At 41.1% G+C, this 144179-nt stretch overlaps 2 protein-coding genes, 1 non-coding gene and 1 pseudogene across 4 annotated transcripts; 2 read left to right on the forward strand and 2 right to left on the reverse strand.

Moving 5' to 3' along the window:
- The first annotated feature begins 10139 nt into the window (after window positions 1-10139).
- Window positions 10140-85895, forward strand: ptprb (protein tyrosine phosphatase receptor type b). 2 transcript variants are annotated; one of them, XM_089127114.1, is made up of 30 exons: window positions 10140-10627; window positions 10738-11026; window positions 16849-17112; window positions 19552-19815; window positions 30657-30926; window positions 31226-31498; window positions 33917-34183; window positions 40527-40787; window positions 42569-42832; window positions 43016-43279; window positions 51107-51370; window positions 51476-51745; window positions 53184-53447; window positions 54538-54786; window positions 55232-55501; window positions 60663-60941; window positions 62050-62199; window positions 62313-62574; window positions 65060-65166; window positions 65377-65482; window positions 65564-65644; window positions 65736-65817; window positions 68854-68944; window positions 69528-69604; window positions 73742-73876; window positions 76575-76697; window positions 77271-77434; window positions 77533-77668; window positions 79969-80078; window positions 81966-85603. In XM_089127114.1, the coding sequence occupies exons 1-29, from the start codon at window positions 10574-10576 to the stop codon at window positions 80074-80076; spliced, it is 5688 nt and encodes a 1895-aa protein (XP_088983240.1). In that variant the 5' UTR covers window positions 10140-10573; the 3' UTR covers window positions 80077-80078; window positions 81966-85603. The 2 variants fall into 2 exon arrangements, with proteins under 2 accessions (XP_088983240.1, XP_088983239.1); XM_089127113.1 differs by having other exon boundaries at window positions 10141-10627; window positions 85569-85895.
- Window positions 85896-99343: 13448 nt separating this feature from the next.
- LOC120492172 (stonustoxin subunit beta-like) lies at window positions 99344-100634 on the reverse strand. Its single transcript, XM_089126765.1, has 3 exons — window positions 100468-100634; window positions 100336-100382; window positions 99344-100250 (listed from the first exon to the last, which is right to left on the reverse strand). Exons 1-3 carry the CDS (start codon window positions 100623-100625, stop codon window positions 99709-99711), a joined length of 747 nt encoding a protein of 248 aa, XP_088982891.1. The 5' UTR covers window positions 100626-100634; the 3' UTR covers window positions 99344-99708.
- Window positions 100635-136237: 35603 nt separating this feature from the next.
- On the forward strand, window positions 136238-138488 carry LOC120492173 (uncharacterized). The gene is made up of 3 exons (XR_016150086.1): window positions 136238-136653; window positions 137138-137223; window positions 138387-138488. It is a non-coding gene; the product is annotated as an uncharacterized LOC120492173 (transcript).
- Window positions 138489-140163: 1675 nt separating this feature from the next.
- The window catches only part of LOC148965229 (uncharacterized), a 4482-nt pseudogene continuing 466 nt past the window's right edge, over window positions 140164-144179 (reverse strand).

Below are 144179 nucleotides of genomic sequence, written 5' to 3' on the forward strand. Positions count from 1 at the left end.
AACAGGGGGAAACAAAGAGTCAAACAGTTACAGTATGCCCCCTCCCAAAAAGGCGTGACATCGCGCCATATAACATCAATGGGGTGGGGGGGTGGGCGCCCTGGAGGCTGTGGAGGGGCGTGGTCTGGAGGAGGAAGCCTCCAGGGCAGAGCAGGACTTGGACGTGACCAGGGCGGAGCAGGCTGAGGGTGTGGCCAGGGCTGAGCAGGACGTGGCGGAGCAGGCTGAGGGTGTGGCCAGGGCGGAGCAGGATGTGGATGTGGCCAGGGCTGAGCAGGACGTGGCGGAGCAGGCTGAGGGTGTGGTCAGGGCGGAGCAAGATGTGGACGTGGCCAGGGCGGAGCAGTACGTGGCGGAACAGGCTGAAGGCGTGGCCAGGGCGGAGCAGGCTGAGGGCGTGGCCAGGATGGAGCAGACGAACCCTCGGGCATCCAGGGCGGAGCTGTTGGACCCTCGGGCGTCCAGGGCAGAGCAGACGAACCCTCGGGCGTCCAGGATGGAGCTGTTGGACCCTCGGGCGTCCAAGGCGGAGCAGGCTGTTCGGGCGGCCATGGCGGAGCGGACCCTTCGGGCAGCCATGGCGGTGAAGACCCTTCAGGTAGCCACGGCGGTGAAGACCCATCAGGCGGCCACGGTGGTGAAGACCCTTCAGGTGGCCAAGGCTGGGACATTGGGCCCCCCCAAAAAAAATATTTGGGGTGAAACCCCGGATTAGGAGCAGACGGGGCACGAACAGTCCAGAAAAATCACTTTGGGAGAGCACTATACTGGAGTCAGACGACTCACTGTCACTTTCAGTTTCCTGATCCTCACTACCCTGTACATCACTTTTCTTGCACGCTTTTTCACCCTGCAATAGACCAGACTTTTTCCTTTTTTGGGGCACTTTGAACATAGTTTGTTCCATCTCTGTGACACAATCTTCCTCTCCTACCCCCCTCAACAACGGCAAAGTCTCTGTCCTGTAAGGACCACCCATTGGCCCAAGGACGGAATCCAATGGCTGGGCGAAGGGATAATGCGTGTATGTCTTTTCAGCGCTCCAGTGAAGTTCACTTAATTTATTAGAATTTAGTTTCAATATTGCTTTAGCGCTACGCTTAATCTGACTCCAATTTTTACTGATGATCAAGTTTAGATTGTGTTTCTTATTAGAAAATAACCATAACTATTGAATATAATTTAATTTAGATCTTTGATATGTCTGTGTTTCTTACACTTTCAATTATTCGTTCATTACGGACCCGATGCCGCACAGAGATCACGGGGGCCAGATCGTGTTTCTCACGGACACAAACCTTGTCAGTTCTGTATTTAGTCAGAGGGTGCAGGGTTAACTAATACTTCTTAAGTCGGTTGCCTACTGCTCACACGTACAAAGAATGTAGTTTATTTTAGCCACTTCCATACAACTTGCTAAATCAGTGATAGACAGAAATCAAAAGGTCTTCAGAAGGACGTGCCTGCTGCTCCATTCACATCTGCGCCTTTAGTTTGACCTATCCTGCAAGATTTGCGGTAGCACCAGCCTCCTATAATTTACTAAAATAATGACGTTAGAATACTCCAGAGTAAATCAAGATGTAACATTTATTTGTCAGGAAAAAAATGTATCATGCCAATTACCCAAGCAATTAACAGCCAATTCAGAAATAGTAAATACATGACATCAATTACTCAAAGATGATTCTAAAAGTAAGCAATGCATTCCTGACAGAGACACACAGTAGTGTGTGAGTGCTTTCCACCGGGAAAACACTGACACAGCACTGTATGGGGGTTTTCCTGGTTACAGGTTCCCGAAGACTGCTCTGTTACCTAGCCTTAAATACCCAGACCAGAACAAAAGGGTTGTACCAATAGCTTTCATAGTTTGTTTTGGGTCCACTCCTATACCCCAGGGGGTAACACCTGGTCTCGGGGGAGAGGGGAGATATCTTGAAAAGACATCACCCTTGGAGGAGAACTGAATTCTCCTAAGTTCTCAATCTTTCTCCTATTTCCAATAACTGTAATGAAATTAAGACCATTTTACCAATCGCACTGAGACACTTAAAATGATACCAAACATGAAAAGGGAAAACCTTAGATTCACAAGCAAAGAACAATAAACACCTATCACCCAAATCTTTATTGATTTCAGAAGAACAGGCGTTGTTTTCTTGTTCTGCCTGTTCTGCTGCTGCAGGAATGAAACAATTTTACCATTCGCGCCAGAAGTATTTATTTTTCCCTTGCATAACACAGCTGGAGGCAGGAGGTTTGTGAGATTTGCATAACTGAATGAGCCCTGGAGGAGAGAAGATATTGTGCAGAGTCAAGAACCACAACATGGGGGGAAGATATCGGGTTGGGCCAGTTGTGTGGTGCCCTCTGTCCCTTTGATCTCTTTTAAAGATTAGTGAGTTTTTATTGTTTTACTGCAGTTTCGAATTCCTAAATTCAGTCTTAGGAAAGTCCTTCCTTACAGTCCCACCACATGATAGTTTCTCTTCTGTGTTCCCAGAAAACTGTACCCAATTCGCTTTTCCATCATTACTAGTATTTGTCACATCGCAAAACATACCTGTTTGTTCTTGATTCGTCGAGGATGAACCAGCCTCAGCGAAGCCAGCAGCGTCCAGCAGCCCCTCACCAGGGGGATCTTTCCCTGTGACCACCGACTCCGGTTCAGCCCGGCTCACCCCCGGCGCCTCACAGTTCAATAAAACAGCCTCGGGTGTTTCACTCGTACTGGGAACAACATCAACATTGTTTTCGTTGTTAACTTATCCTTTAATTTATCCGGACAATTCCGAATTAAATGGCCTGATTTGCCGCAACCGAAACACTTTGATTTCGCGGTTGTAACAAATATCACGTACTCAAATCCATCAACTCGAAAGTTAAGTGAAAGTTCCAATTCGGCATCATCTTTAACTATCATGTAAGCGAAACGCCTAAAAGAAACGACGTGTTTCAAGAGAGGTGATTCACTACTGATTGCAATCTTTTTGATTGGGGATACCAGTTTTCCGTATCGAGACAACGCCTGAGTTAATATCTCATCACTAAGAAAAGGTGAAACATTGGATAAAGTGGCTCTCTTTGATGGGAGTAAGTGACCAACTCACCGCCGATCACAATCCCATGTTCAACTAATTCATTTGCCTTTTCAATACTGTTGAGGAAAATTACCATGGCATTATTCATCCTAGAGGCAGATACAATACACTCGTGCCCCACAACTACTCCAACAGGCATGCAACATTCCTCAACACCTGCCGCGGACGCCGCTTTGACCGCATGGCGCCGCGTGAGTGAACCCAAAGTTTGCACATTTTGGGCCGTCATGCCTCCCCGATAAGACAGGTAGCACGAGGCCCAAAAGATCCAAAAAAAAAAATGTACAAATAAATACAAAACAACCCCCACCCGGGTGTTTTCCGGATGCAGCGGTTGAGTGCAGACGTGTATTCGTGAGCTCCCGGTAGTGGTACCTAGCATCTGCCTTTAATTTGATTTAACCATTCATCAATTTAATTTGTTTGCGAGAGGCAAAGCCATTAAGATCACTTTTGTATGGCAAGCTACAATTTTCGACATAAAAAGCAAAAGAAAACCACAACTCAAACTTCACGGCGCTCGCACGCGGTAATCTCAGGAAACATGGCGGACGGGGAAGAAGAAACATCTTTCAGCAAACTTCTCGCTGCCATTCAAGAAACTAAAGACGATCTCACAAAGCATATTGACAAGAAAACAGCCGACATACAAACGACACTGACGAAAATCGAGTCTTCACTCTCTACGCTGGCGGAACAGGTCGAGGAGATACAGACGCGAGTGAGTACAAATGAAGACAATATCAAAGATACGCGCGACCGTGTTGGCGAAATGGAGAAACTGATAACGCATCTCAAAACCAAAACTGACGACTTGGAAAACCGCAGCAGGAGGTCTAATATTAGGATCATAAATGTTCCGGAACAAGCAGAGGGTCGTGATACTGTGGGATTTTTGGAAAAGTTTATACCGGAAATTTTGGGGAAGGATAACTTTACCTCACATGTCACTCTGGAAAGAGCACATCGAATCGGGAAGAAGTCTGACAGACCGCGGCCCATCATCGCCAAATTCTTAAACTTCAGAGACAAAGAAAAAACCCTTCGACTGGCCAGAAGTAAAGGAGACTTGACATACGAGAACAAAAGGATATCATTCTACCCAGATTACAGCGCAGACCTGCAGCGTAGAAGAGATGAGTTCCGTGACGTGAAGAGGACATTGCGAGAGAAGGGAGTGGAATACGCGCTGATCTTCCCAGCCCAGCTTCGCATCAAGCATCTTGACACAATTAAGTTTTTCTCCACTCCAGCAGAAGTCCAATGCTTTTTGAAAGCCCTTCCAAGTGAGTAATACAGCTATTCAAAGTGACAGCAGTACACAGTCTATCCTTATAGACTGATGAGAAATGTTGTGATTCAAGCTACGATATGATAATCGAATCCGGTTGTCTTCAAATATTAAAGTAACTTGGACTTTGACTGATTGTAAACCACGTGCAGGCTAATTTACGTGATGTTATGGTTTGTATCAGAATGGTAGAATCAGATCATACTTTTAATTTTCTCTATAACTTGCATATTTCTACCTTATTTCTCATACTGTAAAAATGCAAACGAGCCTATATACAAAACAACCCCCACCCAAGAAAACACAACAATAAGAGTAAGAAAAAAGAGAGAAAAAACGATTCACTCAGGTAAATCCACTCACGCTCACATCCGTCTACTCGCACCCAACAATCACACCGGAAGTGAGAGAGAAAGAGAGAGAGAGATACTGTACACAGACACGCACACACAGACACACACACGCGCCCGCACACACACACACACACACACACACACACACACACACACACACACTTACCTGGGGTCGAGTAGAGTAGCGATGCTGTAGAGGGGTTGTTCTTCCACATCAGAAAATCGCCTCCTGAGAGCTGCAGCTAAGGTCCCTTTCATAGTTTTGATGCCCTGGTCATCGTCGGTCTCTCTAGACAGAAATCTCTGCAGTACAGTGACAGCAGGAATCAAATCTGCTGCCATAACATCATAAGAGCTAATTTTTCTCGTTAACTCCTCAAACGGACCCAGAACAGTAATAATCTTCTCCAGCAGTGCCCACTGGTGAGCCGTGAGATTATCAGGGAGTTCTTTCTCGGACACATAGATTCCTAGAGCCCATTTCTGCTCAATCAGAGACTGGATCATGTAAAATGTACTGTTCCAGCGTGTCTGGACGTCCTGCTGTAGTCGTTTTGCAGGCTGACCGATCTCTAACTGAATGTCTTCGAGGCAGGAGTGGGCTAGAGGAGAATGCTTAAAATGGCCAACTATTTTTTAGCCAGTTTAGCCAATGCATCCGCAACACTTCTCTGTGACAAAATGCCCTCGTTGACCACCAGCTGGAGAGTGTGAGCGGCACAAGGAAGACTGGGGAGTCCAGCATCACTCATGCCCTTAATCATATTTTTAGCGTTGTCTCGTAGCACAACGTGAACAGAGGTTTTCGGAATGCCCCAGGTCTGAAGCATCCCATCGAATGCACCGGCTATGGCTTGGCTGGTGTGCGAGCCCCGGAACGGCTTTGCTTGTAAGGTGGCGTGGCGAAGAGTAAAGTCGTCATCAATCCACTGCGCACTTAAACTTAGTAGAGACATTGGGCAGACACTGCTTGACCAAATATCTGTTGTAAAACTGAAGGCCGAAACGTCACACAACAGGCCACTGACGTGCTTTTTCACCTCATGAAACACTTTCGGTAGCATAGCGTCTGTAATGTAATGTCGACTGGGAATTTCATATCGCGGCTATGCCAAGTATGCCAAGAAGATGTCGAAATCCTGCATTTTCAACAGCCGACAATGGCTGGTCATCAAGTGCAATAAAGTATGCAATTCCCTCTGTTATTTTTTGGATTATCTCTGGACATCTTCTCGCGCTTCTGTAAAACCTGTGTTAGTGTTGGCTGCTGCGGAGTAGGTTTAGCTTTCCGAAACTGTGAGTATTCAGCGCTATGATGCGTCTTCAGATGTTTAATTAGATTGCTGGTGTTAAACGATGTACTTTCTTTCCCTCCTCTCGACACCTTTGCTGAACATAACTTACAGTCTGCCTTGCTGTTGTCATCATCCCTTATCTTAAAATGATCCCAAACTGCTGACATTATACTTTCCTAGTTCATCAGTTCACCTCGACAAGGACTCGCGCCAGTTTCTCCAAAATGTACGTTGTCGCAAAACGCACGTGGTATCGGTGCGTAGTATCGGCAAATTTTTACGAGTACGAGTATATGAGGACAGTATCGACCCGATCCCCGATGCCAGTATCGGTACCATCCCTAACAGTAATATCACAAAAAATGATGATCAGTATAAGATACTCAGAAAATGGAAAACTCTGGAGGCAGTGATAAAAAACAACCAAAACCCTCTAGATTACCCTGTCACAGAACAAGAGTTAATAGAAGTCATCCAGTCCCTGAAAGGAAAAAAGGCTTGTGGTGTAGATGGAATCCTTAACGAAATGATCAAATACTCAGATCATAATATCAGATTGGCTATACTAAAACTATTCAATACTATTCTATCAACTGCAACTTTTCCAGACATTTGGAACAAAGGTTTAATAACCCCAATTCATAAACCCGGAGATAAATATGACCCAAATAACTACAGAGGAGTATGCGTATCCAGTAACCTGGGAAAAATATTCTGCAACATCATAAACAAACGACTTATCAAATTTCTCGATGACCACAATATTCTTCATAAATGCCAAAATGCCACACAACAGACCATATATTTTCACTCCAGTCTCTAATTGATCAAGACTTAAACATTAAGAAAGGGAAAGTATATGCCTGTTTTGTTGACTTCCAAAAAGCCTTTGATTTCATCTGGCACGAGGGTCTCTTCTATAGACTACTTGAAAGTGGCATTGGAGGAAAAACATATGATTTGATTAAGAACATGTAAGTGAATGTGCCATGAAGATTGGAAACAAACAAACAGCGTTCTTCACCCAGGGCCGGGGAGCAATCTCCCAGGGCAATCTCAGTCCAATTCTCTTCAATCTATATATCAATGAATTAGCAGACCAATTAGAGATTTCCACAGCTCCTGGCCTGACCCTGAGTGTTGGGAGTAACGCATTACAAAAGTAATACATTACAGTAACATATTACTTTTTGCTGTAACGCAGTAGTGTAAGGCATTACTAACCAATTTTCAGTAATATTTTACTCGTTACATGTTCAGTGAGGCTTGTATTACAGTTGTATTACAGTGAGGCTTGACTCTTAGTTTTAATTTAAAATAAATAAAGAAATAAATAAAGCAAGATCGTGAGACATTAACGAATGGAAAATGCAAGTAGGCTAAGTTACCTGTTCGTGGTCAGTCAATAGCCACGTGTGGTGTCCAAGTTTGTAAATAAAGGCTGATACATCTGTATAGCGATTTATTTGCTACAGGAGTGCGGTGAGGCATGATTTCGGACTCTGCACCTGATCTCTTCTGGAAGCTGGTTCCAGCTGCGGCTGGCATAATAGCTAAAAGCAGACTCTCCATGCTTAGAGTGAACCCTTGGTATTTCTAGCTGATGTGATCCTAATGATCTGAACGATCTGTTGGGGTTATATTCAGTGAGCATATCTGCAATATATTGAGGTCCTAACCCATTGAATGATTTATATACCAGTAATAATACTTTAAAATCAATCCTAAATGTAACTGGGAGCCAGTGTAAAGACCTGAGGACTGGTGTGATGTGTTCATATTTTCTGGTCCTGCTCAGAATCCTGGCAGCAGCGTTCTGTATGAGCTGCAACTGTCTTATGGTCTTTTTAGGAAGGCCAGTGAGGAGGCCATTACAGTAATCCACCCTGCTGGTGATGAAAGTATGCACAAGTTTCTCTAAGTCTTGACTGGAAACAAAGCATCTAATTCTTGAAATATTTTTCAGATGATAATATGCTGATTTAGTTATTGCTTTGACATGACTACTGAAACTAAGGTCTGACTCTAGAGTCAGACCATCCAATAGCCCCAATGTTAGCCCGACTCCAGCTGGAACACCTAGAGTACCTATATGTCACAGTTGTGGTCAGCAAGGTCACATAATTTAGGTGATTTACACATCAGGCCCAATTTTTAGCTTTTTTTAAATTTATTTTTTTTTTTAATATATTTTATTTAAAGCTTTTTACATTTTTACAACCCCCCACCCCATGCCAGCATATAAGTAGCAAGAAAATAAAGTACATAAATAATAATAAAAATAAATAAAATAAATAAGTAAATAAACAATAATGATAAATGCCAATATATGTAAAAGTACATACACACAAAAATATATAATGCACATTCCTACATATGTACATACAAATACACATTACAGACCTCTAGATACACATATATTAAAAGTAAAATTTTTAAAATAAAATGCCAATACCAATTATTACCCAATTATTTAAAAGTGAGTTATTGTACCCTGCAAGACGCTATATAAGCTACAGTACCACACTTCTGAGAACATATCAATTTTTAGCTTTTAAATAGGATTTGTGGCTTGACAATTGTTAGTTGAAACTATTGAAATTATATTCTGTAACTTTAGTTTTACAGAGACAGTTTTTCATCTGTTTTTAAGCATTTATATCTTTGTCATCTTGAGTTGAGTCACCCCTGTAATTGTAATCATGTATTGGTATGTTGGTATTGCCTTTCATTGGCCTTAATTTTGTAAAATAAAAATCCCATCTGTGCAAACGCATCCAACTTCTCCAGAATGCTAACATCTGCTCATGATGATTCAGTCACATCTACCCTGTTTTGTTTTTGTTTTTCAGACACTTTAATTTCAGAGGTGGTGAATATATAACAAGTGAAGGAGATAAAACGGACTCGGGTGTCATGTATGTGGATCCAACCAGTGACTCGCCACCAATGAATTGCCAACGCCTTCTTTCCGTTTACAAGGTTCACATAAAGCGCAGCTCAGCACACTGTTCATGTATTTCAACTCAGATTAATAAATACTTTGATGCCATCCAAGACTCTGACATTGCACTTTTCTTCTTGTCCAAAAACAAAGACAAATTCCCACATCTCCACAATTTGGCGATGAAGATTTTGTTAGTCCCTGCCTCCTCAGCACCAGGAGTGCATGTTTCGGCCACAGAATGTTGCAATCAAAGCTTGTTTATAAAATGCACCAAAACTCTACTGTAAGCTCATTTCCCATTTGATATAGCCTATTTTCATTTGCTATAATTTTTGAGGCCATGATTTTATAGTGTTAGGCAACTACCCTCTTCATGAATTTTATCCTTGGTAAGCTTAGACTTAGGAGTATTTTGTCATTGCAGTTTGTTTGTTATGTTTTAAAACAGCGCCAAAGTTCACAGACGTCAATATTGAAACTGAGTTCACAGACTTCAATATATCTTTGGTATTTACAGATTTTCTATTATTATTATTATTAATATTATTAATATTATTGCATTTTACATGTTGAATTTTTGACATTTTTGCATGCACAAAAATCGCAATGTCTTAGGTGGGTGCATGAAAAATAAGCTTTGAACAAAGATGTTAATTTCAGAACCTCAGTGTTTGTATTTCTTTGCTCATCGAAACCAAAGGAAAATTCCAACACACACAATTCACCTCTGCAACGACTTTTTATTTTATTATGACTTTATTAGGATATTTCATATGAATTTAAAGAGTGCTGATCTGGTATAGTCTAGACTCGGTCTCACACTGCCTTGGTCTTGGTCTCAAAACATTCTGGTCTTGATCTTGACTTAGTCTCGGTTTAGGTGGTCTTGATACAACACTACCTTGACCCTCATTTATATTTGGATTATATTGTTAGCTATATTGTAAATGTAATAAAAAAAATACAATATAAAGAAAAAATACAAAATAATTTACATTAATCCTGACAGAAGAACGTGTATAAACCTATAATTAGATGAGTTTTCTCTTCAACACATCCTTCTGCAGGAGCAATGAGGACACAGGAAGGAAGTGGGGCTGGGCTGTATTGAGTGTTCATGGAGCCCAAAGTCATTGACATCTATTGTTCCAGAAAAAGTTCCAATTCACTGGCATTTATGATCTAAAAAGCTTTTAGCTGAGGGTCTATGTTTGTTGAAGAAATGCATTTTCGGTCATATTTTTAAGAACTACTCTAGTAAATTTAGGGTATTTTAGGCATAAAAAATGGCCTTCGGACAGACTGTACAACGCGTCTCCACTGGACTACCAAAAACAAAGCTTCTGTAGACTTTTGATTGAGGATATCCTTTGGAGACAGAATTGTTTTCCTTTACACATTCCTGATTGTTGTGGTCTAATGAGTGAAAGTGAGCAGTTCCCACGGAGGTTCTCCAGACTGGATTTTGCAGAAAAGTACTTTAAAAGAACTCCTGGATTATACACCAAGGAATAATGTGACTTTTTCAACTGGATTTCTGTGTATTAAACAAAAAAAAAAACTCTTAAAAACCAACAATAACAATGCTGGGAAGCAAAGCCATTCATGTAGCCATTTGGGTAGCATGTGGAATATTGGTAAGTCTAACTAAACTAAACCTGATTTCTTACAAAAATACTTTTCTGTATATGTGACTTCTTGTTTGCTATTTTATCAGCCAAGTAAAAAAAAAATCTTTTGTTTGCAGAGTACCATGGTGGCAGACACATGGGAATGTAGCATCAAAGTTGTAAAAGCCATTTCTACCACAGACTCCATACGCATCATGCTGGATAACGAAGATGTGAAGTGCAAATACACAGTTTCTGTCAGGGAGAGACACAATGACTCGAAAGATTGTCATCAAGACCAGGAACATTCCTCACATTTTGAGTGCAAAACTGAGAATTTAGATCCTGGAACATGGCATCACCTGGATATAACGGCAAAGTTGGGGGAAAACCGACAGGCTGAACACAGTGTCTCCCTTCCAACTAGTAAGAATCATGCTTCCTTACATAATTTTCTGTCTGATAGTCAAAAATCACTATTATTGATTTTCACTGAACAAACCTCTAAACAGTAAACCTGCATGTGTAGCTCATGAATGATTTCTCAAATCAAGTTCTTTATTGAGAAGATGGGTGATGTTTTTTCCCTATGTGACAATACTTATGAGTAGAGATGGGATAAAACAAAGCACTGGTGATTTTAAAGGAAAGGCCATTAAATCTGAAAACTGAAGAATCCATTTAAACATCATGATCCATACTCAAATACAGTAACAGACATACTTTCTTCTACTTTTCTTGATTTTAACTATAGAAATTAAATAGAGCTGTAATTACTTGCAGGTATTTTTAAATGTAAGTACAATGTAAAAATATATAGCTTCAAAATAAGTGTGACTATCATAACGCATTATACTGTATCGCAGTGCTGAAATGCCAACTAGCCTCTCCTTATGGAGGATCCCTATACCACTCTACAGAAAAAGCGTTGTGAAATTTCGGTAGTGATAAAATTCTGTATTAATATTAAAAAGACAATTAGTTTGTTTAGGCATGGTTTGTGGGGAATTACAAACCTGCACACATATATTCTAATGCACATTACTATAGAATCAATTCTTAATGCGCATGTGAACGCCATCACAGGTTTGCGTTTAAAGTCTGTTTAAAGAGAACGGTGTCATCTTAGTGGCCCCTAATTTAATAACAAAAGATAATTTTGACAGAAGTGAATCAATCAAAACTGACTTTAGCTGGAAAATAACATTATTCAAGAACCGCTATAAAACCAAACCAATCTCTACTACCTTAAATTATATGTTTATCTCTGTAAAGCTGCTTTGAGACAATCTACGCTATATAGCGCTATATAAATTAGGATGACTTGACTTGACGACTATCAAATGAATATTAGTACATAGTAACGACACTTATGAAGTGGGACCCAAATATTTTTTTGGTCTTTCAATATTTATTAAGTTTTTCATTACTGTTAACTCATATTGTATATATATATATGTATATATAAAGTTTATTTGATTATGTTTAGCCATTTCGCTTCACGTTTGTTGTAGGATGAGATGTATCACATGTATTTTTATTAGAGAGATACATTATATAGAAAACAAAACTTTTGAATGTAGATCCACAATGTTTAGTTGAGAAGTAAAATAAATAAATAGTAGAGTGGAAAAAGCATTGCTTTATTTTCTATACTGATTTATAACTATATTGTGTGAAATCTGTCACACTCTCTGGTGTTCCATCTATTGGATACACGTGCACAGCATATAATTCTGCAGTGATGACATGTTTTTGTAGGCCAACCCGAAAGTTAGCATTGCCCCATAAGTCCCTCAACAAAAGAAAATAAGAAAATGCAGAAAATGAGAATCGAATAAACAAAAGTTTATTCGATTCTTATACGTTTTGTTTAAGATGATAATCTTGCATGAACTTTGAAGCCGAAATATAATTGGCAGAAGTAAAAAGCTAAAGGTAGGTTACAAATATAATATAATTAAACACATAAATAAATGTATAAATAATATAAAAAATATAAAAATGTATAAAAATATATGTTTTATATTAAAAAATATAAAAATAATATAAACATTTAGGTTTCAAAAGCATAAAAATGTTATTCCTGCAAGGAAAATAAATTTTAGTTATGATCCATTACAGAGGTCATAAATATCCTGTAAGTTTCATCTCGTCTTAGAGATGCAGTCTCATCGTTTCCCTACTGAATGGGTTAAGATTTTGTTCATCCTGTCACTACTTCCGCTAAGAGTGCTGCAATGGGCAGCAACAATCTGCCAACAAGCTGGACCTGTTATGAAATCACTCGATAGCTTTCTGGGCTTTGTTTAAGTGAAAAACTTTACCAATTACATCAGGGAAAAGTTCAATTACTGACTATGAAGTTTCAACCCTAGCAGCTTCCATTGGTTGGAACAAATTCTTCTCACCACTTACTTCCTAGGGCTTAAACTGAAATTTTGGCTGCATCTCTCTGCATACGATGACTAAATCAAACAAGAGGGCTTTATCCAATTATCCATCTGAGTGATGATTGTATGAAAAACTGCCTGGAAGACTCTCCAACCCCAGTCCTCCCTATCACACAGCCAGCCATTTCATCCTGGCACTCAAGACAGCTGACCTTGTCTCTAGCTCAGGGGGACACATCATTGTGATATCACATTAGGAGTTGTGTCCCAATCGACCACTGCACACCTTGGTGAGGTTTGCAACCTGTCCTAACGTCAGTACATCTCTTTGCCTTTGATATCTTAATTCTCAGCCCTCCTCGACTCTGGGTCAGCCAGAAACTTCATTTCCGGGGAACTCTTCTGCCATCTCAACCTCAAAAAGAGGTCCATTGAAACCTCCAACAAGGTTCAGTCCAAAATTGTAAAATCTTTGTCTGTGGCGCTGTCTCTAATTGTGTGGGACCCATCCAAATGCAAGTAGGCTGTCTTCACATGGAGAACATCATCTTCCTGGGGCACCATGGCTCATTAAACACAATACTGTCCTGTCTGCCCCAATGGTGAATTCTTGAAGTAGGGTACCCAATGCCTCCCTGACTGCCTTTTCTATTCCCTGATTGTCTTTGTGATACCTACAGCCCAAGTCTCTGTACTGGACCCAAGAAGGCCTCCACATCTTAGTTTATCCTGATTAATCTTTTGTGGTTCATGTGGATGCTTCTACAACCTGCATGGGGGCCGTCTGGTCTCAGCAGCAGGGTAAACCTTCCCAACTCCATCCATGCATCTTCTTTTCCAAAAAACTCTACATAGCAGAGCAAAATTATGCCATTGGCCACCATCGATCACTGAAATGGAGAGTATCTCTGAGAAGCCATTGACCCCAGGAAAGATGGGCCCTCTTCTTCACACAGTTTGAGTTATCCATCTCCTATTGTGAAGGGATGACAAATGTGAAAGCAGCCTCTACTCTCCAGAAGAAATTCCAGAGAATCCTGAAACCATCCTGACACTTAATGTTGTATTAAGACACTTATTAAAAACCTCCCTTTTTAAGACAAGTAAAAGCTATTTAAAAAAATCTCAAGGGTGTATTGCTGATTTATTTTGTTGTAGAATAAAATGTGTGAGCCACATACCTTATTTCAGACATTTAAGGAAAAACCCATTGACTTCAGGAAGATGGAACAAGAAGTGTGAACTCGTTTATGAGTTTTGGCATTACAAAATACTTCATTCCTGCAGCACTCTAAACCTCTAGTCTAAAGTAACCCAACCCTGCTCTAGTGCAGGTAATGTTTTGGAGAATAAATTGCTATTGCGGCTTATGTGTGTTGCATAATCTTCTTTGTGAAATACCTCCCTGGTTAAACACCACACCCTGAAATCTAGCCAAGAACGACTCTCAAAAATGACTTGGGACGTTCGTCTACATTGATCCATTGGAGAAATTCAGTTGTCCATAAATACCGCTACAGTTTTAAAAAAAACCAAACAATTTTTTTAAAATAAAATTTTGTATTAAAACACCTGTAAAACAATGCTGTTCATTGTGTCATAAGGTGGAATAGATGTCAATAAGCAGCTGAAATTTGGAACTATTTTCAGTGGTAAAGCAAATTTAGGCAATATTCTGGCAATATTCCTTTTAAAATGAAAAGTATTCAATGTTAACTTATTTATTGAACTAGTTTATTGTCTAATAAGTAATATCTCACTCATCACAATTATACTATGAATATCAGTGCTGTTATGATTATCTGTGGTCGATTGTATCTGTATTTCCAAATCACAGTTGATTATCAGAACAACAATGCTCTTGATTGTGTGATATTGCTTAATTATATAATTTTATAAAAAGTAAACAACAATGAACTTAAATATATTGGACATTTCACTGATGGTATTTAAAAAACTTTAAACTGTGTGTACCCCGATTATGTAAATCTAGAGTTATATATGTGATGGAGAAATCCAAATGGCTAAGTGTCAAAAGCTTCTCTAAATACGAGGAAAGGTTGGATTGCACTGATAATGTGCCGTTGTATACGTGTCTGGGCTAAATTCCAAAACAGGAGTTTGACTGTAGGTCAGTTCTTTCAGACTGTTCTCCCCCTCCCATCCGGCTTATTGTTCTTTTGTTCTAATATAGACAAAGACTAGCTCTCAGAGGTCAGTCTGATTACAGTGAGACTTATATAATGTAAAGTGGCCCTCAAATTTATTTGGACTCTTAGGCTAAACGTATTATTGCAATTGAGAACAACATATCAAAGTAAGTGAGTAAAGTAATGTTCAAATTAAAGTGTTACTATCACACTATGTCATTGGCAAAGGACCAGATTTACTGTACTAACAGATTGCGCCAGCACAAGCCCTCTTTGGTGTTCAAATATTACAGTTAGGATTTACTAAAGACAAACAGTGAGAAATTAGCGCTGATAAGGAGTGGACAGGGTTGTTTTGGGGGGCTGACCTTATGCATCCGTAGGAGTTTTCATTTCAGTAGTAAAATTTATAGGAGAAGAGTATTTAAATGAATCACGCATGATGAATTATGCAAGGTTTCCACTAGTCAATTTGCTGGTATTTGTTCACTTATTTATTTCCCAAAAAAAGTCTTAAACACTAATTTGCGCTGCTCTTTTGCATTTATTGCTCTTTGCTCTTTAATTTGTGCATCGTCAGTAGATCACCCGCATAACTTTGCATTCCCATCTGCACTTTTTGCCCTGTTTAGTAAATCTGGCTGGCTTATAGACACTTGGAGTTAGTTCTGGGGAAAACAGATCTATAGATGGTCCAAATATATCTCCAGTGATACTAGACAGAAGCTCCTTTTGTACAGATTTACATGATTAAAACAAAAACAATGGTTGGGGTGTTATTTTCATTTTCTATTTTAGCTATTTATTAGCTATTCTATTTAGCTTTTTAGTCTTGAGCAATTGAAAAAAATCTTGACTCTTAAAATGGGTGTATTGGTATGTGATCTATGATACACCCATGGTTCTCAAGGTGAAAGAGAGTGAAAAAAGTCATTAGAAGAGGTTGCCTGAATGTGACCTTCAACCTTAATGGTTTCTTATCCTGTTCTCTCACAATACCCTTTCAACAAAACCTCAGGAAGAGCTTTCTTTAAAAAAGCAAAGAGCTGTGCTATCGTGTTTTCACATATAGGTTGTTAGACATTCCGTTGCTTTCACTGAGAATAATTCACAGCAGGACCTACTAAGTCCACACCTTTCCTTTCTGTGTAACAGAGTTCTCACAGAGAGCACTATATTAGAAGGACTGTTACGATAATGTCTGTCTGAGGCAAAAAAGCTGATGACCACAAACTAACTGTGTGTTTATTTGGTATGAGGACCCTAATTAGCAACGTGAATGCAAGATTTAAAGTATAAAATTACATTTAATAATTTAGTGGACGCTTGTATCCAATGCTTCCAAGCAGAGCAATAGAAGCAAACCAACAATAGAGCAGTAAATATGCAAGCTCCATGACCAGTCCCAGTTAGTCCAAGTCCAACACAGACATAGTGTAACGGAGGCCAACTAGTAGTTGCTGTGCAAGTAAAACCTCACTCCTCTGACTGTGACAGATAAGTTTAAACGTGTATTATATTTCTCTCTCTCTCTCTCTCTCTCTCTCTCTCTCTCTCTCTTTATATATATATATATATATATATATATATACATACACACATTACACAGACAGTCCCTGTCTATCACAGACAGATTGAGAAATTTTGATGCAATTAATTACAATAATTATAAATTTCATTTATTTATTTATTTATTTTTGTTTAGGACCTTCGGCAGTGGACAATCTCTGGGTTTCTGGGGATGTGAACAGCCTGGAAGTTTCATGGCAGCCTGGTCCAGGCAAAACAGAGGGATATCAAATCATGCTCATAGACAGCAATGGCTTGGGTTCAATCTGGAATGCAACATTTGCGAACACGACCACATCTTATACAATAAAAGGGCTTATTTCTGGGCGACTCTACAACATCACTATCATTACCGAGGTTGGAGAGCTACAGAATTCAGCATCTAGACAAGCACAAACAGGTATTTTGTATTGGATCATCTAATAATAAATGAAATAACATACGAACAATTATTTTTTTTTAAATACATATGCTGTGCTCAAATATCTGTGCCTGTATGAATTCCTCTGCTGTATTTTAAGCAGATATGTTAACACCCTTTCCTGTTTTGAGCACTGAAAGGTCACGTTTGTCCACTTGTGTTATGCCACATTATGTCATGCTGTGTCAATCATAAGACATGTTGCAATTATAAATTCCTAAATTTTGTGAATCTGTGTGCCGTGTTATTTGACTGACTAAGGCTATGTTCCCACTGTCAGTCCAATTAAGAATATGTGTGTATTCGATTGAAATCTGATCTAAAAATTGTGTTTTGCAACTTTTCAGATTTTATTTGTGTGTGCATGTATTGTTTTCTATGCGTTGGAAGGTATATGCCAAAACAACAACAACAACCATAAATGGAGGAACTTGTACAGATCTGTTGTCTCATTTACAACATGACAATGTGTAGCCACAATGCTTGGAAGAACTGTAGGCGGCTGGTATCCATGGCGTTTTTCCGTTCTCTCGTCTTCTCCGGTTTCAAAACATATATATATTAATTTTCTGCTCGTCCAGCACTCTGCAACAACACAACCTCATTTCTGCAGCGACTTTCGGCATGTTTCCTATAAAAACTCATCTGATAAACCATGACAAATCCAATCAGACCATTAAGACTGAAACAGATTTCCAGAAATGCCAGTTGAATTAGATTTCAAACCACCTATGAATGTAACTCGAAACAGATTTGTCCTCTGTCAGGACATCTATCGTCAAATATGACTGGCAATTGCATACAGTTTGGAATGGCGGTATGGTTTTGCGCATCCATGCAGGCTGGGGATGGAGGAGGGTAATTTGCTCCTGAGATCGATGCTGATAATACTGAAGGAGCTTATTGTATGTGATAGGTGTCGTATTCCTATAGGTAGACGTGGATCAGATGGGTGTCAGCTAATGCGAGCTTGACTAACGTGACCTGCCAGGCAACATGACATCATGACTTTTAAGTAAACATACACGCCACTTTTAAGTCAAGTGGCGTGTTATCTATACGCATTTTGAGCTATCCGGGTGTATGCGCGTACATCTACGCCGTTAAGTGTCCGAGTGATTCCGCGTGTATGTACGCACCGTTAAATGTCCAAGCGAAACAAAGCAAAATGTAGATCTACATCTGGGGAGCGATATTTTTTTTTTCCTAGGATGGTAGGGGAAGACTCATGGTATTATGGTAAATGGTATTAACCCCAGCAGTGACGGGTAGGTTTAGGGACGTTGTTGGGTTAGGTCATAGATTTATATATAGGCTACAATAATGTAACGTTAAGTCAACGGCGTTCATAAACACGCTGAAAAGCGATTATTTTTGTTGCGCAAAAATCAAGCGATTGTTGATAGCGCGCCAAAAATGGAAATATGAATTGGCGTGTCATACACATGCCATTTCATGAGATCAGTCTGTGCCAGAGCTGACGCTACTCTTAATTTCATGTTTTGCGTGTTCACATTCGCAAAATCTTGGATTTTAATCTGATATGCACAAAAATCAGGTTTGGAACTCACAGTTCATTCCCACTCAGTAAGATCCTGACAGCAAATCTTTAAACATTCTTTATATATATATATATATATATATATACAAATCTTTTGTTTTGTTTTTTATTGTATATTACACTAGCACATCTTAGTTAGGGTACTGTCTGGGTTAGTTCCTGGTCTCTTTCTAAAAAATGACTTTTGTTTGTGCGTCTAATACCGTCAGTTTGTTGTACTACAGATTTTTGATTTGAGTTATATCAATTAATTTGAAGTATTTATAAAAGACAGTAAAAAGACAGTAAAAAACTGAAATACAGTGTTGCAAAAAATATCAAATATTATCAAACGATCCCATCAGTTCTTCAATAAATCTTGAGTAAATACTCCTATGTTTGTAAAACGAGAGACATTAACCTTTTTTTTTGTGTTCCTCAAAAGAAGGTCTTACAGGTTTAAAATGACTTGAGGGTGTGTAAAGGATGACATTATTGTCATTTTTGGGTGAACTATCCCTTTAAAGGGTTAAATATTTATAAAAATACATAAGTTCTTTATCATTTCAACGTTTAAAAGTCCACAATTCAATATTCAAATATTCAATAAAGCTGTAGGTTGCATGCCAATAGGAATACACTATACCAGATCTGTGTGTAATCTGGACTACTGTACCCTGCCAAGTAACTGTTTACTCAAATAGAAATACAAATAAAGACTAAAACATACTGATAGACTAAAATAAATATTAAAAATTAAAATTAATTGAAAAACTAAACTGACAAAGAGACTTGGTAAAATAACTGAAAAGAAATTTGAAATTGAAGCAAATCAAATCATTTGAAATAAATCTCTCTCTCTACCTCTTTCTGTACAGTACCAGCTGCTGTCTCTAACCTACGTGTGGGGAACACTGACAACCAGACCACCCTCAGGGTTCTGTGGGATAAAGCCTTTGGTGATGTGGACAGTTACCTTGTCAGTCTGGCATTACCTGGTTCAAACTCTACTGAGAAAGCCCTGTCCCCTGATAGTACAGATGTGATGTTTGACAATCTGAGTCCTGGAAAGACCTACCAGGTGTCAGTCAGCACCAGGAGTGGAACGCTTTCTAATAAGACATGGATCACAGGAAAAACTGGTTAGTTGATGGATAAATCAGTTCACTTTATGCTGCACATTCTCTAAGGCACACTTCTTCAATAAAGTGATTTATTCATTCATAAATATCATTACATTTTTTGGGGGAGGCACACTGCATAGCGGAAGTTGTGATTTATCTCTATCTTGGCTGGCTTTAATTCATTTTTTTCAGTATAAGTAAGTTTGTGTAGCGAATGTATTCATTTTTGTCGATCCAATCACAAGTGGACAACGCCACATAAAGAAAGAACATTTTGGGCTTCTCCACTTGACAACTTTTATAAGTAAATCGAAAACGCGATTCAATCAGATTGCTTTCGTAGACACCCATGTGGTTAATGTGGTCAAACAGCCATAATAGTATAAAAGACTTCTCTCTGCCCACTTGCCTAATACATAATGTTCAGCATGGTCAAGCAGTGTCATATCGAATCAACAAGTAGCTATAAGAGAAGACTTCCTTTTCTTTTTTAGATTGATAGAACTGAAAAAGCCCTTTCACGCATGCAATTTCTGAAGGCTCTGCCTTCTTTGACATGGATATCTTTGGTTCGTTTTTTCTGTTCAGTCAATGTCGAACACCCTGGAAAGCTTGTAACGGTTTAAATGTTACATGAGTTTTTAGTTTGTACTTTCTGACTTATCAGGAAAGTTACCTGGGTCAAGTAGTACCTCTAATTGCCATGTGAGGGCACTAGTGAGTGGTGGCTACTAGATATAAGCCTGATAACCATTGAAGAAGTCAGTTCAGTTTGGTAGAGGGAAACCGCATGGTTCTTCTTGTTTGCTACCTGCTTTACCCATTTGAAGTCCTGGTTTGAGAACTCAATGAGTTTATGCTCAAATGTGAGTATATAATAACTGCAAATCGCTGGATGTAATTGTAATGGAAAAAGGTCTGATGTTAGCTGTTTTGTTTTCTTTTGTAGAAAGGACTTGTTATGATTAGACACTAATCACCATAGTGTCAACCCACTCTTGTTGTTTTGCTTCGTTTGGCTGATCTATTTCATGTCTACTGGAAAAGAGATGTTGGAAGCTGGATTTCAGTACATTGTAGCAAAGGCACCAACTTTTCAATCTTCACCTCATACTCATACTGGATAATTGGATAATATCATTGCGTCGATCTCAAAAATCCACTGGGTCATACTCATTCATTCACCATCCTCATTTCAACTCCTCCAAAGGCTGGACACTGATGATAAGTTGTCTATATGGTGGTTTGATTTACAAGGAGACAAAGACTGTTGGTTTCTTTATATTGTTTATTGTTGGGGCAATTATAGGCACGTGTGAAATAAAATAGAAAAATTTATATTTGTTGAGTGAAGTGGTTTTATTTCAGTACCAGTCGAAATTCTGTTGAACCTCCTCAGAGTAACACCAGAGGAAGAAAGAGGGGTGTTACAGAATGGCGCCCGAACAGGGACTAATTTAAACTTTTAAGGAATCCCTTGTATTAAATATAAATTTCGACGGTACTGAAATCCCTTCATAAGCAAGTATCATAAACTAGCTATGGAAGAGGGCACACCAATCATTGATTATTCAGATGGAGCTTTTGTTCGTCGCAGAAGCTCTGTAGCGAATCTTATAGACACTTTTAGTGAGTTGTATTTAGATTCAGAGGAAGAAAGAGAGGTGTTTCCAGAGCAGAGTGATGAGCATGTTGTTAGATCTGTCGACTTCCCATTACCCCCTCCTCCACCTGAGTTTTACCAAGAAGAACTGCAGTTAGACAATGAACAAAAAAATCAACGCATGAGCAGTATTGAAGAACATCTGGCTGATCTTGAGCACCGAGTCAGTGAACTTGTCACCACAGAATCAATGGATACGGAGTTTAAGGCCTGGGAAGACAGGATTAACTACGGTTTTCAGAGAGAGCTGGATCGGGTTAAAAAGCAATGTTATACCAGAGTTGATGAATTGAGTCAGAGCATTGTGGATTGTTTAAAGCGGCGAGATAAACAGCTAGATCAACAATTCAAAGCTATTAAGCCCATCATGTCCACTCCAGTATATTCTAGCACTGCTACTTCTCATAAGTCTCAAACACCATCCCAGATTGCTTCTGTTTCACAAGATGCCACAAAGCAAGTAACATATCTTTCTTCATCATCTCCCCTACCTACTGTTAAGCTGGAATTGCCAACTTTTAGCAATTTTGATTCAGAAGACCCTATAGATTTCATCGACCGTTTTGAAGAGTATAAAGAACTGAGACCTCTGCATCATGAAGAATTGTTAGCAGCATTATCAGTAAGTCTGAAAGGAACTGCAAAGAGTTGGTGGAGAGCAGAGAAGCAAAATATTACAGGGTGGACCGCGTTCAAAGAGAAGTTCCTTTTTTCATTTTTGAATGAAGATCACCAGGAAGTGGCTGCTCAGAAGTTGGCAAATTACAGACAAAGAGTTAACGAAAGTGTAAGAGACTTTGCTTTCAACTACCGAGCTATGTCACTAAAGATTAACCCTAGAATGTCTGAAGAGGAGCTTGTACAAGCAACTTTGAGAAACTGCAATCCTCGCTTGGCTTCACTGTTGAGGGGAACAGTAAAAACAATTGATGATCTGGTTCGTCTCGGCACACAAATAGAGAAGGACTGGGTGGAGAGCAAGAGAAGATGGAGTCAAGGTAAAGATGAGGAGCAGAAGAAAAAATCTTCAAGTGGAAAGGATCAACCGAATCGTCTCATGTTTATTGATCCCACGTTTAGCTCGCAATGTAACAATGTACTACAAGCTCCTATAATTTTAAATCATTCGTACTTCAATGCAGTAATTGATACAGGAAGCACCTTTTCTTTGTTGCAACATAAAGTATGGCAGAGACTGAGGAGGAGGGATGAGCAATTGACCAGAAGTGCTCAAACGTTCATGCTCGCTAATGGCCAGAGTCAGAAAACTCAGGGTAAAATACTTTGGGAATGTGAAATATACGGAGTAAAACATGAAGTCACGTTTTATGTGATGAACGATGAAAGCTTGGCCGTTCCTGTCATCTTGGGATTGGATTTCCTCAAAGAAGCCAAGCTAACTATTGATTTTAATGCTTCACGTATATTCATGCCTGACGTTAACTCTGGTCATCCTATGTGTTTTAATAAAATGCCCGAGCATGCTGCTGTTCAGTTCTATGCTGCACAAGGAGATAATGGAATGGTGCAAAATGAAGAGATGTTGAAGCTGTTTGATCAAGCAGTGGAAAACTCACATGCCTCAAATGAGGTAAAGGATCAATTGAAAGCTGTCATGTGTGATTGGCCTTCAGTATGTACCCGTAAGCTAGGTCGGACGAACTTCATTAAGCATGAGATTAAAACAGTTGATGAACTCCCGTTAAGGAAGAGACCTTACAGAGTTTCAAGAACTAAGAATGATTTTATTGAAGAACAGATTAAGGAGTTGCTTCAACTAAAAATCATCAGACCTTCCACGTCTCCGTGGGCTTCACCTGTGGTGGTCGTAGATAAGAAAGATGGAGGAGCCCGGTTTTGCGTTGATTACCGTGGCCTTAATGCAAAAACTCACCTCGACGCTTATCCGATGCCTCAAATCACGGATATTCTAGATTCTCTCCAAGGAGCCAAAGTATTCAGCACGCTGGACCTAAAGAGCGGATACTGGCAAGTTGAAATGGATTCTGCAAGTGTGGAAAAGACTGCTTTCATTACTGCTTCAGGGCTATATGAATTCTTGTGTCTTCCCTTTGGCCTTAAAAACGCCGCAGCATCTTTCCAACGGCTGATGGAGCAAGTTCTCAGAGAGCACAAGAACAAATGTTGCATGGTCTATATCGATGACATTATTGTATACTCACCAGATATCCAAACACACCTGCACCATCTCAAACAAGTGTTTCATAGTCTGCACAAGGCCGGTCTCACGCTTAACCTCAAGAAATGTAGGTTCATATGTTCATCACTTGACTATTTAGGTCATACCATCACAGTGGATGGAGTCAAGGTGAACTCGGACAAAGTGGATGCGATCAGAACATTCCCAACTCCCAAGTCTTTAAAACAGTTACAACGATTTCTAGGCCTGGCGGCTTGGTATCATCGGTTTATTTCTGACTTCTCCACTAAAACCGCGCCCTTGCATGCGTTGAAGAAGAAAGAAGTGAGGTGGAAGTGGACAGATGACTGTCAGCGTTCATTTGACCTCATCAAAGATGAACTCACTAGAGCACCTGTTTTATGTACTCCTAACTTTGATTCTTCTTTTAAAGTACAGACCGATGCAAGTGATGTAGGCTTAGGAGCTGTCTTAACACAAGAGGTGGATGGTCAAGAGAGAGTAATCGCATATGCTTCCCGGTTGCTCAGAGGTGCAGAGAAGTCCTATTCTGCATCAGAAAAGGAATGTTTAGCAGTAGTGTGGGCTGTAGAGAAGTGGCACCATTACCTAGAAGGCAGAGCTTTTGAGGTGATCACTGATCATGCATCCTTAGTTTGGCTGTTCCAGCATCCAAAACCCTCATCCAGACTGGAAAGATGGACGATCAGATTGCAAGGGTATCACTTTACTGTACGGTATCGGAGAGGACAATGTAATGTAGTGCCTGATGCCTTTTCTAGGAGAGATGCAGCTGAATCCCCGGCTGTGTTGTTACACACACCAGCTAAGCGAGGTTTTACTTCTGTCTCTTGGGATCTGCCGTTGGACTTGTCTCAAATTGCCGATGAACAGAAAAAAGACCCAGAGTACAAAGACATCATGGATAAAGCCAAGAGCCAGAAAACCACAGATCTTAAGAGAACGCACTACCTCCTTAAAAATGAGATTTTATTTAGGAGTGTTCCAGACTCTAAAGAAGGCCAAAGACTGCAAATTGTAGTCCCCGCAAAGTTGAAGGAAGTAATGTTAACTTATGCACATGACAGTCCTCTGAGTGGTCACTTGGGTAAATTTAAAACTCTGATGCGTCTTTTGGAATTTGCTTACTGGCCATCAGTCCGAACTGACGTATGGCAGCACTGCAAAAAGTGTGAGAAATGTCAACAGCATAAGCCCACTAACTTAAAACCGGCAGGCGGACTACAAAGTGTGCCCATTGTTGAGCCGGGATATATGCTTGGCATGGACATCATGGGACCATTCCCACGAAGCACCCGCCAGAATAGTTACCTCCTTGTTATAGTAGACTATTTTACTAAATGGGTAGAGGTTTTCCCAATGAGAGCTGCTAAGTCTACAACAATTGTGCGAATTCTGATAGAGGAGATTTTCACAAGATGGGGAACACCAGCTTTCATCGTGTCCGATAGAGGTGCACAATTCACCTCAAACCTCTTGGCTCAATTATGTAAGCAGTGGCAAGTAACACAAAAACTCACCACTGCATACCATCCTCAGTCAAATCTCACTGAGCGAGTCAACCGGAATTTGAAAACTATGATTGCCACGTATGTCGAACAAAACCACCGTACCTGGGATCAGTGGTTATGCGAGTTCAGATTTGCGCTAAATACCGCATGGCATGAGAGTACAGGGTATTCACCAGCTGAGATAGCCCTAGGACGACAACTGAAAGGTCCTCTGCAGAGAGCCTTACAGAATCCACCAGATCCAGACCAACCAGCTTATAGTATACTGGAACGTCAAAAGATTCTGTATGACTCCGTAAGAGAGAATGTAGAGAAGGCACAAACTAAACAAAAAAAGTACTACAACCTCAAGACAAGAGCTCAAAATTTCAATGAAGGGGATTTAGTATGGGTGCGGACGCATCCTCTTTCTAGTGCAGATGATGCTTTCATGGCTAAGATCTCACCTAAATGGAAAGGTCCAGCTAAGATTATGAAAAAGCTAGGTCCTGTAAACTACAAGGTAACCATGTTGACGGAACCTGTTCAGGTAGACACTTATCATACCCAGAATTTAAAAATTTTCCATGGGTCAAATTTTTAGACCTTGGGGAGGGGTATGTAACGGTTTAAATGTTACATGAGTTTTTAGTTTGTACTTTCTGACTTATCAGGAAAGTTACCTGGGTCAAGTAGTACCTCTAATTGCCATGTGAGGGCACTAGTGAGTGGTGGCTACTAGATATAAGCCTGATAACCATTGAAGAAGTCAGTTCAGTTTGGTAGAGGGAAACCGCATGGTTCTTCTTGTTTGCTACCTGCTTTACCCATTTGAAGTCCTGGTTTGAGAACTCAATGAGTTTATGCTCAAATGTGAGTATATAATAACTGCAAATCGCTGGATGTAATTGTAATGGAAAAAGGTCTGATGTTAGCTGTTTTGTTTTCTTTTGTAGAAAGGACTTGTTATGATTAGACACTAATCACCATAGTGTCAACCCACTCTTGTTGTTTTGCTTCGTTTGGCTGATCTATTTCATGTCTACTGGAAAAGAGATGTTGGAAGCTGGATTTCAGTACATTGTAGCAAAGGCACCAACTTTTCAATCTTCACCTCATACTCATACTGGATAATTGGATAATATCATTGCGTCGATCTCAAAAATCCACTGGGTCATACTCATTCATTCACCATCCTCATTTCAACTCCTCCAAAGGCTGGACACTGATGATAAGTTGTCTATATGGTGGTTTGATTTACAAGGAGACAAAGACTGTTGGTTTCTTTATATTGTTTATTGTTGGGGCAATTATAGGCACGTGTGAAATAAAATAGAAAAATTTATATTTGTTGAGTGAAGTGGTTTTATTTCAGTACCAGTCGAAATTCTGTTGAACCTCCTCAGAGTAACACCAGAGGAAGAAAGAGGGGTGTTACAAGCTTTTACATATTAATCACATTTACATATTCATCATCCCAGCAGAGGAAGGCATTGGGATATTCGCTAATAGAATACTGCTGCTATTTTGAACTTATTTTTGTATACCTAAGCAAAATGTTTTAGTTAATTACCTAATGCTGTGAGTATATTGGGCTTGTGTTGTGTCAAAATCAGAGTGACCTGCCCATAGGCCCTCTCATTGAAGCCACGTTTACACAAAGCCGGGTATTTAGCGAAACGAATATTTTCTCCCTCTCCGTTTTCAAAAATAACATTGTTCACACACCCGCATAAATATGCCATCGAGCGCCATCATAACTATGCCAAACCTATTGGCAGTATAGGGGTTAAGGATAAAGCCATGCAAACCAATCAAAATCCTCAGAATCGATAAGAGAGAACCTAAAACCCCGTTTCTCCCAGTTCACACGACAACACATAATCGGCGTTTTCAGAAATCTCCACTTTGGCCGGAGTTTTTAGAAATAATCGTTTTCTGTGATAAAAACGGGGTTTTCGTGTAAATGACAGGCCAAACCGCAGGGAAATATCTGCATTTTCCCTTCGTGTAAACGGGGCCTGAATCAGGACAGAAGTCGAAAGGGGAGTCGGGGACAAAACAGACAGATTAAAACATAAGGGGCCTATCATACATCCAGCGCAACACAATGCTAGATTTTTTGCTATTTTCAGCTCGACACAGTTATCATTTTTACATCTGAAACTGAAACGAGGTGTGTTCAGGCACACTGTTGGCACGTTGCTATTTTGTGGCAACAGAAATAGACTGACAACCTGACCATTGACAACCTGATACATTGTCTAAAGTCAATGGCACTATATATATATATATATATATATATTGTTATTTAAAGAGCTCTTAAAAGAGAGAATAAAAAAATCACATCTCCAAACAAACAAAGGGTAAGTGTTTCCTGCCCGACTCTCCAGCCTTCTATTTTAAACAAACAATTTAAAGGATTAGTTCACTTTTGAAAAAACTTTTGCTGATAATTTACTCACCCCCATATCATCCAAGATGTCCATGTCTTTCTTTCCTCAGTCGAAAAGAAATTAAGGTTTTTGATGAAAACATTCCAGGATTTTTCTCCTTATAATGGACTTCCATGGGAACCAGGTCCAACCGAGGTCCAAACGACAGTTATAACAGTTACAGATGCAGCTTCAAATGTCTTTAAACGACACCAGACGATGAATAAGGGTCTTATCATGCGAAACGATCAGTTATTTCAAAGCTTATTCCAAAAATGTAACTTTTCTAAGGACAAATGCTAGCCTTTCTCCATTCTGTGAGGCGCGTTTGCAACGTCATGTAATACGTAATTACGTTCAAAAGGTCACGGGCGACGTAGCCAGAAGTACAGAGTCAGAGTGTTTACAAGTTAAACGCATAGGTTGAACGTGAAAACTAACTCAAACGGCGTTTACAAAAAAGGAATTAAAAGGTAAAACAACGATGTCGGACGATTTTGATTCTGTACTTCCGGCTACGTCGCCCGTGACCTTTTGAACGTAATTACGTATTACGTGACGTTACAAACGCGCCTCACAATATATTACAAGGCTAGCATTTGTCCTTAGAAAAGTTACATTTTTGGAATAAGCTTTGAAATAACCGATCGTTTCGCATGATAAGACCCTTATTCATCGTTTGGTGTCGTTTAAAGACATTTGAAGCTGCATCTGAAACTGTTATTAACTGTCGTTTGGACCTCGGTTGGACCTGGTTCCCATGGAAGTCCATTATAAGGAGAAAAATCCTGGAATGTACAGATGTATAGACGACAACATTGTCAAAATGATCACCGTTCACACAGATCCGCAAAAATGACTGTATTAGTCAGCCAGGGGTGCGTTTCCCAAAAGCATCGTTAGCCAAATATGGTCGCAAGTTCCGTCGTTATCAACATAGTTCAACAAGTCGGTGTTTCCCGAAACCATCATTCCAACGAACATTCACAAACAGCATCGCAAATTTGGTTTGAACGACAGCTCTCGACATGTGGTTAGAGGCATAGTTTCTATATTGCATGACATTTGGAGGTAATAAATTCTTATCTTGAGCAAAATAATCAAGCTGACATTCGGTACAACCGGTGCCTTTTATTTAGAATACATATAAATGTTATTTACGTCTTTTAGTTTGTCAAAAGAGTTGAAGTACCCTGTTTGAAGAGTGCGCATGTGCGAACATGCTCTACTATTGGATACATCTTTACAGATGCTATCTACTCAGTCACTGACTGTAGTGCATGACTGTAGCTTGCGGCCAGGAGAAGATGTCATCAGGTAGCATCCAACCTTCACCGGGTGTTTCGACCCTGAACCACAACACCCTCCAGTTGGCGGGTCGGCAGTGGTGGCCTGTCACTGCCCACCTCCTCCTGGCCCCCAGCTCAACTCCTCCCTTCTATTCCAGAGCCAGCAAGACGCTCTTTCTGCTGCCTCACCCAACCTACGGACAGCTGCCTTTCTCTCCCTTCCTGCTATACCCAGAGCTGTGAGTGTCTTCCACACCGACTGCACAGGGAAGCCCCTGCACCCGACCTCCACCGGGAATAGCCAGGTCTGCCACCCTTTGGCCCTGCACTGCTCAACGAGGTCCTGATACTTAGTGGCTTTCCGCTCATAGGCCTCCTCGCACCCGTCTTCCCAAGGGACCGTCAGTTCGATCAAGATTATCTTCCTACCCTCCTCGGACCATAAGACCATGTCCGGCCTCAGTGATGTCTGCACAACCTGGGGGAAGACTAGTTTCCTTCCCAGGTCCACCCTCATCTCCCAGGACTGTGCTACTTGCAAGAGGCTCTTTTCCCTCCTCTTGGGGGCTGGTGGTTTCTCCCCTTCTCTGATGAACTGAATGGCTGATACTGGCCTTGCACTGGACTGGCGCTTTTTCTGCCTCTCCCGCTCCAGGATGTCAGCCAGTTCACAGAGAACCTTGTCATGGCGCCACCTGCATCTTCTTCGGCTAAGGGCTGTTTTGCATCCTGCCAATATGTGCGCCATTGTTCCCCTCTCTCCGCATAGCCTACACAGTGGGTCGTCCCTCATTCCCCACCTGTGGAGGTTTGTTGGTGATGGAAGGGTGTCGTACACAGAGCGCAGCAAGAAGGAGATGCGAAAGGGCTCCAGTCTCCAGATCTCAGGCCACGTGATCTTCCGCTTCGGCAGGTCCCACTTTGTCCAGGCACCCTGTACTCCAAGTTCGACAGCCTTGGACATGCGCCTTTCTTCCTCCAGGTGTCGGACCTCGGCTTGGATCATGTCCCTCCTTTGCCTTTGGGTCTGCTTTACCCCACTGCTGGAAGTGGGCAGACCCGAGTCCTTGCCTCCCTATGCATGGGTTCCCGATGATGTCCTTCAGAGAAAGGACATCTTACTACTATGTAAGAACGAGCCAAATATTGAGTCTGGTAATAAAGCAAAATAACTGAGAACAAAATAGTCCTCAGATGACATGTCTGTAATTTATGTTAACAAATCTAGTGTTAATTGGATCTCAAACAGTTTCATTAAAAGTAGTTATTACTCCACCATGTGCGAAACCAACATGGTTGAACGATACTTTGCAACAATGGGTTTCAGGAAACAGTCGCGACTAGCTCATTGATTTCTCTAAAGATGCATCATACTATGGTAGTGAAGCAGCGAGTTACATCGTTACATCGCACCTCTGGCCAATAGTTGCAGATGTCACTTTGTAAATAAACACTACGTGCCTATTCTGAACACATAATAAGCATGCACATGACTTCACCATTTTCACAAATTTGCATGTTTTGAAACCCATTTTCAAAAGTTTGCATTTTCTGGCCCCCAAAACACTTTTGTCATGTAAATGAATGCATGAAAGGCATAAATGCATAAAAGGTTTTCTGTTTCTAGTTGAAAACAGTGTTGCCCCAAAGGATTTTTAAAGGCCTCTTGTAAATATATAAAATTATTTAATTATAGAGATAATATTTTACTATGTTTCTTATTATTATATAATTATACTAACTATGTATAGTTTGTAGTTAGATTTTATCTCTTGTATTGAACATTGTTTTTCCCTATAGAACCAGGGAAGGTGTCAGATCTGATGATGGAGAATCTGTTGGATCGTAGCTTGCTAAAGATCACTTGGACACTTCCTCCTGGAGAATGGGAGCACATCCGTGTGGTGCTGTCAAATGGAAGTGAAATCCTGGTTAACCAAACTGTGGAAAGAATGGCAAAAGAAATACTCTTGTCAGGGTTACATCTGCAGCCTGGCAGAGTGTACAGCATGGCAGTCAGTGTTGAAAACGGTGGCCTGGCTAATACTGTCTATTACCAGGGGGAAATAGGTAACCATTTGTCAATACTCTCAATAACTATAAATGATCTCAAATACAAGCATGAGAAGACACATTAAACCTGTTTTAAATTTGCCTACTGTCCATTATAATTATTTTTAATATTATAAGCAAGCCCCTCAAAACACCTGAAGTTCAGGACTAAATTTCAAATTCCACAAGTGCACGGTGCAATGTTCACATATAATTTGCACCGTGCACTTGGTGTTCATAACATAAATAGCATTATTTCCAGTTGTATGTTGGGTTATGTAACATCTTTCTTTTGTTGTTGGTCTTTTTCTTTTCAGGTCTTCCACCAGTATCGGAACTGCACATTCGTCACTCAGATGAGACCTCCCTAAGCGCTCTGTGGACTCATGCCTCTGGCTCATCATCCCGTAATGGTTACGTCATTCAGCTTTTCCAAAGCAACATGTCTACAGTTATTCAGACACGCACCTTGAGCCGTGACATGAGAGAGTGCACCTTTAATGTCCTCACGCCTGGTCGTCTGTACGACATTACTGTAACCACCATCACACAGAACATAAATAGTTCTGCTACAATAAAGGGAAGAACATGTAAGGCTATCTTGCCATTTTCTAAGAAAGATTACTCGTTTAAAACAAGAACTTTCTGAAGGTCTAGGTTATGTCTAATGAAACTGACGATTTTCTATTTTTTTCTTCTTTGGAAAATGTTTTAAGACAGGTAATACACATAGTGAACAAAAAATCTAAAAAGCTAGTTAATGCATTACGAACAATCATCAATTTACAATGAACAGTAATATATTTGTAAATGAAAAACATATTAACAATAATATTCAATTTCAATGCATTAACAAATGTTAACAAACAGAACATCACCAGCTGTTCATCACCAGGCCTGGAAAGACAGCTTATTCAAATATAAGTCTGAAATTGTGTCAGCAAGATCTGTTTATCTTTCTCATATAATTCTCAGCAATCAGAGAAACCCCAAAAAACTGTTTCACTCAATCAACAAGCTGCTTAAAAATCACAGCGTCTCTAATGTTCCTGCTTCAACTCACCTTTGTAATATGTTTTTGGAGTTTTTTAGCACCAAAATTGACAATATTCGAAACCACATTGTTGCCACTCATACCATTGCTGCCTCCTCTTCAGATACATTTGCATTTTCTGGTGTCTCGCTCTCTAATTTTGCAATTCATGATTCCCAGTCTCTGTGTAATACGGTTTCAAAACTGAAAGCCTCAACTTCTAGAGTTGATCCTATACCAGCTTGCCTTTTTAAATCATGTTTTGATTCCCTCTCTCCCTTTGTTTTGAGAATTATCAATAACTCCCTGTGCACTGGTGTTGTGCCAGCTGCACTTAAAACTGCTGCTGTCACCCCTGTACCAAAAACTAACAACACGGACTTTGATAATCTGAATAATTTTCGACCCATCTCTAATCTTCCATTCCTCGCCAAAATTTTAGAACAAACAGTGGCTTCTCAACTACTGTCTCATCTTTCTGCTAATGATCTTTTTGAGCCACTTCAGTCTGGATTTCGGAAACTGCACAGCACTGAGACAGCACTGGTCAAAGTGACTAATGATTTGTTAATGGCATCTGATTCTGGCCGTCTATCTATACTGATTCTTCTTGATCTTAGTGCCGCTTTTGACACTATAGATCATTCGATTTTAATCAATCGCTTAGAGACCATTTTTGGAGTTTCTGATTCTGCATTAAATTGGTTTAAGTCCTATCTCTCTGATCGCAAGCAGTTTGTTGTGATGGGTGATTACAAGTCCGAGGTCGGTGTGGTGCGCTCTGGTGTTCCCCAGGGATCAGTTTTGGGCCCGTTACTTTTTAGTATTTACATTTTTCCATTTGGGCAACTTTTAAGAACTCTTGGTCTTAATTTTCACTTTTATGCCGATGACACTCAGATCTATTTACATTCAAAACCTGATATCAATATGCCTGTGTCTTATATTTCTCAGTGTTTTACTGAGATTAGGAAATGGATGTCTGAAAACTTTCTCTGTCTGAACAGTGATAAGACTGAAGTGATGCTTATTGGTTCACCTCATCAGTTGCGTAAAGCAGAGTCCATAACTTTAAGTATGGATGGCTCAGCTTTGAAATTACAAACTAAACTAAAAAATCTGGGGGTAATATTTGACGCCAATTTAACATTTGACCATCATGTTCGTAACACAGTCAAAACATCATTTTTTCATCTCAGAAACATTGCCAAATTACGTTCTTTGTTGACATTCTCTGTGGCTGAAAAGTTAATCAATACTTTTGTTTTTTCAAGAATTGATTATTGTAATGCTTTGCTGGCTGGGGTTTCTAAAGCTACCCTAAGTAAATTACAGTTGGTTCAAAATTCGGCTGCTAGAATTCTGACTGGGACCAGTGCAAGGGAACACATTACACCAATCCTGGAAAAATTGCACTGGCTTCCAGTCAGTTTTCGTATTGATTTTAAAATTCTCATGCTCAGTTATAAGGCCCTGAATAACTTGGCCCCTCAATATTTGCGTGAGCTCTTAACCCCCTACTCTCCTACACGTGCTTTGCGATCTTCTGAAGCTGGTCTTTTAACCGTCCAAACAACACGGCTAAAAACTATGGGTGATCGGGCTTTTTCTTCTTTAGCTCCAAAATTGTGGAATTCCCTGCCCTCTGAGATTAGAAATGCAGAATCACTTAGAGTTTTTAAATCCTCCCTTAAAACGTACTTTTTTAGGGTGGCTTTTATGTGACTGTGTGATCACTGTGATTGTTATTTTATTTGCCTTTTATTTTATTGCTTGTTTAGTTCTTATTGCCTAGACTGTTGTGTCTGTCTAATTCCATTATTTTTTATGTAAAGTGCTTTGAGATACTACTTTTAAAGGCACTATATAAAATAAAGTTTTATTATTATTATTATTTTATTAACAGTGTTTTTATATTATTAAAGGAAATGTTATATTTAAAGAATCTAATTGTAATTAAATTGTGTGTTCTCAGTACCTTTAAAGGTGAATCACCTGAAGCTAAGTAACAATGGAAAAACAGACAGTCTGAATGCAAGCTGGGAGAAACCACTTGGGGATCTGGATTTGTACCACTTGCTGCTGTTACGGGTCGAACAGATGGTGCACAACATTTCTGTTTCAGCAATCACAACCTCCACCCTGCTCCCATTCCTCAGACCTGGTGCTTTACACAAGTTAATGGTTACCACTGTCAGCGGATCACAGACCTCCAAGCTAGCTGAGGCTGAATGCCGTACAGGTACAATTCCATGTGAAAGTATTTTAAAAACAGCTAAAACGGATTGAAATAAACATTACTCAAAATAATGCATTGTTTAAAAGTGTACAAAAAACAAGTATACTCTATCCATTGTTAAAATGCACTCTCTTGTTGAGCTGGTCGGTTTTTGATGCCTATTCTACACTATATTGAGATTCAAATGCATTCCATAAAATTTTTTTAATTAGTTGTGTATTATTAAAAATAATTATTTCCACATTATATACGGCAATCCTTTTTTTATGTGTTAACCCATTTAACAAAAACGTCTCAGATTACGCATGTAACCCTGGGTCGAGACGCTGTGGGAAAGCCTCTGCGTGATTGTGCTGTGAAGCACGTGTATAATTAGTCCAATGGTGTGACGTCATAGACCAGGACACTACTATAAAACACACCTGAAAACAGACAGCCCTATCTTCTGTTAGGTCGAAACAAGTCGATCACAGGCATGCAGGTAGTGTGGCCTCTTCAGGGAACCAGGGTTACATATGTAACCTGCCCTTTCGCCTTTCAAGGAAAGTCGAGCTGCGTCAAGATGCTGTGGGAACGCTATACCCACAACGTCATAATAGCAAATTCTGTTCTGTGTGTGAAATCATTGCACACACTAAGAAGCAAGCATCCTAGACCTTGGGGTGAAGCATCGATCCAAATCGTAAAAACTAACAAATGCATAAGGCAAGGACCAGCCTGCCGCAACCCAGATGTCATGAAGGTCAGGAAAACCCTAATTATAAAGCCTTTGAGGCAGCCATACTCCTGGTAGAATGGGCCCTGACAGCCAAAGATGAAGGCTGACCAGCCACTTCATAAGCAAGTGAGATGCCTTGACTACCCACTTGCTCATCTTCTGCTTGGTAACCTTTTCTTGATGACTCGAAACAGACGAACAGTTGATTCGATTTACACCACAGGGCAGCTCTATGTACGTTGGCATCCAAAGCCTGCACAGGGAACAGCAGATTAAGTTTTTCCTGATGTATTAAAAGGTGGGGGACAGAAAGCCTGCAGCACTATCGGGCCCGCAACATTAGTCGGACTTTAGGAATATAACCCGGCCTAGGGTGAAGAAAGCCTTTCACCATACCAGGTGCAAATTCTAAGCATGAAGGAGCAACCGACAAGGCTTGCAAATCTCCAATTCTCTTAACAGAAGAAATAGCAAGTTGAAATAAAGATTTTAGTGGAAGGAACTTTTCTGAAACCTCTTCAATTGGGTCAAAGGGAGCAAAATCTAGGCCAAATCCTAAGCCGGTTCTCTAGTGCACAGTGCAGGCCTGAGCCTCAAGGTGCCATGAAGAAAATGAGACATGAAAGGATATTTCCCCAATGATGCACCACTCAGAGGAGAGTGGTAAGCAGATATAGCCACCACATTCACCTTTAAGATGGAAGGAGAGAAGCGTTCTTGTAGATAATTGATTACTATACCAACAGGGCAGTTAAGAGGTTAAGAGGCAGTTAAGTGTCCTCCGCAACCTGCAGAGTATAGTTTCCATTTCAGTGCATACAGTCTTCTCGTGTATGGTCTCCACGACCTCGGTTGAGAGACCTGATTCTATGAGCTGGTACCCCTCAGGGGCCAAGCCCACAGTTTCCACAACTCCGGGTGAGGGTTATTAATCGTGCCCCCTGCATGGGACAGTAGGTCCCTCCTGATTGAAATCTCCATTGGAGAGTCATCAAGAAGAGACACCAGGTCTGAGAATCAAATTCGGGTCGGCCAGTACGGGGCAACTAGAAACAGACGGGCCCCGTCCCAGCAAACCCCTCTCCTTCGCATCCATCGTTTGTGTTACGTAACGATAAGAAGCCCCCAGAACCGTGCCTTGGGTGAGGAACCAAGGTATCTTCCATATGACTAAGGCATGTAGGCATCGCCGCGTAACCTTGATCATTTGAAATTGATGGTCCTTGGTCCTGAGCCACCACTGCAGGGGTCTCATGTACAGGAGACCAAAAGTTATTACATTGGACACAGCTGCCATGAGAACCAACAGTCTCTGAAACTGTTTCACAATTTTACCCCATTTACCCCATCTTTCGTGACAAACCAGTCTTCGGACTGAATCTGTGACACGATCTTTTTGAGTGTAAGCATCTTGAGCTTGAGTTTCTGAACCCTGCGTTTTAATTGGCACAGATCTAGAATAGGAGGCAACCCCCCCATCCTTCTTTGGAACAATGAAGTAACGGTTGTAAAACCCTGACTCCCTGCTGTTTTTGTAGAAGAGACAGTACTTCAAACTCCCTAACCAGAGCCTGCTCAGGGTCACCACCATGGTGAGGACCCCAAGAAATCTGACTGTTCTATGATCCTCCTCAGAGGATCGTTGAGATGTGCAGGCACCTCAATGCCCTGAAGCGGCGAACCGGCAGGGAGCTACCAAACTGACTGCTTTATGGTCCTCTCCAGAGGGAACCACCCTCAGAAGTCTGATGGCCTTGGCGTCAGGACTTTGTTGTCAAAGCGTTTTGCTAATCTATACATAATTTATCAATTGCACGAGCCACAACCTCCATAAGCTCCTCATCAGCAGGAGTATGAGATGACGAATTCTCAAAATCCCCTGCATCAATGCTGACAACATCGAGTCTCTCAGAACTGGATAATCGCAGCACTGGTGCCTCAGCCCAGGTAGAAGAAACCACAGCGCGTGCTTCTCACTGAGATAAGGCACTGGATCTGGCAGGTGAAGGCTGAGAGAGGGCTGGGCCTGTCTCGAACCCAGCTGTCAGATCCATTTGCAAGCCCCAAGTTGTGCAGCAGCATGACCCGTACCCTGGGGGGCGAACACCAAACTGTCCTACTCCTCGCTTCTCGCAATGCTCACAGTCAGCCCCCTCGAGAACTGACTGGGCTTGTGTTTTGTTTATATGAGTTATTTCAGAATATGCAACGTGTATTATGTAAAATAAATTGCTAATGCAGATTTTAAAACCAATATATAAAAATATTTTGATACATTTTATTTACTTATATTTCCTCACCAGTGGAGATTTCTTTAAGACTGCAAGGGAAGCCCAGCTTCCCCTATAATGTCAAACAAATAATGATCAAATGTGTACTATTGTGTTAACATTTTAATGAGTAAAAATGCGTTAGAACACGGTAATCTCGAAGACGAGTTCGTTCAGAATAAGCAACAAATAGCAGGTCGGCTGACTTGATCTCCTTCTCATGCAGCGCCTCCTGTAGCCCGTCACAGTGCATGCGTTTTCCTATGGCATTTCCCCGTTGAAGCTCGGCGTCCATTGACTTCAATGGGGCTGCTTTGAACAGTTTTTTTCAGTGCTGTTAAAGTAGACGGTCATTGGATAAATGCTGCGATTATGTCCCGCCCACGGACGCCGGGCGTCTCTGGGGTTAATAGGGAAGTGGGCTGGCCTGGCGTCCGCGTGATGATTGGAGGATTGCATCTCCTTTTGATTGACAGTGATTTCACCCAATAAAAAAATCGCTGACGCGGAAGCTAGTTTAAAGACTTCGTGCTCAGTCTCGTCGCGAATTTTGTGTGTATTTTACTCGAAAGACGAACTACTGTAACATATTTCTTAGTATTTGCAATTTTCATCAGATATTTCACAGTTCAACCTAATTACCACATTTCTTCCGTCGATGTCAGGTGTCTTGTTACATGTGCGGGCGTGGTGTTTGAATCACGGCACATCTGTCTAGTTTGGTTTCACTTTTGTGTTGGGATTCGGACATGCATTCTCCGCGTGTTTGTTTTCGGTTGTGAGTGCACAGGATGACCTTATGTTATGGTCGTACTCATGCGTAACGTTAGCGTTCTGTCTTGTCGTGTTCGCTCTGTTCAGTGTGTTGTGTATTGTGTAGCACATGGTTTGTGTTTACATCGGCCGCGTGCTTTCATGTCATGTTTTGTCTTGTGCTGTGTAGCTTGTGTTTTAAACTAGCTGTGTGCTTTCATGTTGTCATGTTCTGTGTGAACACGTGTCTTATGAGTGTTCTCATCGTTCTTCAGGTCTCATTTTGTGTGAGCACAATTGCTTTTTAATTTGTTTTATTGGTCATGTGTTTTTGTCATGTTTGGTATGAGCACATGGCTTGTGCTTGTCATGTGTTTGTTGTGCCATATGTGCTTTCCTGTCATTGTGACTCCCATCTTGTTTCCTGATTATTAGTTATTTTGCCCCACCTGTCCTCCCTCGTTACCTGCCTTTTTTGCTCCCAATTTATTCCCCTTGTTTTTTTTTGTTGTTTTTATCAATAAAATAAAGCCCATCGAGTCCTCGCTCTTTTCACCATCCCCACACCTGACAGTCGAGTTTAAAAAAAAAGAAGAAAAAAGAAGAGCTTCCCCTCTTTGAAAGACCAGCAGCCGCCACTGTTCCTCACATATTCTTGACCATATTTTTCCACTAACTATTTTCCCACATTAAATTCACAACAACGTCTCCGCAAAACTATTCACAGTTAAATACAAAGGGGATTTGTGGAATTTCAGGAAGCTCTGCATAAAAGGAGCAGGTCATTTTAAACACATCCTGCTGGGCTCAAATGCTCTTTCTATTTCCAGCCAGTGTTTAATGAACTCTTGTGAAGTGACCCAAACAATGGAAGACAGTTGCACAATCTGCAGCAGCTAGACACAATATACACCTCATGAAAAAATTCTGTAAAAACATTTCAGTTTATTCAACATGTAATTATCACATGTACACTCGCTTTACCTGAGTTGGTCTTGAAAGTTTCCTGCGCATTTAGATTTTGAGTTTACTTGGAGATGCTTAGCTGCAGTCTGTTTGAGTTTGCAGTATGGATTAAAGTTCATGTTGACTGTTTATTGAAAAGTAACCTGATAGGTTACTCATTGTTTTGAGTAACCTGTCACTGGTTTTGATTAGATCGATCCAAGCCTATGTTATTTAAGTTTTCCAAAGTCTGTTTTAATACTTACCCGTTTACTCACCTCAAACTACTTGGGCCCTATCATACACCTGGCGCCGGGCACAATGCATGTGTTTTTTGCGAGTTTCAGCCCAACACAGTTATGTTTTGAATTGTCCTGCGCTAAAAAAAAGCAAATGCTATGTGTGCCCATGGGTTTGCTGAGCTGAAAACCAGGTGTGTTCAATTGCATTGTTGGAGTGTTGCTATTTTGAAGAAACTGAAGTAGACTTTGCCATTGACCAACTGAAACCTGTTCTAAAGTCAATGGTGCAGTATTTTGTTTTTGTCATTTAATGGGCACATTAGTAAATGTACGCCTATAGGTGGGTACACAACATGCGTACACATGCGTAAAATGATTACAATGTAAAAGATTATTATTGTGTAATTAAAGATATGGTGGGATCTGGCTTGTCCCCTAGATAGTCTACCTGCACACGAGAAGATTAATTTCCTCTCTGGAAAAGTGTTCAGTCTTTCCCCTTGCAAATTCCATCATGTAAATAGCAAATCCACCATGGCGCGAACGCAACTGGCTTTTACAGCGAATGGGGGATGAGACTTATTGGTTTCTTGCACGTTACTTCCAAAAGAGACCCATTGCTCATTAAGAGAATAGGGACAACCCTGCTGTGCGTGCCGACCATTTTTCCCGTCATTAAATTAGCGGATTCGTGGATTCGTACACTAAGTGCACTTGCGCCGTGTGCTTTAGACCATGCGCTTAGATCGTTATAGGGCCCCTTGCCTGTTTCTTGTTAAATAAACTCCCGCACCTTGGGTCATCGTTTCATTGTGTTATGTTAGGGCGACATATACAGACGAGGCGATACTAGCGTTGCTCCGTTTCTGTTCTTTTTATTAAAAACTGCGCAACAGCTAGCACAACATGAATGCACTCGGTGTATTGACTCACTCTGTTTACATAACCCAGATAGCAAACTGACATTGAATCAACGAGGAAATATGACATCGAAACAACGTTGATCTGACATTGTTTTGCTCATCGAATTAACGTTGAACCAACGTCAGACGCGTCATTCTTTCAAAACTAACGGAAAATCAACTTGAAATCAACGCGTTGTTTCAACGTTATGAAAGCAAACCAATTTTCGATTTTCATTTAGCTTTGAAGAATGCCGCGTCTGACGTTGGTTCAACGTTAATTCGATGAGCAAAATCAACGTTGTTTCAATGTCATGAGAGACGTCATTTCCACGTTGATTCAATGTCAGTTTGCTGTCTGGGAATTTACCTTATTAGCTATGCATGTCACAAGCAGGTATACATCGTTTTATATATTACTATAGTATAAATAACCTAGGCAGATCTGACAGTGAGCTGACTATAAGTTTATTTCGCTAAATGTATATATATTAATTATCTCTCTGTGGTTTTCAGTGCCCGCTGCTGTTTCTGACATCGCCGTCACTAACAGTGGTCCAGACTTTTTGAATGTGTCGTGGAAGGCAGCAGAAGGAGATGTGGACAATTACATGGTGGTGTTAAAGGACAAGGAAACGATCATACACACACACTCTGCATCTAAAGCAACAACAGAGTGTGTGTTCAGAAGCCTGGTTTCCGGCCGACTGTACACCATCTCCATCACCACACACAGCGGCAGTTACAGGAACCAAACGTTTATACAGGAGAGAACACGTAAGATATCATTGTTATCTAACCCGATCTCATGAATTGCGTCTCTACAGCAAGCATTGTATTTATTGTGCAATTTAAAAATGTGAATATTAGTTTTAAAACCCTTTGGGTAGGATTAGTGGTGTGGGGTACATGCGTATTACATGCCATAAAGTGCATATCATATGCACGTAAAAACTAATTTTTGCATATAAATGGCAAGATAAATACAATGCGTGCAGTAGAGACGCATTTCATGAGATCAGGCTGAGTTGTCAGTTCTTAAAGGGTAATTCCACCGGTGGAGACATGAATATGTATGGAAAGTGTGTCATATACTGTATGTAGTAGAATAGTATCATAAATTTATAATTTGTGTCCTTCTTGGCTGATAAAAGGCAGAAAATGACTTTTTAGTGCTTGTGGATTGTAGACAACAATCCCCATAGTGCATTGCAATGCTCAGCTCCGCAGGCCACTCCCACTACTCCGCCCATCAATGTAGACTAGAGTTGAGCTCCACTCTACCCTATCGCCTGGAAATCATTTCGCACAATAAAATCAGATAAAGCGTGCTAATATAATATGACGGCATAAGACCGTCAAGGCGGCGCCCTCGCCATCAATCAATGGATTGGCGTGATTCTATATGGGCTTCAGACAATCGGCACACTTGCTCTGACGCGTAATTTTACACTTGAAATGCAGCCAAACATTGGAGCGTTTTGTCTTCGGCATCTTCAATAATCCCCTCGCTATCAGACCAGTCAACAGACAGGTCATTTATTGTCACGCGTAGCTGCAGTAAAATAGCTCACAAAGACGAATAACTCAAAAGGAAAAAGTCATTAATATAATCCACAGATGAACACAGAAGAAGCTCAAGGGAAACCACAACCCCGTTTTACATACAGTAGACGACACGGAACACAGAACTAAGAAAACCTTTGAGGGGTTAAATACACTCAGATCATTAAATTAACACACAACACTTGGGGAACTCAATTAATGACTATAGCAACTGATTAAGCTTGTCACAAAGAAAACAGTGAGGACCGAACAGAAACTCAAAAGTAAACTAAACGGAACATAACCCTGACAGTTAAAAAATGTCCTAAGTAGCCTCATCACGTACTTAAGGACAATACCAGACAGAGAGAAGTCAGGAAATTATGGTTTCCTGTCCTCCCTGCTCCTAACAATCATAATATTTACATTGCACATAACATTTTGCATTGTATTTAATGTCAAAGTCTGAGTCTGGTTAATCTTTTAGGAGGTTTCGGTTAAGATTTTTTAGATTTATTTATTTTAATTAACAACTTTAATGTTAACCAGAGTGTAGTGCTGCAGATTTATTCGTAAGAAGCTTGAATAAGTAATTTGATTAAGAATTGAGTAAAATTAATTTTCTACATGTACTTAATATATCACGGTAGTATATCACGGTATATTCCCAGAAACAGCAGATGTAAATTAGCTGTTAGCTATCTCATTACTGCAATTATTAGCTGCAGTTACTCTTAATTGTGCATTGTCCCTGTGAAAATAAATAAATAAATAAAGTAAACAATAAATTAAGTAAAGTGAGGGTTTCGTTTTGGGTTAGTTACATGTGATTATGCATAATTTACTGTTATTACTATAGAAAGTAGGCTACATCTAGTAATGTGTAACTACATCACCTTAAAATAGTTGTGTTACCCATTTAATTATCAAAAATTAATTCATATTTACATTGTTTATGGTATAATAATTTTTGAAAATATGAAAATAATGAAATTGCATTTTTACTCTTTCAGGGCCATCCATGGTCCAGAACCCCACCGCCATCCACTCAGCCAGAGATGACTTTCTGAAGGTTTACTGGAATCATGCCTCCGGGGATTATGACTATTATGAAGTGGCGATCGAGTATAACAGCACACGTCTTCAAACTCAGAAGCTCAATAAGACACAAAGCGAGTGTCTGTTCAGTGATTTGGTTCCAGGACGTCTCTACACCGTAACCATCAGCACTTGGAGTGGGCAGTACAACTCTACAATCTCTATACATGGACGAACATGTGAGTATCTCTTCACCATATTATAAGGAAACAAGCATTGATGTTGTTGCAACCTCTCATTAAAAATCTATAATATTACTGATCACAAATCACTGTCATGTCAACAACACCACTTAACTTTTGAATCAATGTGATCAGTGGACTACAATGAAATGAATCTTATTTCACTCTTGTGTTCTTCAGTCCCGGGTGCTGTGGGTAATTTGTCCCTGATGGAGCGTGGAAGCAGTTTTTTGAGGGTGAACTGGACGTCTGCTCCAGGAGATGTCGATAATTATGAGGTTCAGATTCTCTTCAATGACACGCAGGTGTCACCAGCTGTGAATCTGAACAGCACAGTTAGGGAACACGTGTTCTCTATGCTCACACCAGGCCGGCTTTACAAGATGGTGCTGTCTACTCACAGCGGGTCATACCAGCGTGCCGAGATCCTTGAGGGCCGCACAGGTACTGCAAGATTTTTCATTATCATGTAGCTACAACTGCTTGAATGTAATCTCAAAATGTAAAAAAAAGAAAAAAAAAAAATCAAAAAAAGGTTAGATATAAAATTTTCCATAAAGAAATGAAGAATATTTGTTTTGAATTTGCATTGTTGCACTGCCTTAAATTGTGTTTCTGTAATACAGTAATACTGTGTTTTCGTTGTTTTTAGGGCCCGAGCACTAACAGTGCGAGGACCCTATTGAAACTGTTAGGATTATTTTTAGGGCCCGAGCACTAACAGTGCGAGGACCCTATTGAAACTGTTAGGATTATTTATTTATTTATTTATTTATTTTTTTTTATTTTTTCTGCAAAGTAAGTGCCATTTTTGGGGCCGCAACATGCTCAAAAACTCACCAAATTTTGCACGCATGTCAGGACTGGTGAAAAATTTCGTATTTTGTGGGTTTCGCAGATGGGCGGGGCAAAATGGCACGCTAGCGCCACCTAGAAAATTGGAAAAAATTAGCCCCTCGTCCACGTTCAACCTACATGCACGAAATTTGGTGGGGACGTGTATCATATCAAGACGCACAAAAAAGCCTCAAGAACCCATACCCTAAACTCGACAGGAGGTCCGCCATTTTGAATTTGGCGGCCATTTTTGGACGATTTACAGACTCCGTACTTTAACGAACTCCTCCTAGGGATTTAGTCGGATCGACTTCAAATTTCTGCTGTGCCTTCTAAAGGCATTGACGATGTAAAGTTGTGCTATCTGCGCGTTTTCGTCGATGGGCGTGTCCGTGGCGTCGAAGATTCGCCATGAAACAGGAAGTTGTAGTAACTTGGCTGTAAATGCCCAGATCTGCACTAAATTTTACACATTTGACAAGAGTCACGCCCTGAACAAATCTACATGCCGACATTCACCCACAGTCATAGCGCCACCTGCTGGCAACAGGAAGTGACCTTTAACGAAGCAGCCCCCGCCGCTTGTTTGACCGACATGTACGAAATTTCTGTGGTACATCTACCATGACCAGACGCACAAAAAAGCCTCAAGAACCCATACCCTAAACTCGACAGGAAGTCCGCCATTTTGAATTCGGCGACCGATTTGGGACGATTTACACACTCCGTACTTTAACGAACTCCTCCTAGGGATTTAGTCGGATCAACTTCAAATTTCTGCTGTACCTTCTAAAGGCATTGACGATGTAAAGTTGTGCTATCTGCGCGTTTTCGTCGATGGGCGTGTCCGTGGCGTCGATGACTCGCCATGAAACAGGAAGTTGTAGTAACTTGGCTGTAAATGCCCAGATCTACACGAAATTTTACACATTTGACAAGAGTCCCGCCCTGAACAAATCTACATGCCGACATTCACCCACATTCATAGCGCCACCTAGTGGCAAGAGGAAGTGACATTTAACGAAGCAGCCCCCGTCGCATGTTTGACCGACATGTACGAAATTTCTGTGGTACATCTACCATGTCCAGACGCACAGAAAAGTCTCTTGGAGCGATGCCCTAAACTCAACAGGAAGTCAGCCATTTCTAATTTTACCGCCATTTTTGGATGATTTACTCATTACGTACTTTAACTAACTCCTCCTAGGGCTTTTGTCGGATCGCCTTCAAATTTCTGCTGTGCCTTCTAAAGGCATTGACGATGAAAAGTTGTGCTATCTGCGCGTTTTCGTCGATGGGCGTGTCCGTGGCGTCGATGATTCGCCATGAAACAGGAAGTTGTAGTAACTTGGCTGTAAATGCCCAGATCTGCACGAAATTTAACACATTTGACAAGAGTCCCGCCCTGATCAAATCTACATGCCGACATTCACCCACAGTCATAGCGCCACCTGCTGGCAACAGGAAGTGGCCTTTAACGAAGCAGCGTGGCAAATGCACAGCCGCACTGGCTGAGCTGCAGAAAATGAAACGCGGCCGCCTCAGACCCCGACGTGCTACAGGTGCGAGGGCCCGCCCATCGCTGCTTGCAGCTTTAATTTTTTTTTCTTTTTTTTTTTTTTTTCTGCAAAGTAAGCGCCATTTTCGGGGCCGCAACATGCTCAAAAACTCACCAAATTTGGCACGCATGTCAGGACTGGTGAAAAATTTCGTATTTTGTGGGTTTCGCGGATGGGCGGGGCAAAATGGCACGCTAGCGCCACCTAGAAAATTGGAAAAAATTAGCCCCTCGTCCACGTTCAACCTACATGCACGAAATTTGGTGGGGACGTGTATCATATCAAGACGCACAAAAAAGCCTCAAGAACCCATACCCTAAACTCGACAGGAGGTCCGCCATTTTGAATTTGGCGCCCATTTTTGGACGATTTACAGACTCCGTACTTTAACGAACTCCTCCTAGGGATTTAGTCGGATTGACTTAAAATTTCTGCTGTGCCTTCTAAAGGCATTGACGATGTAAAGTTGTGCTATCTGCGCGTTTTCGTCGATGGGCGTGTCCGTGGCGTTGAAGATTTGCCATGAAACAGGAAGTTGTAGTAACTTGGCTGTAAATGCCCAGATCTGCACGAAATTTGACACATTTGACAAGAGTCCCGCCCTAAACAAATCTACATGCCGACATTCACCCACAGTCATAGCGCCACCTGCTGGCAACAGGAATTGGCCTTTAACGAAGCAGCCCCCGCCGCTTGTTTGACCTACATGTACGAAATTTCTGTGGTACATCTACCATGACCAGACGCACAAAAAAGCCTCAAGAACCCATACCCTGAACTCGACAGGAAGTCCGACATTTTGAATTTGGCGACCGATTTGGGACGATTTACACACTCCGTACTTTAACGAACTCCTCCTAGGGATTTAGTGGGATCAACTTCAAATTTCTGCTGTACTTTCTAAAGGCATTGACGATGTAAAGTTGTGCTATCTGCGCGTTTTCGTCGATGGGTGTGACCGTGGCGTCGATGATTCGCCATGAAACAGGAAGTTGTAGTAACTTGGCTGTAAATGCTCAGATCTGCACGAAATTTTACACATTTGACAAGAGTCCCGCCCTGAACAAATCTACATGCCGATATTCACCCACAGTCATAGCGCCATCTGCTGGCAACAGGAAGTGACCTTTAATGAACCAGCCCCCGCCGCTTGTTTGACCGACATGTACGAAATTTCTGTGGTGCATCTACCATGACCAGACGCACAAAAAAGCCTCAAGAACCCATACCCTAAACTCGACAGGAAGTCCGCCATTTTGAATTTGGCCACCCATTTGGGAAGATTTACACACTCCGTACTTTAACCCTCATGTGGTGTTCAAAACCCTATAACACTTGTGGTGTTCCCGGTCAAAAATGACCGGCCCATAAAAAATAACTTATAAATCACTCATTATACCATATTTTCACCCAATCTTGGATTCAATCTTTTTGTCAACTTGTTCTCTTTCAATTAGGACTGGTTTTATATTTCTGTTTGCATCTGATTAATCGTGAGCCTCATTTATTTGAGAGTAGGCATCTCATTTTTTGAGTAAAAAAAATAATAATTTATGAGTAAATTTGGAAATATGAATTTTTTTGGATAAAAATGGCTACTGTTCATCACACTAGTCTACTTTAATGTTTCACCAGAAATTTTGTTTTGAAACTTTTGTTTTGTAAAAAATATGGAACATAGTCACACTTGTGGTGTTCCCGGTCAAAAATGACCGGCCCATAAAAAATAACTTATAAATCACTCATTATACCATATTTTCACCCAATCTTGGATTCAATCTTTTTGTCAACTTGTTCTCTTTCAATTAGGACTGGTTTTATATTTATGTTTGCATCTGATTAATCGTGGGCCTCGTTTGTCTGAGAGTAGGCATCTCATTTTTTGAGTAAAAAATAAATAATTTATAAGTAAATTTGGAAATATGAAAAAAAAAATTGAAAAAAATGGCTACTGTTCATCACACTAGTCTACTCTAATATTTTACCAGGAATTTTGTTTTGAAACTTTTGTTTTGTAAAAAATATGGAACATAGTCACACTTGTGGTGTTCCCGGTCAAAAATGACCGGCCTATAAAAAATAGCTTATAAATCACTCATTATACCATATTTTCGCCCAATCTTGGATTCAATCTTTTTGTCAACTTGTTCTCTTTCAATTAGGACTGGTTTTACATTTCTGTTTGCATCTGATTAATCGTGGGCCTCATTTATTTGAGAGTAGGCATGGTAAAAAATGGTCACAATGGGCGACCATTGAAAGTGAATGGGAGAGACTGAAAATAACAGAACAATTTAGTTTTCAGGAGCATGTTCATTATTTTCATGTACACATATGAGCATGTGTGCTTGCAAACATCGAGCCCTTGGACCTGTGCATGTATCGATACATTTATACGCTACCCAGACACACACACACACACACACGTTAAAACACACAAGCTTTTTTGAGTATTACACACATTCTTTTCCAGAGAGAAATGATCCTCCCCACTATTTTCTGAGTCAAAAATCTGATGAATAACATCATGTGCAGAGAGCTGCTTTGCCATTGTGCTGCCACAAATGAATGACAAGCAAGGTGCTGTGAGGCATTTATATATGCCTGTGCTATCACATGATGTATATTTGTAAATATTGTCTAGTTCTGTGTGAGAACCACTGTCTATGGTGAGAACCTCACAGTTCCAAAACAAAATGTCATAATATTTTTTCTGGAAGCTGTGATGAAACAAGAACATGAAAGAAAGATTATTTTGAAGCCGGATCACTGCAGTCACGGCCAGTTTGTGTGTGTGTGTGTGTGTGTGTGGTAATGTCAGATGGATAAATGTATATTAGATGCAGGTTAGGGTAGAATCAAATTTCTCTCTGTGGAAAAGAATGTGTGTAATACTCAAAGTTTGTGTGTTTTAACGTGTGTGTGTGTGTGTGTCTGGGTAGCGTGTAAATGTATCGATACATGCACAGGTCCAAGGGCTCGATGTTTGCAAGCACACATGCTCATATGTGTACATGAAAATAATGAACATGCTCCTGAAAACTAAATTGTTCTGTTATTTTCAGTCTCTCCCATTCACTTTCAATTGTCACCCATTGTGACCATTTTTTACCATGCCTACTCTCAAATAAATGAGGCCCACGATTAATCAGATGCAAACAGAAATGTAAAACCAGTCCTAATTGAAAGAGAACAAGTTGACAAAAAGATTGAATCCAAGATTGGGTGAAAATATGGTATAATGAGTGATTTATAAGCTATTTTTTATAGGCCGGTCATTTTTGACCGGGAACACCACAAGTGTGACTATGTTCCATATTTTTTACAAAACAAAAGTTTCAAAACAAAATTCCTGGTAAATCATTAGAGTAGACTAGAGTGATGAACAGTAACCATTTTTTTCAACAAAAAAAAATCATATTTCCAAATTTATTCATAAATTATTTATTTTTTACTCAAAAAATGAGATGCCTACTCTCGGATAAATGAGGCCCACGATTAATCAGATGCAAACAGAAATATAAAACCAGTCCTAATTGAAAGAGAACAAGTTGACAAAAAGATTGAATCCAAGATTGGGTGAAAATATGGTATAATGAGTGATTTATAAGTTATTTTGTATAGACCGGTCATTTTTGACCGGGAACACCACAAGTGTAACAAGGTAACAGAACTCCCACAAAAAAATACGAAAATGTTCAAAAAACAAATGAGATATAGTTATACCGCTTGGGAACAAAGTCACTATGTTTCAGTCCAAAGCGATAACATTAACTAGTATTTTCAGGAAAAAGAAAATCTTCTCCGGGTCAAATTGACCCGAACACCACATGAGGGTTAACGAACTCCTCCTAGGGATTTAGTCAGATCAACTTCAAATTTCTGCTGTGCCTTCTAAAGGCATTTACGATGTGAAGTTGTGCTCTCTGCGCGTTTTCATCGATGGGCATGTCCGTGGCGTCGATGATTCGCCATGAAACAGGAAGTTGTAGTAACTTGGCTGCAAATGCCCAGATCTGAATGAAATTTGACACATTTGACAAGAGTCCCGCCCTGAAAAAATCTACATGCCCGCATTCAGCCTAAGTCATAGCGCCACCTGCTGGCAACAGAAAGTGACCTTTAACGAAGCAGCGAACCAAATTCACAGCCGCATCGGCTGAGCCACAGAATATGCAACGCGGCTGCCTCACACCCCAACGCGCTACAGGTGCGAGGGCCCGCCCATCGCTGCTTGCAGCTTTAATTTTTTTTTTTCTTTTTTCTTTTTTCTGCAAAGTAAGCGCCATTTTCGGGGCCGCAACATGCTCAAAAACTCACCAAATTTGGCACGCATGTCAGGACTGGTGAAAAATGTCGTATTTTGTGGGTTTCGCGGATGGGTGTGGCAAAATGGCACGCTAGCGCCACCTAGAAAATTGGAAAAAATTAGCCCCTCGTCCACGTGCAACGAAATGCACGAAATTTGGTGGGGACGTGTATCATATCAAGACGCACAAAAAAGCCTCAAGAACCCATACCATAAACTCGACAGGAAGTCCGTCATTTTGAATTTGGCGGCCATTTTTGGACGATTTACACACTCCGTACTTTAACGAACTCCTCCTAGGGATTTAGTCGGATCGACTTCAAATTTCTGCAGTGCCTTCTAAAGGCATTGACGATGTAAAGTTGTGCTATCTGCGCGTTTTCGTCGATGGGCGTGTCCGTGGCGTCGATGATTCGCCATGAAACAGGAAGTTGTAGTAACTTGGCTGTAAATGCCCAGATCTGCACGAAATTTAACACATTTGACAAGAGTCACGCCCTGAACAAATCTACATGCTGACATTCACCCACAGTCATAGCGCCACCTGCTGGCAACAGGAAGTGACCTTAAACGAAGCAGCCCACGCCGCTTGTTTGACCAACATGTACGAAACTTCTGTGGTACATCTACTATGACCAGACGCACAAAAAAGCCTCTTGGAGCGATGCCCTAAACTTGACAGGAAGTCCACCATTTTGAATTTGGAGGCCATTTTGGGACGATTTACACACTCCGTACTTTAACGAACTCCTCCTAGGGATTTAGTCGGATCAACTTCAAATTTCTGCTGTACCTTCTAAAGGCATTGACGATGTAAAGTTGTGCTATCTGTGCATTTTCGTCGATGGGCGTGTCCGTGGCGTCGATGATTCGCCATGAAACAGGAAGTTGTAGTAACTTGGCTGTAAATGCCCAGATCTGCACGAAATTTAACACATTTGACAAGAGTCCCGCCCTGAACAAATCTACATGCCGACATTCACCCACAGTCATAGCGCCACCTAGTGGCAACAGGAAGTGACCTTTAATGAAGCGTAGCAAATTCACAGCCGCACCGGCTGAGCTCCAGAATTTGCAATGCGGCCGCCTCACACCCCGACGCGCTACAAGTGCGAGGGCCCGCCCATCGCTGCTTGCAGCTTTAATTTATTTTTATAATTCTTATAAATAATAACAATTGTCCATTTTTATTTCGTTGTGACTTTAAATGTCCCATTACCTTTGAAGTGTGAAACATTACTTTTTATTATTTTGTAGTTTCTTTATAAAAAATATCTTTTTTTTTTACTTAAAAGTGGAGCAAATTTTTTTTTTGTGAGATTCAGAATTAAATATAGTACTTTTAATTATGATGTTAAATATTATAGCATTGCATTTAGCATTGGTTATATGTGATTTTTCACATAATTAAAAAAAAAAATCACAGATTTTACACATTATATACACTCAATTAGGTGTTGAACCTGATAGGATTTGAGTCATCAACATACATTATTATCATCTTCACCACAGTTGTATATCCTTTGTGTAACAGCTGCATTGTTTTTTCCCCATCATTCCACCCAGTGCCTAGTCAGGTCCAAAGTGTCCGTCTGAGCGCCGGCACCGTAGACCGCAGTCTCAGAGCTTCTTGGTCTTCTGGTGATGGAGACATGGACTTCTACTTAGTGTCTCTGTTTCAGGAGACACATGTCAAGGACACCAAACAAGTCCCTAAACACATCACACAGACAGAATTTCACAACCTAGAACCTGGTCAACTTTATTCAGTTACTGTGCAGTCGGTCAGTGGAACTCAGACGAACAACAGCACAACTAGTGGAAGAACCGGTGAGAAGCACACATATTAATGGTGGTTTACATTTCAGGACAAGAACTTTTAGTGGAAAGACAACACTTCATGAATTTGATTCATTGCGTGTGCGTGTGTTTCAGACCCCTCCACAGTCACCGGCCTGTGGGCAGATAATGAACTGAGTACACACAGTCTGTTGGTGAGCTGGACGTCACCTGTGGGTATTTATGATGGATACAGTCTCCAGTTACTAGATGACAGTGACAGAGTGATTGCCAATGCCTCTGTGCTCAACGCTAACAACAGCTACCTGTTTGAGAATTTAACGCCAGGAAGGTGGTACAAAGCACACGTTCAGACAATCAGTGGCACTGCCAAAAGCAAGGACGTCACCACTAAGGGACAAACACGTAAGGCACCTTTTGTGTGTTTAAAATAACATCAAATTAAAATGTAATTAATTTTTATTTGCTTTAGTAGTAGTAATATTTTCACTCTTAGTAAGTATGCAAATGAAAAAATAAATAGTATTATGAAAGGTAGCTACTGCAAATTAAAAGGTTGAATAGATTAAACACATATTATCTGTAGTAAAAAGGATGCTTTGCGATCAACATAATTGAAAAAATGCTGATATATATAAAAACGTGCATTTTTGATGTTGTGATATTAGTACCACAAGTTTAGAGAATGTATCACTTGCTTGTGAAAACCTGTTCCTATTGTGCATATTTTACCACTGCACATGGTTTTTTATCCGTATGTTTTTTTTGTTGCACTGTAAGATGCTATGTCTTTGCAATGTGAAAATGTAATAACTTGCGCCAAGTTAATTCCACAGATAAAACCAAACACTTGCATTTGAAGCACTGATAATAAAATTCTTAGCGCCAGATTTACTAACAGCTTGTGCCAGATCTTTTGGCGTTAAAAAAATAATAATAATGTCAGGATTTACTAAAGACAGCTCTAAAAAGGCGTGGACAGAGTAATTTTTGTGGCTGGCCTTATTACAAATGTATCTGTCGAAGTTACCCTTTCAGATGCACAATTTGTGGGAGGAGAGTATATAAATGAGCCACGCAAGGTGATTTACTAAGGTTTGCGCTAGTCAACTTGCATAAATACATAAAAAATAGTAAAAATTTTTTTCATTTTAAATCCTAGAAACACTTATATAAACTGAAGTGTAGTGAAATGCATTATGTGTTTTTAAAGGGTAACTAAAGCCCTGGTCAGAGCCTGACTGGCAATATTTGAAAAATGCTGAAAAAGTGGGCAGACCCCAGCGGAGATAGAGGGGACGAAATAGATGCTAAAACACTCTATCCTGATCGTTTTCAATACTCGCAATTCCAACTCCTGACTCCCTAAAGTGGTTTTGGCGAAACAACCTGGTTTTATACTGCCAAGGGCGTAGCTTGCATGGTGAGCTGAAACCTGCATACGTCACGAAGTGCGGAACATCCAATAGGAAAAATTCAACTGCAGTAGCCACCGTTCAACCTCAAGAGGGCAGCACTAAGATGTTTTTACACCATATATTGTAGAAATAAAACACTTTATTCACAAATGTCAAAAAAGTTACTTGAATCAATGACTGGTATTAATTAAGATCCATTCTTACAGATCATTAACTAAAAAAAGTTGGTTTAGTGTTTAGTTATTCTTTAAAGATTGAGTCTTACATGACAGCAACGGTAATCTAAATGTAACTTAGATAAATTGAATAATATTCAAATACACACATACATATAAATACAAACAAACACAGAAAAAAAGATAAAAGTCTTTATCGATCAATGATGACAAGACAGTTTACAAAACCTGTTCTCCAAATCTCCTCAGGTCCAGCAGCAGTGACCGGACTACACATATGTTCCAACACAAGCAGCGAGCTTTCATTCTGCTGGGGTGCAGCAGAGGGCCGAGTGGACGGGTATGATCTTGATCTGTACAATCTGGACAAGACCGTACAGTCTCACGTGAAACTGGGAAAAGATGCTCTGAACTGGTCCTTCACAAACCTGTTGCCAGGAATGCTGTATACGATGACGATCTTCAGCAGGAGTGGGATGCTGAGCAGTCAGTCATCAATATGGGCACGTACAGGTGAATACTGAAGCTATTCTCAATATTAAGGAATTAGGAATGTTTCCTAGTTAAAATGCTTCACAGCATTTCCCTGCTCTCCGCAAAAAAACACTCTGTCACTCTTCATAGGTTTTAGAAACTTTATTAAGAATCAATACTTGGCCCATGGATTTTTTAGTGACTTTTCTACCTTCAATATAGCACAAGTTTAGCACTTCAGTCAGTAGTTATAATGCAAAAGAATAATAAAAAAAAAAACTTAAACTGTTGCTAAATGTGTGCTAACATATGTATAAAAACGTCTCGTGAAATTGATGCTTATGGGAATGCCACTGCAGGAACCCGTGTCTGAAGTATGTGTCTAAACGTGCCAATCTGATGTATGGACATCAAGTCAAGTCAAGTCACCTTCATTTATATAGCACTTTTTACAATACAATACAGATTGTATCAAAGCAGCTTCACAGTGATAATCACTTGATTTAAAAAACACATATCATGTACAGTTTTTAATGTATTAATATTTAGTAAAACACATATGTGACATGGTTTTAACTTCATTCAGGAGATTTGCTTACAGATGACTTTAATCGCAATGGTGTGTGTAACCATAGTGACAAAACGACCAACTTTCGGATCCTGCACTTAAGCTTATAATTTCATTTTTAAAAATATAACTATGTATTTAAAAGTTGCAGAAAGGATTCATTTGGAGATTTCGAAATCAGCAGAGATAGGCAGGCAATGCAAAACAAAATCTTACAAGTTATTGCTTAGCTCAACAACACTAGTCTGTTTTTTTCCCCTCCGGTCTCGACTTGGTCTCGGTCTTGGTCTCGATACCCCCTGGTCTTGGTAGTGTCTTGGCCTCGGTTTAGGCGGTCTTGACTACAAGTCTAGTGTCAACAACACGGCTTCAAGTTCCACTCGAAAGCGAACTTATTATTTTTCAATTACAAACAAACTAAGATCCTAACTAAACTAACTAAAACTAAACTGAAATAAAAAATATAACAACTTTTTTTTTACTAGTTTACCAATTTTAAAAACTGGAAATGGCCTTTGTTTAAATGTTTGACAAAGCTTATTTGTTTGTTTGTTTCCCCAGCCCCTGCCTCAGTCATAGACTTGCATGTTGAGAATCAGGGTCAAATGGACAGTCTTCTTCTGAGCTGGACACGTGGCCCTGGAGCACTTACCAGATATTCAGTCTCTGTTGATGGCTTTGAGCAGCTTTTGGGTCCAGAGAGCACTCAGGTGGTCTTCCACGGACTAGTGGCTGGTCGACTTTATCCTGCTAAGATTCAGACCTGGAGTGAAAATCTGACCAACACTACGACTGCAGTAGGTCGCACAGGTCAGTGCTGCTGCAAGTCAGAAAGCCTCAAATTAACGTTTCACATTATCACTTATCTAATGCAATAGTGATGGGCTGAAATTGGCTATTGCATTTGATAAGTGATAATGTCTCTTTAGATTTTTTTTTTTAAATATTACTTGATTTAAAACAGTATGCAACCATTTATTCTGTACTGAAAAACCTCCTCTATTCTCCACTGCAACTCTCCTTTTTTGTGATTAATAACTTAAACTTGGATCTGATGCTCCCTTAAAAACTTGAAATATAGTAACCAAGTCATATTAATGAAACTTTTATCACGTAATCATGCTTATACTGATTTGTGACCTTTTTGGAGCTCAGCAAGACTTAGCTTTCGTCAAATAAAGCAGCTTGGAAATTTTGCTAAAACCAAAGCACAAGCACTTATGAAAGCTAAATTTCTCCTATTATATCAAAACAGTTCCTGCACCACCATCATCAATGTCCGTCAGCAGCTCAACCAGCTCAGTGGAGATAAAGTGGCATGTCCCATATACAGGAGACTATGATGATTTTGAAGTGACGTGGTTTCCCCAGGACACACTTCAGGTTACTGGTAATCATTCCACTCAGCGTATCTTGGAAGGACTTCATCCAGGGCGGCTCTATAATATCAGCCTTCGGACTGTCAGTGGGATGACAGACAGTCCTGTGACCTACAGCAGTCCTGTTTACCACACTGTCAGAACCCGTGAGTGTTTATCCAGTTTAATATCATACAGTATTTAAATAATGGGAACTTTAGCCTAAGGGAAAGACACAGGTTTCCGTCTTAGGAGCAGCCGTGGAGAATATAAACATATGGGATCCCCGTAGGGTCACACATATGGAACCCAGCCCAGATCCGGCTCTCAAGGATACAGCGAATAGGGGCCTGGTACCGGACGTTCCGCCATGTCTGGGTCGAGGGGTTTTGGAGGACTCAACAGGTTTTTCACTCTGGAGTAATAAGGGTGCACAGTATGGTGCAGCAAGCTGACAGAGACGGGCCTCTCGGTGCTTCTACCTGTTTAGGGTGAGAACACAGGAGGAGACCGGCTCTTGCGTAGGCTATAGTATCTAGCGAACATGTTAGGTGTCGCCCAGCCCATAGCTCTACAGATATCTGTTAGAGAGGCGCCACGAGTCAGCGCCCAGGAGGATGCTCCACCTCTCGTGGAGTGTGCATGCAACCTGAGCGGGCAGGTTTTGTCTTGAGCTTGGTAAGCCAAGGCGATGGGATCCACTATCCAGTGGGCCATCCTCTGCTTGAGAAGCCAGGGCTGGGTCTGCCTCCTCCAAGGGCAGCACTTGCAGGTTCGCTACCTGGTCTTTAAAGGGAGTGGTCGGAACCTTGGGCACAAAGCCAGGCCAGGGTCTTAACCCTTTCACGCGTACGATCACACCGGTGTGATCAGTCTTGGCTGGTCCCTGGAGCGTACGATCACACTTGTGTGATTAGAACGGTCAGTGCATCACGTCAGCAACTGCTAAATTCAAACTTGCTCTCGCGCGTTGGCTGGCGCTGAGACAGAGACAGATGCACTCAGTGCTGTAATATCACAACTATTGAGTGTTTTCAACCACATAACATTTATTTTAGGTTTCAGACATTTAAATACACTATAGCTAGTGCAGTATAGCTAATACATTTATGAATATTATTAATAAACAAGGAAAAATTACATAAAAGCAGGTCATCATTCATTCCGCGCTCTGTTGTGGTTGTGCTGTGTCACGTGACAAGCAGTGTTGGGCAAGTTACTTTTAAAAAGTAATTAGTTACAGTTACTAGTTACTTCTTCCAAAAAGTAACTAAATTAGTAACTCAGTTACAAATTTTAAAAAGTAATTAGTTACTTAAGAAAGTAACTATTGTGTTACTTTCAAGTAAAATTACATTTTAAATGCTCAAATGTGACCCCACCTCTACCCCTATTTAACGGAACTTAAAACACACGTGCATGTTCAATTATTTATGAAAAATCTGAATTTTATAATGAAATGGACACTTAATACAATACATTAACAGAAACATGAAACATTGTACACACATCTAAAAAAATGTTGCTGTGGGACAAAGTGAGAATAGCCTCCAATCAAATGCCATGTATGTAGATAGTATGTTTATATAGTGGATCAATGCAAATAACACAATAGATGTTTTGGAACTTTTGATATTTATTGCCCCTCAACAGGCCACAACTGGGCAAAATTAAATTAAGTTTGTTAAGCTGTTGAGTTATATGTTGTCATTAACTATATTATTTTATGTTTCTTACTGTTATTTTGTTTTTACTTTATGCTATTGACTGTTACTAAAAATGTGCAAGAGTTCATTGTGCGCATGTGTGAACAAATGGGGACTTTTATTTTGACTCAACTTGTGTTCCTTCCACTGTCTATGGTTCCTTCCTTGAGATGAATGTCGTGCTGCTGCTCCTCGCTCACTGATGTTATGGCAGCGCATTGAGATGAAAACTAACAAATAAATAACACTGAGAAATTGTATCTGGATTGTTCTTTAGAGGATGGATGATCGCAACATATTGTGTATGGACATGACAGACGGAAATGAAAACTTAACATGAGCAATACCATTTAGAGAAGGCTACTTTTGGATTATTTGGGCACGTCGGCATACCTGTCTCTCGTTGACTATTCAAGTAATCAATTAGATTACTCATTACTGGAAAAAGTAATGCCGTTATTTTCATCACTGGAGACTCTAATTGGCTTACAGTGACAGGCTTGTGTTATTCCTTGTGTGTCCTGTCCTGTCCGACTATGCGTTATGATGGGTCGTTCGCAATTCATGAGCGTTAGCCGATATGATGATGGGTCGTTCGCAGAGGAGCTTAATAAGTGATGATGGATCGACTCGTTCGCGAATGAGCTTTTGATAGGTCGTTCGCGAATGAGCCGACTCTTTTATTTGAACGTCGGGACATGGCTCGCATATCTGAAGAGCCGACTCTATTTTTACAAATTTAGCCTATGGAAATTAAATAATTATGTAATAAAAATTGAAATATTATAGTCAAAGTCATTTAAAGAGCCGTTTGTGAGCCAAAAGAGCCGACTCTTTTCAGAGCTGAGTCAAAAGAGCCGAATGCTCACTACTATGCGTGCTTTAGAACACCCGCCCAACTCTACCTCTAATTGGCTTACAGTGACAGTTTTCTCTACCTCAGCCAATCGTCAGCATCTATGCGCTTGTCTCGTGGTCCATGGAAGAACAGTAAAAAAGTGTGCCTCTCGCTCAGAGATCTAGTTGGTCTGATGAAAAAAAAAAACAGCTTTATCAGTCGTTATAGTAACGGGAGGCATTTTTGGCAGTAACGGTAACGGCGTTGTTAAGATGAGAAGAGTAATCAATTAGATTACTCATTACTGGAAAAAGTAATGCCGTTATTTTCATCACTGGTGACAAGCAATGACGTATCACCATGGAAACATTAAAGTGGCAAGTTCTAAATAACGTCGCCTTGAAAAACTCACGCTGGGGGGTCAGTTAGAATATTTTAAACTTACGTGTGAAAGGGTTAATACCACACGGTTGTCACCCGGCCCGAACTCTAGGCACGATTCGTCGACCGAAAATGCAAGCAGGTCTCCTACCCTCTTGAAAGAAGCTTTAAGTCTACTGATTGCATAGGCTCACAGGGAACGTCCTGAAGTGCTCAGAGCACCAGGGAAAGATCCCAAGAGGGTATGGAGGGGGGTCGAGGATGATTTAATCATCTCGTCCCCATAAAAAAACTGACAACCAGGTTGTGCTTTCCAACTGTTTTGCCATCTATGTGGTTCTGATAAGCTGAAATAGCGGCAGTATGAACTTTGAGGGTGGAGGGAGACAGTCTTCGCTCCAACCCTTGCTGCAAGAAGGAAAGCACAGACCCTATCGAACATCTTCGGGGGTCCTCCTGGCGAGAATAACACCACTCGACGAACATGTTCCACTTCACGGCGTAGTTACATCTCGTGGACGGCACCCGTGCTGAAGTGATGGTGTTAAGTACCTCTAGGAGAGAGTCACCTAGAACCTCCACGTCCCATCCAGGGACCAAACATGGAGTTTCCAGAGGTCTGAACGCGGGTGCCATTGGGTGCCCCATCTCTGAGTCAGAAGATCCTTCCTCAGAGGAATGGGCCAGGGAGGGACTGTCACAAGGACCATGAGTTCTGGGAACCAAGTCCAGGTGGGCCAGAAGGGAGCCACCAAAAGCACCTGCTCCTTGTCCTCCCTGACTTTGTACAGTGTCAGCGCAAGTAGGCTCACTGGGGGAAACACATATTTGCGAAGACCCCAGGGCCAGCTGTGTGCCAGTGCGTCCGTGCCGAGTGTTCCCTCGGTCACGGAGTAAAACAGCTGGGAGGTCTCTGAGGAGACAAACAGGTCTACCTGAGCCTCCCTGAACTCTCTTCAGATCAGCTGAACCACCTGGGGGTGGAGTCGCCACTCTCCCGGAAGCACAGCTTGTCAGCCACACGGTTGAGCACACCGGGGAGTTACATGGCTTTAAGTGACCTCAGATGCTTCTGACTCCAGAGGAGGAGATGGCAGGTGAATTGTGACATGCAATGGGAGCACAGACCACCTTGTCATTTGATGTATGCAATGGTCACAGTGTTGTCCGTGCAGACCAGCACGTCCCTGCCCTGCAGCGGCCTTTTCAAGCGGCGCAGAGCGAGATGTACTGCCAGCAGGAGACACGCTCACCGTAATCCTCAGGTCACCCACGGCACTGCCCGAAGCAACCCTCTGAGGAGGATTGGATCGAGGCAGAGGCACGTGGACGCTGCCCCTTTTCAGGAACAAGAGTCTCGGCCGTAGCTTCGCGATGGTCATCTTCCCACGATGGGTACATGACTCATCCACAAACGCTGCCTCAGCGTGTTTAATGCACAGACACACGAGGCAGCGTTTGTGACCATCCTGTGAGCCCAGGTAACGACCGCATCCAGAAACACACAGATAGAAAGTCATCTTTACAAAGACGCTCTCTATCTGTGTAAGTTTTTTTTAAGGACTACTCTCACTGGTGCTGAAACACGCAGGGGAACAGTCACTGCAAACACAGATGGAAATGTGCAGTCTGTGCTCTGTCTCTCTCTCGCTGGCAGGTCTTACCAGCTGTTACAACAGCTTTTTGAATTTTCCTCAAAAGATAAACAAAAAGACAAAGACAGAAGAGAGAGGACATAAAAGACTGCTCGCACTGCCGTGCTGTAACGCCCACACCGGATAATGAGAGATCCAACGAAGAGGCTCGTAGAGTCATACTCTGTAGAGTAAACATGAAGCGTTTGGCTCTGAAGCAAATCACAACAGCTGCTCGTTAAATACCCACAGTGCGAGGCTGCACAGCTGATGCAAATGATTGCACGCCAATGTGCATTGGCTTGTTTTAGTTTCACTTGAAGTAGTTTGTATCTCTAGCGAGATTCCTATTGGTCAGACATGACCTACGTTGTAGTGACTGACCGATAGGGAACTGTGGGTTTTGTTTTGCATTTGGCTCTTTGATTTCAGATTTTTTTGGGATCAGCTCTGATTTTGATTACAGGAGTTAATTCTTTAAATTTATTGTCATGATTTTTAAGAAAAAAAGTAATAATTGGACATACTCATTATATTTAAAACAAGACTGTATTGATGTACCCAACAAGAGTAACCGATTGAAGCCGAGAATAAATCTTAATGAGTCGTTTTGGTGAACAGAATCAAAACTGAGTCACTGGGATGAACCAATCCAAATGTTTTGGAATCTGTGAATATTTGTTAAAAAAAGTAAAATATTAAACTTTGTAAATAGTTTTAGATAAGAGATTAGTCAAGAGATTTCTAAAAGGTTTATTTTTCTCTACAGCTCCACAGTCAACTGCAAGCTTCCACTGTTTCCCCTTAAGCTCCACCTCTGTCTCCTGTTCCTGGATACCTCCACAGTCCGATTATGACTCTTATGTTGTGGAATGCCACAAACAGGGCTCCAGGACACCGGTGTACACTTACACTCTGGCACACGATGCTCTTTTGCAGCATTTTGACAGGCTGGAACCCTTCAGAAACTACACCTTTTACATCACAGTGATGTCTGGAGATAAGCAGAGTTTGACCACAACAAACAGCGTTATCACTATGATTGACAGTAAGTGACAGTAGAACGCAATCTTGCTCATTCTACTTGAAATCACAAACTCTCATGAATGACTTTTGGTCACTTTGCCAATTATTTTAAATTAAATTATATTAATTATAAATATATATTATATATAAATATATAAATATATATATTATGTTGAGATCAGATTATACATTAACATAATTGTTAATGTATAATCTGATCTCAACATGGCACCATTTAGGGTAGAATAAAACAGCCTTTTCTACAACACAGATTTTAATGAAAGAATTGCGAGTTCAGGCTGGACTACACTATACTTTTACACAGATTTCTACTCTGATTTGCAGTCTAGCTGAGTCAATGCTAGTAGCGAGAGGTCAGAGCCAGTTTGCAGGTTTTGGGCAGTTGGAGTTTACACATTTCAAATACTTTGATTTTTTACTGTAAAACTATAATTTTTGTCCAGTCAAAGTGATATCAAATTCGTTTGACATTTTGAGTTGTTTTAGAACACAATCCCCTAGATTCACACACAAGGTTTAAGCCTTGACCCAGACTGAAATGCATGTTTGAGCAGTTTTAACTGAACTCAACTTGCACTGACAGATTGTCACGGTTGGCAGCTGTAATGAAGCACACAACAAAGGAGATATTCAAAATAAATCTTTAATCCAAGAATCAGATCTATAAATAGGAAAGGAAACACAAAGACACTGACATCAAATAACAACAAGCAAGACATGGACAAGATAAAAGACATGGACAAGGCTTAAATACATGAGGGCAAATAAAGGAGCTAATGAGTTAATTAATGAGACACACCTGAATAGAATAGCCAAATCAATCAGAAACCATAGACACAAACAGGCACGATGAGGGTGACTGAACTACAGTAGTCAACATTTGAAGTGGATCAAAACCTTTCATCAAAGTTATACATGAATTTTTGAATGTGTCTTAGGAAAACTTTGATGAACTACTGTAATTAACAAACTGGAAAGCTATGGCTGGGCATTCACTGTGCAGTTTTCGTCCGATTTTAATTTTATTTTTAATATAAGATATACCCAGATGTACCCAAGTGGCCAAAATGCTACAACAGAATCTCAGCAGTTTAATATGTATTTTTCAGGGCCCCCCATTCCACCGATGACAGTACGGGTCAATGAGCGGTCCACGGTCATCACCCCTTTCACCATCTTGTTTAATTTCAACTGCAGCTGGTTCAGTGATGCTAATGGGGCCATTCGTTTCTTCTCAATAATCGTCACAGAGTCAAATGGTACCAGTCATTTTAACGTCAATTTTTCCTGAATTTGAAATTATGCAATTCATTAATTATCCATGATTATATCTAAATGTAAGAAACCAAATCCAGTCTCATTTCATTTACAGGTGTTGATAATGTCCTGCCGGAGCAGAGACATCCTCTGCCTTCTTATCTGGACTACAGACAAAACCACTCTATCAAAACATACCAGACAGGCTACTTTCACAGCCTGTGTGCAGAGGGGTCTGACAGCAAGATCCGTGTTTTTGAGATAAACCTCGGAGCAGGGATGAAACGTTTGGGGGGAGCTTGCAAATGGGATCCAGAATCTATCCAGCATGGAACGCATCTTTGTGACGGACCGCTCAAGCCCAGAACATCATATCGGTACTGCTGTTAGTTTCTGTCTTACATTTAAGGTTGTAAACAGTAAAGTGTTTATTAAGCTCATCTTCAATATGTTTTAGTACAAATAATTTTATCTTTGCTTTAAAAAAATGTACAATGTAGCGTAACAAGTTTTTCATTTAGCATCTAAATTGCTAATTAAATTTTTGTTGTTGTTTGTTTTTTTATTGTGAATATCACTTCTGAACTGTCATAATTTACTCACCATCATACTTTCCTTCTTCTTTGGAACACCAGAAAAGATGTTTAGCAAAATGTTCATGGTGCACTTTTTCGTAGAGTTAAAGTGAATGGTAATGGGTTCCGGAAAATTCTAAATATGATCAAAAAGTGATTTAAATGTTATATAAATGACATTTGTCCCTATTCACATTCAGTGCATGTGTAACCCCTCCAGTCCTACTTGCCCCTCTCCGAGCTGTGCTTGGACTGGTGGAGGAGACGGGTACACTAACAAGGATGCTAAAGATCCCAGCCTGTAGTATAAGTCGCTAATACATGATTTTGCATGCGCCTCAGCGCCTGTCTCAGCTGTGTCTGTAATTGTGAAATTCACTAATCCCTATGTTGTGTATGACATTTGAAATTGAGTGCACTATATAGCCCTGTCCCAAATGGCACACTTCATATGCACTTTCGGCCTTGTGGTCCCATTTGTCATTTAGGTTTTAAAAAGTGCTTGCAATTGCCCCTTTTGTGGACGATATGCACCCTCGATTCGCAATTTTGCCGAGCCTGCACTGAAGCGACTTGTTTTTATCTTACATGTAACTTGATTTAGAAATGAATATTAATAAATTAATATTAATAACAATCATAATGTTTTATACTATAATTAAACATTCCTGCCAGTTTCATCGATTGTATTAATACAATAAATATTAATTTGGTTTGTCATGCTAAATTTGTTTTTCATAATCATTAAATAGTCTTAAAAAATTGCAAACAAGATTAAACACACATTATTAAGAATACAATGTTTGTCGATGGCCTATGCTCCAGCAAGAGCGATGGGCCTAAGTATCAACTGTACATCATTATACAATAATAAGAATTTATTATTTTTGGTTCCAGGTGACCAGGATATTATTACATTTGCATGAATACACTACCTACATGTGATTAATGAAGACCATCCACTAAATTGTCCTCTCCTACTTACAGTGATACAAACATTGATTTGAGTTAATGCCTAAATAATATAATTTAATACAAATAAATAATATAAAACAATTTTACCTTATTAATTTAATTTTTAATTTAAATTTTAAATTCATCTGTTATTGTCTCTCTATATTTTAATGTTATAATCAAGTAAGTATTCATACATTTTTGAAAAACTAGAACCAGCCTGAAATATATATTATATTAGAAAGAAAGTTGCAAACTGCATCTCTTGTTCAAACTCACTCGCTCAAGCTCTCCTGTCCGCTCTCTCAGTCCTCTTCACATTGGATTTTGGGAAATGGTGCATCGGATGTACGCTCGAAATCAGAGTGCATTGTGGGTATAAACGAGTGAACGAATGTAGGGAATGAATGCAAATTAACAAAACAGTAACACACACAAGGTAAAAATCAGTGACACACATACAATACAGAAGAGGGAAAAAAGCACAAAAACAAAACAAAAGCAACAAAATACAAAACAGCCCAACACAGTCAGTGTGTGTAAGTGGTGTATGTAGCCACACAAGATCCTTTCTGTGACGCAAGTATAGATAGGGCAATCCGGTCTATCACAGTACAATTCTAGTGAAGGTAATAATCACCCCAACAATCACAAAAACAACAATAATATATTAATATTAGTATTAGTGGTAGTAGTATCAATGATAGTGTTATTCACAATATTCATGACAACAATAGTAGCATTGGCTCTAGCAATCCACAACAATAGTGACAATAGAGTACTAATAACAATACATTTAGCTCAGTCAATAATGTCACCGTACATTTGCTCTAAACTCTAGGTCAGGGGGCCGATCCACAACTGCTAGTGAGCACAACCAACAGACCCCCCCCAGACGCAGACATCTCCCCTCGATTCAATAACCCGATTCCCCTTCACCGCAGCCAGTGACACCCAACCTCTGTAGTTAAGCTTCTAAGCTCCATTGAGTTTTCCTCTAAAAAGTATGCCGGCACCACAACAGTCACTTGAATCCTGCCTTTGCTCGTCTCTGAGAGCACTCAGCGTTACACCCGAACCCGTGGATTTCTATTCAAATGACTGCATTTGGCTGAGCAGGTTGCAGCAGTAAATGTGACTGCACCTTAAGAGCAGCCAGAACATTCTACTTAACATCTCCTTTAATGTTCCACAGAAGAAAGTCACAGGTCTTGAACATTATGAGGGTGGGTTAATGATGACAGAATTCGAATTCTCTATAATTGTTCAAGTTTCAACACAGACAGGTTTAAGATCATGTAACTCTAAATGTATTCACACTTTACTGTCTCAGATTAAGTGTTCGTGCCTTCACTCAACTGTTTGATGAAGAAAACAGAGAATTTGCACATCCCCTTTACACCGACACTTACCTCTCCCTCCCACTATTAACTCTATCAGGTAAGACACTGTTATCTTTATTTATGTGCTTTTTAGTGTTTAGAATTGACAGCGCAGTTGAATTAAGGGTTGCTGAGAAAAAAAAAACACGACACAGGCCAGACCCATAACAGGATCCCATGTGCAATACCATTGTGTCACAACTCCAACTTATTTTTTGTTTTTTATTTAAATAGTGACATTTTTGTCATTTATGTTTTTGTCACTCAGCACCACGAAATGGCCTCACAGGAGGAATCACGGCTGCTACATTTCTAGTCGCTATGGTGCTCGCTGTGTCTGCCTTACTGATTTACAGAAAGAGAGCTCACAAAATGTATGAGTACACACACACACACTTGTTTTAACCCATATTGTTTATTACTGTGCTGATGAGTATTTGTGTCTGTGTTTTAAGAGCTGTGCAGGAAAGTCCAGTGATGAAAATGTGCATGTGGAAGGCCTTGCCTAACTCACAGATGTGCTCAGGCATAAGGAGGTACCAAAATACTTAATTTATGTTTATAGTAATGATTTATTATTATATGCATTCATGTTATTGATTGTGAATTGTCTCAATTATGTACTAGCCCAGTGCAAGCAGCCCACTTTGAGTCCCATCTTGCTAAACTGCAAGCTGATTCCAGTTACCTTCTATCTGAAGAGTTTGAGGTAATGCACTGCATATAATCAAACACTACATATTAAGGTCAGTAATGGAACAATAGCAGACTTGGCTTTTGGCTTGCTTACTTGGGAACATCACAATTAACATTTAATTTAATATTCAACAATAATATTGATCTGCCTGCATTGACACCATTAAATGAGAACTGAACTGAGCTGGACAATGACATCACGGTATTTATGTAACTTTTTACAACAAAAATGAACCATCACTGAACTTACTTAAGCTAGACTGAGATGCTATTTTTTATGGAAACAAACTTTGTTGCATTATTTTCCTGTTATCTCTGTAAAGCTGATTTGAAACAGTCTGTATTGTAAAAAAGCACTATATACACTCACCTAAAGGATTATTAGGAACACCATACTATACTAATACTGTGTTTGACCCCCTTTCACCTTCAGAACTGCCTTAATTCTATGTGGCATTAATTCAACAAGGTGCTGAAAGCATTCTTTAGAAATGTTGGCCCATATTGATAGGATAGCATCTTGCAGTTGATTGAGATTCGTGGGATGCACATCCAGGGCACGAAGCTCCCGTTCCACCACATCCCAAAGATGCTCTATTGGGTTGAGATCTGGTGACTGTGGGGGCCATTTTAGTTCAGTGAACTCATTGTCATGTTCAAGAAACCAATTTGAAATGATTCAAGCTTTGTGACATGGTGCATTATCCTGCTGGAAGTAGCCATCAGAGGATGGGTACATGGTGGCCATAAAGGGATGGACATGGTCAGAAACAATGCTCAGGTAGGCCGTGGTATTTAAACGATGCCCAATTGGCACCGAGGGCCCTAAAGTGTGCCAAGAAAACATCCCCCACACCATTACACCACCACCACCAGCCTGCACAGTGGGAACAAGGCATGATGGATCCATGTTCTCATTCTGTTTACACCAAATTCTAACTCTACCATTTGAATGTCTCAACAGAAATCAAGACTCATCAGACCAGGCAACATTTTTACAGTCTTCAACTGTTCAATTTTGGTGATCTCTTGCAAATTGTAGCCTCTTTTCCTATTTGCAGAGGAGATGAGTGGTACCCGGTGGGGTCTTCTGCTGTTGTAGCCCATCCGGCTCAAGGTTGTGCGTGTTGTGGCTTTACAAATGCTTTGCTGCATACCTCGGTTGTAACGAGTGGTTATTTCAGTCAAAGTTGCTCTTCTATCAGCTTGAATCAGTCGGCCCATTCTCCTCTGACCTCTGGCATCAACAAGGCATTTTCGCCCACAGGACTGCTGCATACTGGATGTTTTTCCCTTTTCACACCATACTTTGTAAACCCTAGAAATGCAGAAGATTGTGAAATACTCAGACACCAACAACCATGCCACGCTCAAAAATTGCTTAAATCACCTTTCTTTCCCATTCTGACATTCATTTTGGAGTTCAGGAGATTTCTTGACCAGGACCACACCCCTAAATGCATTGAAGCAACTGCCATGTGATTGGTTGATTAGATAATTGCATTAATGAGAAATTGTACAGGTGTTCCTAATAATCCTTTAGGTGAGTGTAAATAAATGTGACTTGACTTGAAAGATCAGTCAAGTCATCGTTCCACTTTAATCTTAATTATTTATTAGCAAATAAGCTGCAATGTACAGCCAACTCCAGAATTATTGGCACCCTTGTTAAATATGAGCAAAGGTGGCTGTCCAAATAAATCTGCATTGATTATCCTTTTTATCATTCATTCCAAAAATTCACAAAATTGACTAAAACAACTGAAAGTGGAGGGAAACTCATATTATGAAATAAATATTTTTCTCCAGTGCATGTTGGCCACAAATATTGGCACCCCTAGAAATTATTATAAGTAAGATATCTCTGTAGTTAACACAGTCTCATCCCAAAAAGTCATATAACTGACGTCTTGGGGCGTATTTTGACCATACGTCAATATCCGCCTTTTTAGGGCCCCCTTAAACGTCGGTAGATGGCGATCCCGGGCCGTCATACAACTGACGCTTTACCTTTAACGTCAGTTAGGTGACGGGTTAGGTTTAGGGTTAGGTTTAGGTATGGGGTAGAGTTAGGATCCCATAACATCATCTACCGACGTTTAAGGGGGCCCTAAAAAGGCGAATATTGACGTATGGTCAAAAGACGTCCCAAAACGTAGTTATATGACGTCTTGGGATGAGACCGGGTTGCTGTAGTATATTCCCATTCATATTTGATCATGTTTTTTTATTGTCCAGCCATGACTTCCTGTTCCACAGGAGTATAAATTTGAGGAAACACAAAGGCCAAATTCCCTTAATCATCCATCACAATGAGTAAAACCAAAGAATATAGTTCTGATGGACAGCAAAAGATTATTGAGCTTTACTGTAAGAAAATAGCTAAAGCATTGAAAATCACATTTCTAACGTCAGAATAATAATTAAATAGTTCCAAATCCAATTAACTAAATCTTGTGTCTATATCGTTTTTATCAAACAACCCTTCATCACCACATTTTGGGAGGGTTCCCAAAAAAAGTACCCACGGTTAAATATACCGCTGGATCTTTAATGTTGTGGGACTACATTTTTGCTGGAGGTCCTGGACATCAGATACATGTCTGAAAATATCATATCATGCAAATGCCAACAGATCACTTCTGAACAGAAAACCTGACCACTTCTGCTAGAAATCTTATAATGGGCTGTGGTTAGATCTTCCATCAGATCCACAACAAACATCAAAATCAACACAAAAATGTGTCACTGAGTACAAAAAGAAGCTTCTGAGAGAGAGATATTCTATGGAGGAATGGTCTCTGATCTCTTGTCAGGTGTTCTCCAAACTCATTATAGGAGAAAACTCAGAGCGGTTATCTTGGGGAAAGGATGTTGCAATAATTGGATGCCAATAATTGTGGCCAATGTGAACTAGAGAAAACATTAATTTGAGATTTCCCCCCACTTTGAATTGTTTTACTTCAAAGATAGGTTAGAATTTTGTGAAAAGTTGAGTTGACTGTATATATAATTTGGATGTGTTTTGCATCAACCCAATGTTAAAAAGGGCTTAAAGGAGGTGGGACGGACCCAAACTCAGAGTGCTGCACGTATACTTGGGAACCGAAGCAAAAATCGATACAACAATATACTTCCCTGTAAGTAGAGACATATGACATTGTCATAAAAGTACATTCTGACTATATTAGACTTGCCATGATATCACAGTTGTCACACTGATGTAGTATTCAAATTGATTATATATTTGCGCTGGTTGGATGTCCTATGGTTGCCAGCACAATAACGCAAAGCCTCTTTATTGTACATTTTTAATTTTATTTTGTATTTATTGTGGCTAAAATTTCAAAGGAAAATGTAAAATTTAATACAGATAAATGATAAATTATTAAAAGTTTTAAAATGATAAAATGTATTAATAAATTATTACATTTATTAAAATGAATTGTATACACTCTGTTCAGTCAGTTCACAACATTTTATTTAAGGCGATTAAATACTTTATTATATTTATATAGGAACTATTGTTGTTAAGTGAGTTTCATTCAAAATACTGTATTTGCACCTTTCAACAATTTTCTATTATTTAATACCAGTTTCATCCTTCATACCCGCTATAGCGTATACTGTGGCAGGCCTAGAGTATATTTCGTAGTTCTTTACTTTGTGTGCTCAAATGAAACACGAACTTCCTCATTAACCACTTTAATGATTCATTGGCAGACGACTCAACGCGTGTAAGACTGTCTTGCTTGAAGGACGACCCCTGCTCAGACTACATCAATGCTAACTACATACCTGTGAGTTGACTATTATGTTTTTCATTTGATAGCTCGTTGGCTAAAAACTGTGCGGAATCATGAGTTGTGTGGTTTAGGTTGTGAATTTTACGCTGCATTTATTTGATCAAAATTACAGACAAATTATTATTTATATAGATATATAGATATATATAGATATTTCTGTTTTAATATACTTTAAAATAGTATTTATTTATGTGATGCTGTTACGGTCCCACAAAATACGGGTCTAGGTTTCCGGGACCACAACATAAAAGATCGACAACGAAAGACGTAATCCAAAATGATGTATTTATTATAACTCAAACAACTCCCAAATTAACCATAACATAAGAGACGGGGAGCTCAGCAACACGGGAAGAGAATTGGAAATACAACCCACAGCTGAGACTCCCCGCTCCAAACTCAAATTCAAAACTATAAACAATGAAGAATCAGTGGTGAGCGGCCTCCTCCAAGGACACTTCCTTCCGTTTTATCTCTGGTCCTTCCCGAGCACCACCAATCAAAACTAAGAAAAACGGAAACAAGACAACATTAACATAATTAAACTTAATTAGAGGACTCCAGTCCAGACGTTCGTGATACTCACGTAACACCTCCACCCCTAAATGGTGAATGGTGGGAAAGAACAACATAAACCCACCAATCACCATATAACCGTACGCGACAATGTGTCTGCCAACACATTATTCTTCCCGGATACATGTTTTATCTCCAGATTAAATGATTGGACAAACAAAGCCCACCTCATCAAACGCTGATTTGAGTTGCGCATTTGATTAATAAACACAAGAGGGTTGTGGTCCGTATAAACCGTAACCGGACTGGATGAAGAACCGATATAAACATCAAAGTTCTTAAGGGCCAAAATCAAGGCAAGTGCTTCTTTCTCAATTGTTGAATATGATTTTTGATGTTTTTGACATTTTTTTGAAAAATAGCACACCGGATGTTCAATGCCATCAAGCCCCTCCTGCAACAAAACAGCACCTGCTCCCGCATCACTGGCATCCACAGCCAGTTTAAACACACGGTCATACGCTGGAACAGCGAGAACAGGTGCCTGCATCAGGAGTGTTTTAAGGGACTCAAAAGCATATTGACATTCCGGTGACCATTTAAAGCGTATTTTTGGACTCAACAGGTCAGTAAGTGGGGCAGCTACGGCAGAGAAGTTTACACAAAAACTACGGTAATAGCCCGCCATTCCTAAGAATCGCTGTAGTTCACGACGACTAGAAGGAACTGGAAATTATGTAATGGCCTCAATTTTGGCATTTACCGGTTTTACCTTGCCACCACCTACAATTTTCCCTAGATAGGTTATGGTTGCTTTAGCAAATTCACATTTAGCTAAATTAACCGTTAAGTTTGCCCTCGCCAACCTGTGAAACACTTGTTGTAGTTGATTGATGTGCTCATCCCACGTTGCAGAGTGAATTACTATATCATCCAGATATGCCTCGCAACCCGGCACCCCCCAAAAACGCAGTTAACCAATCATTGAAAGGTGGCGGGCGCGTTTCGTACCCCAAAAGGCATTACAGAATACTGCAAGAAGGCATCAGGAGTAACAAACGCACTAACTTCCCTAGCACGTGGAGTTAATGGCACCTGCCAATAGCCTTTAAGAAGGTCTAGCTTTGTCACGAACGTTGCAGACCCCACGCGGTCAACACAATCCTCCATGCGAGGAAGAGGATAACAATCAGGCTTCGTGACATTGTTAACCTTCCTAAAGTCTGTACAAAAACGGTCAGATCCATCAGACTTAATAGCGAGAATGCAGGGCGAACTCCATGAGCTGACACTAGGTTCTGCAATACCATGTAACAGCATATAGTCAACCTGATTTTGTAAACGCCGATGTTTCTCAGGATTGACACGATACGGGTGCTGTTTAATTGGCGTATTGTCACCCACATCGATGTCATGCTGTAATATTTGCGTTTGGGACGGCACATCTGAAAAGAGTAAAACATAACGATTAATTAAATTTACAACATCTGTACGCTGCGAACAGGATAGATGTAAAAAACAGGAATCAAGGTTAGCCAGTATTTCAGAGTTGTTTAACCGGCCCTGTACTGTAGAGACAAGAGAACTTTTAATACCACTGTCAACTTCAGAACCGGACAGCGACCCCCAGGCCTCAGAGACAGTTTCAGCTCCAGATGTTCCTTCAGAGGAATCAGGTACCTGAAAAGCACTACAGACAGGAGAACACACTTGAGGCTGTTCAACATTGATCAAAGCCATTACCGAATTTACCTCCCCTGTATTATTCTTGTCCAACTGTTCGCGATCATAATAGGGTTTGATCATATTGACATGGCACAATCTGCTTTGACGGACACGGTCGGGAGTAGCTACAATATAATCCCTGTCACTAACCTTCTTCTGTATGACATATGGACCACTATAGCGTGCTTGAAGACTTGAACCAAGAACAGGTAAAAATACCAAAACTTTGTCCCCAGCCTTAAATTGTCTAATCTTAGCTTTTTTGTCAAACCAACCTTTCATTTTGGCCTGAGCTGCGATCAGATTTTTGCTAGCCAACTCACAAAGCCCTATGTAACTTGTAACGAAAAGAGCTGACATAATCTAGCAAATTTTCTTGCTTGATCTTTTATGTTACGGTCCCACAAAATACGGGTTTCCGGGACCACAACATAAAAGATCGACAACGAAAGACGTAATCCAAAATGATGTATTTATTATAACTCAAACAACTCCCAAATTAACCATAACATAAGAGACGGGGAGCTCAGCAACACGGGAAGAGAATTGGAAATACAACCCACAGCTGAGACTCCCCGCTCCAAACTCAAATTCAAAACTATAAACAATGAAGAATCAGTGGTGAGCGGCCTCCTCCAAGGACACTTCCTTCCGTTTTATCTCTGGTCCTTCCCGAGCACCACCAATCAAAACTAAGAAAAACGGAAACAAGACAACATTAACATAATTAAACTTAATTAGAGGACTCCAGTCCAGACGTTCGTGATACTCACGTAACAGATGCAAAGCTGAATTTTCATCAGCCATTACTCCAGTCTTCAGTGTCACATGATCCTTCAGAAATATGCCAATTTATTATTGATGTTGGAAACAGTTGTGCAGCTTAATATATATATTTTTTTATAACCTGTGATACTTTTTTCAGGATTTTTTGTAACAATATACACTACTCTTGGAGTCAGTAATTATTTTTCTGATAAACTGATAAAAGTTACAATAAAGACTTATTTTGTCTTTCACATCATTTTGAATAAATTCTGTTTTTTTTCTTTTAATATTAAGCTACACAACTGTTTCCAACATTATCTAGGTTATAAATGAGACAGATGACATAATGTTTTTTTAATATATATATATATACAGTATATGAAGAGTTCAGATGCAAAAGCCTCTATATGCCATTTGAAATTTTCTAAATTTTTCTAAAATGACCATTTTTATCAAGCTTGTATATTTAGGTTCAGTAATCTCACTTAAATGACAATTAATAGGTAATCTTCATTGCAATTTAAGTGAAATTACTGAACTTAAATATACAAGCTTGACAAAAATGATCATTTTAGAAGAAAATTTCATATGGCATTTAGAGGCTTTTGCATCTGAACTCTTCATATATATATATATATATATATATATATATTTACATTTGTATCATTATATATTTTACCAAGTTGAAACAATACTTTTTGAAAGCGGAATTCGTCAATTTCTCTGCCGTGCAATGAATTCTGGAGTAGACAAGGCCTTGAAGAATCCATGTGTTTGTATCCTTCATTTCATGGGAAACGAAGAGTGCATTTCGAGGCCGCTTTTGAAGGAGCCTTTGAGATTGGTACAGTCTTCGTCACGCCGTGGTGATGCAATCAGCCTTTGAAGGATGCAGCCTCTGAATTGGGACGCAGCAAATGTCAGCTTCTGGACCTTCAGCAAGCGCTCTATGTGAAATTGTCTCAACTGTATCTATTGTTTGTTTATTTTTTTGTTAATTGTCAACTAACAATTTCTTTAAAAAAAGAAAAACCTAAATATTAGTACCGTTCATGAACTTCAAAGCAGTTAACGGTCCTTTTTGTCCACAGGTTTAAAAGTATTTCTGTATTTGTTTAACAGGGATACAATTTCAAATGGGAGTATATTGCCACACAAGGGCCTCTACCAGGTACCAAGGATGATTTCTGGCGTATGGTGTGGGAACAAAATGTTCACAGCCTTGTAATGGTAACCCAGTGTGTGGAGAGAGGCATGGTAAGTTTGTTTTTGTTTGTTTGTTTGTTTGTTTGTTTTCTTTTATTATACCCCTTAGCATAAACTAGTTTTACAGCAGGGAGGTAACAGACATACACACACACACACACACACACACACATATATATATATATATATATATATATATATATAGACCATTTCACAAGATGTAAACAACACTGGTCCAGAAGCACTTCCTGTTTCAGTTTTTTAGCACTACATAAAAGCTGGGATAAAATACAACCAACAGAACATATAAATATGAATCAAAAAGTTAAACAAACATCTTTAAGATGTTTTCTTTACATGTGAAATAAAGAAAACAGTTACAAACTGAAACAGGAAGTGCTTCTGGACCAGTGTTGTTTACATCTTGTGAAATGGTCTATATATATATATATATAATACACAACCCTAGTGAAAAAAAAAAAAAACATGATTCCAAAATGTCTTTGAAATGCATTTATTTCATACCAAGTGTACTACAAATCTATTTACTTATTTACTGACATATCGCTTGAGACTGATCTAAATAATATAATTAAACTTTATTTGGAGCACTTTGTTGCACTATGCACATTTCTTAATATTAAGCCTAAAATGTGTTTTCATAAAACTATTGGTAAAGATAGTATGATCACTACATGATATTAGTCTTTAAATACAATATATTTGATATAAGTATAAATTAGTCTTAAAGGGTTAGTTCACCCAAAAATGAAAATTCTGTCAGTATTTACTCACCCTCATGTTGTTCCAACCCTGTAAGACCTTCGTTTATCTTCGGAACACAAATTAAGATATTTAAGATATTAAGATCGCTCCTGCATACAGTCCATAGGCTTCTTGAGGGACTGGCTCTTGCTGTCCCCGAAAAGTCATTAAAGACATCGTTAAAATAGTCCAAGTGACTACAGGGGCTCAATCTTAAGTTTATCAAACGACGAGAACACTTTTGTGCGCAAAAAAACAACAAAAATAACGACTTTATAACGATATTATTTCTTAATATCTTAAATATCTTAATTTGTGTTCCGAAGATGAACGAAGGTCTTACGGGGTTGGAACAACATGAGGGTGAGTAAATACTGACAGAATTTTCATTTTTGGGTGAACTAACCCTTTAATATAAGTATAAGTATATTTTAAAGTATACTTGCAATAGTTCCACTTTAGCACAATCAAATATACTTAAGTATATGTTTAGTTGGACCTCAGCACTACATTCCCGGATAACTAAAGTCCAAATTTAATATAGCAAAAGTACAATTGCAGGGTATTTATAGGGTATGTACATTGTAACGCGGTATGTTGATAAGGGAGGAAGGAGGTGGAAACCGGCGAACGTTTAATCACTTTAATCATGTTAAACAAAACACAAAACAAAAGTAAAAGCGTCAGACCCTCAAGACGACTGCCATACACACATTAATAAAAGAACATAAATGTCCAGACCTGATCCTCTCTTGTCCTTCACTGTCATTGCTCCTCCTTTTATGCTTTCATAGCTCCCCTGTGAGATATGCCGCCGGTGCAGCGCGCTGGTGACACTCATTATCAATTGCCACCGGCCATATACTTAGTTCAAAATTATGGAAGCTTGTTTCCGCCACTGAATGAAAAATATAAAAGGTAATTGCGACTTTTTATCTCACAATTCTGACTTTTTTTCTCACAATTGTGAGTTTACTTGGAAAGTCAGAATTGTGAGATATAAAGTCAGAATTGCGTGATATAAAGTCGCAAGTGCGAGATATAAAGTCAGAATTGCGTGATATAAAGTCAGAATTGTGAGATATGAAGTCAGAATTGCGAGATATGAAGTCAGAATTGCGAGTTATAAAGTCAGAATTGCAAGATATAAAGTCAGAATTGCAAGATATAAAGTCAGAATTGCGAGATATGAAGTCAGAATTGCGAGTTATAAAGTCAGAATTGCTAGATATAAAGTCGCAATTGAGTGTTATAAAGTCAGAAATGCATGATATAAAGTCAGAATTGTGAGATTTAAACTATTCTGAGGGGGGAAAAAGTTAGTCTTTTTTTCCCCTTAGAATTGGCCTAATAAGTCGCAATTGCGAGTTTATATCTCACAATTCTGAGAAAAGATGTCAGAATTTCGACATATAAACTCGCAATTATGTGTTATAAAGTCAGAATTGCGAGATGTAAACTCGCAATTGTGAGAAAAAAAGTCACACTTCTGTCTTTTTTTCTCAGAATTGCGACTTTATATCACACAATTCTGACTTTATATCTAGCAATTCTGACTTTATAACACACAATTCTGACTTTATAACTCGCAATTGCGACTTTATATCACGCAATTCTGAGAAATAAAGTCAGAATTGTGAGATATAAACTCGCAATTGTGAGAAAAAAAGTCAGAATTGTGAGAAAAAAAGTCAGAATTGTGAGATAAAAAGTCACAATTATTTATTATATTTTTTTATTCAATGGCGGAAACAAGCTTCCATACAAAATAAATACAAATACAAATTTCAAAAACATTTTGGTATATTTATTTTTACTTGCAAAATTAATATCGTTAAAGTTCAAACTTGTCATCTGTCCAAACTTGGACTTTTATTTTCTTAACTTTCTTTCTTAACTGACTTATAGTGAAGAAGCTTCTAATACTCTTTTTTCTAGTGATGCGTGCTCATGTCATACCTTTGTGAATGTGTGTATGATTCAGGTGAAGTGTGATCGCTACTGGCCGATTGACAGTGAGCCTTTGTACTATGGTGACGTTGTGGTGCAACTGCTTTCTGAGAAGGTCCTCCCAGAGTGGACCATTCGGGACTTCAAGATATCATGTGTAAGTGTTAAATAAGTGGATATACTGTATTATACAACAGAAATACAGTTATTCATTACTTTTTCAAAAGTAACAGTACAAAAAAATGTTATTCACTATGATCAAAAGGAAAAAAAATGTTCACTGTTTCTTTTTTGTAAATATTTTCTATAGTAATTATTATGTGGGATGTAAAGCACTGTTGGATATACTGTACATCAACGTATACCAAAGTATATGCATCATAATTGCAATTGTATTTGCTGATTTAAATAATAATATACTTGCACGACTGAATGACAGTTATGACAAATGAAAATATAAGGAAATGGAAAGTGCTGAAATGCAAATAATTGTTGTGGTCCCACAAATAGGTTTCATTGTATTAATGCAAAATAGAATTTAGACATTTCTTTGCAAGATTTGAGAAACCTCTTTGGAAAGTAATTTCGTAATTTGCCATTTAGATGCTGTGAGTGGCAAAGAACCTTTTTTAAGCGTGTATGAGGAAAGAAAGTGCATGAGCGAATGAATATAAAATAGCAACAAGCAGTAGACCTAGTTCTGAAATTATAATGCAAGGTCTTTTTTCAGGAGGGTCAGTTGAGATACCCCAGGATCGTGCGTCAGTTCCATTACACCATTTGGCCAGATCATGGAGTACCGGACACAACCCAATCGCTCATTCAGTTTGTGCGCACAGTCAGAGATTACATTGACAGGACAACAAGTCCTGGAGTCACTGTAGTACACTGCAGGTATCTGTGTGTCACCTCCTAAAAACAACATCAAAATACATTTCAGAGTGTTCACACTCAAAATCATATTTACAATATATATGTTTTCTTTCTCTCAGCGCTGGTGTGGGCCGAACTGGCACTTTCATTGTGCTGGATCGTGTTTTAATGCAACTAGACAGGAAATGCACAGTGGACGTTTACGGCTGTGTGTTTGATCTACGTCTGCATCGCTCATACATGGTACAAACTGAGGTATGAGTCTGTCGCAATATCAACAACAATGGAACTGAGTTGATCAATTTTCACAGGACAGATCACATTCTACAGGCCCATTCATTCATACCAAGAATGATGATTAAAAAGATATTAGCGTCCACACGAACAGACGACAGACGATGTTATGTTTGTCTGCTACTGTAAATGAACAAACTTTTTAAACACTGATTGGTGGATTCTGATTGGCTATCAATGAATTTATTGTTCATCAGCTGGAAAAAAAAATGCACTGATAGTTATCATTGTTGTTATACAGCTGTTATCACATGTAGCGGTTGTTATCGTGGAATACCAAACCACTAGATGGCTCGAAGAATCAGAATTGAGTATTGTGGAAGTGTAAAAATATAAATGAATGATGCATTGTTGAAATAAGCATGGTATGTAAGAATTTTGCAGTAAAATCTCCAAAAACAACTAGGCCAGTTAGTTGTTTACTTACAATATCCAAAATGTTTTCAACTATTTGTAACTAGAGCCAGACCGATTATATCGGCAGACCGATAATAATCGGCCGATATTAGGCATTTTCCAAACTATCGGTATCGGCAGTTATAATGGCCGATAAATGAATATTTCAAAAATAAAATAAAAACGGACGAAACACGCTTGAACCATGTCATGAGTGTTGGAGTTGTATAGTTTGTCCACCAGAGGGCACTCTACACCGTTCCTGTTGGCAACACTCGTTGAGTTGAGCACGAGACGTACATTGCTTGAATAACACAAGTTTATGAAAGGAATGCCAGTGCCATGCAAACATAAAAATGAATCTACTTCGAATGTCACAACTACCAAAACAACATGTCTAAATAGTATGTATCTATCTATATATACTACAATAATCGCTGACACGACAAATTCCTGATAGTAAGCTGATGCCCCATTCTAATTCTGACATACTCCAAGCATTCACGCAACTTCTGATATAAAGGACAAATGGATTTGTAACGTCACTTTGTCACGTCCAGTGTAGATAGGCATATATCGCCCTCTTGTTTACCAGTACAACAATTGGCAATGAAAATTAAGAAAGACTAGTGTTTTGTGCCTAATATATATATATATATATATACATGAGAAACTGATATATTTCTGCTATTTTATAGGTTCCATCTACTAGCAGAGAATTAAGTTGCATTATCATTCAGCTGTTTTTGTTCAATGTAAAATTGGCCCATATTTTTATGCAGCAACAAAAATGTGTCAATTTAGTGTTGCGAAAGGGTCTATTAGTTATTGAAATTTCGACTGCAGTAAGTTACACTATTTATGCTGTTAGATGACAACAAAGTATTTTTGAGTCTTTAACTTTTGAGTCAGTAGCAACCCAGATAGCAAACTGACATTGAATCAACGTGGAAACAACGTCTCTCATGACATTGAAACAACGTTGATTTTGCTCATCGAATTAACGTTGAACCAACGTCAGACGCGGCATTCTTCAAAGCTAAATGAAAATCGAAAATTGGTTTGCTTTCATAACGTTGAAACAACGCGTTGATTTCAAGTTGATTTTCCGTTAGTTTTGAAAGAATGACGCGTCTGACGTTGGTTCAACGTTAATTCGATGAGCAAAACAATGTCAGATCAACGTTGTTTCGATGTCATATTTCCACGTTGATTCAATGTCAGTTTGCTATCTGGGAAATACTTTTATATTCAAAGGGACTGACGCAAGATTGCAAACAAGGACATTATTTTTCTTTAAACAACTGCAACTGACAAATGCAATGACTAGCACTGTTATGGGAATCCCCTAACAATGAAAAGAATACTAAGAAAACGATCAGTGGACATTCAAACAGAGTTTTTTTATGAATATAAAAAGAATATATTGAACTGAATAATAAATGCTATATCAGACGCAGGTAATACACTCTCTTTGTCAATCCCTCTTATAATAATCTACTCTTCATAATACAATAAGCTTTAATGAAGCAACTCATCGTTCCTACAGTGCTAGCTCTAAAAGTGACAAGAATTAGGCTTTGGCTCAACTGTTAAACTAAACTTGAGATTTAAAAAAAACCTGCAGATTGCCTGGTTCTAGTTGCAGTGTGGACTTCCCTTTTCTCATTGAATTAGAACGATTATTGAAACGCTAAAGTCATTGTTGTTGGTGTGAATGGGCCTTAAGACACTTGATTTTAGTCAGAAATCAATTTACTAAACATGTAGTTACTTACTGTAGTTACTGTATTGCCTCTATAGTTTGAATTAAATGTGTGAAATGGTTTATAAGCACCCTAATATGATGGGTTTGTCTTCTGCAGTGTCAGTATGCTTATATCCATCAGTGTGTGCGGGACGTTTTGAGGGCTCGTAAACTTTGCTGTGAACGACATAACCCTCTTTTCCCCATCTACAACAACTTATTATAAACGTAAGTATTGTACATGCCTGTGTTTCACTTAGACATTGTATGGATGCAGTTACAGCACAAAACCATAAAATCTAAAGAGCTGGACGAGTTTCAATCCCCCTAAAAAATAAAACTCTCTTCCATTTAGTTGATCAATTCCCAATAGATAAAATCTAGACACATGCTATATATACTGTATATATATACTGTATATATACAGTGCCCTCCACAATTATTGGCACCCCTGTTTAAGATGTGGTCGAGGACTTTTAAAAATTCTCCCTTTTTTTTAAACAACATAGAACCCAAATGCAAAAAAAGAGAAAAATCCAACCTTTTATTCAAGTACATTACTTTGGTGGTAAAAAAAAATGTAAAAATTTAGAAAAATAAAAACTTCAAATCCTGTGTCCCACAATTATTGGCACCCCTAACAATTCCGCTGAAAAATGTAATTGATTTTTTAAAAAAATATATATTTTCTGTAGTTGCTAATGTTGGTCAGGATATCTAGGAACTTTTAATTAGTAATTCATGACTTCCTATTTCCCTGGGGTATAAATATGACATGACACAGAGGCCTAATTCTCTTACCCATTTGTCAACATGGCAAAGACAAGAGAACACACCATTCAAGTAAGGCAGATGTGTGTTGACCTTTATAAGTTAGGCAATGGCTACAAGAAAATAGCCACTCACCTTATATTGCCCATATCTAAAGTTAGAGGAATCATTAAGAAGTTTAAAACAACAGGAACAGTGACAAACAAGGCTGAAAGAGGTCCCAAGTTTATCTTGCCACAACGCACTGTGAGGAGGATGCTAAGAAAAGTAAAAAAAAGTCCTAAGCTCACTGTCACAGAATTGCATCAAATAGTGGCATCTTGGGGTCACAAAATCTCCAAAACAACCATCAGACGCTCTCTACATGCCAACAAGATGTTTGGGAGGCATGCTAGGAAAAAGCCTTTTCTCACTAACACTGACAAACGTAAACGTCTGGAGTTTGCCAAGCGGCACTGGGACTTCATCTGGGATCGTGTGCTTTGGTCGGATGAGACTAAGATTGAGCTTTTTGGCAACAAACACTCTAAGTGGATCTGGTGTAAAACAAAAGATGTGTATGCCGAAAAGTACCTCATGCCCACCGTGAAGTATGGTGGAGGATCTGTGATGCTGTGGGCCTGTTTCTCTTCCAAAGGCCCTGGGAACCTTGTTAGGGTGCATGGCATTATGAACGCTTTGAACTACCAGGACATTTTAAATAAAAACCTGATGGCCTCTGCCAGAAAGCTGAAGATGGGCCGTCATTGGGTCTTTCAGCAGGATAATGATCCAAAACGTGTGGCAAAATCTACACAAAAATGGTTCAGTCACAAACTCAAGGTCCTCCCATGGCCATCTCAGTCCCCAGACCTCAATCCAATCGAAAACCTGTGGGGTGAGCTAAAGAGGAGAGTGCACAAGAGAGGGCCCAGGATTCTGGATGATCTAGAAAGATTTTGCAAAGAAGAATGGTCAAAGATCCCTCTCTGTGTGTTCTTCAATCTTGTGAAATGTTATAGGAGGAGATTAAGTGCTGTCTTGTTGGCAAAAGGGGGTTGTACAAAGTATTAACATCAGGGGTGCCAATAATTGTGGGACACATGATTTGAAGTTTTTATTTTTTTTAAATTTTAAAAAAAAAATTTACCACCAAAGTAATGTACTTAAATAAAAGGTTGGATTTTTCTCTTTTTTTGCATTTGGATTCTATGTTGTTTAAAAAAAAGGGAGAATTTTTAAAAGTCCTCGACCACATCTTAAACAGGGGTGCCAATAATTGTGGAGGGCACTATATATGTATATATATATATATATATATTATTATTATTATTTATTTATTTATTTATTTGCTTGTGTCTATAGCCATTAATAAAGGAGAGGGAAGAACGTCTCCGTTGGAGTAGGGAACGAAGACTTTAAATCGATGACGAGAATAGGGTTTCGCTTAGAAAACCAATCATCTTCGAGTATTATAAAACATGCCAATGGCGATGAAATGCCATGGGTCTGTAGAATTTGCATAGCATATCTCCGCCCCACTGCGTGGGTATTTAAGGAGAATGCGGACGCGAAGGCAGTCATACCCAGCGGTACAGCGGAAGTGGCAGTGAGACGTAATATCTCCGTTCCCTACTCAGGGAACGAGGTTTACATACGTAACCGAGACGTTCCCTTTCGTAGTCACTCCAAGTTACGTCAGATGATGAGAATGGGGTCCCCATTTAATCACGCCACCTTCACAGCTGTCTTCCAGTGCCCTTAGAAAATATGATCCCCCTGTCGTGAAATTAGCACGGACAAAAGGAATCCTGCTTAACACAGGAATACCAAGGTACACTGGGAAGCATATCTCAGAGGAAATATGCTGCAGCATGCCTACCTGTAGGGACATAGGAATATACATATGGCCTGAGGGGGGCTTCACATGGAGGAACACTGGAGTGACCAGCCCGTGAGGTGGCAACTTTCATCTTCAGGAGTGGCAAGGTGGCTTGCCGAGGGAAAGACACATGCTCAAGAAGGCTAACAGTGGAAATACACATGTGGGGGTCGCTCAGAGGAGGAACCATACACGAGGCACCTAGCCGACGCACAGGCAATAGACACTGGTGCTAAATCAGGGCTCAGGGCTTCAGACAGGAAAGCTCACCTGAGGAGAATATCGCACGTATCCAGTCCGTGCAGTGGAAGGGCGAGCAAGCAAAGACACCTGAGCGGGTCCAGTACTAGCTGGTTGAAGCGAGTATGCGAGAGGACACAGGCTCCACTCTGAGATTATAGAATCTGACGAATGTGTTAGGTTTCGCCCAGCCTGCAGCTGTGTAGGTGTCTGCCAGTGAGGTGCCATCACTGCGTGAAAAGAGCTGTAATCGGGCATGTAAAACTCCTGAGTACTCCTGTGTACTCCACAAATAAACGTGTGTGTACGGAAGTTTACTGTCCCGTCACACAATCCCAAATACTCCTGTATATGTACCAAGTTTGGGGCACAGCAGGGAGCCACTAGGGCCATCAGTTACCATGGTGAATAATCCCCCGGTCGGGGTCAATGCAAGGGATTATTAGCATTTCACACCTTTGGGATACAAGGCAGTGGCCTCCTTCAATTGGTCAGAGGTCTTACATACTCTTGATGGAGGTCAGTGCAACCAGGAGCGCCGTCTACATAGACAGAAATTTAAGCTCAACTGATTGCAGAGGCTCAAAGGGAGCCCTGTGCAGGGCATTTAAGACCACTGAGAGGTCCCAGGAGGGTACGAGAGGAGGACAAGAGGGTGGTCCTTCCTCAGAGGAATTGGCCAAGGAGGTGCTGTCGTTCGGAGAACCAGTTCCGGGTGGGCCAATACGGCGAAACTAGAATGACCTGCTCCTCGTCCTCCTTGATCTTGCACAGGGTCCGTGCGAGAAGGCTCAGTGGGGGAAACGCATATTTGCGCAGGCCAGCTGTGCGCCAGTGCATCCGTGCCGAGTGTGCCCTCGGTCAGGGAGTAATACAGGACGCAGTGGGATGAGTTGTGGGAGGCAAACAGGTCTACCTGTGCGAAACCGACCGGGGATGGAGTCGCCATTCGCCGGAGATGGGTCGAAACCGTGACAGCTCGTCGGCTGCTACTGTAGCAGTATTGTCTGAATGGACTGGTATGTGTTGACCCTTGAGCAACGTGCAGAAACGGTGCAGGACAAGGCGTACTGCCGGCAACTCGAGGCAATTGACGATGCAGGCGACACTGAGGTCCTGTCCAGGAACCTGCGGCAGCATGTTCATTGCACATGGCGCCCCAGCCCCGGGCAGAGGCATTTGTGGAGACAACAACATGCCTGGAAACTCGTTCTAGGGTAACCTGTAGAAACCTGAGGTTCCGCCACGTGGTGATGTCTGACGGCAGGTCGGAGTTACTGGAACTCGGAGCATGCCACGATTCCATGCCCACCTCAGGAGTCGATCGCGAAGCCACAGCTGAAGCGTTCTTATGAAGCAATCCGAGTGGCGTTACTGCTGCTGCAGATGCCATATGCCCCAGAAGCCTCTGAAATTATTTCAGTGGGACCGTGCTCTTGCCCTTGAACTGTCGAAGACAAGTCAGCAGTGAGTTTGTGTGCGCACGGGACAGAGTTTGCTCTTCTCCCAGTTGACCTGAAGGCCCAGACGGGCTAGGTGCCAAAGCACTAGGTCTCTGTGTTCGCAAACCTGATCTTGAGAGTGAGCTAATCAGTCGTCAAGATAATTCAGGATGCGAATCCCGTGTTCGCGTAGTGGAACAAGGGCTGCCTGGACAATCTTCGTAAAGACGTGAGACAGAGCAAACCCGAATGGGAGAACCGCGTACTGGTATGTCTGCCCCTCGAAGGCAAACCGAAGAAACGGTCTGTGTCGAGGTAAAATGGAGACATGGAAGTAGGCGTCCTTCAGGTCTATCGCTGAAAACCAATCCTGGGGGCGAACACATTCGAAAATGCGTTTGGCCGTGAGCATCTTGAACGGCAGCCTGTGAAGGGAGCAGTTCAAGACGCGCAGGTCCAGGATCGGTCGTAACCCACCGGTCTTCTTGGGGACAAGGAAGTAGGGGCTGTAGAACCCTGAACCCTGATTATCTCGATTTCACCCTTCGCCAGCAGGGTGGCAACCTCCGCTCTCATGATAGGGGCATTGCCACTGACCATGATTCGTGAATCACCGCGGCGCTCACGGGTTGCGGTACTGAAGAGGGGGGCGTGGTCCAAGGATGCATTGTCGGGTTGTTCCACACCGTAACCCTCAAGTCACTCTGTCCACCAGCCGAAGTACCACCTCTCGTGGAGGGTGTAGATCGGGGTGTGCATGAGGAGACCCTCTCTCTATTGAGATCATTGAGTCTCGAACTTCGTCCACAGAAGGAACATGAGCCATCCACAAGCACTGCTGTAGCGTACTCTAAGCCCAGACACACAAAGCAGAGATTGTGCCCATCAAAGGCTGACAGATATCGTGCCACATGCAGCTCTTTTAGGAGAGGAAAAACTCTGTGATACTAAAGCGACCAGGCAGAAAAACACAGACGGGCAGACCACTGCTCAGATCGCAAGCAATGTGAACCTCGCTTGGTACCGCTGTCACACAAACACGGGAGAGTTTGCTCGTCTCGAAGAGATGTCACTGAATGAAAACTCAGGATCTTTTGGCATGTGGAGTGAAGAGATGCTCTTGGCTCCGAAGCAAAAACATGACTGTCTTTGCGTCCACATTCTCCTTAAATACCCACAAGGTATACGCTATGCAAATTCCACAGTCCCATGGCATTTCATCGCCATTGGCTCGTTTTATAATACTCATAGATGATTGGCTTTCTAAGCGAAACCCCATTCTCGTCATCCAACGTAACTCGGAGTGACTACGAAAGGGAACATTTTTATTTTAAAATGTGAGCATAGATGACCTGTTCTTATGTTATGTGTATCTGAAAATGTCATGTATTTTTCCCCCCACAGAGTTTGTGTATACAAGATTAGGAAGACTTTCCCCCTTATTGAACCAAAACAGAAGAGAAGCTTTTGTATTTCATCAATAGTTTTTGATGTATAACAAAGATATATGCTTTATTTTTATACAACTTTTTCATGACATACTGTACTGCACACTGTTTGTAATTATTTATGTTTTATGCTCATTTTTTTTAATAGATCCTATTTAGATTTATGGCACTTTGTGGAATTTAGTATTGATTTTCTTAAATGGGTCAATGACGTGACTTGTAAATTCTGGTGTCCAAAGCATATTCCTAATATTAAAAGTATATGCATTTTTTAAATACACTACATTACATGACTTGACTTCTCCCTCTTAATTACTCATGTGGGTATTCATTATAAATAATTAATCTTTAAGGAACTATTGAGCTCAAAATCCCCAAAATGTCATTCTGGGTAACTGTTACGGCTTTAAATCTGAATTAAAAAATATGACAGAAATGTATATATATATATATATATATATATATATATATATATATATATTATATACAGTATAAGAATAAAAGTATTTGAAATCAACTTGGGCAAAAGTTGTGTTGATTTCTTCAGTGATACCTACAAATGAAGAGTATGGTTCCAAAACGCTATAAATCCATTTTGATGAATTTGAGTAAAACTGTGTTTTCTTTAGCAAGTAAATGGGAAGATGAAAACCACTATTTTCGGTTTCAAATTTTCACATAGCATTTGTAGGTTATAATAACAATAAAAAATGAAATCCAGGTTTTGATTTCCAAAGATTTATTATAAAAACAGATCGTTTTTTCCCCAAAATGCAATAAATCCAATAATATTTTTTTTTTTCAAAATGCAATTAATCAAAATAAAATTTTATAGACATTGAATTTCTTGTGCATACTATAAATCCATTGCTTTAATATAACAATATTCGGTAACACTTTAAGGGTTCATGTCATGAATTATCATGAATTCATGGATAAATGAATTATGCATTAATTAATATTAATATCATCAGGAACTATCAAGTTTTTTTTTTTAACAGTTCAACGTTTTTCATTCATGACTTCATGGATAAACAAAACCTTAATTAAAACATTAACTAAGATGAGCACATCATCATGAATTATGATTTATTAAGCATGATCTAACGTTATGCATATACATCGCTGTTGTCAAACTTGGGACGTCGCCGCTGAACTTTTTTGACGGCGATCAGCTGTAAACTGGCTTGGTCCTGCTCGGTTTTCGTTGACTTTGAAAAAAACAACTGAAAGTTTTCCAAAAGATCCTCTGGGGGTCAGTGTGTCAGCGTGACAGAAGTTTGATGCTGTCGTGTGAGAACAAGCAACAGCCGGCATTTCCTCCTCCCGAGTCCATCTTCTTCCTCACGTAAATGATTCGATGTCGATGTCACGTTTACCCATGCAGGATGCCTTACCCTCCGCAGGTTCACCAATGCTGTCAAAATTATTCATTTCTTTGTTTGTTTGTTGATCGAAAGGACACAATAGAGAAAACCTAGGAAGCCGGGTTAGTTAAAGCGCTGCCGTTACTGTTTACATTGCGTGGAATGGTGCGTTGCGATTGGTTTAGCGGATATGTGGCATTTTGCAGAAAAGGGAGACTGGCGTTTGTAGCGGTTTGGAAAGAAAGGGAGAAAACATTACATAATAACACGGCGGATATCCCGTTTTACGTAATATTAAACATTGTTTTGTATCTGGTCGGTATTGAAAAGTCCGATTTTTGCAGTAACTCATTTTTTTTTAAAATGGCGTTTATCGCGTTTTGGAACCAAACTCTTCAAATACAGTTTATTTACATTTTTATGACAGAAAGTAATAAATAGTCATAAAGGTCCAAATTGTGATTTATATAATGTCAATTCTGGATAACAGACATCAATGACCATTTTGGACCATAATGCATTTTGTGATGTCATGTACAACACGGTTTAATTCAATGAAAATGCGTATCTATAGCACAAATTTTATTTATCGTATAGTTCATTTTATAAGCAAACAAAAGTTTTTACGTGCATATAATACACACTTGTAAAGCCCTTGGGTAGACTAGTGGTGCGGAGAACATGCGTGTTACAAGTCAAGCCAGCTTTATTTATAGCGCTTTTTACAATACAGATTGTATCAAAGCAGCTTCACAGTGAATACATGAAAATAACACAAGAAGTTTGTTTCTAGAAGAAAATTGTGTCATCGTCCACCTGAAGTAAGACAGATCAAAAATACTGTTGAATAATTATATGTCCCTAACTAAGCAAGCCAAAAGCCAAGTGGCAAGGACCCAAAACTCCATCAGGTGACAGAATGGAGAAAAAAACCTTGGGAGAAATCAGGCTTGGTCAGGGGCCAGTTCTCGTCTGGCCAATGAACGAACATTGTATGATTATGATTCAGGCCACATTACAAGTCAGAAGTCAAACTGGATCAGAACATTCACAATATTATCCAGTTCCATCTAGTTAGAGATCGGAGTCATCACACCGGTATGGAGACGAGTTTGTTGAGGTGTCCATGAGGCCTTCACAGGGCTGATGAGGCTGACACTTCAGTGATGCGTTGTGGTCATATCCAGGTGCAGGTTCACCTTCTGATCTGGATCCGGCCCGGATCCGGCTGACTTCAGTAAACCTCGGAATAAATGGAAAGACTAACATTAGTGTAGATGCCATTCTTCTTATGATCCTTTAAAGTTTCATAAAAGAATTAAAAGTGATGAATAATAAAGAAATAATGTACAGAAGTTTTTGCGTTTTCACATGAAAAATGAAGCCACGCAATGGTGACGAATGAGTTAAGATAAATAAGAAGAAATCATTTCTCTCTCCGGTACTGACAGCATAGCCTCTATGGGACTGACAGGAAGAACGAAAGACTCGGACCCGGCCGAACCCTAACTTGAGAGATGAACTAATCATTTCTCTTTCCGGTACTGACAGCATAGACTCTATGGGACAGAACTCGAGACTCGAACCCAGCCGAACTCGAGACTCGAGAGATGAACTAATCATTACTCTTTACGGCCCTGCTGTATCACACGCGGCACGACCCAGCAGACAGCACAGATCAGAGTCAGACACTGATGAGTCAACAACTAATGTTTCGAGACACGAGAGGAGAAGAACAAACCTGATAAATATGAAGTTGCAAAGGCAAGAACGTCTCGGATCAGGAGGTGAGGTGAACGAACAGAATCAGACAGCAATAGTCTGAACTTGAAACCCAACAACTAATCAATTAATACATTTCAGTTGCTTATAATTTGGCTTTGGCTGCATTACCCTATAGTTTTTTTTTATTAATTTTTACAAATGTAAGATTTTAGTTTCTAGGCTACTAGATGTGTTGGGATATGTAACATGCCATTTTAATTATATTATGCTGAAATGAACGAAATGACTCGAGATTTGTTCATTTTGCTGAACGAGACTCAAAGATCCACGTCAGTAAAATGATCCGAACTTCCCACTACTACTGCTGATAGTTGCAGTTTTGTTAGTGAAGAAGTTAGCAAAATCATCAGCAGTTAACGAGGAGGTGGGTGGTGGTGGTGGTGGAGGTGGACACAGGAGAATGTTGTTAGAGGTGCTATTGATCTTGTTGTGGAAATATGAAGATTTTGCAGCATGAACATAAGTAGACAAGGCCGAGAGCAGAGATTGATACCTACTGAGGTCAGATGTGTCTTTTGATTTGCGTTTACCGTGATATGTGTTTACCGTGTCCCATGCAGTTTTCTCACAATTTTCACTTTTGGCCATCTAACTCCAGGCCGCCCATTGAGGTTCTTTTCTCTCTTATGCTGGTTAGTCTTTCCGGGTTCACATGTATCAATGTTCATCACCAACTGTGCAACCCTCCTCTCCTATGTGACAGGGGTGCTGATATCCTGCGAGCAGTGGTTTGGTTCCTGTCACTGGATTTCATTCGACTGACTTGACTGATTTTGTGAGAAGTACTGATCAATGCGAGGCACTTCTCACACCCAGCAACAGACACAACCTTGGAGGTCAAAGACTTTACTAACTGCAGATCTTGAAAAGTCTTGCTCTCCATACTCATATCCGTTTCCATTCCTAAGTCGTTAACCATGTTGTCCAACAACTTCTGCCTGCTCTCACAGACTCTAGGGCTATTCTCTTTAATTTCTCAGTAGCGTTGGGTGGATGTCCCAGCATCCCGTAAACAGGGAGCTGGATGCTGCCGGCAAGGGTAGCTAACCCTTACCAGCCCCATTGGGGTCTCTTTCCTCCTGTCAGCTGACCTCCAAGCTCCAGGCTGTCACAAGGTCTTTCTCTTGTTGCCAACAGCACTATTCACTGCAGTCACTGGACATATCCTGAAGTTCAAAGTTAGAGTTGGAAACATCTTGAAAATAATATTGTCTTTTCCATAAATCTCTTATAATGTATTATTTTTTTAGTATAGGCCAAAACATTTTATCGTACATATTTCAAAGTTAAGGATTCATTATTTTGATATAGCCTAGCTTGCATTGGAACAAACACTATAACAGTAGATTAGTTTTATTTCTGGCAAAACATACTATATATTTAACATATGAGCAGAAACGGTCAAATACCTTATTTGATGTCTATTTTAGAGTAAAAACATTATTTTCTATCCAAAACGAAATGTTGTCACCACAGACACTATTCTATATCGCGATTAGAACAAATCTCAGTAGGCCATGGCAATATATGTTTGGATGTGTTCATGTAAAAACAACGTTTACTAATCTAGGAGCGAGAGTGAAGGAATGCACAGATGCGATGTACATCTGTAGTAAACAATTCATATGTAAACAATCTCTGTGCAGTTTACAGACACTATTCAATAACGCAAAAGCACTTAACAATAAATAACTCACTACATCAGCTGAATTAGTGCTCCTCGAAATGAAACTACCAGCACTTCTGAGGTAACTTTTCCAGGATTATTACGATAGCATTATTCCTCACAGAGCAGCAAGACAAGGTAAAGTACAAGATTCTTATTAAACTTGATGTTTTATCCAGCTGATGTGGACATTGGCATGGCTTGCCTCAACATTTAAATTTGCCGTGGGCGTGTCACATTAACACGTAATAAACTATAATGAGTTTTAAATTAAAAGGTCACATTAACACGTAATAAACTATGATGAGCTAAAAGGAAAACATCTCTCTCTTTTCATACAGATTACATAAATTGAGAAAAAAAAATTGTGTGGTTGACGGACCGTTTATCAGTTTGGACCTATGCGGCACGAGCTGATCTTAATCAAGCAGCACTGTCACTACACAGCGAAATCCAGTAAAGAAAACATTTGAATTCGCTACTAAAATCATAACATCGCTGCAAGATCAAGTGAGAAACATTCACATTTCTCCGTTATTAATGGATCAAACAGCACTGACGTGGAAACAGGAAGAATGAACTATCCAGTGTCCACAGATCAGCAACATTCACCTTGGATTTACTATGTATAACACTACTAACTGTTACCATGGAAGTTTGGCAGGAATTGTAGGTTATAATGCTTTCAAGTAAAGTCATGTTGGTTTTATTTTGACATTATGAATACAATTGCTTAGCCTGGTTCAACCAGACTCTAGTTCATTTCATTTTATTTCCACATAGAGTCTGGAACTGCACCATTGAGAAACGTTTCCTTCCTTGTAGGCGGGTTCACTATTAAAGTTCAAATCTATTGGATCTGCCCAAAGTCACTCACGATCTGCCATAGCCAATCGCTAATGGGGTGTCGTGAGTGACGTATGTCACGCGCCAAAATGGCTGGAAACAACAAGTCCGAATGATCAAAGGATTATGTTTACAATAGGATTTCAGTCAACGAGCGCTGCAGGTTTTGTTAATCTAGGAACAATTATTAATTCGAAATGTATATTTTACACGAAGGACAGTGATATATTCATTCAATGGTGTTAGCTGTGTCTCATTACAAATACGCCGCTGTGGTCGTTTCTGATCTGCCGCAAATGCTGTAGCAGCTACAGTGAATGATCAGTCTGGTCTCTATCTGCAGATGTGTAATAAACAACAATTTTTCATATTACGTCTTATTGTTTCTTAATTACCAATTGTGGTCTTCAAAGTATGTGTTTGTACATTTTTATGTGGCATTTATTTTTTTAGTAAAACAAATTAACCATTGCCATCTAAAACTGAAAATCAAATATCTTCAAAGTATGGTTTTTCACATTTTTATTTATGACAATTATTTAAAAAAAAATCACAACCAATTTGTATGATTTACAACATGTAAAACTGACACACCAACCTCCTGCACGAGTGCACAAAGGGGCTCAAAATGTTCTATTCATCACAAGAATCAGTGAATTTACAGTTGGGAATATGAGTGACTGTCATGACTCCTGAGCGGATCTTCAACAATAGTTTAGCAGCCAGGACTCGGGGCTTCCGAACACCAGGCTAAACCGTCCGTCGGTCATCGTGCACGAGCTGCCCAGCACAAACTTCCAAACTTTCTGCCTCCTTCACTTGGTCCTCAGTTGTGCAACAAGAGGTGAGACGATAACAATCCGGCTTTAAATTCTGTATATTGGGCAGTTTCTTTTCCAACAACGGACCGAATAGCTTTTCTCACGTCTTTCTCCGCTGCCATTACTGAACTCAAACTGACGCGCTTACATCAACGTCATCTTTCTCAGCCACTCCCTCTATTCGCTGATTGGTCCTACAAAAAATTGATTTCTGGAAACCTAAGGATATGGAGCGATCCCAGACGTAGTACAGAAGTAAAATGAAATTGAGCGGAAGTGCGTAGGAGGGCGCAGCCAGGCTAACAATTGCTGCCCTCAAATGTTAATCTGAACTAAAATAAACCTTTGTTTATAACTTCTACAATATTACATTTCATTTTGTCCAAGGGGCTGTTTTGTTTTACAGTATATGCTCCTTGAAAAGTCAAGTATAGCTCCATCATTGCTCAAAGTTTAAAAAAATCATACTTTATGGTGTTAGTTCTAATAAAAATATAATAAAAAAAAATCAATCATCAAATCAATTGTATCGAAACGAACCATGAATTTTGTAACCGTTACACTCCTAATATATATATATATATATATATATATATATTACTTCATTTAAATGAAGAGAATTTTAGCTGCATAAAGAGAAATCTTTCGTGTCTCTGTGACAAGTGTTGACTGAGTTACAGTTCATTTTCGGTGCGTTTCAGAATGTACTTCACTGACAGAGAGAAGGCAAAATTCACATCATGTTTATTTTTCTTTATTTGACAAAAAGCAGAACACTTTGTTTTTATTGTGAGTATAAGGAAAAAAGTGAGCTTGTCACGCCAGCGTGATAGCCGACCCCGGAGGGTTAACGTGTTTGTCAAACTTAAGAGAGGTATAAAAATGTGAATTTTAGGAATTCAAATCTCCAGAGTTAAAAAACATTTCTTTAAGCCTGATATAATGTATTATTTTAAAGATAAATCAGCTTGTGTGTAGATAAACATCCATTCACATTTACTTTATATACACCTGTCAAAAATAGACCAATCGGGCAAAACATTATGAACACCTTCCTAATATTGCGTTGGCCCCCTTTTGCTGCCAAAAGCAGGCCAAATGTGTGTGTTTGTGTTAAATATTCCCTTTGGTAGTCACTTCGAGTTACGTCAGAAGTGACGGAGATTGGGGGTTTCGCATAGAAAGCCAATCCTCTTCGAGTATTTAAAAACGAGCCAATGGCATGCAATGCCTTGGGGCTGCGGAAATTTGCATAGCGTACTCCGCCCTACTCCGTGAGTATAAAAGGAGGAAGTGAACGCAACCGCAGTATGTTTTCGCTTCGGAGCCAAGAGAACTCTTCACTCCTGAAAGCCATTCTCACTGTTCAAGACTCTTCGAGACGAGCGTCCTCTTCAGTGTTGGTGTGACGGCGGTACCCAGCGAGATTCTGCATCGCCTGCGATCTGAGCAGTGGTCTGCCAGACTTTGCACTTCTCCCTGGTAGCCTCAGCGCTGAAAGAGTGAATTTCCTCCTCTCATTGAAAGAGCTGCACGCGGCACGTCTTTTTAAAGATGGTTCGCCCATGTTCTTCTGGGTGTGGTAGATTTCTGTCATCATCTGATGGTCACGAGCGCTGCTTTGTATGCTTGGGCATTCAGCATGCAGCAGCAGCGTTCGTGGATGACTCATGTTCTTTCTGTGGGAACATGACCATCGCTTCACTGATGTCGAGGCTCGATGATCTCACTGGAGTGAGAGCCCCGGTCCCCCCTACTCGATCGGCTTCCTTCACGGAAGGGGGCCCGTCGACCCGGTGGGTTAACGGTGACGGTGTGGGATAAAGCCCCGACGCTTCCTCGGGCCACACCTCCCGCCTCAGTGCGAGAGCCAGCGAGCGTTAGCTCGATTCAGTCGGCTGCTTCTTCGGCGGCGCCGGCTGCATCGGGCAGTGCTCCAGATGATGATGCGATGTCTATCACAGCATCACTAGGCGGGCTAGAGTCCTCGGGAGATGAGGATGCGGCTGCGTTGCCTCCTTCGGGAGTACCAGCGTTGTCCGTGTCGGATCCCGAGCTGACAGCCATGCTGTCTTGAGCCGCTGGGAGTATCGGGCTAGAATGGAATCCTCCGTCCTGCCCCGATCTCTCACGGATGGATGATTGGTTTTTGGACAGAGCTGCCGCCGCAAGGCCACGGCCAACTCCAATACCTTTCTTCCCCGAGCTGCATGCGGAGTTATCGCGCTCTTGGGGGGCTCCCCTGTCCACTCGAGAGCGCGATCTCTCCCCCGCCTTTCCCCCCCTCGATGGTGGGGCCGCCTGTGGGTACACTGGGATGCCCCCGGTGGAGCGCTCTGTTGCGATGCAGCTGTGTCCACAGAGCGCCTCCTCCCGTGGTCCTCCTAAGCACCCATCCAAAGCCTGTGGGTTCTCGTCTGCTATGACGGCGCGTTCCTATAGAGCGGCGGGACAGGCGGCCTCCGCTTTGCATGCGATGAGCACTTTGCAGGTCTTCCAAGCAAAGATGCTCAGAGACATGCACGAGGGCGGGACTGATCCAACGGCATTTAAAAAATTTGCGGTCCGCCACTGACCTTGCTCTCCGGGCAACGAAAGTGGCCGCTCGCGCCGTTGGTCAGGTGATGGCCACCAGTGTGGTCCAGGAGCGCCATCTCTAGCTCAACCTGGCAGACGTTCGGAGCGCTGAGCGGACGCTCCACTCTCCCAGGTTGGCCTTTTCGGCGGTGCAGTCGAGGACTTCGCCCAGCAGTTCTCCACTGCCCAGAAGCAGACGGAGGCAATTAAACACATTCTGCCCCGGCGACCAGCTGCTGCCTCCACCCACTCGCCGGCACAGATGCCTCCCGCTGCTCGCCGCCGAGGACGCCCCCCTGCGGCTCCCCTCCCTCCCGCCCGGCCCCAGCAGCAGCCTTCACCCGGGCCACGGCGTGGAGGAGGCCGCAGGCAGGCGTCACAGCCCCCTCAGGCCGCACGCCCCGCTAAACGCCAGGCTAAGCGACGATCCTGACACGGGCTGCTCAGTGACGAAGTCGAGTCTTTCCCAGGAGGCGGTAGCAGGCCCCCTCCTTCCCCCGGTGGAGGGCCGGGGGAGAATCTTTTGTTCTCAGCTCCCCGCTGCTCACCCACGGGTGGGCAGCACCCTGAGTTGGTTAAAGAAAGACTTGACATCATCACTGAGCCCACAGACTGGAGTGGGTGTGCTCGACGTCCCAGTGCGTCAGCCCACACACTCCTCTCTGTCTCTGAGGGCGCGGAAGGGTGCGTGTGTCGTCCCCGGGCTACGCCAATCCCTTCCCCCTCTATCGCCAGACCCCCGGCAGAACAGACCCCCGTGGAACGCTCTGCTTTCCCTGGTGCCTTCTGTCAGGGAGCGGGCTTTGACGGTGCATCCGGGCGGGGTAACTCCTGCACGCATGCCGGTCGACCCGCCTCGCTGCCCCTCCGGGGGGACGTCTGTGGTTCGAATGACCCCGCTGGTTCACTTCCTGGAAGCCTGGCTAGCGCTTCCTGGGCTGTCCCGCTGGGTCATCAGAACAATCAGATTCGGCTACGCGATTCAGTTCGCACGGTCTCCTCCCCGTTTCAGGGGAGTTCGCTCCACGATGGTCGGTGGCAATGCCCCGGTCTTGAGAGCGGAGATTGCGACCCTGCTGGCGAAGGGTGCAATCGAGACGGTCCCTCCAGCCGAGGTGAGGTCCGGGTTTTACAGCCCCTACTTCATTGTCCCCAAAAAGACCGGTGGGTTACGACCTATCCTGGACCTGCGCATTTTGAACCGTTCTCTCCATCGACTACCGTTCAAAATGCTCACGGCCAAACGCATTCTCGAATGTGTTCGGTTTCAGGATTGGTTTGCAGCGATCGACCTGAAGGACGCGAACTTCCATGTCTCCATTTTGCCTCGACACAGACCGTTTCTTCGATTTGCTTTCGAGGGCCAGGCATATCAGTACACGGTTCTCCCATTCGGGTTAGCTCTGTCCCCTCGCGTCTTCACGAAGATCGTCGAGGCAGCCCTTGTTCCCCTTCGCGAGCACGGGGTTCGCATCCTGAATTATCTCGACGACTGGCTGATACTAGCACACTCTCGAGCTCAGGTTTGCGAACACAGAGACCTGGTGCTCCGGCACCTAGCCCGTCTGGGCCTTCGGGTCAACCGGGAAAAGAGCAAACTTTGCCCCGTGCAGAGGATCTCTTTTCTCGGCATGGAGATAGACTCGGTCGCCATGTCCGCGCAGCTCACGAACGAGCGCGCGCACTCACTGCTGACTTGTCTTCGATAGTTCGAGGGCAAGAGTGCGGTTCCACTGAAACTATTTCAGAGGCTCCTGGGGCATATGGCATCCGCGGCCGCGGCAACGCCGCTCGGTTTGCTTCATATGAGACCGCTTCAGCTGTGGCTTCGCGATCGAGTCCCGAGGTGGGCATGGCATCGCGGCTCGCTCCGAGTTCCAGTGACTCCAGCGTGCCGCCGAACCTTCTTCCCATGGTCGAACCTCAGCTTCTTACGGACCGGGGTCCCTATTCAGCGAGTTTCCAGGCATCTCGTTGTCTCCACGGATGCATCTACCACGGGTTGGGGTGCCATGTGCAATGGGCATGCAGCCGCCGGTTCCTGGACAGGAGCCCAGCGCCTCATGCACATCAATTGCCTCGAGCTGCTGGCAGTACGGCTCGCCCTGCACCGCTTCAGAGCGTTGCTCTCAGGCCAGCATGTGCTTGTCCGCTCAGACAACACTACGGCAGTAGCGTACATCAACCACCAGGGGGGTCTACGCTTGCGCCGGTTGTCGCAGCTCGCCCGCCAACTCTTGATATGGAGTCAGAAGCACCTGAGGTCCCTTCGTGTAGTATACATTCCTGGAGACCGGAACCTGGCAGCCGACGAGCTGTCACGGGTCCGTCCCATCTCCGGCGAATGGCGACTCCATCCCCAGTCGGTCCAGCTGATTTGGGACCAGTTCGGGGAGGCACAGATAGATCTGTTCGCCTCTCGGGACTCGTCCCACTGCGCCCAGTTTTATTCCCTGACCGGGGGTACGCTCGGCTCAGATGCGCTGGCGCACAGCTGGCCACGGGGCCCACGCAAGTATGCGTTTCCCCCAGTGAGCCTCCTTGCACGGGTGTTGTGCAAGATCAAGGAGGACGAGGAGCAGGTCTTGCTGTTAGCCCCCTACTGGCCCACCAAGACGTGGTTCTCCGAACTCATGCTCCTCGCGACAGGACCTCCTTGGCCTATTCCTCTGAGACAGGACCTACTCTCTCAGAGACGGGGCACTCTGTGGCACCCTCGTCCCGATCTTTGGAGGCTGCATGTGTGGCTCCTGGACGGGACGAGGCAGGTTTGAGTTCGCTGCCACCTGCGGTGGCGGCAACCATCACTTCCGCAAGAGCGTCGTCCACGAGACACCTTTATGCGTTGAAGTGGAACCTCTTCGTCAATTGGTGTTCTTCTCGCGGAGAAGACCCCCGGAGGTGTTCGATCGAGGTCGTGCTTTCCTTCCTGCAAGTAGGGTTGGAGCGCAGGCTGTCGCCCTCCACCCTTAAGGTTTACGTCGCGGCCATTGCCGCTTCTCATGAAGCAGTGGAAGGTAAGTCCTTAGGGAAGCACGACCTGGTCATCAGGTTCCTGAGGGGAGCGAGGAGGCTGCATCCGCCTCGTCCTCCCCTCGTACCCTCTTGGGACCTCTCGGTAGTTTTAAGTGCTCTGCAGAGGTATCCCTTTGAGCCTTTGCAATCAGTAGAGTTAAAGTTCTGTCCATGAAGACAGCACTCCTGGTTGCATTGGCCTCCATCAAGAGGGTGGGGGACCTGCACGCATTCTCCATTGACGAAGCGTGCCTGGAGTTCGGGCCGGCTTACTCTCACGTGATCCTGAGACCCCGGCCTGGATATGTGCCCAAGGTTCCCACCACTCCCTTCCGGGACCAGGTGGTGAACCTGCAAGCGCTGCCCCTGGAGGAGGCAGACCCAGCCTTGGCACTGCTCTGTCCGGTACGTGCTCTCCGCACCTATGTCGACAGAACGCAGTGTTTCAGGACCTCAGACCAGCTCTTTGTCTGTCATGGGGGGAGCCAGAAGGGAAGGGCTCTCTCAAAGCAACGGCTGTCCCACTGGATAGTGGACGCCATTGCTTTGTCTTACCAGCAGCAAGGCCGTCCGTGCCCCCTTGGTGTGACGGCCCATTCCACTCGGAGTGTGGCCTCCTCTTGGGCTCTAGCGCACGGCGCCTCGCTAACAGACATCTGCAGAGCTGCAGGCTGGGCGACACCCAACACCTTCGCCAGATTCTATAATCTGCGAATTGAGCCGGTATCCTCTCACGTACTCGTTTCGGCCAGTTCTGGATCCACTCAGGTGTCTTCGCTTGCTCGCCACTCCACTCCCTGGACTGGATAAGTGCGATATTTCCTCAGTTCTTCCATTGAAGTCTGCGACGATGCGGGCACCACTGCTGTTGCTCTGGATGCTGGCTAGGTGCCTCCATGCGTACGGTTCCCCATGGTAACCGTCTCATGTGTATTATCCACTGTAAGCCTCTCTGAGCATGTGTCTTCCCTTGGCAAGCCATCTGCCACCCCTGGAGTTAAATTTTAGTAGCCACCTGCGGTTGGTGCTCCAGTGATTCCATATGCGTTCCTATGTGGCCATATGTGTATTCGTAAGTCCTCCCTTTGGTAGGCAGCTGGTAGCATGTCCCTCCCGGGATATGTTTCCCAGTGTACCTTGGTAATCCTGTGTCAAAGTGGGTTCCCCAAAAAAAAAAAAAAAAAAAAAAGGTAAGGCAGGGGTCCAGACTTTCGCAGGGCACTGGAAGACAGCTTGAAGATGGCGTGATGGCACAGACCCCCAATCTCCGTCACTTCTGACGTAACTCGAAGTGACTACGAAAGGGAACGTCTCGGTTACGTATGTAACCCTCGTGCCCTGAGTAGGGAACGGAGACGTTACGTCTCCCTGCCACTTCTGCTGTATCGCTGGGTAGATGCCGAGTTCAGTCTTGGCTCCTCAGCGAAGACATACTTCGGTTGCGTTCACTTCCTCCTTTTATACTCACGGAGTAGGGCGGAGTACGCTATGCAAATTTCCGCAGCCCCAAGGCATTGCATGCCATTGGCTCGTTTTTAAATACTCGAAGAGGATTGGTTTTCTATGCGAAACCCCCAATCTCCGTCACTTCTGACGTAACGTCTCCGTTCCCTACTCAGGGAACGAGGGTTACATACGTAACCGAGACGTTTTATGTGTTGGAATAATCAATATATCCGCTGCAGAGCTAATAGTTATGGCCCATTCAAATGAACGCTGGACGACTCATTTGCTTGGCCATATAAGTGATTCTTTCGAGATTCCCTATAAATAAATTAATAATTCCCTTTGAGCTGTGAGATGTAAAAGAAAATGTGATTTATCAGACCAGGCCACCTTCTTCCATTGCTCCGTGGTCCAGTGCTGATGTTCACTTGCCAATTGTTGTCTTTTTCGGACACTTGCTGCCTAATATATCCCACCCAATAAAAGGTGCTGTGATGAAGAGATATTCATTGTCATTCACTTCCCCTGTCAGTGGTCATATTGCAATGCCTGATCGGTATATAATTGAGAGGGTCAGGTATTTGTGCAAAGAGATACTGAGGAGTTCAAACGATAAACTCCAAATCCAGCATAAAGAGACTCCGTGAATATAGAGGTGAATGTGTGCAAGTGTGTGAGCCTGTGTGTTCCAGAGACCATGTAGAAGGACAGAGTGCCGGCCGGCCAGTCCACATACACTCCAATTCTCTTAGAGGGGCATGAAGGAACCCGAATGACAGTTTCCTCATTATCATGACAGGCAGTGAAAGAGTCAGAACAGATCAAACTCCAAGAGTTTTTATTGTTTCTATTATATCCAAACTCAGAGAATTCATTCCATCCTTTCCTGCTGATTCCTTTATTTGTCACTGCAACAGCATATCCGTTCCATTCAGCCTCCCAGTAACAGCGTCCATTCAGACTCTCTCTACACAGAACCTGAGGCCACCCATCAAATCTTTCTGGCAGATCAGGGTATAACTGTTTTTTTCCCACATATTTCACCTTTCTGTTTTCATCAGACAGAATTAGATGAGTGTTTGCCGTGTTTGAATCCAGTGTGAGATAACAGGCATCTGAACACAAGAAGAGAGAACATTTACAGTACAATGCAACAACAAAAATCATTAAAGGTGTATGTGTGTTTGTGCGTAGACATACATTTATGTAGTCCTGCTGTAATCCTGAAATCTCCTTTATGATCCACACTATAAAACATACACAGTGTCACATTCAATCAGTAAACACATACATGTGCACACAAAGCACTGTGACTATTCCTACTTGACATACTTGAGTTTGTCCAGTGCATAGTTTTGATGGTTCTGTATATCTGACAGTAGCTTAAGTCCTGATTCTCCAGGGTGATTATAGCTCAGATCCAGCTCTCTCAGGTGTGAGGGGTTTGAACTCAGAGCTGAAGACACATAATGACAGCCTTCTGTCACCATACAGCCAGACAGTCTACAAACACACACATACACACAAAGCAACAGTTCATATGACATTATTTTGCCAATTACACATCACACTGCAACCTGTGCAGTTCCCATTCAGGGAACTTCGAGCTGCGTGTAAACGCCATGGGAACGCCCCACCCGTCGGGCTCTTCATCGCATAGGGCGCAGCAGAAGAAGAGTGTCGCGTCTCGCGCTCCTCCCCAGCAAAACCTGGCCGAGACGCGGCGCTCTCAGGCGAGGTCTTCCCGGGACAGAACCGATCTGAGGACGGTTATTGTTGCCAGGAAGGCCTCGTCGAAAAGGTCCTGACGCCACTGGTGTCAGGATGCTGAGGGTGGTCCCCACCGTGAGAGAGAGGTGTTCGCCGCTGGGCACGGCGCCTACTCTCTCACGGTGCCCTCAGGGACCCGTTCTGCTGAACCTGCCTGTGAGGGTGGGCACAACGGTCCCAGCGAGCGGTTTCCCGAGGGAAGCTCGTTTGCTCCGAGGAGCGATAAAGAACAGTCGTTAAACCCTGCCTGTGCGCGGTCACAGGGCGCTGTTTCTGTCTCAAAAATTACTCCAGAGGCCAGTCTCGAGAGACTGGTACCCTTAGTAGAATTTCTGGCAGAATGGGAAAGTCTTCCAAATATATCTCGATGGGTCCTGCAGACTATCGGATCGTGTCACAAATCAGGTCCGAGGACTGGTTTGTCACGATAGACCTGAAGGACGCTTATTTCCACATCTCTATCCTTCCGCAACATCGGAAGTTCCTGAGGTTCGCTTTTGGGGGCGAAGCATACCAATATCGGGTTCTTCCATTTGGCCTAGCGTTATCTCCTCGAACCTTCGCGAAATGCATGGACTCTGGCCCCGCTGCGTCTCCAGGGCATTCGCATTCTAAATTACATCGACGATTGGTTGATTTTAGCTCAATCGGAGCATCAGGCGATTCGGCATCGAGATGCCGTTCTCGCCCATATCAGAAGGTTGGGGCTGAGACTCAATGCCAAGAAGAGTGTGCTTTCGCCGGTTCAGCGTACCACTTTTCTAGGCGTGGTATGGGATTCGACGACGATGCAGGCACGTCTGTCGCCGGCTCGTATAGCCTCGATTGTCTCAACGGTCAAACAAGTGAAGCTAGGCCAGTCACTCACTGTAAAGGAATTCCAGAATATTCTGGGTCTGATGGCAGCAGCATCCAACGTGTTACCGTGCGGCCTGCTGTACATGAGACCGCTACAGTGGTGGCTCAGGACCAAGGGGTTCTCCCCGAGGGGAAACCCGCTCCGCAAGATCAGGGTCACGCGACGTGGTCTCTGTGCCCTGGCTATGTGGAAAGAACCTTGGTTCCTGTCCCTGGGACCTGCGCTGGGAGCCCTGTGTCACCGGGTATCGGTGATGACGGATGCCTCTCTTACCGGTTGGGGAGCGATTATGAGTGGTCGCTCGGCCAGCGGGCTGTGGCAAAGCCATCATCTTCGGTGGCACATAAATTGTCTAGAGATGATGGCGGTGTTTCAGGCTCTGAAACACTTTCTCCCAGACCTCAGAGATCACCATGTTCTTGTCCGGTCAGACAACATGTCAGTGGTCTCTTACATAAACCATCAGGGGGGTCTGCGCTCACGTCCATTATACAAGCTGGCGCGCCAGATCCTATTGTGGTCCCAGGGGAGACTTCGGTCTTTGAGGGCGATTTATATCCCAGGATACTTAAATCAGGGAGCGGACATCCTGTCGAGGCAGGGGCCGAGGCCCGGGGAGTGGAGACTTCACCCCGAGGTGGTGGAGCTCCTTTGGAGGCACTTCGGTCGTGCCGAAGTGGACCTCTTTGCATCCAGGGAAACTTCACACTGCCCGCTGTGGTTTTCTCTGAGCCCACCAGCTCCATTGGGGCTGGATGCGATGGTACAGGAGTGGCCGAGGTCACCCCTGTATGCATTTCCCCCGGTTGCTCTGCTCCCAGGGGTTCTGGAAAGGGTTCGCCGGGAAGGGATCAGTGTACTTCTGGTGGCCCCATACTGGCCAACCAGGGTATGGTTTGCGGACCTGATTTCCCTTCTCGAGGGTCCTCCTCTGGAGATTCCGGTCAGGAGGGACCTTCTGTCTCAGGCAGGCGGGGTGATACTTCACCCCCGCCCAGAGCTGTGGAGGCTGTGGGCTTGGCCTCTGAGGGGGCCCAGCTCATAGGGTCAGGTCTCTCGACTGAGGTCGTGGAGACCATCCTCCAGTCCAGAGCCCCGTCCACGAGGAAATTGTATGCCTCGAGGTGGAAATTTTTCACCTCTTGGTGTGGAGAGCGCGAGTTGGACCCAGTTAACTGCCCGTTGCCGGCAGTGCTGGAGTTCCTTCAGGAACGCTTCTTCACGGGGTTATCCTACTCCACACTGAAGGTGTATGTGGCGGCCCTATCCGCCTACCACGTCCCTTTGAGTGGAGCTTCTCTCGGGAGACATCCCCTTGTAATTCGTTTCCTTCGTGGTATCCTGAGGCTGAGGCCGGTAGTGCATACGAGGGTGCCGACCTGGGATCTAGCAATCGTATTGGAGGGGCTCTGTTTAGCTCCTTTCGAGCCCATTGAAGAGGGGCCTGAGAAGTTTGTCACTCTAAAGACTATCTTTCTTCTAGCTATCTCTTCGTTGAAGAGAATAGGAGATATTCAGGCGCTGTCGGTTTCCCCCTCGTGCTTGGAATTTGCTCCTGGTATGGCGAAGGCTTTTATCCTCCCTAGACCGGGGTATGTTCCTAAGGTTCCAACTAGCGTGGTCAGACCTATAGTGCTACAGGCCTTCTGTCCTCCCCCGTTTCTGTCACCAGACCAGGAGAAACTAAATCTGCTCTGCCCTGTGAGGGCCTTAGACGCTTATGTCCACAGAGCTGCCCTGTGGAGAAAATCTGAACAATTATTTGTCTGCTTTGGGCCTCATAATAGAGGTTCTGCTGCGTCTAAGCAGAGGATGAGTAAGTGGGTGGTCGAGGCCATCTCACTGGCTTACGAGTCCTTCGGTCAGCCTTCTCCTTTGGCTGTCCGGGCTCATTCAACTAGGAGTATGGCGGCCTCTAAGGCATTACTATCGGGAGTTCCTTTGAATGACATCTGTGATGCGGCAGGATGGTCATCACCGCACACTTTTGTAAAATTTTAACATCTCGATTTCAGCTCCACTCCTGGGGCGCAGGTGCTTTCGTCAGAATATGCGCTCTGATTTCATACGACGGGCACCTGCTCGCATGGCGCAGTGGCGCCTCCAGAAATTTTTCGTAGGGGTGGCCAGATGGGGCCAGTTAAAATCTTGGGGTGGCACACCAAAACTACAGTATAAACCATAATTTCAGAATTGTTTTCTACTGTTGTAATAAACCAGCCTGTAGAAAACTATCAGAAAGACTTAAGGAAACTCTTACTGATATACTTTGGTTTATTGTGTAATATTTAATGTTACTAATGATATTAGTAGGGCCCAACTAATATATATTACATTGTATATAATGATATATATTATATGATATATAAGGGTCCTTGCCCCACAGCAAATTTCCAGATACTTACATAATTGTGATGAATTTAATCATTTTTAAGTTATTAGTTTGCAGTGTAAGATTACAGTTAACACCTTTAAATATTACATAAATGTATTATGAATTTTTAATACACTTAATGAGTGTATACATCAGCAGCAAAAAGTAATTCTTGAAAAAATCTGCACAGTAATTTTATAAAATCTAAATATGTTAATAAAAACAAATTACTATTAGTTCTCTTTTAAAATTCAATCAGGCAATCATGTCACAATTTTATATTTATATATTAATGTCAAGAATTCAGAAGTGCATAGCCTAAACTACAAATAAATTATATACAATTAAATTATGCTTATTTAAAATGTATTGAGCAGGCTAGGTATAACAAAATATATTGGCTTTTAATAATATTTCAGTGCGCAAACCCATGATTGAGCCCGTTCTTGCATGATTACATGAAAAACATCGCGGGTGCAGAATGATGTGCTCAAAGCAACATGGAGTCACAGTGTGCAGCAGCACTTTGCTTCATAAGTAGGGATGGGTACCGAAACCCGGTATTAAACGGGCCCCGGTGCTGAATTTTGAAAGACCGCTGTATCGATAAGCTCGGACGTTACCGGTTCTGCTGTCGGTACTGGAGAAATTATTTATCGTTCCTATAAAGACTTTATCTTGAACATGTTTATATCGCCAGCCTTTTCTATATATAAACTATTTTAATTAAACCATTTGTCTGTGATGCAAATTTGAAATTAGCAGTTCAGCAGAGAGAGAGAGAGAGAGAGAGAGAGAGAGAGAGAGAGAGAGAGAGAGAGAGAGAGAGAAGAGAGAGAGAGCGATCTCTCACGCAAAGCCACAGCACGCGCAACACGACAGCACTGCTTAATGAGTGACAATGAGGACAGAACTAAACATTCAACGTGGTTACACTTTAGATGTGGGATATTATTCTAATATATTTTGTATTTCGGCTTCCAAAGATTATAAAAAGAAGATATTTGAGATAAAACCGTTAAAAAACAAGACGCATGATCTGTCCAGCTTAACTTCCTTTACTTCACAGCACTGCGGAGCGCTGTCAGTTCTTCCTAACGTACCGTCAGCACGATCGGCGATTGTTGCAAAATGCTGTCTTCTACTGTTGCAAAAAATGGCTATTAAAAACACAAAAACCTGCGCAAGAGCCTGTTCACAAGGCGGTGCACGCTCCGAAACGGACTGCAACGAGACAAGAAAAGTAGCCTATACTTTGGGCTTCGTGTGTCCTCCTTAACTATCAAATATACATACAAATATCAAAATGACCAGCTCTGAGATTCGCTTAAACACAGTGTATTCACTTAAACACAATTATGTCTTAAATGGACGTAAATAATAGGGAGAAAATGATGGTGCTTCAGTTACCGGTTACCGATTAGATTTGCTCGCGGTCTTAAAGGGGCAGCAGTCTAATAGCCTAAACGTGCTGACGATTCAGCCATTAATGCAAATCAAACAACAAAAGGCAGAGAAAATCACTCACAGCTTTTGAATAAGTAACTTTAGATTAAATAAGCATTAATCTATCTATGATAAACTATACAGTGCTATTTTATATTTGATTACTAAATTAGGTTTCTTTTCAGACAGAAACAATTACCTGAAAAGATATGTTAGTACACCTTGCTGAAATTAAAGCACTTTTGTATATAATTTGTATCTTTGATTGATTTTATTCTTGTGTTTGTACTTGTTTTTTTTTCTTATGTGTCCTTTTTTATATAAAACAAAAAAGCCTGCACATTGCTGCATAACAAAAATATATTTTTCTTCGTTTTGCTTTTTCTATTTTACATTTCAAAATATAGAGTTTAATTATGTTCTTAATTCTTAAAAAAAAAAAAAACACCAAAAAGAACCGATAAGAATACCGTTAAAGTACCGGATCGATAAGCGGTATCGGTAAGAGTAGTAATACCGATAAAACCTTAACGATACCCATCCCTATTCATAAGTGTGCATTTAAAAGCTCATGTCACAAATCGAAAAAATGTTGAGCGCACAAATCCAAGTGCGATTTGTTCCTTTGTTTCACAGTTATTGTGCGTTTGATGCCGATTCATAATCCGTGTGATATGTATGTGTGATCTAACAGAACACGGTAGTGAGTAACTTAAAAACAGCAACAACTCCAAGAAAATAAAGTAATTTTATGGGAATATACAGACTTTTATCTACAGATCATGCATTTATAATGTCAATATATCATATTGGAGAAAGTTTTACCGTGCATCCAAGAGGCGCGCGTGCTGTTTGAATATGAATGGAGAATGACAGTCGCAGAGGAGGGAAAACGAGTTTATACTTTAATGATGTAAATATACTTCTGTCCCTCACATTAAGCTATGGAATGACTTCAGATGACTTTGTCACCCAAACTGACGTGAAAAAAGCGGGAGGCGCCGAAAAGCGCGCTGTTTGCATCCCTGCCTGTCCAAACGTGGCAAAAACACACCTAAAAGCTGCTGTATACCATTTGGCACTTAAAAAGCACGTCACGACACATAATTCCCCATCTTCTTTTACTTAAGAATATTTTTGACTTATTTATAAAATGCATAACTGATGCTACAAAAATTAATACTGGCCATTGGGGTGGCCAATGGGGTGGCCAGGAGTCGGCCAGGGGTGGCCATGGCCACCCCTGGCCACCCCCTGGTGGCGCCATTGGCATGGCGGCGTTGGTATTAGCGTTCCCATGGCGTTTACACGCAGCTCGAAGTTCCCTGAATGGGAACGTCTCTGGTTACGTATGTAACCTTAGTTCCCTGAAGGGAACGAGACGCTGCGTGTCCATGCCATACTCCCAGCATGCCCGTGAGCGCTTGCTTCAGTCCTTCAGAAGCTGTTGCGCTTGTGTTTCGGGGGTGCTTTATAGTTTCCTGGTCGATACGTCACCCCGCCTATGACGTTACGTCTCGCCATTGGACAGATTTCATACGTGCTTCATGACTCATCACGCAGGGGCGTTCCCATGGCGTTTACACGCAGCGTCTCGTTCCCTTCAGGGAACTAAGGTTACATACGTAACCAGAGACGTTCACTCAGCTAGACATTGTGTTTTTGCCTTATTGAGTTCCTTGTACAAAATTCACTGTATACATTGTCTGGCAATGTTCCATCTAAGATTCGCACTTGTGATGTGTTCTTGTGACTTGTGATCGCACTTGTGGTCTGTTTTATTGGCAGGAGGGCCGGTGTTGTCATGGCACTGGGTTGAATGCTTTCTCTGTAAGCTCAAGTCACAGCGCAGCCCCACTTTTTTATAATTATTTTCTCGCAGCCCCACAAAAAAAGTCAGTTTATAGAGAAATAAGAGATACAAAACATGGTAAAAGTGCCTAAGATTCAGGATCAAATGTTTGTGATGATGGATCAAAGCAGGATTTATGTTCACAGAAGCGCGAGCCACAGGCGAATTCCAACGCAACGCGTCACAAGATAAGATGCAAGTGGCTAAACTGAACAGTTGTTTTACGATAGAAGTTTTAAACGAACGACATAATCAGTTTGCAAAAACTATCAATCAAAGCTCAGCTTCGGGAAGGGGAGATTCACAGATAAAGATAAAAAGATAAAGAGAGGACAGCGGGAAGAGCAATAGCCTATTGCATACTGTGCCCAGAAGGAGAACAACCTTTTTACAAAGGTTACTTACACAGATATAGGCCTATATACACTCACCTAAAGGATTATTAGGAACACCATACTAATACTGTGTTTGACTCCCTTTCGCCTTCAGAAATCTAGCGTACAGCGTTAGTTCAGGCAGGCCGCGTAGTCAAGCTCTGCTATCAGCTGATAACGGTCTATGAGCTGATCCGATGGATACGCCTTCAATTAGTCTTTCAATCAAGGGCCTTATTTAAAGGCATCTTTTAGTCTGTTTGCTCAGTTGCTTCCACTGCAATGCTTGCAAACATAGCTCTCGCAATACGATGAGATTACTCATATATTTTGCTGTAACGTTACTCACTCGACTGCTGATCATGTCTACCACCGCACATGATGAAGACCAATGGCAAGTTGAATCCATTGAAGAATCCCAGCAACAACTAAGTCAAGCAGAGGAAGCCTTTCAAGACGAAAGCAACGCTTCTGTTCGTCGGAGCTCTCGTCTTGCGAGTAAATCTTCTAGTCCTCCTAGCATCAATGATTGGCCATTGCCGAAGTTATTGGAAACTTTGTATAGGCACGATATCTCGGCACCGACTGGAGCTTCGCATAAAGAATTATTTGCTTTGCTCTGTGAAAAAATTGACGTCTCGACAGCAGATCTTCCTCCTCCTCCTCCATTCTCCGGCAGAAAACAGCAGCAGAAGAGAAAGAACCTCGACCCGACTTCGTCTGATGTTGCACCCAAGCGGACAGGTGGTCCTGTTGTCTCAAACCGAGGTGTCCACTCTTCTTCAGTCCAAAGCAAGTCAAGTCAAGTCAAGTCACATTTATTTATATAGCGCTTTTCACAATACAGATTGTATCAAAGCAGCTTCACAGTGATAACATGAAAGTAGCACAACACAGATCAACAACATTGCTAAACACTAAATAACCCCAGCTGAGCAAGCTCAAAGCAAGCCAAAAGCAAGGCGACAGTGGCAAGGAACCAAAACTCCATCAGATTGGATGGAGAAAAAACCTTGGGAGAACCCAGGCTCAGTCGGGGGCCAGTTCTCCTCTGGCTTACATTCATATTGTTTATATATAAATATTAAATATAAATATTGTTTATGAATCAAACGGCGCCATAACATATCGCAGGCGTTGAGTCGTCTCATCACAGGCGTTGAGTCGTCTCATCACAGGCGTTGGGGCATCCGAAATCCCCGTGAGAGGCTGGACACAAAACTGGACCTGACGAACGCCATTTTTCTCGGGACGCTTGTCACAGCAGAAAGGCAGATGGGAAATAATTAGCATAGCTGATGTTCATAATGATTTCCATTATAACTCACAAACTCTCCGTAACCTGAACTCTCCGCAACCCAACCATACGCGCCGACCCGTTTGTCTAAAAGGCTGTCGAGCCCCACTGGTGCGTTAAGCAGTTTCAGTGGCAAACGGTTCCGTATGGCATAACAGAGGACTAGAAGGTAAGCATTATGTGAATGCTTGACTAAAGAGAAGCGTCTTTAATCTAGTTTTAAACTGTGTCAGCGAGTCAGAGGCTCGGACCGTATCGGGAAGGCCATTCCAGAGTTTTGGAGCTAAATGCGAGAACGCCCTCCCTCCTTTACTGGACTTCGATATCCTAGGAATGACCAGAAGCCTTGAATTTAGTGATCTTAAGGAACGCGGTGGATTGTAGGGCGAAAGAAGGTCCGTTAAGTACATAGGTGCTAAACCATTTAGGGCTTTATAGGTCAGTAGTAGTATTTTGTAGTTGATGCGGAACTTAATAGGTAACCAGTGTAGAGATGATAAAATCGGTGTTATATGATCATATTTTCTTGACCTAGTAAGAACTCTAGCAGCTGCATTTTGTACTAACTGTAGCTTGTTTATTGAGGATGCAGGACAACCGGCTAATAAAGCATTACAGTAATCTAGTCTCGAGGTCATGAATGCGTGAACTAATTTTTCTGCATCAGAAATAGATAGCATGTTACGTAGCTTAGCAATGTTTCTAAGGTGGAAAAAGGCTGTTCTTGTAACATATGAAATATGATTTTCGAACGACAAGTTGCGGTCTAGTATAACACCCAGGTCTTTTACTGTTGTGGATAAAGTAACAGGACATCCGTCTATATTAAAGTTGTATTGTGAGAGGTTTTGTGAGTAGTTTTTTGGACCAATAAGTAATACCTCCGTTTTATCTGAATTTAATAGCAGGAAATTACGCGTCATCCAGCATTTTATATCTTTGAGACACTCTGTCATTTTAGATGAGTTAGTGTTTTCATCTGGTCGTGATGAAATATATAATTGAGTGTCGTCAGGGTAACAGTGGAAATTAATTCCATGTTTTCTTATAATATTACCAAGTGGCAGCATATATATTGAGAATAGCAGAGGGCCTAAAACCGATCCTTGCGGTACTCCATAGTCTACTGACGTTATCTTTGATTTTTTCCCATTTAAACAGACAAAATGAGAACGGTCCGATAAGTACGATCTAAACCAGCTTAATGCCTGTCCCTGGACACCGGTGAAGTTTTGTAGTCGATCCAAGAGTATTATATGATCTATAGTGTCGAACGCAGCGCTAAGATCAAGTAGGACTAGTATTGAGATACAGCCTTGGTCAGAAGCTAAAAGTAAATCATTTGTAATTTTAACTAGCGCAGTTTCTGTACTATGATGCGGTCTGAATCCTGACTGGAATTTTTCATAGATATCACTTTCTTGCAAAAAAGAGCACAATTGAGCGGACACTACTTTTTCAAGTATTTTGGACATAAATGGAAGATTTGAAATGGGTCTGTAATTTGCCAAGTTATTTGGATCTAATTGCGGTTTCTTAATGAGCGGTTTTATTACAGCCAGCTTGTATATTTTTGGGACATGACCTAAAGATAAAGACGAGTTAATAATATTGAGGAGAGGCTCTTCCACTACAGGTAATAGTTCTTTCAGTAGTTTAGTGGGTATTGGATCTAATAAACAAGTTGTTGGTTTAGATGCAATGATAAGTTTATTTAGCTCCTCCTGTCCTATCGTTGTAAAGCGGTTTAGTTGTTCTAGAGGGTCCATAATTGAAGCTGAATCATAAGACACCATAGCGGATTGTACATTTATAATTTTGTTTCGGATGCTTTCTATTTTCGCATTGAAGTAATTCATAAAATCATTACTACTAAACTGTAAAGGTATATTTTGCTCTGGTGATGTCTGTTTATTTGTTAGTCTAGCCACGGTGTTAAATAAAAACCTTGGATTATTTTGGTTATTTTCGATTAGTTTGCGGAGATGCTCAGCCCTGGCTGTTTTTAGTGTCTTTTTATAACGTGACATACTGTCTTTCCACGCGATTCTAAAGACCTCTAAATTAGTTTGTTTCCATTTACGCTCTAAGTTGCGAGTTTCTCTCTTGATAGCATGCGTAGCACTGTTGTACCATGGTGCTTTAATTTTCTCTCGAACCTTTTTTAATCTAATTGGCGCAACAATATCTAATGTACTAGTAAGAATGGTGCTTAAACTGCTAGCAATGACCCAGTGTTATCAGCATTGTCCAGCATTCAGTTTTCGCTCTCCGACATGAACTCCAGAATTCAGGCTTTGGAGTCCGGTCCATCTTCTAGGTCGGCAAATCTTCTCTTCTCTGGCCCGTCTCTCGAGAACTCCACTTCAGGCACGGCGCGGCTGCCCGTGTTTACTCCGCAGCTGGATGATGACGTCACAAATACGGCCGCAGCGACTATTCCGCGAAGAACGATGGGAAGTGCAGTTCCCGTGTCTTCAGGCGCTCCATTCTTTCCGCCGGCTGCGGCGATTTCTCATCAGTTGAGAAGCCAAATCGTGGCAGGTAATGATGTCAATCTTATAAAAATATTACTGTGCTCAGAAATGAGTGAGAAGCGTGTTGTCAATTGCGGCGATGTGTCCGTTATGCTGAAAGACAGCGATCCCCGGCTTTCAAAAATGTTAACACTTGCTGAATTTAACGTGGCATTAGGGGTTTACAGAGATGTCATTTGCGAAATCTATCCGTCTCGTAGAGCCGAGCTGGACACTTATTTGGCAATAATTTCTGACTTGGCTCTGACTTATGGAGGAACTCTCTTCTATGACTATCACAAATCATTCTCTGCCAAAGCTGCTATGTTTATTCAACGTTTTAATCAGAGATTGGACTGGTCCGTAGTCGACTTAACCCTCATAAGCAGACATTTCACTGGTCATCAAGCTCTCTCCTGCTCGATCTGTGGCTCTCATTCTCACACTCAATCTATGCCCAAAATCTGTGTCTCCTTTTACTTCTAAGCCTGGCTTTCAAACTGTTGACTCTAAGGTAACACCATTCGCTACTCCTTTGTGCTTTAATTTTAATGAAAATGTTTGCAAATTCTATAATTGTAAATATGTTCATGCTTGTAGTTACTGCGGGGACGGCCACCCAAAATCTGTGTGCCCAAGACGAACCCGCTTTATGAAAAAGGACAAAAAGAAATAAAGCCAACAACTCCAGTCAATGTTCCTAAGCTGGGACAGGCACTAAAAAATCATCCTAACCGCTGCTTTGTCAATTATTTAATAACTGGACTTATTCAAGGTTTTTTTGCAGGATTGTTATGGTTGCCTAAGTTATCCTTTTCCTGTAATAATTTGCTTTCTGCTGTTAAAGAACCTGAAATTGTTGATTTTTTGTTGGAAAAGGAAGTTAAGAAAGGATTCCTGATTGGGCCTTTCGATAAGTCTCCTTTCTCAATTTGTCGGATTAATCCTATAGGGATCGCTACTCGGAAATATTCAGGGAAGAAGCGCTTAATTTTTGATTTGTCTGCCCCTCATAATGATGCCACTCAAAGTATCAATAGTCTTATTCCTTTAACTCTGTTTTCTCTCTTTTACGCAACAGTCGACGATGCAATTAAAATTATCAAAAAAGCGGGTAGGGGTGCCTGGCTCGCAAAGGCAGATATTACAGACGCCTTTAAAATCATGCCTTTACATCCATCACAGTGGCATTTATTTGGCATTAAATGGAGGAAAAAATTATATTTTTCGGTCAGGCTTACTTTTGGCTGTCGCAGTAGTCCAAAAATATTTGATACACTTTCAGAGGCGCTATGTTGGATTCTTCTTAATAATTGCAAAATACCGCATGTGCTCCATCTTTTAGACGATTTTCTGCTAGTGGATTATAAAAATGCAAAGCCAGAGAGATGCATTTCGGCGTTAAAACACACTTTCGCCGATTTAGGTGTTCCCCTTTCTGAGGAAAAAACCTTAGGTCCTCTCAAAGTTATTGAGTTTTTAGGCATTACTTTAGATTCCAATTTAATGCAAGCCTCGTTGCCCCTTAAAAAATTAAATCGCATTAGAGAAATCATGAGAAATGCTCAGATGTCCACATGTTTTTCAAAAAGAGATTTGCTTTCTCTGCTAGGCCATCTTAATTTTGCGATGCGTATAATTCCCCAAGGCAGGTCTTTCATTGCCAGACTCCTCGATATATCTAAATCAGTTAAAGATCTTAAGGACATAGTTACTCTAGATGCAGGCTGCAGATCAGATCTCAGGTTCTGGTCTTTGCTCCTTAAAAATTGGAATGGCATTTCTTTTTTTCATCATGACGATCTGGAGTCTTCTGCAGCCCTTAAATTCTATACAGATGCTGCGCCTTCTGTCAGTTTTGGGGGGGTTAGTGGTTTGCTAGTAAATGGCCAAAGGAGCTGATGTCCATGCCTGATAATAATCTGTCTACCGCTCTGTTGGAATTTTATCCCATTGTGATTTTGTGGGGCAAACAATGGTCCAGAAAACAAATTCTGTTCTTTTGTGATAATGAGGCAACTGTTAATATTATTAATAAGGGTCGCTCATCAGTTCCGTTTATCAACCGGTTCGTCAGGCGCCTTACTTGGGCATCGATATTGGATAACTTCATTTTTCGAGCTGCTCACATTCCAGGCTTAAACAATCAAGTTGCTGATTCACTTTCTCAAATTGAATTTCAGAAATTCCACATCCTGTGTCCAGGTTCAGCATCAACCAGCTTGGTCTGCCCTCCTTTCAGCCAGACCGTAATAGATTAGACATGACCCTTCAATCTTATGTTGATTCAGCAGCTACATGCGCAGTGGTCTAGCAACATCGACATTAAAAATGTACGACACTGCTTGGCCTCATTTTAGTTCTTTTTGTGCCACCTTCTCTGTAAATGTACTTCCAGTCAATGTTTCATATGTTAGTGCTTTTATAGTTCACTGTTTTGAGTCCCGTAAAATACAGCCATCATCCATAAAAAGTATGGTCGCCGGCATCCAATTCCACCTGCGCTGCTTGGATCCATCTACTTCCAGCTTGCTCGAAAAATTATCAATTCGTCTCCTGCTTAATGGACTTAAAAAAGAGAAACCTAGAGGCAATGATCATCGCCTCCCTCTCACACTAACACTTTTGAGAAAATTAATATCACATCTGAGAGCGGGATGCTTTGGGGTTCACACTGATATGATGTTAGAATCTGTTTTGCTTACTGCTTTCTATGGCTTCCTCAGAGGTGGCGAGTTCTCAACACGCACAGATTCCTTTAATCCGTCACATGACCTCACAATATCTGATGTTTCAGTTTTTTCTCACCACTTCACTATATTTTTGAAACACTCAAAATCTGATAGGAACAGGGAAGGAGCTTCTGTTTATATTTCTGAAACTAATTCTGCTTTTTGTCCTCTGTCTTCTATGTCGGCATATCTGAGGAGTCGTCCTCAAGCTCGTCCGGAGGACCCATTATTTGCTACGGAGGAGGGGAAGCCTATGTCCAGAGCCTGGTTTGCATCCCGCTTCCGCCTGCTTTGTCTATACTGCGGGCTTCCCCCAGGGCGTTATTCAGCTCATTTATTGCGCATAGGGGCTGCTACAACGGCTGCTTCCTCTACTCCCGTTTCTACCCTTAAAGCTATGGGTAGATGGTCCTCGGCAGCTTATGAACGGTATCTCCGGCCAGATACGCGAGCTATCCTTGACGCTCAGAAAGCTATGAGTGATGCTTATGATCTGTAGTCAATAAATATTGCTTCAGTAAATAATTGGCTTTTACAGTTCTTTAGATCGAGCTTCAATTTTTTTTTTTTTTTGTAAACATTATTTTTATCTCTCTATTTAGCTATTCTTATAAACTAAATAAGGTAGCTTATTGAACGCTCATTCGATCCTCTCCTGGCTCTTTTGCTAAAAGAGCCAGGGATGATTGCCTGGTATGGTCTGTTGGGGGGATTTTTTGCTGCTTTCCCAGTTAAATGGGAAATTGTCCCCAGAAGCTGCTGCTGTTACCTGACTAGCTTTCATGGAGCTCATGAAAAGGATGGTAATTCAGAACAGAGCCATACCGCCAAATGTAACTTTAACAATCATGCAAATAAATATTTTGGAAAATAATTGCTTTTTTGGTATTTTTTGACTCAAGTGGTCCTGACTGAAATCTAGCGTACAGCGTTAGTTCAGGCAGGCCGCGTAGTCAAGCTCTGCTATCAGCTGATAACGGTCTATCAGCTGATCCGATGGATACGCCTTCAATTAGTCTTTCAATCAAGGGCCTTATTTAAAGGCATCTTTTAGTCTGTTTGCTCAGTTGCTTCCACTGCATGCTTGCAACCCACCTCCTCCCCTAGCTCCTCCTTCAACTTCGTCTAACTTAATCGGTGTCAATCTGTTTTCACTGATACATGCTCTGTTCTCAAGGGGGGATTGTTTGCTGCTTTCCCAGTTAAATGGGAAATTGTCCCCAGAAGCTGCTGCTGTTACCTGACTAGCTTTCATGGAGCTCATGAAAAGGATGGTAATTCAGAACAGAGCCATACCGCCAAATGTAACTTTAACAATCATGCAAATACATATTTTGGAAAATAATTGCTTTTTTGGTATTTTTTGACTCAAGTAGTCCTGACTGAACTGCCTTAATTCTATGTGGCATTGATTCAAGAAAGTGCTGAAAGCATTCTTTAGAAATGTTGGCCCATATTGATAGGATAGCATCTTGCAGTTGATGGAGATTTGTTGGATGTGTGACGGGATAAATAATATAGTTGTGAGTTCGTTAAATAAATCCTGCAACAATGGGATTGCACTTCCTATAGGATACGAGGGTGGCGCTATAGGCTACCTTGCGCACGTACGATCTGCAGCAGAGTAAGACGAAACTGCTGTGGGTGAGTCGGTTTCCTGTAAGCTCCGCACTAAAAGTGAAAAATGTATAATTTCACCTTAAATAATTTATGATTATTTGATGGATTGTTCATAAGAGACACAGATTGGCTTGTAAGAGTGTTTTCCGTCTGTATTTATGAGTATTTTGATTGTTTTATGTCTGCGATTTCCAACTGCGTCATATTTGCCATGTGCTTTCTAACGAGGTGAATATATCTTGGATAGGTGGAGCTGTGAACCTAATGATTCGCCATTTTCTCTCTTAATGCTCTGTGTGCAGGTAAATGTTTTATTTTATAGTGTTTTGTAATTTTACTGTTCTTTTAGGTTGTATTTTCTGTGTTGCTGGGAATTATTTTTGATAAATTGTGTGTAATTCATGGTTTCACGGAATTAGATGTTATTTTCTGAAACGAAATAGTTATATAAAAAGGATGATATAAGTGTACTGTGAACAAGAAATGTTCATAAAAATATTGAGTAGAGCAGAGTAAGAGAGAACTGCTGTGGGTGGAGCTGTGAACCTAATGATTCGCCATTTTCTCTCTTAATGCTCTGTGTGCAGGAAATAAAGCTTTTCATCCGCATTTTGAGTTCCTGTGTTGTTTAAGAGTGGGGCAGATCAGTTACAAAAAAAAACCAAAAGTCACAGATGCACATACAGATCACGAAGCTCCTGTTCCACCACATCCCAAAGATGCTCTGTTGGGTTGAGATCTGGTGACTGTGGGGGCCATTTTAGTACAGTCAACTCATTGTCATATTCAAGAAAACAATTTGAAATGATTCGAACTTTGTGACATGGTGCATTATCCTGCTCGAAGTAGCCAACAAAGGCATGGTGGCCATAAAGGGATGGACATGGTCAGAAACAATGCTCAGGTAGGCCGTAACATTTAAATGATGCCCAATAAGGAGTCTAAAGTGTGCCAAGAAAACATCACCCACACCATTACACCACCACCACCAGCGGTAACAAAGCATGATGGATCCATGTTCTCATTCTGTTTACGCCAAATTCTGACTCTACCATCTGAATGACTCAACAGAAATCGAGACTCATCAGACCAGGCAACATTTTTGGGCTATCTCTTGCAAATTGTAGCCCCTTTTTCCTATTTGTAGTGGAGATGACTGGTACCCGGTGGGGTCTTCTGCTGTTGTAGCCCATCCGCCTCAAGGTTGTGCGTGTTGTGGCTTCACACTTCTTAGTCTCTCCATCTCTGTCTGACACTGGTTTTAAACAGAGCAGGCAGAACAGTTTTTGACATTTTAGTGTCTGTCTGTGTGAGGTAATCGGAGCTGCTAACACACGCACTCTTGAAGCTCTGCCCACTGTGACGGGAGCAGCAGCTCATTTGCATTTAAAGGGCCAGCCACAAAACGGTGCGTTTTTGCGAACCCTCAAAAAGTGACAACTTTAACCTGTTAAGCTGCAACTCTACTTTTGCAAAATCCCCAGAAATGGCAAACCCAAACTGAAACAGATACAGTTCATGAACGCTTTGTACTAATAGCACAAGTATGATCTCATTTGAAAGCTGACACCAGGCAGTTTATTGTAAATGTAGAATTAGTCATAATGAAAAAAGAAAATTATAAATTGCTTCAAAGTTTTGTAAAGTTATTAGAAATATATTTTTATGAAACATCTTAAGAAAATGAAATTGAAGTTGGCATTGTATCAATCTAGAAATGCACTGCAGCTAAAGCCACATGTCTGACCATGTTATATTTAAAAATTGAAGATAAGTCTAAAACTCTGCATTTAGTTAAATGTTTTTTCAAGATCGTGTCATATGACTTTATTTTGATTAGTCTTTAAATGCTAACTGGTGTTTATTGTCATTGTCTATCATCTATTCAGTCTGTTGACTCTTTAGTTATGTGGTGCAAAAGATCCCCATTCAGGGTCAGTCTCCCCTGCACACATTCACACATCTCCAGCCTGGTTTTGGCTCTAAATGTGCCTTTCTTTTGTCTGCATTATAATCACTAACGCCTGGCTATTCACACTGTTTCAATCCCTCATTTCATTTATCTCACTTCACATTTGAAACTGTATACACTGCCCTTTAAGGACTTGAAACTTGCCCGGCCCAGAAAGGTTATTAAAGACATTTTTAAAATAGTCCAAGTGACTACAGCGGCTCGATCTTACGTTTATCAAGCAACGTGAAAACGTTTTATGCACAAAAAAGCAAACAAAAATAACGACTTTATTCAACTATTCATTTTCTAAATAAAATAAAAAATCCAGAAATCACAATGTATGATTTTTTAACTATTGATTTGTATGATACAGCTGCAAATACATATTTGAACACCTGAGAAAATGAATGTTAATATTTGGTACAGTAGCCTTTGTTTGCAATTACAGAGGTCAAACGTTTCCTGTAGTTTTTCAGCAGGTTTGCACACACTGCAGGAGGGATTTTGGCCCTCTCCTTCACACAGATCTTCTCTAGATCAGTCAGGGAAGATTCTGGGCTGACGCTGAGAAACACAGAGTTTGAGCTCCCTCCAAAGATTCTCTATTGGGTTTAGGTCTGGAGACTGGCTAGTAGGCCACGCCAGAACCTTGATATGCTTCTTACAGAGACACTCCTTGGTTATCCTGGCTGTGTGCTTTGGGTCATTATCATGTTGGAAGACCCAGCCACGACCCATCTTCAATGCTCTAATATTTTTAAACGGTCTTTGTGCATTTTACAGACACTATTCAACAACGCGATTAGAACAAAGCACTTAAGAATAAAGCACTCCTCGAAATGAAACTACTAGCACTTCTGAGGTAACTTTTCCAGGATTATTATGATAGTATTATTCGTCCCAGTTTAGCAAGACGAGGTAAAGTACAAGATTTTTATTACAATGGATGTTTTATCCAGCTGATGTGGGCGTTTTCATGGCTTGCCTCAACATTAGAATTTAAATGTGGGCATTAACACGTCATGCGCTATAATTATTAGGTGAAAGGAAAAAGACTGACATCTCTCTCTTTTCATACAGATTAAATCAACTGAGAATAGTTTCTTTTAAAAATATAAATGACTTCATTTAAAGAAAGAGATTTTCAGCTTCATAAAGATAAATCTTTCTTGTCTCTGTGAAAAGTATTTACTGAGTTACAGTTCATTTTTCGGACGCATTTTAGAATGAACTTTACTGACAGAGAGAAGGCAAAACGTGCATCATGTTTATTTTTCTTTATTTGACAAAAAGCATAACACTTTGTTTTTATTGTGAGTATACACAAAAAACAAAGACACTTAACAGGATCAAAGATGTATAACACTTATATGTAAGATCAAAATCAGCAGAGTAATTTGAGTCTCTTTTGCACTTATAAGATAAAAACTGAGCTTGAGCTTGCGCTGGTGCAATAGCCGACCCCAGAGGGGTCACATGTTGTTTTGATTACTGTGAAGCTGATTTGATGCAATCTATATTTTGAAAAGCACTATATGAATATACTTGACAGCACTACTTTTTTTAACAGTCTTTTTGAACTTCTGTATTGCTGTTCCAGAGTCTTGTTCTTGAGCCTATGTCTGAATTTGAGAAGTTTTGAGTTTATTTAAAGTGTGCTGCACATGGCTCCTCCTGCTTCCAGCTATGATTCAACCACATCATTACTATATGAGAACTGAACTGAGCTGAATGTTGACATGGTTTCTCCAGAGCGGCTATCTATATAAATTAACTAAATTAATAACTTTTTTACAACAAAAATGAATCACTGAAATTACTTAAACTGGACTGTGACACTATTTTCTTCTGGAGAAGAAACTTTGTTGCATTATTTTCCTATTACCTCTGTAATATGGAATGCCAAAGCTGACTTAATTAAAAATAAATATATACACAAATAAATATATGAAGAAATGTAAAAAAGCAAAAATACAAAAATAAATACATAAATAAAAATACGAAGAAATGTAAAAAAGTACAAATAAATGAGTATTTATACTTTTATTTCCATATTTATGTATAATTGTATTTTTCACACATTTATTTATTTATTTCTACATTTATTCATTTATTTATTTCCACTTTTATTTATTTCCACATTCATGTTTTTATGTCTACATTTATTTATTTTCACATTTATTTATTTCTACATTTATTTATTTCCACATTTATTTATTCCAACATTTCTTTCTCCGTATGTTAATGAGGGGGGCGTGTTTTAACTCAGACATAAGCAATTGAGCTCAGAGTGGCAGTGCTGAAGCTTTGAGGCCACAGTGACACCTTGTGGTGTTTGACCAAACGAAACGCAAGAGCTGTGCAGGCAATATCACATTTTAAGTCATTTGTATCACCCTAAAGGTAGCCTTTAAGGTAGCCTTTAACTGTAGCCTATGTAGGGTAGGCTATATAGGGTTAACTAACATAGCACACATGAACAGAAACTGTCTTCAATGGGTCTGATACCATATACTTGGACAATGGACATGAAAGCACGTGAAAGTATATCCACTATTAATAACATGTGGTGGATAGGGCTGATAGCTTGCGTTTGGCTTGGGTTTATTGTCGATGAGACTCGCACACCAGCGCAGAACGCGGAGAGAAACCAGCGCACATTTCACTGACTCCTACGCAAGCATATTGATCAGTTTGAAACACGACTCAGCGCGGTTTACATTCGCGTTTCCTCATTTTGTATGCATAACAGGTGACAATTCAAATGTTTAAAACGCAACCCATATAACATGGATGCTGCTCTTAGATAGCTAATGATTAATCACAAGTCATCAATTTTGAATTATTTTTAAATCAAACAAAAGGGGCTCATGTAAACGCAGTGAGCCACATCTCACGCCATGGAGCACAGAAGAATCATATGCCCATTCAAACAGCACTGGTCGTGCCCATGGTCCTGGTGATATTTCTCCCTATAATTGATTTTATATCTCCCCAAACCTTATTAAATAGGTAGGCTTATAGCTATACATCATCATATATGTCAAGTTCTTAATATTAATCGATAAACTACTCAGTTATTATAATAATAAGGCACTATGGCTGTTATGAGTAAAATAAAATGAACAAAAGTCAATAAGTCATTAAAAGTCAAAATCTTAATACAGAATGCATGGCGTGGGATGCGAGGCTCACTGCGATTACATGCCCCATTGTTTAATTTAAGAATAAGTCAAAATTGGTGCCTTGTCAGTGTCTAAGAGCAGCATCTCGCACACAAAACGCGACTCAATGCGCGGTTTAGGCTACATCCGCGTTTCCTTACGCAGTTATGCGAAATGAGGAAACGAATGTAAACCGCGTTTTGAGTCGCGTTTTGTGTGCGAGTCTCATCGACAATAAACCCAAGCCAAACGCAAGCTATCAGCCCTATCCACAGCGTTTACACTGTTATTAATAGTGGATACTTTCACGCGCTTTCATGTCCAAGTATCTGCTATCAGACCCGTTGAAGTGCAGTTTCTGTTCATGTGTGCTATGTGTGTTAACCCTATATAGCCTACCCTACATAGGCTACAGTTAGGGTGATACTGTAACAGTGGTGGGTGGTAATCTTAAATTATTTATTTTACAAAGAAAGTTCGGGCGCCAGACAGTTTAATAAAACTGACAAAACTTAAACAACCCAAGAACAACCCCAAAACAACCCAACCCAAGCAAAGAAAACCACTGATTACACACAAAAAGCAAATATCAAAGGTTTAAGTTTAACTGTAATTTATTACAACATCAGAAGTTACTGATTTTGGAAAGCAAAGTAAAACAATTAGTCAGCAAGAATATGTATTCTCAACATTGGTTCAATATCAGTTCTCACATAAATACAAAACAATAGAACAACGGGGTTCACACTCAATCTGGTCGTCCACACAGGCAGTTTCGAGTGTCGAGTGTCCCACCAAACAGTTTTTTGACAGGCATTGAGGGGCTCAGCAATCCTCGAGAAATTTGTGACAAACCGGTGGTACCACCCGGCAAGTCCAAGGAAGCGCTGAACCTCTTTGATGTTACGAGGTACTGGGTATGACCGGGTGGCTTCTACTTTACTCAGGTCTGTGGAAATGCCATGAATGTTCACCACATGTCCAAGGAATGTCAACTCCTGAAGAAAAAATTTGCTCTTCTTCAGGTTGATAGTCAAACCCGCTGTCTGCAAACGGTGGAGGATCGATTGGAGATCGAGGAAGTGCTGGTCTATAGTTTGGGAGTACACTATAATATCATCAATATAGACAAAGCATATGTTACCTCGTAATTCCCCCAAAACGGTCTCCATCAGTCTTTGGAATGTCGCTGGTGCATTTTTTAACCCAAAAGGCATGACTGTGAACTGATATAACCCTGATGGAGTAATAAAGGCAGTCATTGGTTTGCTTTTTTGAACTCATTGTCACCTGCCAGTAACCACTGTTGAGGTCAATTGTAGAAAAAATTGATGCACCAGAGAGGGATTTCAGAATTTCTGTAATGTTAGGGAGAGGGTATGCATCACTCTTGGTTATGGCGTTGACCTTCTGGTAATCAACACAAAATCTCATTTTACCATCTTTCTTTGGAACTAGGACAACAGGAGATGCCCATGCAGAGTGAGATTGTTCCACGACACCTTCCTTTAACATTTCTTCCAGTTGTTCTCTCACAACAGCTTGTTTAGAAGGACTCATGCGATAGGGCCGCTGTTTGATGGGCACTGGATGGGTGATGTAGAGGTGGTGTTGGAGAACATCAGTTCGTCCAGGTTGGAGTGTACACACCTGAGAGTTGGACTCCAAAATCTGCCGTAGGTGTTGTTTCTCGTCAGGAGGTAAGTGAGCACCATTCACAGCGAAGTCAATTAATGCTTGTTCATCCAGGCCATCATGTGGTCATGATAGCACTGGTGGTTGGGGGGGTTGGGGGGGGGGGGGCGAATTGAACTGAGTAGGGAAAGGTTTTGATTAACACTGTTCAGATGTTGTCTCTTTTCCAGGTGTTGGGGTTTCACCCTAGGTATACTTGCCTGGCCGGATTGGAAGAGATATTGTTCCTCAGGGGCAGACTTGAAGGAATATTTTTTATCCATCACATCAATCTGTAGTCCCCTGGAGAAGATGAAATCTAGTCCCAAAATCACTGCATATGCAAGGGCTGTGTAGGAAAGGACAGCAACCTGTACTGGAACAGTCTTATTGTGAAGATTAATCGACAGGTGCATCCACCCTAATGGAACTTCTGCTTCCCCATTAGCTAAATAAAGAGGACCAAGGGTCCAAGGGTGAAGGTTGTCAGGTGAATTGAGTTCTGTCCAAAGGCTCTCATGAATAAGGGTGTAACTTGCACCTGTATCCACAATGGCTTTCCCTCTCCAGGGACCAATACTGATGGGCACCACTAATTGTTGTGGTACAGCAGTTAGCCGATTTGAAATATTGGAACAAGTGGTGGTGTTTTTTTTCCAAGACTGAAGATGACCATGGTGTAGTTATTGCAGATACAGTGTTGCTGGATGGAGTAATCGGCTGTCGAGGCGGACCGCCAGACTTCATCGGCTGGAAGAACTGCTTGTTAGGAGGGAAACGCTGCTGAGCCGAGGGCTGGTTGGAAGCAGACATAAAGTTAGGGCAATTTCCAGGTGAATGGGAATCTTTACACTGCCAGCACTGTACTTCAGGCTTCTCTGCAGATTGGCTAGCGATTGGTCTTGGTGGCATTGTAGGTTGTGGTTTAAAATTCTTGCGTCCCTCATATTGTACTTGTTGCAAATAATCCTTCTCCAGCTGATGTCCCAGCTTCACTAGCTCCTCAACATTACCAACCCAGCTACGCAACTGGCTGGCGAGATAGGGCTTTATATTCTTTAGGATCATTTTTACCAGGTCACTTTCTGTGAGGGTTGGCTTCCACCTTTTGCAGAGAGCTCGATATGAGAATGCAAAATCCCTGATGGATTCCTTCTCTCCCTGGGTTCTGGTTCTGATCCGATCAGCCAGCTCATCTTCATAATCCTCAGCCAGGAAGGCCGAAAGAAAGGCTGATTCGAACTCACCCCATGTTGTTACAGAGGATCTAGCAACCTCCCACCAGTCACGGGCGGTTCCATAGAGTACAGTTCGGAAAGTGGCCAGCAGGTCTGCATCAACCAAGGGGTGTAAAGCTAGAAAATCTTGACAGCGTGTCAAATATAATAAAGGGTCTGGGTCATCTGATGGCTTTCCAAAGGTGGGAAAGGTTATCTTAAGGTGGTCACTTCTTACCACTGTGGTTGTGGGACAAGTTGCAGGAGCAGTCACGGCGGACGGCAGTGGAGAGACAGAGGTAGTGCCAGGGGGTAAAGATAAACTCGCCTTAATTAGATCTGCTAATTTCTTCTCATGCATCCTGCTTCGATCCACCATTTCAGCTTGAAACTTTTTGAAGTCTGTACAAAGACTAGCAATTTGGACATTGCACTGATGAATATCAGTTGTATGCTGGTCATGGCTTTGTTGGAAGTTCTGCTGCAGGGTTTTGAGGTCTTGTTGAAGTTCCTGCTGAAGCTGTTTCACCATGAAGCGCACCTCAGAGACAAAGGTAGCTTCGACTTTTTGAAGTTCACCTGCAATCATGAGTTTAACCAGTTAACCTTCGGACCCCCGACGGCGCTCTGAAACCCTCCTCCCCCCCACTAGTTTAATGTTTATGAATGGATTTAACATGAAAGAAGATCATTAATCTTGGCAAACTATATATAATTTTAAAGGTCTAAGCCTCGGGCATCGATGTCAGTGCACTGTTTTTCGATGGAAAGCTTATAACAAATGTATTTCTTGCATTTAGGTAAGCAGTACACATAAAAAACGCACGTAAACAAAAACGGAGTACTCACCATTATTTTGTAATAACGAGCCAGACACGCATCCACTGCTAAAAATTCCAGATTGAATGGAAAGCTGAGGGTCCACTGAATAACATCCCATAGAGCATTTTTTGTCCAAAGAAACAATAACGTTGTAATATCCATGGTTATTCCTTTGTTTACATCGCGTTTCTTTGGGGTGAATATCACGCGGTTCTGTTATGCAATAAAATAGTGCATAGAAAACAGACTCCCGGTAGCAGACCGTTATATGGGTGTGTTGCTTAGATTGTAATGAACAAATTACGACCGCGCACACACACACACAAATACAAAGATAAGCGATATCTAGTTCAAAATATGCAAACACTGCAGTCCGTTTTTTTGACGTCATGATATGCACATTCTATTATCCTGTCTTTATAACGAAAGCAAATGAAAGAATCGACATGATATGACTGATAAAACATGTAGCCAACCAGTGCACGATTCCAACGATGCCTGGGAAGTTTGAATTTCTCACACGAACATATGTTTTTATTTGCTCTCCGTCCCGCTTGAGACGCTAAACCCTCGACGCAGGCTCTGACCACACCCACCGCTGTCATATTTTGACAGGCCTGCTATAGCTAAGAGCTAAGATAACAAGCTAAGAGGTAGCTAGTCAACAAACATCTGTTCGTCTTACAGACTCTGTCATAAAATGATTTGTCAAAAGAAGTTTTTTTCTGCTGAAGTTGTAAATTCGAGATCACTCGAAGAAGCAGGATTGATGACATTGATGAGAAGATGAGCGATGAGAAGATCGTGACGACGGTGATAATTATGCTTGAGGACGGAAAATATTATCCAAATTTCGGTGAGTTGCTTTATACATAACTTATGTAACATGCACACATTATGCGTGTGTGTGTGTGTGTGTATGTGTGTCTGTGTGTGGGTGGGTGGGTGAGAGAGAGAGAGAGTGTGTGTTTGGTTTCCAGTTGTTTCATACGGAAAATGCATTGTGTAAAGTTGTGTCTGAAAAGATTATGCTACTTTATATGCATTTATTTATTTGTATATATTTATTTATGTGCGTTGGACGGTTATGCAGTTGTTTGCCGTTTTTTTCTGACACACTGTCTATCTATGTGATGTGCTATCTGAAGGATGGAGGGGCTGGACACCTGTGCAATATACATTTTTTTCCTAGCACACATACTGTATATTTTTACAGTCTAATATACATAATATTTATAGTACAAATGCAAATATTTGTACTGTAAATATGATCTATGTTATACTGTAAATGTATACGTGTGTGTATATATATATATATATATATATATATGTATTGCAGAGATTGGTGGAAAGAATTGCAGAAAATATGTGCTGTAAGGAGAGTTGTATGCTTTCAAAATGGCATATTCCTGTCTGATGGCCGGCCATCAGTGTGATTGTTGGTTCTTTGTCTGGTCATCCATATGAATGCTGCCCATATATCACTGGCCATCACCGGCCATTGATTGTTGATTGAATTGATGAGCTTTAGTACGAATGCTGTGTAAACGACTGCCCATCAGTTTGATTGTTGAATGAATGGCCAGCTATATAGAAACTAAACAGAATTATTTACTTGACATGCAGTGCTAATTATCTTTCCATTCTTTCCCATGCAACAGCCATCAAGTTGAATCTTCAGATAAAGAATGGCATCCAAGCACCAGCCAGAGATGCAAGCTCTCAGTTTCTTCACTATTCATCACCTTTTCCATCCTTTTCAGAACTTTGCAATTGACAAGAGGATGGTGGCATCAAAAGCTAGGAATGGACTAAAGCAATATATGAAGGCCAAGCCAACAAAGTACAGTATTTATATCACTTGTATTTTCTATTGCAAAGAACCTCAGTTATTTATTTTTTATATTTCATAATATTTTACTTATGTATTTTACGTATATATTTTTTTGTTCTGTTGTGCAAATAAATCACTTACATAAAGTCTAATGGTTGTGTGTATTATTTTATAATTGCATTATTTTATGAATTGACTGAAATAGCTTGCAGTGCCCTGCATAAAATTTGGTCATTAGGATGCTTTTTGATGTATCCAAGGAGGTGTCTTGGTACCTGGACATAGTCTTGGAAAAAATATTGTAGGAATCTCATTTTTCATAATATCTTCCTCAAATTTGAAATATAAACTTGTAACGAGGAGGCAGTGTCTTGAGAATTCATATGCAGCTTTATTAGAACAGAATTCAAGTCAAACAGGCAAGGGTCAATCACAGACTTAAATAACAATGTAGATGAGGCAGAATCGAAGTCAGAGTTCAGGCTGAAGATCAGGGCTGGCAGCAAACACACAGGGTAATCGAATAACAAGGCAGATGCAATCAGAATGGGCAGGTAGCAAAGATTCAAGGTCCAGTAAACAGTCCAGGTCATACACGGGTAATCACACACGGAATAAACGCTCAGAAATGTTTGCATGGCAAGACAAGACGTTGCAAGGATGAAGCTGAGAGAACAGTTTAAATAGAGAGAGTGAATGGGAAACACCTGTGAGACAAATCAGCCACAGGTTCGGGGATTATGGGATTTCCAGTCCAAGGAGTTAGTACTCAGGAGATGGTGACCTCTGGTGGTGAGTGGAGGGAGCCACAGAGGCTGTATTCGTGACAGAGCCCCTCCCCTGTGAGCGGCTCCTGACGCGAGGAGGCAAACGACGCCGGGGTCTTCCTCGAGATCTTGGGGCAGGTTTGTCCGGGTGATCTCTGTGGAAATCACTAGTGAGTGAAGGGTCTAGAACATCATTAGCATTGATCCAGGATCTTTCCTCTGGACCGTATCCCTCCCAGTCCACGAGGTACTGGAGGAGTCTGCCCCGACGACGAGAGTCCAGGATTTCATGGACCCGGTAAGCCTCCTGACCGCCGATGATGATGGGAGGAGCTCTCTGGTCACCAGCCTCATCTAGGCCCTCCTCTCCACTCGGACCACCAGCGGGCTTGAGCAAGGAGACATGAAAGGTGGGTGAGATACGGTAATGGTCAGGTAAGGCTAATTTAAAAGAAACTGGAGTGATTTGTCTAATGATTCTGAAAGGACCCACGTACCTGGGACTGAGCTTCTTGCAAGGTAACCGGAGCCGTATGTTTCGGGTGAACAACCAAACCCATTGCCCTGGTTGGTAGTTGGGATTGGTACGCCGATGTCGATTGGCCTGTCCTCTGGTGCGATGCACTGCTCTTTGTAGTTGGATATGAGCACTATTCCACGTCTCCTCACTGCGTTGTAACCATGAATTAATTGCGGGTAAGTCCGAGGGTTCTCCAGACCATGGAAACAATGGGGGTTGGAAACCTAGGATGCACTGGAAGGGGGTGAGCCCTGTAGATGGCTTACGGAGTGAATTTTGAGTGTACTCTGCCCATAACAGATAGCGACTCCAGTCAAACTGATTCTTCTGGCAATATGAGCGAAGGAAGCGGGTGAGTTCCTGGTTTAATCTTTCCACTTGACAATTGGCTTCAGGATGATGTCCGGAGGTTAGGCTGACATTAATGTTCAGTAGCTGACAGAAAGCGGACCAGACTCGGGAGGTGAACTGTGGACCCCGATCAGAGACTATATCCTCCGGTAGACTGTAGAATCTAAACACATTGTTGCAGAGGTCCTCAGCGGTTTCCAGGGCAGTGGGAAGCTTGGGAAGAGGTATCAGTCTGCAGGCTTTTGAGAAATGATCAATTATCGTGAGAATGGTAGTGTGGCCCTGAGAGAGAGGTAGGTCCGTCACGAAGTCGATGGCGATGTGTGACCATGGTCTTTGTGGGATGGGTAATGGATGAAGAAGCCCAGCAGGAAATTAATGTGGAGATTTGGAGGTATTGCAGATGGTGCAATTTTGAATGAACGTGATGGTGTCCGTTCGTATAGAAGACCACCAGAACTTGTTGTTGAGGAGTTGTATAGTAGCTGTTATACCTGGATGACCGAAACTTGGGTTAGTGTGTACCATTTGTATTACTCTCTGTCTTAGGGCCAGTGGAACATACATAAGGTTGGGTGGGGTTTCAGCCGGTGGAGGCTCGGTGACCTGGGCTTCCGCGATTTCGGTTAGTATGTCCCACTGCACAGGTGCGAGAATGATAGTGGATGGAATGATGGGTTCTTGATCTGGCGATAGGAGGTCTGACTCATAAAGTCGAGAGAGAGCATTCGCCTTGGTATTTTGAGAGCCTGGACAATAAGTAACTCTGAAATCGAATCTGGTGAAAAAGAGTGACCATCTGGCTTGTCGATGGTTGAGTCGTTTGGCTGATTTCAGATATTCTAGCTTACGATGATCAGTGAGAACAGTGAACGGATGTTTAGCCCCTTCCAGCCAGTGACGCCACTCTTTGAATGCTGCCTTCATTGCGAGAAGTTCGCGATTGCCAACATCATAATTCTGCTCGGTAGAATTCAATTTACGGGAGAAGAACGCACAGGGAAAAAGCTTGGGAGGTTCCCCCTGGCGTTGTGAAAGCACTGCCCCAATGCCTGTGCTTGAAGCGTCTACTTCAACTATGAATTCACGTTCAGGATCTGGGTGATGCAGGATTGGAGCGGTTGTGAATTTCTCTCTTAGTGAACGGAACGCTGCTAAAGCTGCTGAGGACCAGGTTAGTCGTTGGGTTCCCTTTTTGATCATGGATGTCATAGGAGCAGCGATACTGCTGAAGTTACGGATGAACCGCCGATAGAAATTGGCAAAACCTAAGAAGCATTGCAGTTCCTTGAGAGTAGTAGGTTGGGGCCAATGAACTACTGCCTGTACCTTCTTCTCGTCCATGGCGACCCCTCCCGAGCTAATCACATATCCGAGGAAGGAGATGGTCTCTTGGTGGAACTCGCACTTCTCTGCCTTGGCGTACAATTGATGTTGAATGAGACGTTTCAGAACCGCTCTGACGTGTTTAACGTGCTCCTCATAAGTTTCAGAGTAAATGAGGATGTCATCAATGTAAACAATTACCCATTGGTTCAGCATGTCTCTGAATACGTCGTTAATGAAAGCCTGAAACACGGAAGGACTATTGGACAAACCGAATGGCATAACAAGATATTCGTAGTGCCCTGTCGTGGTGGAGAATGCAGTCTTCCATTCGTCCCCTTCACGAATGCGGATGAGATTATAGGCACAACGAAGATCCAGTTTGGTGAAATATCTTGCTTGTCTGAGTTGTTCGAGAGCTGCCGGAACGAGTGGTAGAGGATAACAGAACTTGGTGGTGATGTCATTGAGAGATCGATAGTCAATACAGGGACGAAGACCTCCGTCTTTCTTTTTGACGAAGAAGCCTGCTGATGCGGGTGACGTGGAAGGACGAATGAAACCTTTGCTGAGTTCCTCCTGAATGTAGGATCTCATAGCCTCTGCTTCGGGTTGTGACAGCGGAAAGACTCTGCCCTTGGGAGGTTGTGATCTATGGCACAGTCACTGGCTCGGTGTGGAGGTAAGTGTGATGCTTTCATTTTGCTGAATGCCTCGGCTAGATCCTGATAGACACTGGGAAGTACCTCGGTTAAGGAAGTCTCGGTCCCCTTTTTGACAGGCAAGTTGTGAAGACAATTGTGAAGACAAAAGTCTGACCATTGAGTGATTTGCTTCTTAGTCCAGGAAATAGAAGGGTTGTGAAGCTCTAACCATGGAAGTCCGAGGATGATGGGATTTTGTGGTGACTGAAAAACAAACAGACGGATGGATTCAGTGTGGAGGACTCCAGTGCTCAACTGCAGATCTTCAGTGGTGAATTTGATGCGACCGGAGCCCAGACGTCGGCCATCTAGCGCTGCGACTGCCAGGTGAGAATCATAGGGAACAAGGGGAATATTGTTATTTCTCGCAAAAGACATGTCGATGAAGTTTCCTGCAGCCCCCGAGTCAATTAATGCTACTGTCTCAATGACCCTCCCATTTATCTCCAGATTAACAGCAATCTCAAAACTAGTAGTGGGTTTGGGAATCGAACTCACCACAGTGGAATTGCAGGATGGTCGGGTAGGACAAGTTGCTCTTAAATGTCCCGGTAATCCACAGTACAAACAAAGGCTCTGTCGAATGCGTCTCTCTCGCTCTTCCTCACTGATACGTGTAAAGCCAATTTGCATGGGTTCTACGTCTGAGTTGACTGTTGCAAGTGTCATGGGGGAAGTGTGCAGGCGGTTAGTGCGACGAGATCGAAGGAGATTGTCGATCTTGATGGACAAATCGATGTACTGCTCCAGTGACCGCCCCTCGTCACGACAGGCAAGTTCAGACTGCAACTCCATAGATAAGCCTTTACAGTAGTGGAGCTTGAGAGGATCGTCGGGCCATCCCGTCTGAGCTGCGAGAGTACGAAAAGATAAAGCATAATCCGCTGCCGAACCCCTTCCTTGCCAGAGAGATAGCAATTGCTCACCCGCCTCCTTTCCTCCAACGGAGTGCTCAAACACCTCTTTGAAGCGTTGAATAAAATCCCTGAATGAAGGAAAGGTTGGTCTATCCTCACTCCATACGGCGGTAGCCCACTCCAACGCTCTCCCCGTGAGAAGTGAACACACAAATGCGATGCGGTTCTCATCTGAAGGATATAGCATAGGTTGTTGATTGACAAACATAGAACATTGAAGTAAGAATCCCTTACATTTGTCAGGAGATCCATCAAATTTCTCCGGGAAGGCGAGCCGAGGACTGGCAGTGTTAGGAATAGCCTGTGCTTGTGCCTGTGCCGGTACCTGTGGCAGAGTCGGGGGTGGAGCAGGTATGCTGGGTGCGGGAAGCTGAAGTGCTTGTAAAGCCTTTACCAGATCTTCAGTAATCGAAGTCAATCGATTGAGCTGTTGCTGGTGGGTGGCCAGGACTGATGCTTGCGCAGTGACCTCCGTGGTAAAGTGGTAGAATGCTGCTGGATCGAAATCTGGCGAAGTCTTCTGTAACGAGGAGGCAGTGTCTTGAGAATCCATATGCAGCTTTATTTGAACAGAATTCAAGTCAAACAGGCAAGGGTCAATCACAGGCTTCAATAACAATGTAGATGAGGCAGAATCGAAGTCAGAGTTCAGGCTGAATATCAGGGCTGGCAGCAAACACACAGGGTAATCGAATAACAAGGCAGATGCAATCAGAATGGGCAGGTAGCAAAGATTCAAGGTCCAGTAAACAGTCCAGGTCATACACGGGTCATCACACACGGAATAAACGCTCAGAAATGTTTGCATGGCAAGACAAGACTTTGCAAGGATGAAGCTGAGAGAACAGTTTAAATAGAGAGAGTGAATGGGAAACACCTGTGAGACAAATCAGCCACAGGTACGGGGATTATGGGATTTGCAGTCCAAGGAGTTAGTACTCAGGAGATGGTGACCTCTGGTGGTGAGTGGAGGGAGCCACAGAGGCTGTATTCGTGACAAAACTGATGAGACTTATGTCTTTCAATCAATTACCTAACTGGATTCCTACAGGTTTGTTTTCATTTATTTTTACATGAAATTGTAAAATATTACATGCAGTATAAATGATCTTCAAGATACTTTAAATTCTATAACTTTTTGTCTGTGTAAGTTTTTTCAACTTTAACAGTTGGATAATACACTCTAAAGTGTCTTCTTTTTAAACATGTCTAAATTGTGCATGTAGTGCAAATAGTTCAGCAACTGCAAATATTTTAGTTTGGGCATGTCATTTCTGGGGATGTGCCTCAGGCAGGGGGAGGGAGAAAGGGAACTGACAGTCGTGGAAAAAAGTTTGCAGGAACCCCATTGTTCGTTATATCTTCCTCAAATTTGAAATATAAACTGATGAGACTTGTGGCTTTCAATCCTTTATCTATCTGAATTACTTCAGGTCTATTTTTATATATTTGTACACAGTGATGTAGTGGTGCCTGGAGAAGTGGGTATACTCTTAAGTTATGCCCCAAATATTTTTTTAAGCGTCCCAGCAAAGGATGAACGCTCTGTGTTATAAACAGTAACATGTAAGACTACTAGTCTTGCATTAGTATTCAATATGAAAGAATACAGTATAATGAATACAATAGAACACATAGAATCAGTGGTATTCTTGCATATCAGGGCTGCACATGGTTTTCTAAATACCCAGGTGCCAGCTAGGTCCCATAAATGATATTGTTAGGGGGGTTCGGGGGCATGCCCCAGCGAGAAAATTTTGATTTTCCTGATCTCGAAATGAGCATTTTAAGGTGTTTTGATGGGCAAAAAAATTGACAACAGTAGCTTTAAAAGCATGAAGTAGCCTATTTGATCAGATTCTTAAACATGAGAATCAGTTCCAGTTTCAGCGACTTTTCTTTCCTAAATTCATCAATGTTTTTGGACTAATCTGTTAATTTAATTAATGGTTCAATTGCTCACTCAAAAAGACAGTCACTTGTCGCCACCCTCTGGCTTAATGATGCGAGTGGCGCAAACACAGACAAGCGGAGTTACAAGCAGTGAAAAGTCAAACACATTAGAACGTTATATATTTGAAGAGTTCAGATGCAAAAGCCTCTAAGTGCCATTTGAAATTTTCTTCTAGAATGATCATTTTTATCAAGCTTGTATATTTAAGTTCAGTGATTTCATTTAAATGGCAATGATAATTACCTATTAATTGTTATTTAAGTGAAATTACTGAACTTAAATATACAAGTTTGACAAAAATCATCATTAAAGAAGGAAATTTCAAATGGCATTTAGAGGCTTTTGCATCTGAACTCTTCATTTATACAATAATAATGGCAATATATTTGATAGCGTACTTGTGTTGTCAAATTGAGCTTAAAATTTCCACTGTCTTTAATCAAACTGATTATTTCTGTCGGTCATTTAAAACGTCTATTGAAAAACAGCCGTAAATTTGAGCTACTTGCATCTTATCTTGCACTGTATGATCGTTAACTGAAGTGAAGCGTCGCGTTGGGATTCGCGATCGGCTCGTGCTTTTATTAACAAAAATACTGCATTCTTGGTCTCACGAACATTTTGACATTGACGAGCAGGTGAGTGCTGAAGCAGATCAGATGAGAAGGCCAGTTATCGTCGCGATGGGAGAATCATTGCAGCAACAAATTAGAGTTAGGCCTAATATTACGGGTAACGTTACGACTCTAACTGGGTGTTTTTTTTATTCACGAAATTGGATTAGCAACTAAATGATGCGCATCAGAGGGGATTTAGAAGTGGGTATACGCAATGCCGACTGATAAGGAAGTGGGTATACGCCGTATACCTGCGTATACCCTGCACTACACCACTGTTTGTACATGAAATAATAAAACATTTTTGTGGCGCAGATTATTTTTTAGGCACTTTAACTTTTATAACTTTTTTTCTGTTTGAGCATTATCAACTCTGATTGATTGTTAGTAGAGTCCCAACTGTCTTCTTTCCAAAGATACCTTACTTGTGCCTGTGGTACACTGTTCTCAGGAGCTGTATTTATTGTTATCCAGGCATGTCATTTTCAGCCGTGAGCCCCCTTGTGGAGCTGAAGGTTAACAGGTTAAAATGTGATATTGCCTGCACAGCTCTTGCGTTTCGTTTGGTCAAACACCACAAGGTGTCACTGTGGTCTCAAAGCTTCAGCACTGCCACTCTAAGCTCGATTGCTGAGGTCTGAGTTAAAACACGCACCCCTTATTAGAATACAGAGAAAGAAATGTTGAAATAAATAAATGTGGAAATAATTAAATGTAGAAATAAATACATGTAGAAACAAATAACTCCCTCTGTGGTCTGGCCTTGGCAAGGCGAGGGGGCTTATGTGTTCCAGTGACCCTGGAGAGCGATACCATCGGGAGCTTGCTCCTGGTAGGTTCACCCTAGGCGGGACGACCTCCAGGGTAGGTTCCAGACAAACAAAGACCCCAGCATGTCGGTATGCTGTGAGGTGGCAGCCCCACCAACCGACTATCCTGCGGAGGGCTAACCCACCCAGGAGAAATTCTTTTGTTACGAAACCGATCAGAGAAATAAATAAATGTGAAAATAAATAAATGTAGACATAAAAACATAAATGCATAAATGAATGTGGAAATGAATAAAAGTGGAAATGAATAAATGTAGAAATAAATAAATAAATTAATGTGTGAAAAAATAAAATTATACATAAATATGGAAATAAAAGTATAAATACTCATTTCTTTGTACTTTTTTACATTTCTTTGTATATTTATTTATGTATTTATTTTTGTATTTTTGCTTTTTTACATTTCTTCGTATATTTATTACGTATATATTTATTTTTAATTAAGTCAGCTTTGGCATTCCATACTGTAAAGCTGCTTTGAAACAATGTTTATTGTAAAAAGGGCTATATAATTAAAGGAGATTTGGCTTACTGAGGAGAGATTCTTTCCATACAATGTTCGGATATTTGAATGAAGATAATCCTACTGCAAACATGGAAATCAGTATCAATGTCTCCTAAATAAAACATTTTGCATTCCGAGAGACTTTGCATGAATTTAATATGTAAAAATGTATGTAAGGAATATAAGTCAACATGTAGAGAGTGGAAAAACTGAATATAGTTGAAAGACGTGCATAGAGGTTTAAAGTACGCGTCTAGTCGATTTTTTGATATCAATTCTGTCTGCTATTTCCGTAAATACTTTAGATCGATCACCAATGGAGGGACTCTTTCTTTTGTTTTTTTTGCTTTCAGGTGAGTGTGTATTTTTTATTGTTATTTTGTGTGTGTACATACAAAATAACAATAAAAAATACACACTCACCTGAAAGCAAAAAAAACAAAAGAAAGAGTCCCTCCATTGGTGATCGATCTAAAGTTGCCTTGTAATTTGGTAATTAACATAAATCTTGTTTGGTAACGCTGTAGATTACAGCCCAGAAAGTACTGCGTAAGTAAAACAAATTTGCAGCGTACCTTTCAGTAATTATAGTGTACCTGTAAAGTATGTACGTGTAGGTATAATGGAACTATATGCAATGTTTGGGGAATAAAGGAGTAACAACTAGGTAAATTAACAAATTATTTATACGTACGAATTTTAGAACTAAGGGCCCTATCATACACCCGAAGCAATGCAAGTGACTCTTGCTAGTTTTAGCCAGACGCAGTTATCATTTTCATGTCATGCACCACGTTGTTTAAATAGCAAATACATTAGCGCCCATTTGTGCACCCATTGTGGTCTAAAAATGTTGTTCCCCTACAGCCTTTGTATTTTACAGTTACACTATAATTACTGAAAGGTATGCTGTAAATTCATTTAACTTCCGCAGTACAGTACACACACACACAAAACATTTTTTAACTATTGTATAATCACATCTGTGCTTTGTCACAGTTATATCCCTCACTTGTTTTGAATTCTTTTTTATTTTGGTTTGTTCGATGGGAATTCTCGTAAGGTATTCATGGACTACTTATAAAACGTGTGACTGCAGCATTAAAATGAACCTGTAATTTGATTTTAATTTCATTTAATTTAAAATTACATGTAATTTAACCTATTTTTGTTACAGAGAACGGAACAAACAGGTTTGTTTTCATCAATATAGCCATAACCTGGAAGGAGGCTCAGATCTACTGCAGACGGTATTACACAGACCTGGTCATCATTCGGAATCAAACTGAGAATAACCAGCTGCTTGTGATGATGCAAGGATATGTAGGTGCTTGGATTGGTCTGTTCAGAGACGGGTGGAAATGGTCAGATGCAACAAATGTCTCCACCTCTTTTATTACCTGGCGGAAAGGACAGCCTGACATGGTTGGGCTACGAAGACCTTGTGGTGTTTCAGATCCTTCTGGTCTGATCAGTGATCAGCTCTGCTCAGATGTCCTTCCTTTCCTCTGTATGTTCCGTCGTAAGTTTCATGTCTAATCTTTACCCATACATTAGAGTAAGAACATTAGAAATGCACCTGGTCTGAAAGTGTTGTTAGTACTGTACTGTATATGTGAAAGCCCTTTTGCCATCACGCTTCTTATGGTCAGTCAGTCGCTTGTAACACCTAAATAACATTACTTTCATGTATTCCAGTTCCTAATTTTCTCACCAAACTGCATAACAATGTTAAGAAGAGCCGAGTGCAAGGTTTATCAAAAGAACAAAGATAAGATTTACATCTGCATAATATACAATAATTGGGACTGCCAAGTTAATTAATTAATTTGATATTTTATGCTATTGTTTTATAAAAGGAAAAGCAGAATTGTTTCTGATTGGACTGGTCAATTTTTGACTGCTCAAAAGTTATTGGTTTGGTTTTAAAAAGTCAAACCTAATCAAATTTGGTTATTAAATTCATGGTGGACAATAATAAATAATCCTTGTAATTTTTTAAACAGACACAAAACAACAGATTGTGAGAGTGAAGGTGAAATCTAGTCAGAATCTAAATAACCCTGAGATGATGGAGGTCATCTTAGAGTCGGTGAGTTTAAACTATTTGTCTTAAAACTATACCTACAGTTGGTACATTACACAAATAGAGTACACTTTGATGTCACATGATTTAAAAAAATATATCACAAATTTATTCAACAACAAAAAAAATGTCGATCCTCACTGACAATTTTTAATAATAGATCAAAAAAGGCACTTTTTTGGAGAACACTATTAGATGTGTTTGATAAACTATTATCCAGCATAAAATTAATCTTCCAGCATAAAATTAATCTAGTATAAAAAATGTAAACATCAAATGTCTGTATCTCCTCTTATAAATGTGTCGATGAATGGTGACAGATCATTAATTACTTGACTGTGTCCAACAATTCGAGAATCTCAAGTATTATTTCATTGATGTTCATATTTTGTGGTCAATGCTGTTATTGCTTGAGTCCCCCCTCACCCCTCCCCCATAAAATATCACCCTATTGGAGCCTTTCTACAACATGACTACAGTCTCATTTAAATTTCTCAATTTTTAAACAAAATTGTAGTGTTATCGACGGAGCCCCACATGCGGACAGAAGTTGTTTATCCGTTCTTGTCCAGCTCAACCGTTACTCAAATTACTGTAAGAAAAAACTATCACAAAAATATCAGTTTTTCATTCATTTGTGAGGAAAGCAGTGGTACCCAACCTCTAACCAAAGAAAAAAATTAAGTTTAGCACTACAAACCAATATTAAGTCCCAAATTAACTAACCTTTCTGAGGAACAGCTTCATATAGAGCTCCTATAGGCTAAAGGCCATTGCACACTGAATCCGATATTTTCGTATGTGTTTTTACGTATTTGTGATTCGTGGCTCTGAATTGTCAAAACACCATTCAAACACCATTCAAATTGTCTATTTACATGTGTATTATAAAAATAAAATAATAAAATAATCACACAAATCAGGGTTTTAAACTGAATTTAGATGTGTTCCATTTTGGTAACAGTTGCAATCAAAATGTCCCGAGGCTCACATTCAACATACTTTTGGTAAAGCACCAACACTCACTAAAAATTTGTTGGAAAAGAAAAATAATATGTAAATGTTTACGGCTTTATTATGAGAAATATGACAGATACTCTTAACACATGCTGAGAGAGTGTGCATATCAGTAGTACTTCAGTAATAACAGGATTGCATCTATTCCTTAGGTAAAGCAGAAGCTGAAGGAACAGGGGGTAGAAATGGACACAACGGTGGCGTGGAACGTTCAACCAGATGGAAATGTTTTTCACAAGATTGAAAACCAACCATGAGTTATACTTTTGCGATGTGATGTATAACATTTTTCTCTTCTTTAATTAATTTAGTCTTGGGGGGGGGGGGGGGGGGGGGTTCAATGACATTCCAGGCTCATTTTGAAGTATCTACAGTACAATGTTTTAGTACATAAAAATGTAGTTCTGTTCTGGTTGTGAAATGTAAATTCGATTGTACATGTAAATGTCTAAGTACATATTTTATATAGACTAGTCAACATTTGAAGTGTATCAAAAATGTTAATCAAGACAGGAACGGGTATTGTTCATGTATAACTTCACTTCACAAAAACTCAAACTCAAAAATATTTTTCTAATTTCTAGTCAAAATATCTTGTCACATTTAATAAAAGACAAAATCACCTAGAGCAAGATTTAAGTGAGATAAAGGAGCTTGTTTTTAGATAGTGCATCTTGAATATCTTGGTAAGTGAAACTGTCTTGAAAACATCTTGTTTTGAGTCATATATCTGATTAAACAAGCTTTTTTGACATGTCATAAGGTTTTTTGCTGCTATGTTATTAATAAAAGATGAATCGTCTTGTTTCAAGAAATAGACTTGAATTGAGACAACAAATCTGCTTTATTGAAAACTGCAGGTCATGCAATTCACCGTGCACAGTACAGTGTGGCTATTTTTCTTACATTTCCATCAAACCATGTCCACGTGATATGTAAAAAAAGACAGAGGCAAAAGCTGGAATTATGTTTCCTTCATGTTCTGCTGCACTCTGGACATACTGCACCACATTATTCAAAAAAAAATAAAATAAAAAAAAAAATAAAATAAAAATAAATGCTGTTATCAATTACAGTGTTTGTCAGTTTTTAAAAAATATAAATCACTCCCAAATACCCACACTCAATACAGACTCAAGAATGATGTTTGATGATGTCTGTGAGATCATACTTCAGTGGAATGTACTTGCTATTATTGAAGTTTACAAAGTAGTATGGTGTATAATCAACAAGCTTTTCAGCATCCATGAAAATATTGGCTTGAGTTAGGTCTGAAACTTCTTCCTCATAAGCTAAATAATTATCATTCCACCCAACTGTAGGGCATTCAAAACAATATACTGGCACATTTAAAATATAAATGTTTGTCACAACAAACTCTGGAGTATCATTGATGACATTACAAATAACCAAAGATTTTCCACATGTATGCTTCTTTCCATGTTGCATAATCCACTGTACTGAAACTATATGTTCAACGTGCTCTAATTCCCAAGAAGTCTATAATCCTTCCTTCTACATAATGAACATTTTTCACCTCCTAGAATGGGCCCGTCAGCTTCACTTGAACAAATTGGATCTTTCTCATGTACATTCTGACTACATTCATAAAGCTGGTTGTGCTTCACAAGAGACTTACAGATATTTTTAAAACTACTTTTCAAAGCCCACTGCTTAAAAAAGCAATGCTTTGACTCAAAGCTCATACACACTGTAAAACTTAACAGTAATATTTACTCTATTAGATTGATTCACTGCACTCAAATAATACTGAAATTGAAGTGGCTTGAACGACTGAAACAGAACTCAAACTGAATGAGTTATAGAACATTTCTAGATCCCAGAATGAAAAATGAATAATAATTGCATAGTTAAGTTAATTAATCATCAATTAAGTGATGATTGCTCATTAGTGATGAACACCTGCTGTTAATAACCAGAATCACTGAAGGAAAGAGAAATACAAGGTTTAAGGTCACCATGATTGAGATCAGACTTGACCCTTGATGTTTCAGTACTAGTTTTTCTGTGGCTGCTGTGTTTATGAAACATGGCACAAAAGTCAAGTAAAAAGTATGATCGGGTTGATGATGGTCAAGGTTTGATAATGACATTCATCACTTGATTCACTGATCACATTTGGAGTCTAATCTCTGATTATATTATTAGTTGTATTTGAAAATAGATTCCACAACATAAGAACTAGCAGTGTTATGACGTTCAGATAGTATAAAGGATTTTACAGAAAATATAATTTATTAGCAAAACTAACACAGATATCAAGATTCAGCATATGAATCTCAACAATGGTTACCATTAAAAAAACTATTCATACTGCAAATGCATTGCAGCATGAATGGTTTTTTAACGGTCACCATTGTTGAGATGCATATACTGATTCTTGATGTCTGTGTAAGTCAGCATGATACCATAGAGGTTTTTTTAAAGTCTGATTTGAACCAACAATGGGCCTTGCAGCAGAATCACAGTTCTTTTATAATTAAAGCTAGGGTATACTAGTTTACTACAGCTTATATTGGTCAAGTTATTGATAAGTTACGTGCCCGCTCCAGCGCGCTCATGCTTACTAAATAAACGCCTCACCTCCGGCGCTGCGCACTCACTACATTCCCTTTAGCCTTTAGCACATAGTGGATGCATAACGCAAACCCAGTCAAACGTTTGACTGCAGTATCTTATATGCTTTATAATCCGGTGCGCCTTATATATGAAAAATGTTCTAAAATAGGTCATTCATTGAAGGGACGTAATATAAATATTTATATTCGTCTGTATTATAGTTATGGACCACGATTACGCTTTGCCTGCACGTTCTGCTGCTACAGCCAGCTCAGTAAAGCTCAAACATACGGGTGAAAAATATGACCCGAGAAGGGTTTGGGACAGGAGAAAAAGCATGACACAGGTAAATATTGGGGTTGCATTTAAAGCTTCTTGACAAGCTAAATCTACAGAGAGATGCCGTATATCCATATATTCTGTGAAACGATGATGTCATGTCATGAGCTGAGCTGGTTGTCATTGACAGCGACAACAACTCCCGTGAGCCCACGCTCTTTCCCAACGTCATCAAAGTACGTCTTTTGTTATTATTTTAAATGAGTGACTCCTGGTGGCCAAACATTACATACTGTACATTTAATTTGTTGGGTTTTACAGGACCATGTGCCTTAGTCTCATGAGGAAAATGCAGCAAGTAATGCTGTTTAGGTAAAATATTTGCATTTGGAAACAGTTGTTTGAAATGTTTTAAATGTTGCTCTATTAAAAGTTTCAGTCTTGAAAGAGTTAAGCGAGCAATAACAGGTGAAAACAGAATTTCTATCTCTATCTCTAACAACTTAAAGGTAGTGTAGGTCAGAATTTAAAATAAAACTTTTCTTTCCAAATTTCTGTAAACTTTCGGTATATATCAATGCATAATTAAAATCTAAGTACTCTGAAAAAGAAAGTATAAAAATCGAGTGTCTGTAGACCTCTCACGACTGTTTTAAAGACAGCTCATTATTTTCATTCAATTCACCCCCTCCCTTCTGGGCTCCTTCCAAAGCCACGCCCCCAAAACACATGAATGCGCAACTCCGACAGCTGAGCTGAAGACGCATTATTTACCTGAGACAGCGGAGATGAGAGGAAGGAGTGCATGTAGTGACATCATGTCAGAAACACATGTAAATTAAAAAAAATCTAACTATCATTATGAAGATAAACAAATAAGTTGTATTTTATTACTCACTAGCAAGCTAGCATATTGATAATCGTAAAGTTTACAATTATTGATTCGCTAACGAGCTAGTTATCAAAGCTAAAAACAGGTTGCATGATACACGTTTTTCCATTGCCATCATTTACACTGATGAAGATGAATTTTGTGTAAGATTCATAACATATATATGGTGTTCTGACTGCATGTAAGAGTTTGCTTGATGAAAGCATTGTTGATTATGATGAGGACTACACTCCCGAGACAAGTAAGTTACCCATAGACAGTATAAGGCCGGATTCACATATAGCGCCTAAAAACGCGTAGAAAACGCTGGGCGCGCCACATTCTCCATTTTCCAAAGCGCCAGGGCGGTTGCGCTTCAGTTGGTTCTTGTCACATGACCTATTGTGTGCGTATGGTGCGCTTGCGGTATTCTGAAAAGTTGAGATCTCGACGCGGACGCGCATGGAAAAAACGAGCGCGTCGCACCGCGACCGCACCGCTTCCATTATGAGCGCGCATACCGCGCGCCTACATTTGAAATAACGAACTTGAGCGCGGAAAAGACGCGATATGTGAACCGGCCCTAAGAAAGCAAGTACCGCATCGTCAGCTCGAGGACAGATCCGTGGTCGAGGGCGAAGCAGAGGAGGTCGTGCTATTAGGGTCCGAGGAAGTAGAGGCCGAGGACGGGGTAGTCGAAGTGCAGGGCAAGGAGCACTTTTTAGACAAGAGGACCTGCGTCGAGTTTTGCATCTTCAAGCTCAAACAAGGGCATGCGAACAGGTACGATCTGGATACGCGCAAGTGGGCAGGTCCTGTGTGGCAAAAGGGTGGTTGCCGTGGTTGCGAGAGAGTGACAGTCGCCTAAGCCAATCCGTTGTTTCGTCCCGGGTCGAAATAATGAGCTGTGTTTAGTGCAGATTAAACGGTCTAGAGTCACTCGATTTTTATACTCTTTTTTTCAGAGTACTTAGATTTTAATTATGCATTGATATATATAGAAAGTTTAAACAAATTTGGAAAAAAGTTTTTATAAAATTCTGACCTACACTACCTTTAAGTAGTATTTGTGTGTAATCGTTTTCTCCAATTTTGTCAATGAGAAATGGCAGGATCTTTAACAAAACCAGCATCTTGCCCAGTTGACTGTTTCAATTTAATGTCATTTGATGACAGTGTATTAACAGATATTGGGCAAGGCTTATCCCTTGCATCCACAGGAGAATAAGGGAAACAAATAATTGCTATTTAAACAAAGTCCATATGCCCTGTAAGAAATCAAGATGCTTTAAAACACATTTGATTTCAAATAGGGAACACCTTTAAGAATGACATGCATGATGTCCTGTGGGGTTTGAATGATTATATCAAAGTGAGGAAATTCTGTTATTGCTTCTCCTGTTGACTTGTAGTCAAGACCACCTAAACCGAGACCAAGGCCAAGACCAAGACAGACCAAGTCAAGACCAAGACCAAAAAACAGACTAGTGTTGTTGAAACTAAGCAATAACTTGTAAGATTTTGTTTTGTATTGCCTGTCTATCTCTGCCGATTTCGAAGTCTCCAAATGAATCCATTCTGCAACTTTTAAATACGTAAATATTTTTATAAAAACAAATTATAAGCTTTAGTGCAGGATCCGAAAGTTGGTTGTTTTGTCGCTATGGTTACACACACACACACACACCGTTGGCGGTGCGCTCAAAGTCATCTGTCAGTTGAGCAGTTACCCAAAATCTCCTGAATAAAGTTAAAACTTATATCACTGATATGTGTTTTACTAATTATTAATATATCAATAACTGTACATGATATATGTTTTTTAAATCAAGTGATCAAAGTGCTCGTTATACGGTGATACGGCTCGGATATGGTGTTTTCTCCTGTGGCTCGCGCACACCGCACTGTTTTCACTCGTACGTGCGCCTCAATCTGTTGAGGATATCGTCGTGGATATTGTAGTATTGTATTGCTAAATCCCCCAACCACTATGTCGGTCTGAGACAGCGAGACCTAGACAAGACCGAGAGGTCCGAGACCAAGACAAGACCAAGACCAAAGAGACCATCAAGGCTGTGACAAGACCGAGACTACGTAAAAGTGGTCTTGAGACCAAAACCGGTCTTGAGATATACATCACTACCTGTTTATGCCATATGTCATTTTTAGACTGTCTTTCAGAAAATCAGAAATTGCCTTTTCAATGTCATTACAT

This window comes from Pimephales promelas, chromosome 24 (assembly GCF_988280905.1).
Source record: "Pimephales promelas chromosome 24, fPimPro1.hap1.1, whole genome shotgun sequence".
Taxonomy (NCBI): domain Eukaryota; kingdom Metazoa; phylum Chordata; class Actinopteri; order Cypriniformes; family Leuciscidae; genus Pimephales; species Pimephales promelas.

Coding starts and splice junctions, on each gene's coding strand:
- ptprb (XM_089127114.1), top strand. CDS start 10,574: ATGCTGGGAAGCAAAGCCATTCATGTAGCCATTTGGGTAGCATGTGGA. Junction 10,628..10,737: donor GGGTAGCATGTGGAATATTG/GTAAGTCTAACT, acceptor TTTTGTTTGCAG/AGTACCATGGTGGCAGACAC. Junction 62,200..62,312: donor AATCGTCACAGAGTCAAATG/GTACCAGTCATT, acceptor TTTCATTTACAG/GTGTTGATAATGTCCTGCCG.
- LOC120492172 (XM_089126765.1), bottom strand. CDS start 100,625: ATGGTGACAGAAGGCTGTCATTATGTGTCTTCAGCTCTGAGTTCAAAC. Junction 100,383..100,467: donor TATGCACTGGACAAACTCAA/GTATGTCAAGTA, acceptor TATGTTTTATAG/TGTGGATCATAAAGGAGATT. Junction 100,251..100,335: donor TACAGCAGGACTACATAAAT/GTATGTCTACGC, acceptor TCTTGTGTTCAG/ATGCCTGTTATCTCACACTG.